Source organism: Garra rufa, chromosome 15 (genome assembly GCF_049309525.1).
Source record: "Garra rufa chromosome 15, GarRuf1.0, whole genome shotgun sequence".
Lineage (NCBI taxonomy): Eukaryota > Metazoa > Chordata > Actinopteri > Cypriniformes > Cyprinidae > Garra > Garra rufa.
In genome coordinates this window covers 6256124-6381354 of record NC_133375.1, presented here as the reverse complement: position 1 = coordinate 6381354, position 125231 = coordinate 6256124, and the positions used below count along the sequence as shown (strand labels likewise).

The 125231-nt window shown below is 37.8% G+C and overlaps 3 protein-coding genes and 1 pseudogene across 4 annotated transcripts; 1 reads left to right on the top strand and 3 right to left on the bottom strand.

Annotated features, from left to right (window-relative positions):
- Positions 1 to 15933: 15933 nt before the first annotated feature.
- On the bottom strand, positions 15934 to 29463 carry LOC141286473 (protein NLRC3-like). Of its 2 annotated transcripts, XM_073818511.1 has the most exons (8): positions 29264 to 29463; positions 28256 to 28369; positions 23844 to 23957; positions 19855 to 21666; positions 19514 to 19687; positions 17524 to 17697; positions 17259 to 17305; positions 15934 to 17169 (listed from the first exon to the last, which is right to left on the bottom strand). In XM_073818511.1, exons 1-8 carry the CDS (start codon positions 29416 to 29418, stop codon positions 16643 to 16645), a joined length of 3117 nt encoding a protein of 1038 aa, XP_073674612.1. In that variant the 5' UTR covers positions 29419 to 29463; the 3' UTR covers positions 15934 to 16642. The 2 variants fall into 2 exon arrangements, with proteins under 2 accessions (XP_073674612.1, XP_073674611.1); XM_073818510.1 differs by lacking the exons at positions 28256 to 28369; positions 29264 to 29463 and adding an exon at positions 24400 to 24506.
- Positions 29464 to 33609: 4146 nt separating this feature from the next.
- On the bottom strand, positions 33610 to 39850 carry LOC141286480 (protein NLRC3-like; annotated as a pseudogene).
- Positions 39851 to 41367: 1517 nt separating this feature from the next.
- On the bottom strand, positions 41368 to 70914 carry sypb (synaptophysin b). The gene is made up of 8 exons (XM_073818515.1): positions 70784 to 70914; positions 66012 to 66077; positions 56986 to 57110; positions 53906 to 54104; positions 51140 to 51331; positions 47601 to 47739; positions 46830 to 46998; positions 41368 to 42520 (listed from the first exon to the last, which is right to left on the bottom strand). Exons 1-7 carry the CDS (start codon positions 70799 to 70801, stop codon positions 46847 to 46849), a joined length of 891 nt encoding a protein of 296 aa, XP_073674616.1. The 5' UTR covers positions 70802 to 70914; the 3' UTR covers positions 41368 to 42520; positions 46830 to 46846.
- A 29253-nt stretch (positions 70915 to 100167) lies between these two features.
- nfu1 (NFU1 iron-sulfur cluster scaffold homolog (S. cerevisiae)) lies at positions 100168 to 107814 on the top strand. Its single transcript, XM_073818516.1, has 8 exons — positions 100168 to 100244; positions 100779 to 100876; positions 100960 to 101095; positions 102892 to 102958; positions 103046 to 103163; positions 103257 to 103320; positions 106022 to 106196; positions 107298 to 107814. The coding sequence occupies exons 1-8, from the start codon at positions 100186 to 100188 to the stop codon at positions 107337 to 107339; spliced, it is 759 nt and encodes a 252-aa protein (XP_073674617.1). The 5' UTR covers positions 100168 to 100185; the 3' UTR covers positions 107340 to 107814.
- Positions 107815 to 125231: the final 17417 nt, after the last annotated feature.

Sequence of the window (125231 nt, the reverse complement as noted above, 5' to 3'; positions counted from 1 at the left end):
ATAATATGCTTTTTTTCATGTCAGTCTTTAGTACTATGATGTGTTTAAAGTACCATGGTATTACCATATTACCATACCAGCACTGCACAATGTTACTGTCACAGTATGTTTTTGCGGCCTAAAGTTAATTCTATCTGCCATAGAAAAAGGCAATTTCCCCTTTTCCCTTCTACCATTTCTTTCATATTTACATTTTACAGTTTTTGAACAGTGTGTTTTTTAAAGAATCTCTTCTGCTTACCAACCTTCATTTGTTTGATTCAAAGCACAGCAAAAACAGTAAAATTGTAAAATTTTACTATTTTAAGAAAAAACAGTTTTCTATTTGAATATATTTTACATTTTATTTAATTCCTGTGATTTCAAAGCTGAGTTTTTAGCATCATTACTCCAGTCACATGATCCTTCAAAAAAAAAATTTCATTTCTATCATTTCTTGCTTATTTACAGTTCACTTATTTTTTAAAGTAAGACCAGAAGGAGCTGTGAAGAGCTGTGATGAATGGTTCTGAATGGGGAAACTTACTGTAAATGCTTTCCATCTGGAATGTGTTTCTTTCTCCTGATTTACAGGGAGTGTAGCTACACTGACAGAGAGAGGGAGATTTCATGGAAACTATCGTTTATAGGTAACAATTTGATTTAAAGTGACACTGTGGAAATACTCTGTGCCATAAGAACTTTGGGTTGGGTTTAATGGTTGTCCTGTGGGCAGACGCACACACACAGAGGGTTTTGTTTTGGCAACAGTAATGAATGATCATAAACGTGCTGCCACAAGTAGGGAGGACACAACTGGAAACCACACTTTTTTGGTTTGCAGCCTACTTAGAAAAGCAATTAAACACACTTGTCTTGCAGATGAGAAAAAAAAATCATTAAAGGGATAGTTCACCCAAAAATGAAAATTTGATGTTTATCTGCTTACCCCCAGGGCAAGATGTAGGTGACTTTGTTTCTTCAGAAGAACACAAACTCAAAGCAGTCTGTCAGTCATTTAATGGCAGTGGATGGGCACCAAACCTTAAAAAGTAAAACAAAACATCCACAGACAAATCTCAATTATACCCTGTGGCTCGTGACAATTCATTAATGTCCTAAGACACGAAACAATCGTTTTTTGTGAGAAACTGAACAGTATTTATATCATTTTTTACCTTTGATACACAGCCACGTCCGTCTGTCCTGAGCACGAGCTCATCATCCGGCTCGTCACACATGTACGCGCTCCAGCGTAGAATACGCAAACACCGGAAGCGATCTATCGCTTGTATACAACACTCATTGTTTACACGGTGCACAGAGATTGTGGGTATAGCGGCTATTCAAAATGGTAATTACTTGCGCTTATCCTGATTGTTCAAACCGATTTAAAGCTAAAAGTTTAAAGGTCTGGTGCCCATCCATTGCCATTATTTGGCTGACAGATTGCACCGCTTTGAGTTAAAAATCTTTGTTTGTGTTCTGCTAACACCTTGGATGCCCTGGGGGTAAGCAGATAAACATCAATCAACTAAGTCATCAATCATTGTTTCATCACGGTATTAATTAATAATTGTGATATACTGTAGTAGAGCTTTCAACATTAATGCAAGTTGTTAATAGAAAGATGCCAATTAATACTAATCTAAAATAAATATTAATTGAAGTTTCCAGCGAATTCGAAAAAGAACAGTAAAACTACCATTCAAAAGTTTGGGAGCAGTAAGATTTTTTTTTTATGTTTTTTCTTTGATAAATACCGGGCCTTTTTCCAAAAATTAGCATATTGTGATAAAGTTCATTATTTTCTGTAATGTACTGATAAACATCAGACTTTCATATATTTTAGATTTATTACACACAACTGAAGTAGTTCAAGCCTTTTATTGTTTTAATATTGATGATTTTGGCATACAGCTCATGAAAACCCCAAATTCCTATCTCAAAAAATTAGCATATCATGAAAAGGTTCTCTAAACAAGCTATTAACCTAATCATCTGAATCAACTAATTAACTCTAAACACCTGCAAAAGATTCCTGAGGCTTTTAAAAACTCCCAGCCTGGTTCATTACTCAAAACCGCAATCATGGGTAAGACTGCCGACCTGACTGCTGTCCAGAAGGCCATCATTGACACCCTCAAGCAAGATTTCATTTTTCAGCACGACCTGGCACCTGCTCACAGTGCCAAAACCACTGGTAAATGGTTTACTGACCATGGTATTACTGTGCTCAATTGGCCTGCCAACTCTCCTGACCTGAACCCCATAGAGAATCTGTGGGATATTGTGAAGAGAAAGTTGAGAGACACAAGACCCAACACTCTGGATGAGCTTAAGGCCGCTATCGAAGCATCCTGGGCCTCCATAACACCTCAGCAGTGCCACAGGCTGATTGCCTCCATGCCACGCCACATTGAAGCAGTCATTTCAAGTATTGAGTGCATAACTGAACATAATTATTTGAAGGTTGACTTTTTTGGTATTAAAACACTTTTCTTTTATTGGTCGGATGAAATATGCTATTTTTTTGAGATAGGAATTTTGGGTTTTCATGAGCTGTATGCCAAAATCATCAATATTAAAACAATAAAAGGCTTGAACTACTTCAGTTGTGTGTAATGAATCTAAAATATATGAAAGTCTAATGTTTATCAGAACATTACAGAAAATAATGAACTTTATCACAATATGCTATTTTTTTTAAAGGACCTTTATACAGTAAAACAGTAATATTGTGAAATATTACAATGTCAAATAATGTTTTTCTATTGTAATATATTTAAAAAAAGGCTCAAGAAATAATTTATTCACAGTCATGTCTGAATAAGAGCATCAGTTGAGTTTCACAGCACTGGAAAATCTAAATATCAAGTGATTAAGAACAGAACCATGATGATAACCTTTTGTACAGTAAGTCTTAACTATATTGTTCTACAGGCTGTTTTATAGCACTGATAATACATATGTTTTTTAGATTATAAAGATTTGGAAATTTAATCAAAACCTAAAAAGAAGGAAAAGAAGGATCAATCGTGTGCCCGTTACGAAACAAAAATATACTGCTCAAAAAAATAAAGGGAACACTTAAAGGCTGTATCAGAGATTTCAAGACTGAAACATAAAGTGTCACATGCAGCTGACCTTTCTTCACGATCCGCTCGCTGCCTGCCCCATAAATCGGCTGTAAAAAAATACGTGTCTCTGTGGTCAGCCTAGGGTCCGAGATATGCCAAAAAAACAATAGGTGCTACCAACCATTCCACAGAAAAACAAAGTGTTTCAACCAATCACCGTCAGGGGGTTGGTGTTGTGGACTTTCGCTCCGCCTCCCTCACATCCCTGCACCAGTACAAAAGTCCACAACACCAACCCCCTGAAGAAAGGTCAGTTGATTGTGACACTTTATGTTTCAGGCTTGAAATCGCTGATACAGCCTTTAAAGGAACCGTATGTAGGATTGTGTCCAAAACTGGTACTGCAATCACTTTCAAAATACTGTAGAATGATGTATCCCCTCCCCCCTGACTCCAGGTTGCCAGCTAAGCTGCAGGATCCAGCAGGAACGTAGGCTGCTACAAGGAGCTTCCAATAGCAAGTGACTTGTCCTACACAGTAATTTTTTTTCTTATGTTAATTATGTTTATGCTTCACGAGAGATGTTTTGCGAAGTAATTATGTATCGCAAAAATGTACTAATGGCGATTAGCCAAGTATTTCGTAAAGATGTACTGTAATACCACATTTCAGTCGGAACATATATTGGTTTCATACCCTGCTAGTGGTGCGATATAAAACTTTTTATGAACGCATTTACCTCGGGCGACCGTGGAAAATCCACTGTGTACGGAAGCAAAGTTAGCCAAACATAGATGAATCTTACCAGTCCAGGAGAAAATTAGCAACGATGGCGTCTGTCTTCAAATTCTCCTCCGTTTTCAGCCGTCTCCATCTTTCAAAGGCATCTCCTATACAAATCCTTGTTTTATTTTGGACTTTGTCACAACGTATTTCAGATTCATAAAGAGGTCTTTTAGGTTTCGTAATGTTATACATGTTTTATCCGACACGTTCTTAGCTGCAGCTGTAACGCAGCCATAACAGAACTGGCAACCCTGATGACAAAACTCTACTGACTTCATGATTAGTAGATAGCTGGAGGGTGGAGCCTCAGGCCAAAACACAAAATGACAACAATAACATCAGTCGTGGGCTGCAACTTTCACTTTTAAATGACAATATACTGGCCGGACCACTGTTGTCAGTGATATAAGTATTTGAAATGAGCATGATTTCTTAATGTCTAGTGACATGTCAGGGCCATTTTATGATTAACTGAAATAAATTTCTTACATACGGTTCCTTTTAAACAACACAATGCAACTCCAAGTGTTCCCTTTATTTTTTTGGAGCAGTATATATGGGAATGTTCTGCTCCCTGTTTGATTTGTTGTTAGTGACCCCTAGTGGTGATTTGTTTTATTTGCGTAAAGTATGTGCTGTTCAGCCATTTTGGTCACATAGCACTTGAGAAAGCACATGGATGACATCCATCACCAACCAATCTTCAATTGCACTTGAAAAGACATTGTCTGTAAGTTTTTCTTAATAACAGTAATATTATAAATGTTGTTTAGATCTGGTCAATGTTATTTTCCATAGAGTTGATTTCTGGAAAAGTTAAAGGTTGTATCAGCGATTTCTAGCCTGAAACATAAAGTGTCAAATTCAGCTGACCTTTCATCACGATCCGCTCGCTGCCTGCCCCATAAATTGTCTGTGAAAAAAACGCGTCTCTCTGGTCAGCCTAGGGTCCGAGATATGCCAAAAAAACAATCGGCACTACCAACCTTTCCACAGATAAACAAACAGTGTTCCAACCAATCAGTGTCAGGGGTTTGGTGTTGTGGACTTTCGCTCCGCCTCCCTCACATCCCTGCACCAGTAGGAAAGTCCACAACACCAAACCCCTGACGCTGATTGGTTGGAACACTGTTTGTTTATCTGTGGAATAATTGATAGCGCCAATTGTTTTTTTGGCATATCTCGGACCCTAGGCTGACCAGAGAGACGCGGTTTTTTCACAGACAATTTATGGGGCAGGCAGCGAGCGGATCGTGAAGAAAGGTCAGCTGAAATTGACACTTTATCTTTTAGGCTAGAAATCGCTGATACAACCTTTAAATAAGCAAGGCTTCTTCAAAGCATATTTGAGATGTTTTATCATATATTGAAAATAGATGTTTATCCTTATTCAGATATATAAAATGTAAGCATTTTCTGCTGTTGCTTTTGCAGATTTATACCACTTCCATTAAAATACGCCTGAAGTCAACTCTGTTCGGTTACTTTTAGGAGGAGTGTTTAGCTTGCTGCATAGCTATGTACCTGCACACATAGCGAGGGCAGAAAAATTAAACAAACAGAAGAATATGTAAAAAAAACAAAACATTTTTCTTCTTGTGACGATAAAGCCGGCTGCACACTAGACGATTTTCGAATCTTGACCGATTTTAAAACCATGGCAGACCACAGACATAAAGACAATTTCTACAGATTTTTAGCCTAAATACCTTTCAATACGCACACTAGATGGTTCAACCAGAACGCAAGACCACACACTTGTTGAGTGTAGGAACGATTTCACAGTGACACGAGATCTCACAGAGACTCGCGAGATCAAACATGACTAGAGAAGGAAAACAAATGGAAGATAATGGACATAGTCAGCTTGCTCTCCCGGTGCGCGTTCTGTTTTACTGTGAAGAAAAAATTATGAAGAAGAATATGTATTCTGCTTTCGTGGCATTTTTGTGTCTGTCAAGTTTCATAGAATCACGCAACATCTGGTAAGTGACGAATGCATGCTCTCATTGGCTATTGCGGATATCACGTCAGAGGCAGTCCGATCAAAAATCCTAAATATCAAACATGTTTGATATTTACGATTTGAGTACGGGGACGCTCCCTCTTGATCGGGAGCAGTTAAATTACTGTAATGACACCACAGAACAGAGGATTTTTGGAGAAAAAGTGACAAGCCTTGAATCGGGCCACACCCCCCGATCGTTCAGGGGTGCAAATTGGCTTTAAAATCGTCTAGTGTACGGCCAGCTTAACTCATGAGAGCAAAGAGACAGTTCACTCCCCTTCAACATATGCTATAAGGCATTATGAGAATCAGAGTCCAAAGCAACTGGACTGTGTAGTTCCTGCTGATGAAGCCATACCTGACCAAAATCATTACACACAATGCTATTTAGACTCTGTTGGACAGCCTCCATTCAATACAAAACCTAAAACTACAGAAGTTTCAGAACTGGCAAAATATTTATCTCGGAGAGATCTCATTACTGCAGGGCTCAGAGTTTTTGATAATCAACCTGCCAATTATCTGTCTTGGAAATCCAGTTTCAATAATGCTGTAGAAAGATTGAATCTCAAATCTACCGAGGAGCTAGACCTCATCTTCAAATGGCTTGGTAGGGAGTCACTACAGCATGACTTTCCCAAACTCTCAATCAAAGACAGTGAAAAGCTGCAAGAGCTCAGTGTTTTGCTTTTTGAGATACTGGCAGTAAAGAAAGAGGGTTACTTACCAGGGCTCAAGTTCCTTGATACCGCATGAGGAATAAACCCAATTGTAGAGAAATTACCTCACAGTATTCAAGAACAGTGGATGAGTCAAGGGTCTTACTATAAAAGGGAGTATCATGTACTATATCCTCCTTTTTCATTCTTTGTTGACTTTGTGTCACCAAGCAGAAATGAGAAATGACCCCAGTTTTTCCTTTTCAACATTCATTGCTGCTCTTGCCAGAGTTGAGAAACCACACCAACCATTCTGACAGAGCATTTTGTATGCTTTAGATGCTGTGCTTCAATGATACATCAAGCAAAAGATTGTAAGACTCCACTGTACCGACTGATGAGCATGGTGGGGAGCAAAGCGTGCAGCCGTAAAGACTTCAATGTGTACTGATATCTGTGGAGGAGGACTCAATGGTAAATCATGCTCTAAAATCTGTCTATTGAATGTCTATTCAAAGGAACATCTTGAAAAGAAAGTGAGAATGCATGCACTATTGGATGACCAGAGTAATGTGTCACTAGCCAGATCAGCTTTCTTTGACATATTTTCAATCCAAAGTGATGCTTGCCCTTACACACTCAAGACATGCCCTGGTATGAAAAATTCTGCAGGAAGGAGAGCAAGTGGTCTCATCACAGAGTCAGCAGATGGGACGTCCAACTATCACTGCCCACTCTCACCGAATGTGACTTAATTCCAAACAACAGGGATGAAATCCCAACACCAGAAAGTGCACGTAGTCACCCTCATCTTAAAGCTATAGCTAACAATATCCCACCTATGGACCATTCTGCAGAGATTCTCCTGTTGCTTGGTAGAGACATAATTCGTGTGCATAAGGTACAGGGCTATTGAAGTGGTCATCGCAATGCACCTTATGCCCAACCGTTGGATTTGGGATGGGTTCTAATTGGCAATGTCTGTCTCAATGGTGTTCACAGACCTACTGTTTGTTCTTGCACAACCAATATTCTATGGAATGGACGTCCCAGCTAGTTGACACCATGTGAGAATAGCATACATTTGAAGGTGCAGATTTCAGGTGAGCAGCACAAGTCTCCTGTCGAATATATTTCAACACACACAGATTTGGGTAAACTGATCTTCAGCCAGGCAGAGAATGACTATAAGCTTGCTGCATCTGTAGAGGATGAACTTTACTTACAGATTATGAACCAGGGGTTCTGTAAAGACAATTCAAACAGTTGGGTTGCTCCTCTACCATTCCGCACACCAAAACAGCACTTACCCAAGAACAGACAACATGCTTTGAACTGACTGATGTCTCTCAGTCGCACACTGAAGAATAACACAGAAATTAATGGCCATTTTATCGATTTCATGGATAAGATATTTGAAAATTAGCATGCTGAAATAGCACCTCCTGTTGACGGAGACAAAGAATGCTGGTACTTGCCAAGTTTTGGAGTGTACATCCCCAAAAACCAGGACAAATCATAATAGTGTTCAACTTGAGTGCACAGTTCAATAATAGCTTGCTGGGTGTTCTCATGCGTTTCAGGACTCAGACAGTTGCAGTGACGGAAATCCAAGAAATCCAACAGATGTTCCACAGTTTTCTTGTTAGGGAAGACCATCGTGACTATCTTCATTTCTTGTGGTTCCGTGATCACCAACTTGATGGCGAATTTGTGGAATATCGCATGAGAGTTCATGTATTTGGAAATTGTCCCTCACCTGTGGTGGCCATTTATGGCTTGAAGAGGATAAACATGGAAGGAGAAGACGAATATGGGGCTGAAGCGAGGCAGTTTGTTGAGAGACATTTTTATGTTGATGATGGTCTCAAATCATTCTCCTCAGAAGAAAAGGCCATCAGTGTGTTAAAAGCAACTCAAAACATGCTGGCTCAATCTAACCTAAAGTTGCATAAAATTGCATCCAACAAAACCGAGGTGATGAAAGCATTCCCGGCTGCCGATCTCGCCAAAGTCTTACAGGACCTTGATGTTGGCCAAGGCCTTCCCCCTGTGCAAAATAGCTTAGGCCTCAGATGGGACCTTTTTGCAGACACACTCACCTTCCAAGTGGCCGATATTGAAAAACCATATACTCGACGTGGAGTGCTGTCGACCATTAATAGCCTGTTTGACCCACTTGGGTTTGCTGCTCCAGTCAGTGTTCAAGGCCGAAAAATTCTGAGATCTGACCTCTGATACTTGTGACTGGGATGCACCACTCCCTGAGCACGAGTTTGAGGAATGGAGAAAATGGTGTACTTCTCTGAAAGATCTGAAAGGGGTGAAGATCTCAAGAGCTTACACGTCAATTCCTTTCTCACAAGCTCAGGAAAAACATGTTTGTGTATTTTGTGATGCATCAACTGAAGCTATCGCTGCTGTTGCCTACCTAACGACTACAGATGCTGAAGGAAAGACTGAAGTGGGGTTCATCTTTGGCATGACAAAACTGGCCACTAAACCCGAGTTCACCATACCAAAACTAGAACTCAGTGCTGCGGTCCTGGTGGTAGAAATAGCAGAGGTGATCTCTGAAGAGTTGGATTTGAAACTGAAGATTATGAAATTCTTAACTGACAGCAAAAGGTAGTGCTTGGCTACATTTTAATGAATCAAGGCGCTTCTATGTTTATGTTAATAATAGAGTGCAACGAATCAGACACTCAACTCAGAAACATCAATGGCACTATATTCAAAGTGATCTCAATCCAGCTGATCATGGAACAAGAGCCATTTCAGCTAATCAGCTTGCTATATCAATGTGGCTCAGCGGTCCAGCATTCCTTTCCCACATACAGACCTGTCAACCAGTTGAGGAAGCCTTTGAAATCATTCATCCTGAGTCTGATGCATAAATACGACCTGAGGTAACAAGATGCAAAACGGATGTTTCACCACACCTCAGAAGTTCACGATTTGAAAGGTTTTTCTTTCACTCAAGAAGCTGAACATGAGTCCTGCCATGGTTGGCACATGTGCAAGAAGCCTTTGAGTGAGGTGCAACTAGATGATGCAAAGACTAAAATCCTTCTTGCTGTTCAAACAGAGGTTTTTTTTTTCAAGAAATTCAGAGTATCAAGAAGGGAGAGTTTCCTTATCAAACTCTGTCCCTTTATTGACCAAGGTCTTCTCCGAGTTGGAGGGCAGTTGTCAAGAGCACAACTTCCATCAAAAGAGACACACCCAATCATAATTCCAGGAAGGCACCATATCACTTCCTTGCTCATCAGACACAACCATGAGAAAGTCTGTCACCAATTTTACTGAGGGAGCTGTAAGGGCAGCTGGATTTTGGATTTTCCGCGGGAAGAGATGTATTATTAGCCTGATTCACAACTGTGTAATTTGCCGTACGCTACATGGTAGGAGAGAGGAACAAAGGATGGCAGAATTACCCGTTGACCGTCTGAGCACTGATCCTCCATTTACTTATGTAGGTTTGGACGTGTTTGGCCCGTGGTCTGTCATTACATGAAAAACAAGAGGAGGACAAAGTAACACCAATTGTTGGGCAGTCATCTTCACATGTATGAGCACACGAGCCATACACATTGAGTCACTAGACACATCTAGTTTTTTCAGCAATCAGAGGACCCGCAAAACAATCGAGGTCTGACTCCGGAACAAACTTCATAGGGGCCACCAGGGAACTTCACATTGGCTCAACAGGTGCCAACCAGCGAGTAGAGAATTACCTCTCAGAACAAGGTTGTATATGGCTATTCAATCCATCGCACTCCTCACAAATGGGAGTCACACGTTGTATTCTTGATGCCATGTTCCTTAAACTTGGACCCTCCAGGCTCACACATGAAGTTCTAACAACTCTTATGGCTGAAGTTACAGCAATAGTAAATTCAAGACCTCTAACATCTGTGTCTTCAGATTCAGAACAACTTTTGATTCTCACCCCCGCCATGCTTCTTACACAAAAGGTTGGGACACATACTGTACCTCCAAGGCAGTTTGATGACAGTGATATCTACAAACGCCAATGGTGACAAGTCCAGCATTTGGCCAACGAATTCTGGAAAAGGTGGAGAAGTGAGTATATCTGTTGTCTCCAAAGCTGACGGAAATGGAGAGATGAAAAAACAAATCTGCAGGATGGAGATGTTGTCTTGTTAAAGGACAACCAAGCTAAAAGACACGACTGGCCTGTAGGATTAATCATGAACACCTTCCCTAGCGATGATGGAAAGGTCAGAAAGGTAGAAGTGAGAATCGTCAAGGCAATTCCTGAGACCAATCTAAGAAGTTATCCTCCTCTTAAGAAAAGATGATAAATTACTTTGTAGATAACTTTACAGAATGGACACTTAGTTCATCCTGATTATAATTTTTGACATGTTAAAGATGCCAGGTGGGGAGTGTTCTGCTCTCTGTTTGATTTGTTGTTAGCGACCCCTAGTGGTCATTTGTTTTATTTGTGTAAAGTATGTGCTGTTCAGCCATTTTGGTCACATAGCACTTGAGAAAGCACACGGATGACATCCATCTCCCGCCAATCTTCATTTACACTTGAAAAGGCATTGTCTGTAAGTTTTTCTTAATAACAGTAATGTTATAAATGTTGTTTAGTTCTGGTCAATGTTATTTATCATGGAGGTGAAATCTGGAAAAGTTAAATAAGCAATGATTCAAGTGTTGGAAAGCTTCTTCAAGGCATATTTAATATATATTATCATACAGTATATTGAAAATTATGTTTATCCTTATTCAGATATGTAAAATGTCCACATTATATGCTGTTGTTTTTGCAGTTTTACACCATTTCCATTAAAATATGCCTGAAGTCAACTCTGTTTGGTTACTTTTTGGAGGAGTGTTTAGCTTGCTGCATAGCTACAGTGCCTTGCAAAAGTATTTATACCCCTTAATTTTTTCACGTTTAGTTTCAGCATTATGTTAAACTGCTTTAAATTAGTTTTTCCCCACATCAATTTACACTCCATACACCATAATAATGAAAAAGCAAAAAACAGTTTTGCAAATTTTACAAATTGATTAAAAATAAAACACTGAAATATGTACATTGCATATGTATTCATACCCTTAGCTCAGTACATAGTTGAAGCACCTTTACAGCCTCAAGTCTTTTTGGGTATGATGTGAAAAGCTTTGCACATCTACATTTGGCAATTATCTGCCATTCTTTGCATCACCTTTTCACCTCTCAAGCTCTGTCAGCTTGGATGGGGGCTGGTGGACATTTTCTAGAGTCATTATACAACAGCAGGTCAGGCCAGTGCATGTTTGCACACTATGGCAGTGTTACTGGCGTACCAGTACCAATGCCAACAGCCTACTCCAGGCCTTAGAGCATGTCGGCCTGGTATGCCAGTAACACCACCATAGTGTGCAGATGCCATCTAGTTCCTCATACCGCCAGACCCTGAGCAGAGCTCTCAGTCGGGGTCCTCCAAACAGAGAACGGATCTGCGAACTGTTATTTCGCCGAGGAAGGCCTCGGCCAAGCGGCCTTTACCATTGCCAGGACCCGGAGAGCAGCTCCCCTGGGAAGGAGAGGTACACACCTCATTAAAAGGTGTCCGATCCTCCTCAGTGCCCTCAGGGAGCCACTCTGATACCCCTGCCACCCCCAGTACTTCAGGGCTCAGTGGGCTCAAACGAGTCAATTTCCCAGCTTTCTCCAAATGTGTGGATGCTGCTCTGGGCATCTGCATACTCAACCAAACCGGGAAAAAAATGATTTGTGGGAGTCCCTCAAATTAGAAATATCTAAACATAAAATATCTAAAAACTTTTTATCCATTTGTATTCATCTATTGTACAAAAGCAGCAAGAAAAACTAGTATAACATTAATATGATTAGTAAGTGAAAGAATAGGCAGTTTCTGTTTAAAACTTATTTGCAACGTGAGTGATGTAACCATCTGTTGATTTCTGGAACGTATCGGCCAATCAGAGGTGTTTAAGTTAGAATCCACTTACTGCTCAAAATTTTTTGCACAGTGCTGAATATTGCATGCTCACGAATTACAACACACAAAGTGTAGACATTGTGAAAGATTAATTGTGCATAATATTCATTGAGAGACCCTCTCCGCAGGGAGATGAGCATTGTCATGCCTTGCAAGGGAGGCCTTGAAATGAGATTCATCCCAGTGTGGCTGCATAAAGAGCAACAGTGTCCTCAGGCTGTGTCGCGGGTATTCTCTTGAGGGGACATGAGCCACTACCAACCCAGCTAGACCTGTGCTTACTACCTCGATAGAAAGCATGGGCCCCATTCTTAACCAGGCCCGTAGAACCTCGAGAACAAGGGCCTAGATCTGTAACTGCTGCTCCTCAGGATGGTTTCCTCAGAAACACCTTTTACTCACACCTTGGTGAAACAGTGTGGTCAAACCTACTCCTCGGAGGGGGCGATTCACCTTATCACCATTGACGGGATATAAGGTAGGGTAGGATGACTGGGTGGATACCCCGAAACAGGACACCCCTCAGGGTGGTATGCAGATAGATGTCTCATACAGGTGGCCTCTTAAGGCATGTATGACCAGCCTGAAGTGAAAATGTGGGGTCACTCAGCACCTCAGCGATAGGGACCCTCTTGGCATCCGGTCTCGCAACCAAGGTTGTTGAGACCCTATTCTAGTCCAGAGCTCCCGCTATGAGGAAATGGTTTGCCTCAAAATTTTTTCAGTCATAAAGAAATTATGTTTTTTGAGGAAAACATTACAGTATTTTTCTTCATATAGTGGACTTCTATGGTGCCCCGTGTTTAAACTTCCAAAAAAGCAGTTTAAATGTGGTATCAACCTGTCCTAAATGCAGTTGAAGAAGCTGAGGAAGAATGGTCTTACCTAGCAAAACGAACACCCTTAACAAAAAAGGTAGAACAACATAGTAAAAGTAGGAAAATTTTGAAGTTGAGGGAGAAAATGAGATGGGAGTTCAACATACCCTAAATGTCTTGAACCGGGAAAAACAGAGTTGAGACAAAACAAGACAAGCATTTGAAGCTAAAAAATTATATAACTTAAATTTAATTTAAAAACAAAAATAACCAATCACTTTGTTAAATAAGATCCTTCTTCCTTGGGATCGTTTACAACCGCATTTAGGACTGTTTGCATTTTAACTCCATTTTGGAAGTTACTGTATGGAGAAAAATCCAGAAATGTTTTCCTCAAAAAACGATTTCTTTACAAGTGAAAAAGAAAGACATGAACATATTTGATTACAAGGGGCTGAGTACATTATCTGTAAATTGTTGTTCTGGAAGTGAACATCTCCTTTAAGGCCTGTGACACTACAATTCTTGTTTACAAGCCAGTACCATTATCTGTACCTGAGGTCATACAGTATGAGGCAAATACTGTATGTATGGCAAGAATTGGGAAAATTAGGACTTTAAATTTTCTCTTTTCTCTTGTCAGCTTTTGTCAGTGGTGACTTTAATATCTCTCTTGATCTCTCTCTGAATCATTCATCTAATAAGCCTTTTTCTCCATCTGAAACATCCAACTGTAATGTTACTGTTTTCAAAGCAGTACAAGTCTCAAATGTATAGCACTTTTTAAATCCTAGCAACAAGCAGATATTTTTCTTTTCTCTAATACATAGACTTTTCTCCTGAATTTCTTTCTTTCTTAACAACAAACTGCTTTCTTCTGTCCCTTCTTGGTTATAGCCCATTCAGATCATATGACATAATCATAATAGATAATTTCCTGGAAGTAGATCGCATGAGCCCCAGTGGAATACCACTACACTCTAGTACAGTGGTTCCCAACCATGTTCCTGGAGGCCCCCGCAACACTGGGAGTCTGTCTGTCTTATTTTTATATTATTATTTACTAGTTCCAGGGTTGGGGCCATTCATGAATTGAATTGAGAATGAATGGTAAATTCCAATTCACTTCCTGGATTGGAATTGGAATTGGAATTGCATCCAGCTGACAGGAAATGGAATTGGAATTGAATTGGAATGTCAGGAAACAGAATTGAAATCAAATAAATTCCACTAAATTCCACTTGAGTTGCTAAATAAAATAATTTGACTTGATTTGCTTAATAGTTTATAGTACATTAAATATTGTAAATCACATAAACAACAAACATATAAAAGAAATACAAAGTACTGTATGTTAAGTATGTTAAGCATGATCTTTTCACATGCCAAATTTCAGGAAATGATGATAATTCGATGCAATAAAAAGTGAATGAAATAGATGAATGAACATGATTTTTGTGAGTTGAGACATATATTTTATGTGGTAATCATATATTGAATGTATAGTAGATCCAGAAACTTATCACCACTCTCATTCAATTGTTAATTCATAATGTACAGTTCTCATTTTTATTTACTAACTCTATTTCATACATTACTTGGTATTTGTAAAGCATCATAAATAAAGTTCAAATGTATGTCTCTAAATGCAATCACAAACAAATGCTCAGAAACAGCCATAAATGGAATTCAGTGTAATTTCCCTGAATTGAATTCGACTTCCTGTAATTCCAATTCAATTCCAACTCTGATTCCTGTAATTGTTGTTGAATTCCAATTCCAATTCCATTTCCTTCTTTGAATTGGAATTGTTGAGTTCATTCCTGATTTGACCACAACCCTGACTAGTTGGTCTTGCCTACTGGTTACTGTTACATTCATGTCTGTTAATTTGCTTTCTCCCTTTGTCTCCCCCTGTCATTCTGTGATCATTGGTTTTGCCCTCATTATCCTGTTATTCCCGTCACCTGTGTTCGGTTTACTGTCGGTCTTTGTTTTATGTTATGTCAACATGTGTTCCTGCCTGTTCCAGTCTGATTCTCCTGAAGATATTATTAAACTGTTTGTTTGTATCTCGTCCGTCCAGCACTGCATTATAACAGTAACACCTTGCTGTCTCGTTTCATAAAGCTAGTTACTATTATCACACTCTCCTCATCATTCCTCTTATATAAAAGTAAAATATGCCCTTTTAGTCTTGTGAAACTGCTCTTAGTTAACTTTTTCATTTGGTTATCCTTTCTAGAGCATGTTAAGTCCTTGTAACTTTACATGCCGTCTCCATTGACTCCACTGACCCCCAGTACTGTACCATTGCCGTATTTCTTTAAATATTATATCATCTTAATGTTATAGCACACCATGTGTTAGTATATGTTGTATGCATGATAACTTTCATGTTCATTTCTCTTCTGGACTTTCTCTGGGTCTGTCTGTCAATTGGGTTTACACACTGCTTCTCAAACTCGTCCGTCATAAAACAATTTCAGATCAGGTTTGTTTTTCTGTGTTTTCACATCCGTAACAAACATTTTGACAGAAAAGGGATATACTGTATATGAAGGAATATGAGGGGGGAAAAAAACGCATACAAAAATTTTGGACTCAGTGTGCAATGATCTTTATTGTTCCAATGAGTTATTTCCCATAATTATTTTAGTTTGCACAGCTGGTAAAAAGCTGTTGCAGCACAAGAGACAGAGTCAAGATAATTTCAAGCACTACAGGTTACAATGATGTATTTAATGAGTTCAAGGAGGTTGTACAAATCATCACAAAAAAGTAATACTAATGGTAGACACATTGTAGATTATATTATATATTTGCATTATATTATATGCTTTTTTTATGTTTTAGTCACAGGGGTTAAAAGCACAGAATTCCAGTGCTGGAACCAATGCCAAGAACGGCTTGCAGTACATTCACAGGTGGTGGAAATGTAGTGATTTTGTATTTGTCTTTATCATATGATGCAAATAAGTAATAGAACTAATGTAACAAAGTCTGGTTAGAAGTTACTAAGAAATTAAAATTAGGCTCAAAAACTAGTTCTATATTTAGTATAATTGAAATAATGGATCATTGCTAATACTAAAAGGGTTTTTCTGCCTCCTAGATAAAGGCAAAAAAACATAAATATATAAATAGATAAATAAATAAACACTCCATTCAAACCACTTGTCTAGTTCATCTAGCCCACTAATGAATAACAAGGTTGAATGAAACTAAAACAAGTCGACACATTAACACTAAAAGAAGACAACAAAAAGTGTAGTTCCAAGACCTAGTTGTTTGGGTCCTTGTGATTTCTCCCAATGAGATTATTTAATTTGACAGAGACACCGAAGAATCAGGATAAACCCTAATCCCAGAATAAAGGGGTTCAGTGAATTTGGTGTTGAATGTGTGTAAGTGTGTGAGTGTGTGTGTGTCAGACACACTGTAGAAGGACAGCATGCCGGCTGGACAATCCACATATATTCCAACTTTATTAGAAGGGGGTGAAGGGACAGGAATGTCAGTGATGTTATTATTGTGCCAGACAGTGTATCTGTATTTAGAGCAGTACAGACTCCAGGATTTGTCATTGTATCCGAACCTACAGTCGCTCCCACCTTTCCTGCTGATTCCTTTATATGTAACTGCTGTATCAACTCTTCCACTTCCTTCAACCTCCCAGTAACAGCGTCCAGTCAGACTCTCTTGACACAGAACCTGTTCCTGGTGCTGAAATCGCTCTGAATGATCAGGATACTCCTGCTGCTCTTCAACATATGTAACCTTTTTGTTCATCTCAGTAATGATGAGATGAGAATATACTGTGTTTGGATCCAGTGTGAGATCACAGGCATCTAAACACAAGAAGAAAGATTAGTCAGGAAGGACAGTTTTACAACACTTTTAAATATGTTTATAAATGTAGGAGGGGTGAGAGACCTACATTTTCGCAGTCCTGGTGTAATTCTCAAATGGTCACCATGATTCAAACTAGAAAGAGACAGATATGACACAGATGTCAAATATAGGCCTAACATCTAATGTAATACAATGTTTAAAAAGTCAAGAGATAAAGTAAAAGGTTAATAATATAACTATGCAAGGTAACAATGTAGTAACAATGTAAAATGTGTTGTGCTGTGAAATACTGCTGTAAACAATTTTAATTGAATTAATACTCCAAGTATACACAAAAAAATAAGTCTTACTTGAGTATCTCCAGTGAGCATTTTGGATCATTCAGCTTGTCAGAGAGCAGCTGGACTCCTGAATTTCCTGGGTGATTGTAACTCAGATCCAGCTCTCTCAGGGTTGATGGGTTTGAACTCAGAGCTGAAGACACATAACCACAGCCTTTCTCTGTCACCATACAACCAGATAACCTACACAAGAAAAACGCAAACAGTCAGATTATCTACCATGCATCATCTTGGAAATAAAGCTTTATGTCGGTACCTTATGTAGTCAGTGTTATTTTTCAGTTATAATGCATATTATGCATTTTATTTCCTGAATAAGCATCATATATTTTAAACTCTTCAAGAGTTTTACAAGTATTACAGTTTCCATAGGAATAAAATGTTATGTATATGTTGTTGAATTATTTAACCAAAGTTTAAATGACAAAAAAAATTGAAATTGTTGAAACATTTGCAGTTAGCGTATATACATTAACACTGAATAAGCTAATTTAAGTATTTGCACATACAAGGCATAAAACTTAATTTAGATTTTTGAATAAGCACTTTGTCATTTAATACAATCCTATGTTCATAATGTTCATCTGATGTACGCTACTGTAATGTATATGAATGAACTTTTTAAAACGCAGGGGAAATAACCATTTAATAACAAACATTAAATAATCATTTACATGCTTATGACATTTGCATTGTAAGAATGTTCATGGATATTTAAAGGGGTCATATGATGTGGTGTCTTGTTTTCCTTTGTCTTTGGAGTGTTACAAGCTGTTTGTGCATAGATATTATCTGTAAAGTTGCAAAGCTTAAAGTCTCAAACCCAAAGAGATATTTATTATAAAAGTTAAGACTCAGCCACACCTTCTAGGGCTCATTCAAACACTGTAACTTTTTATAGCGGCTGTAGTATTGTTGCAGCCGCCGCCATATTGTGCAGACGCTGTGTGTTTCACTGCGAAGGCAAAAGTACTTTGTTTAGCCTCCCAAATGAGGACACAACTAGAAATCAGTAGTTAAGTTAAAATTGAAACACTGTTCCGGAACAGTACAATGCAAATATTCGAGTGTGTGCAGCACATTTTACAAAGGACTGTTTCCTGAACCTGGGAGAGTAGTCTACAATGCCAACTGTACACAAAGGTTAAAGGCAATAAAGTGAGGCAATTCCAACGTTGCAAGGACAGTCTGGCGCTTCACAGCCTGTAAATTGGTTTTCATATTTTAAGGAATTGCTGCTGACTATTCAAAAGTGAGTTTTGAGCATTGTAGAGTAGTCCTTGTTGTTTGTTGTTTTGACAATCACAAATGCAGACATGGTGTTGAGTTTACGCTGTGCAGCACAACGCGTAAATGACAGTATGAGTCATTATAGTCAGTAGTTATGTCCTCACTGGGTGCAACAAATGCCTTGTTTATAATGGTTTTTATTGCTTTTGTCTCGTTGCGCTGGGAAATGGCATCACAACATGGTAAGGGGCATGACATTTCTATTGCATGCTTGAGGTGTTCTGGCCAATCAGAGCACAACTTGCTTTTCAAAACAATGAGCTTTGTAAAAATCAAAGCGTTTTAGAAAGGCGGGGCAGTCAGGAGTAACTATAATGTTGGTTTTTAATATGAAAAATAATGTGTTTTTTTTTAACCTCAAACTGCATAAACACATTGCATTACACCAAATAATGTTCTTTTTATCAACATCATATGACCCTATTAAGATATAAAAATGCTGTCTTAGGTGATGTTTTCTCATTAAAATCATGATTTTCTATTAAAAAGAAAATCATATTCACTTGTCTACTGAAATGAGCTCAAAAATGGAACATTTGAAAGCAGTTGTCGATCAGTGGGTACTGATTAGAATCAGTATCTGGTACAGCAGAAAACCTGGTATTGTTCCATTTTTCAGTTGTGCTTTTTACAACAGTAGGAACAAGTACTTTTTAAAGTGGATAATTTTGTTGTTTGCATTTCTAGTTTACAGTGAGGACTTAAATACCTCAATATTTCCAACTGACAGTTTGGACTCTTCAGTCCATCAGAAAGCAGTTTCACGCCTGAATCATGCAGGTCATTGTTACTCAGGTCCAGCTCTCTAAGGGCACAGTTTGAGGATTGTAGAGCTGATGCAATAATTTCACATGACTGACCACTGAGATCACAGCCAACAAAACTGAAACAGAGCAAAACACATTAGAAATTCCAGTAATATCAGCTACATACTTTTAACAGTGGTCCGTTTTCATTCTAAAACCAAAATAATGCTCAGGATGTTTTGGCACAACAATGGAATTATTTTTTTAGAAAGTACTTAATTTAACACATGGACTAAACACTCACCAAGCTTTTTTGCAGCTGATTACAGCTGGTATCAGTCTTCTTCTACCCTCATCTGATGTGTTGTATGTCTGAACATCCAGCTCATCCAGCACCTCCTCTGACATCTGAAGCATGTAGGCGATTGTTGAGCAGTGAGCAGGAGAGATTTTCTCCTCAGAATATTTGTTTGATTTCAAAAAACCCTGAATCTCTCTCGACAAAGTCTGATCTTTCACTTCTAGCAGACAAAGGAAAAGATTGATGGACCTTTCAGTAGAGAGTCCATGTCCATCTTTGATTTTCTCTTTAATGTACTGTGTAGTTTTCTGGATGCTTTCTGAGCTGTTCTCTCTGTGTGTCAGTAGATCCTGTAAGAACCTCTGATTAGACTCCAGTGAGATTCCCAGCAGGAACCGCAGGAACAGATCAAGGTGTCCATTTTTACTCTCAAGAGCTTCATCTACTATTCCTCTAAACAGATGATGTAAAGAATCAAACACCTTAAGTGGATTCATAATTCTAATTACGAAGCAATAAAACCAATAGAACGCAGCGAGAAACTCTTGAGAGCTCAGATGAATGAAGCTATAGACTTTCTTCTGATGAATCACATATTCCCCTTTAAAGATCTCAGTGCAAATCCCAGAATATACTGAGGCATTAGTGATGTCTATGTCGCTCTCAATCAGGTCCTCCTCATAGAACATCACATTGCCCTTCATTAGCTGTTTAAAAGCCACTTCAGCAAGTTTTACAATCGATTCTTTGTTGGACTGACGGAATTTCTTTGGATCTCTCTCTTCATACTTTTGATTCTTCATGTTGATCTGAGTCAGTAGGAAGTGGATGTACATTTCAGTCAGAGTTTGAGGGATTTCTGCACTGTCATCTTGTTTTAGGAGGTTCTGAAGCACGGTGGCTGAGATCCAGCAGAAGACAGGTATGTGGCACATGATGTGGAGGCTTCTTGATCTGCTGATGTGTGAGATGATTCTGCTGGCTTGATGCTTGTCACTGATTCTCTTCCTGAAATATTCCTCCTTCTGAGGCTCATTGAATCCCTGAATTTCTGTCAGACGGCTGATGTATTTAGAGGGGATCTGACTGGCTGCTGCTGGTCTGGTGGTGATCCAGATGAGAGCAGAGGGAAGCAGCTCTCCTTTCATGATGTTTGACATCAACGCACCCACTGATGAAGTCTCAGTCACATCACAAACTTTCTGAGTGTCTGAAAACATCAGTGTCATTCTGCTTTCGTCCAGACCATCAAAGATGAACACTATTTTACATTCCTCATAAGTCTTTGAGTCCAGATCTTGAAGTTCAGGATGAAAGTCCAGCAGAAGCCTGTGAAGACTGTACTGATGATCTTTAATCAAGTTCAGCTCTCGAAACGGAAGCACAAACATGAAATCTACATCCTGATTTACTTTTCCCTCTGCCCAGTCTAGAACGAACTTCTGCACAGAGATGGTTTTTCCAATTCCAGCAATGCCTTTTGTAAGAACAAACTTAATTTTGTCTTTCTTCTCATATTCTGGTTCAGGTAAAGCTTTAAAGATGTCATTGCAGTAGACTGGAGTGTCTTGTGAGTGCTTTGTTCTAGGTTTTTTCTCCATCTGTAAAACCTCATGTTCTTCATTTACCCCCTCACTCTCTCCCTCTATGATGTAGAGCTGTGTGTAGATCCTGTTCAAGAGGGTTTCATTTTCTTGTAGTTTCATTCCCTCAAACAATCTCTCATATTTCATCTTCATGTTGGTTTTGTATTGGTCCTTGACTGTTTGTAATTCATCATGCACTGGTTTCTGCAGTTCTCCAGTCTCCTTCTCCCTTAAATCCAAAACCAAAATTGCCAAAACCTTAAATAACTAAAAATCAAGATGGTGTGCTCTCTATTTTTTATATATATATAAATGTCATATCACTGTCTTCCATAAAATACAAACTATCAGTTTATGTTTTTTTTATTGTTTTTCATTTACTTCTAAATGTACCATATTTTGAATATAAACTATGCTTATTTTCATGTTATATTTAATATTTATTATACTTCAGTAAAAAAACAACAACATCAAAACAACAACAACAACAACAACAAAAAACAGCCAAAACCCAAAGTTTTGCCGACTTTGCTGACATCTGGTGACATATGATGGTATAAAAATATAAAAAAAACGTCTATAGGCTGAGATCTTTAAACCACTGTCTCTAACAAAAAAAAACATAACATTTCAAAAACTCAAAAAAGTAATATGGAACCAAATGTTGCTAAACGGGTAAGAATAAACAATAAACCTAAGTAGCATGTTCCAGACAGTTTTTTATTTGGAATCCTCAACAAATCTTGCAGTAGGAATTTGATCTGACTTTGAAGTGTGTATGTATGTGTTATTTAATTGTGTGTGTGTGTGTGTGTGTGCGCACAGTGGCACAAAAAAAAAAAAAACTTTTCAGTCATTGGCTCATTCAGTTCTTTGTGAATATGAGTGGTTTCCACATTGAGAATGTTTTATAGGCTCACCCCTTAATTTATGTGTATATATGATCTCCATTGTGCTGGATTTATTGATTTTTCTTGGACAAATTATAAACAAAGCTCTGAATTTTAGAATTTCCCATTCATTTTTTTTCACCCCCTTAACCTTGTTATATCGAGTCAACTTTATTTTGCTCAAATTTGTCCTGAAGGATGCTTGAAGGTTAAATTGCTCATTAAAGGAGAAGTTCACTTCTAGAACAAATATGTATGGATAATGTACTCACACTGCAAAAAATGGCTTATCTTCTTAATGGCTTATATACTTAATCTAGTATATTTGTCTAAAATATCTAAAAGAAAATCTTAAATTAAAATGCATTTACTAGATAAGCAAAATGACAAGATTTTTAGTCTTGTTTCCAGGGGGAAAAAACTAAACTAAGTGCATTTTGCTTAAAACAAGTAAAATTATCTGCCAGTGGGTTAAATGAAATACTCTTGTTTTAAGAATATTTTACTTACCCCACTGGCAGATAATTTTAATTGTTTTGGGGGAGAAAACTAAATTAAGTGCATTATCTAGTAAATGCATCTTAATTTAAAAATTTTCAGTTATTTTGAAACTATACAAAAATACTAAGTGAGATTTGCCGTTTTTTTTGCAGTGCACCCCCTTGTCATCCAAGATGTTCATGACTTTCTTTCTTCAGTCGTAAAGAGATTATGTTTTTTGAGAAAAACTTTTCAGGATTTTTCTCCATATAGTGGACTTCTATGGTGCCCCAAGTTTGAATTTCCAAAATGCTGCTCCATACGGTCTCTAATGTGGTTGTAAACAATCCGAGCCGAATAGGAAGTGTCTTATCTAGCGTAAAAATCTGTTATTTATTTTTTTAAATTACAATTTATATACTTTTTAACCTTGAACGCTCATCTTGTCTTGCTCTGCCTAAACTCATGACAGTTATGGTAAGTCAAAAATGATCGCATTTTCTCCCTCAACATAAAAATCGTTCTACATCACTGTTTTACCTTTTTTTGTATAGGGTGTTTGATCTTCTTTGCATGTTCACTTTGCAAACACTGGGTTGGTACTTGTGCAGCGATGCAGGGCGATTTTAAAAATATTTTTTTAAGTTGAGGAAGAAAATAAGATGGGAGATTTTCGACATACCCTAATTGTCTTGAACCAGAAAACACAGTTCAGGCAGAGCAAGACAAGACGAGTGTTTGAGGTTAAAAAGTATATAAATAGTAAAAAAATAATCAATCGCTTTTGCTAGACCCTTCTTCCTCGGCTGGGATCGTTTACAACCATATTTGGGATTGATTGTTTTATTTTGGAAGTTCAATCTCGGGGCAACATAGAAAAATCCTTAAATGTTTTCTTAAAAAAACATAATTTCTATATGACTGAAGACAGAAAGACATGAACATCTTGGATGACAAGGGTATCATTTTTAAACTTAAGAGTTTAATCCTTAACTCTTTCTCCACCAGTGTTTTTTTTTTTTTCCAACAAACTTACCTGGGGTCAAATGTTAATGTTTTAATTGTGAATGTACGAGGTTCAAACATGGAGCTGTTGCTCTTCATAGACACACAGCTGGGTTCTGGAAATGCGGGTTTCTGGGGCTGTTCTCTAGTAAAATACATAGAGAAGCATACAGAGATTAGTGTATTTATTTATTTTATTTAAATATTATTATTATACAGTATACTACTGTGTGTCCAAAAAACATTATTAGCCAACTATGGTCACAAGTTCCATCTTCATCAACAAAGTTCAATGACTCAGTGTTTTCATAAACTATGGTTCAAACAACCATTTGCAAAGTGCATTGCAAATTTCAATGGTCAGAACTACAGTTCTCGACTTGTGGTTAGAAGCATTTCATGTTAGTATGACGTGGACTTAAATAGATCAAGCTTTTACATTTTTCCCTTCAAATGCTAAAGTGAAGACAATGCACAGTGTTTCTGTCACTGTCCAAAGCACATTAATATGAGGCACGCTGCTAACCTCACTTCTAAATGAAAAAGACTTTAAATAAATTACCCACTATATACCAAACAAGATTTACCTTAGATCGTGCATCATTGCTTCTTCTCTAAAAGTACGAGGCTCAAACATTGAGTTGTTGCTCTTCAAAGACACACAGCTGAGTTCACATGCTGTTTTCTGGTGCTGAAAACTGAATAAAGAGCATCAATGTATGGACTTTCATACAACAATCTGGTTTTGCAAGATAGTTTTAAGTGCTTTTGCAAGTGGATACTCCCAGGACAGGTTTGAAAACCAACAAAATAATGAGGATGTTTCATATAAAACAGGGCCTTATCAGCTATAAAAAAATAATTAAAGAAAACAGCATTTTTACTCCTAATACTCCCATTAAATCATCTTTACAGTACTCTACAATAAAGTAAGAAACTCTGTTTAATGACAAGGTGTCAGGACTATGGACCTGTTTTCGGCTTGTGCTGTAACGGTTTGGTTTCCTGTTTCATCTTGTGTTGCCATGGTTTCGTTTCCTGTTTTGCCTTATTTGGTCACATTACTATCCTTGTTTAATTAATTGATGATTCCATTGCACTTGTGTTTTGTAATTACCTTGTGTATTTATTTCCTGTCTGTGTATTTGTCTTTTGTCGAGTCTAGTCATTATGTTTGTGTGTCTACTCAAGTCTAAGCTGTGGATTATCCCTTGTGTTTCTATATTAAAAGACATTCTACATTTATTCGTGCTTCTGTGTGTTTCTCCTGACAATGAAACAAAAGACCAGACTAAAACAGTTACCTCCATGTTTTGTTTTCTCGTTTTTGCACAAGTTTATTGTTTCCGTAGTGTTTTCCTCATATGAATCCCATTGACCCCTTCTCCCGTCCCCAAATCAATCAATCTCTTGAGGACCACACAAGTCTCTTCCTCGAGGAAGCTAACTACACCAGCTACCCAGACGATGCGCCATCATCCGAGGATGGTCTTCGGGTGATTTTCGCCATCTTTGTTCAGTGGCTACTGGCGAGTAACAGATATCCTTTTACCATTGGACCTGAGGATGTCGCCAGTCCCAGAGAGAGCCCATTCCGCCCATCTAACGAGTCAGCACAATGCCAAGTGACTGAGTGGAGAATCGCCTTGGAGTCAGACCGCAATCCGTCAGACCAGGTGCGAGAGCCGGCGAAGGAGCAAGCCGTAGACGGTCTGAGTGCGGAGTTGAGCTCCACCCCTGCACTGTGAGGTTGAGTTGATCATACATCTAGGACTTCAAAAGGGGGACCTTATCGACTGGGAAACAGATCTGGAGGACGACTTGCTCCCTCTCCTCTCCTTCATTCCTGCTGGTCCTGTCCAGCCCTCTTTCTTCTCCTATCCCCATGTGGACTCCCATTTCCCCGTCCATTGGAGACAGAGACTCAGTCCCAGAGTACAGCCAGAGTGGGCTCTGATTCCGAAGGGCAGCCCTGAGAGTCTACGAAGACCCAGTGGCTCCACCTTGGCTCATAGCTCCCTCACCTCCACCGTCACCTGTCATTCCACCAGCTCCTCCCTCATCCTTCCAGCTCTGCCACCTTTGGAAGGCCCCCTGGAGTCATCAGCCCTTCCTCCTCCATGGCTCCTCCCTCTGTTGGCTCCACCGTGGATTGTCATTATGGCTGTGGCCTGGGTCCCACCTGACTCCTCCTGCTCCAATCCCTCTTGTCGATCCGTCTGGTCTGCCCTGGACTCTCCTGTTTCCTCCTTGACTCCTTCTTCTGTCATTTCCCCCATGGACCTTTCAGAGGTCTGTCCTTCCCCCAAGCCTCCTCCCTAAATCCCACCTATGCCTCCCTCTGTTGTTGTTATTTACGGCACGAGGACGCACCTTTCAGGAGAGGTTGTAATGTCAGGACTATGGACCTGTTTTGTCTTGTGTTGCCAAGGTTTCATTTCCTGTTTTGCCTTATGTGGTCACATTCCTGTCCTTGTTTAGTCAATTGATGATTCCATGCATCTCTGTTTTGAAATGACCCTGTGTATTTAGTGCATTTGTGTTTGCCGGGTCTACTCGTAATGTTCGTGTGTCTACTCCTAAACCTAAACCGTGGATTATCCCTTGTGTTTCTTTCTTAAAAGACATTCTACATTTACTTGTGCTCCTGTGTGTTTCTCCTGACAACGCAACGGTGACACAAGGGGAGTTGATTTTTCAGATAAAAAGTACAATAATATTCCTGAAGAACATTACTGTCTACAAGTAGTATTGCCCCTAAAACATTGTCTTAATGTAAACTGATTTATCCAGATTTATGGTCTGTTCATAATAATTTTGTAATACCAAACAAGGTTAAAGAAATTCATACTAAAATCCTTCACAAATTATTACACTGCAAGTTATTTTAATCTAAGTTTGGGGATATTCAACTGCAGGAACCATGGTTACAGTGGTAACCTGAGATGTTACCCATCAAGGGTTCTAGCATTGCACATCCTTCTATTACATACTGCATAACCGACTGTCCTATCAAATTTTTATCAATGAATGGACTGCTAACCCTGCTCCAGTTTAGGGTTTCATAACCCTGGGTTAAAAGTGCTGCTAAACTCACTTCTAAGTCACAAGTAAATTGGACATTCAATAAATTAGCATCACTATAAATCAGACTTACCTTATATCATGCATCATTGCTTCTTCTTTAAATGTACGAGGCTCAAACATTGAGTTGTTGCTCTTCATAGACACACAGCTGAGTTCTGGACCTGCTGTTTTCTGGGGCTGAACTCTAGTAAAAATGAATAAAGAGTGTTAATGTAAAGACTTTGATACAACGATCTGGTTTTGCAAAGATAATTGTAGACAAATAAATGTCATGATTTTAGCCAAACAAAATAGAAGATGAAATTTGTATTGTCTTGTTCATTAAAAAAACCAAAACAAACAAAGAAAACGGTAACTTGAATTTAACAAACAAACATGGTTTCCATTTAATCAATCAAGAAAGCAGTTTTCTATTTCATCATTTTTGACGTCCTTTGAAATCAAATTTGAAAGTTAAACACCATTAATCACTCGCTGCTTTTCCTCTTCGACCGTTATTTTCAAATGATGCGCGCTACAGTTGCAGGCGCGCTACATTCGGATTTCTTAAAGTGGCCGCGTCAGGACAATACCGTATATAGATGTTCGTATTTCTGTGAATTCTTAGTCACATGTAATACATTTGAACTCATTCGAACATTATGAAATATCATATTTATTATCTTTGCCTTACTTTAATATTATGAATTTCAATAAATACATATTATTTGTTTACATTTGTGTGTATTCATTTAGGCTGCTATTTTGTGGGTTACCATGGTTTATTTTGTAGTTACTATGGTTTTACTACAAAAAAAAATAGTTTAACTATGGTTACTATAGTAAAACCATGGTTTATTTTTATGGTTTTACTACAAAAAACATAGTTAAACCATGGTTACTATAGTAAAACCGTGGTTTATTTTTTAGTTACTATGGTTTTACTATAAGAAACTATAGTTAAACCATGGTTCATTTGTAGTTACTATGGTTTTACTTCAAAACCATAGTTAAACCATGGTTACTACAAAAAAAACATGTTTAATTTTCGTAAGGGTTGGAGGTTTGCAATGGCACACAAAAAAACTACAGATTTTTCAGAGCCTCCCTTTTACAAAAATAGCAAACTCAAAACATAAAGCGTTTTGTTTTTATCATTACTTGGATGCTCCATGACCAATTAACGAAAAACCCTTATAATGAGCATTTTGGCTTGAAGTAGTTTTGACTGGAGTTTGTTTTTAAACTTACATCAGAATACAAATAGATTTTTTTTAAAGAGTTGGTCACAAGAACCTTATTTCTTTTACGTTCAGTACAGTCTTAACCTGAAAAGTACGTGATTGCAATAATTAATAATGAGATAAACAGACTTACCTGACCTCTGAGGTTACTGTTTTATCTCTGAATGTACGAGGCTCAAACATGGAGTTGCTGCTCTTCATAGACACACAGCTGGGTTCTGGACATGCTGTTTGCTGGGGCTGAACTCTAGTAAAATTAAATAAAAAGCATTAATGTTGAGACTTTGATCTGGTTTTGCAAAGATAACTGTTGCCAAATAAAATCCATGATTTTAACCAAACAAAACAGAAGATTAATTTTTTTATGTTCTTGTTTGTCATTTAAAAAACAAAAAACAGTCAAGTGAATTTAACAAACAAACATGGTTTCCACAATGGGCCAAAACACTGACGTCATCAAAGACATGCAGAAGAAAGAAAGTCACAGAGGTTTTGAAATCACATAAGGGTAAGAATGTACTGACAATTGACATTCTATGGTGAATTCTATTCTTTTATATGTGGCTAATACTCTCTTTTGTCTTTTGTTACATTTATGGATTTAAGCCATTGGGAAAGCAGTCTATGTTAATAGAGCCAGGGGAATTGAGGTTTGGAGGTTTGTAATGGCACACAAAAAACTACTGATTTTTTAGAGCCTCCCTGTTACAAAAATACAAAAATAGCAAACTCAAAACATAAAGCATAGTTGTTTTTATCATTACTTGGACACTCCATGACCAACTGACAGAAAAACCCTTGGTAACACTTTATTTTACGGTCTCTTAACTGGTTGTATATTTGCATGCATATTATTAAAACATTAGCCATTAATTAGTACTACTAAGTAAGCACATATTAATGCCTTATTCTACATGACCTTATTCTACATCCCTAATTCTACCCAATACCCAAACGTAACAACTACCTTACAAACTATTAAAAAGCAGCAGATTAGAAATTTATTTAGGGAAAAGTCGTAGTTGTTGTTGTTGTTGTTTAAGAGTTGGTAACAAGAATCTGAGTTCTTTTTCCATTCAGTACAGTCTTAACCTGAAAAGGACATGATTGCAATAATTACTAATGAGATAAACAGACTTACCTGACCTCTGAGGTTACTGTTTTATCTATGAATGTACGAGGCTCAAACATGGAGTTGCTGCTCTTGATAGACACACAGCTGGGTTCTGGACATACTGCTTTCTGGGGCTGATAATGGACAGAGCCCCCTTCTTCTATTTCCTCATACAGATTCATTTTAGAGGCAGTGTCACTCCTCTCCAACTGGAGACTGATTTCAGTCCTTTATGAGAGACAAAAAATGAATCATGCACAGTTGAACGTATGATTTTACACAACATTATATCTTGAAGTTGCATCAACTGGACACACACCTGGCTGTAAGACCAGGCTGGACATAAAATGCACCTTAATTCCTGCATAGACTTAATACCAATTGCACCATTTAGACATAGTGCTACATCTGTGATTAAATGTTACACCTATACTCAGAGGCAAGTGTAAAGTGAAAATTCATTTTTAGGATTTGTGTCTGTAAATTAATTGTAACCACAGACAATAACTGCAAAGTTTATGGTCAATAAAAAAGGCTAACTGGTCAGTTAATGAAAGTGTATTAAATTGTCTAGAACAAAGATGACACAAAGACTGCATCTATCTGTAATCACATGTATATGAAAATAACACTGGCCATGCATGTTTTTACTTTACTGTTTTTTGAATATGGGCCTATGGATTGAATTGATAATTGCTTACATAACTTACAGAACAACAATAAAATATATATTAGTTATATAAACGTATTAAATATGCCTATTATACGTTTAAAGTAGCCATATTTGCACGTGACTGTTTGTTTAATGGCTACAATGCACTTTTACTTTCACTTTTCGTTATTTTTTATTGTTTAGTTTACAGACAAACATTTACTACAAAATGACAATTTAATCACGTTTTAGTAGCCTACCAAATGGCTTTTAACTTGTATTTTTAATAAAAGCTACTTACGATAAATTAGCAGCTCTACTTTTAAGATATTTTGGCATCAAAACATTTGGACGTTCTGCGAATGCTCTGTAAAAAAGACCAGATTGTTCTTAATTCACAGGGTATTAAAGGAATAGACGTATCTCTAGAGAGACGGACACGGAAGCGTTCATTTTTAACTTACATTTCTTAGAAATGCAATCCTAAACGAGCATAAGCCAAACAGCTTTTTGGTTTCGAAAGGCAGTGGGAGGATCAGCTTCAATGTTTTTTGGGTGGTATCATCGTAATACTCGTGACTAGAAACGCAGTACTTGTTCCAGCCGGTAGGTGCCTGTCATTTTGAAGGTTTCAACAATTGCATCGATTCAAAGAGATGATGAGGTAATAATAAAACTGTTTAAAATCAAACTACTTTACAACACTACACTTTATTACATTTAGATGGCTAAATTTAAACAGCTTTAACAGCTCCCCCATAACATGGATGAGAATCCTGCCGACGCCATGTTTGCTTATGTATAGGGGAAGGTGGGGTGAGTTGTGCCAGTTTTTACTCAAAGTGACTTTATAGTGAAGCCATGACAGTAATCCCTCCAATTTAAGCATGTACATATATTTTAGGATGTGGTGCATCCGTGGGAACAATAACTTTGGATCTGAAATAAACTGATGCAGAATTATAGCTTTCAGAAAAAAAGTTGCTCATTTAAGGTTTATTTAGATATCGTTACCCTATTAAACTATTGTCATGCCATATTTTCTACTTTTTCAGAAAACACAAAGAACTCAAATACACAATATATAATATTTGTGAATAATGAGAACGCTGTCTGTCAACAAAACGCTGTCTGTCAATTATGTAACATATAGGAAAGAATTTACTTTCTTATGAACATTACTGAACATGCCATTGTGACTTAGGCCACTTAAAAAACTGACAAACAGCCGGTAAATCAAACACTGATGAGGCACGCTCATCTTTTCACACAGATTATCCCCTGTGGGTATGTAAGTCTAGATCAGGGCTGCCCAACCCTGTTCCTGGAGATCTACTATCCTACAAAGTTCTGCTCCAACCCTAATCAAACACCCCTGAACCAGCTAATTAATCTCTTAGGTAGTATGTGATAATCACAGACAGCTGTGTTGGAGAAGGACTGAACTAAAGTCTGCAGGTAGGTAGATCTCCAGGAAGAGGGTTGGGCAGCCCAGGTCTAGATGGTCTACAGTCGTAGCCAAAAGTTTTGAGAATGATACAAATATTAGTTTTCACAAAGTTTGCTGCTCAACTGCTTTTAGATCTTTGTTTCAGTTGTTTCTGTGATGTACTGAAATATAATTACAAGCACTTCATACGTTTCAAAGGCTTTTATCCACAATTACATGACATTTATGCAAAGAGTGAGTATTTGCAGTGTTGGCCCTTCTTTTTCAGGACCTCTGCAATTCGACTGGGCATGCTCTCAATCAACTTCTGGGCCAAATCCTGACTGATAGCAACCCATTCTTTCATAATCACTTCTTGGAGTTTGTCAGAATTAGTGGGTTTTTGTTTGTCCACCCGCCTCTTGAGGATTGACCACAAGCTCTCAATGGGATTAAGATATGGGGAGTTTCCAGGCCATGGACCCCAAATTTCTACGTTTTGGTCCCCGAGCCACTTAGTTATCACTTTTGCCTTATGGCACGGTGCTCCATCGTGCTGGAAAATGCATTGTTCTTCACCAAACTTGTTGGATTGCTGGAAGTTGCTGTTGGAGGGTGTTTTGGTACCATTCTTTATTCATGGCTGTGTTTTTGGGCAAAATTGTGAGTGAGCCCACTCCCTTGGATGAGAAGCAACCCCACACATGAATGGTCTCAGGGCGCTTTACTGTTGGCATGACACAGGACTGATGGTAGCGCTCACCTTTTCTTCCCCGGACAAGCCTTTTTCCAGATGCCCCAAACAATCGGAAAGAGGCTTCATCGGAGAATATGACTTTGCCCCAGTCCTCAGCAGTCCATGCTCCATACTTTTTGCAGAAGATCAATCTGTCCCTGAAGTTTTTTTTGGAGAGAAGTGGCTTCTTTGCTGCCCTTCTTGACACCAGACCATCTTCCAAAAGTCTTGGCCTCACTGTGCGTTCAGATGCGCTCACACCTGCCTGCTGCCATTCCTGTGCAAGCTCTGCACTGGTGGCACTCCGATCCCGCAGCTGAATCCTCTTTAGGAGACGATCCTGGCGCTTGCTGGACTTTCTTGGATGCCCTGAAGCCTTCTTAACAATGCAGTGGAAAGTTTTTTTCGGGATTAAGTTAATTTTCATGGCAAAGAAGGACTATGCAATTCATTTGATCATTCTTCATAACATTCTGGAGTATATGCAAATTGCTATTATAAAAACTTAATCAGCAATTTTTCCAATTTCCAATATTTATGTAATTCTCAAAACCTTTGGCCATGACTGTAGATCCAGACTATTACTTAACACCCCACTGGCACAACTTAACTGTTGTATTGATTATTGTAACTCTCTATTTTTGGAGATTAGTCAATCTTCTTTAAACCACCTTCAGATGGTTCGAAATGCAGCTGCCAGAGTCCTGAGAGAAGCTTTAAAGCGTGAGCATATTGCCCCTGTCCTGTCCCTTAATTTTAAAGTGCTTCTATTGGTTTTTAAGTCTTTAATGGTTTAGCACCATCATACATCTCTGGTCTGTTGATAGACCACCAACCAGCAAGAAAGGTCTGCTAATTTAAGGCTCTTAGTGGTCCCTAGAACCAGACTAAAGTCTAGGGGTGATCGAGCATTTGCCGTAGCCACTCCGAGACTTACAGTCTACCTACGCAAATCACAACTGCTCCCTCACTATGCATTTTAAAGCGGTAATCTGATACCCATTGTCAACAAGTAGGTATAAATCTTTAGGGCCATAATAAAGAGTCTATAACATACTTTGGTTCAGTAAAACAACACCCTTTTTACCTTGTCGAAAACAGCTCTGTTCGCAGCGACTACTTTTATTTCAATTACATTTAAAAACCTGTTCTAAAATCTCTGACCAGTAATGTACATGTATGTAAAACTGACAGATATCTGGGACAATTGGAATAACCTTCCCACACTCCATACCTTTTGCCATGGTCCTACTCAGTTTAAGGCAAGCTAATATATATATATTTTTTTTGGCAAAATACTAAATGACACTAACTACCTTTCAGAATCAAAATCAGCTAAGATAAACATTAGTTACTAGATAAGCTACAAGCTTAAAGCTTCATAAAAAAATACTATAGCTCGCTACACTGGATTTACTTTGTAATCATCCAAATATCCTCACACAGAGGAACTTGTCACAGTTGGTGCAGGCAAGAAGAGAAAATTTTGGGAGTGGATCTAGTCGCAAGCTGTATTTTAAGAAAACAAACACTCTGAAGAAAAATGCAGGAGAAACAAAAATTAAGAAGGAATTTATACACAAGATAGTGCTAAAGAAAACAAGGCACTAAACTAGAAACAGGTGAACATAATAATATAACCTAGGACACCAAGAAAAACCCGAACAGTATCTATAGAAACTAAATAAGACAGGAATGAAACACAGAAAGAAAACTTTATAAATGGTCAGTGAGGTTGATAGGATGGAGGAGCCCGGTGGAGCCAAAGGACTAGAGGGCTCAGCCGCAGCTGCAGGACGGGAAGTCTATGGTGGAGACAGGGGGATGACAGACCAAAGCGGATTCAGAAGGACGAGGGACCCCAGTGAAGGTGGAGGGATGACAGACCACATATATGCCAAAGACGTTGGCAAGGACACGTCATCTTGCTAGTGAAACCAAGGAACTGAGGGGGACCACCACAGCAAGAGGATGAGGAAAGAGCCAGAGGACTTGGTGGAATCTGCAAAGCAAGCAGATCCAGAGAGCTGAATGAAACATTGAAGACAGTGGAGTTAGGAGGCTGAATAAAACCAGTGCCAGGGCCCTGGATGGAACCTGGGACTCTACCAAATTGGGTGGAGTTAACAGAAGAACGAGAAAAGTGGGTTAACAGGTCGGAGGGATTTCTTCCAAGACATTCCAGTCAAGTAGAGCAGGTTCCAGGGTGGACTGGGTGGCTCGTGCCGGTTGAAGAATGGATATTGCAGCAGGCGATGGTTTTAGAAAGGACATGTCGGTACTGTACATTTCACAACCAAGGCTGACGTAAGGCTTCTTCTGGCGGCATTTTTTGAATTTGCGCGCAGAGACTGCACACAGGATGAGCTTTATGACAGACGGAGAAGGCGATTACATCTATTCCTCTCACAAATCAATCATTTTGCCTCAGAAGATTTGGAATATTAATACTTTTTTAATAAAGTATGACTGTAGTTGTATCTGGGGAACCATCACAATACAGTGTTAACAAATATATAGCTTACTACTAATAATAATTACTGCCAGTTGACATCTAGTTGCAGAGTTACTTATCAAAAGCTGTCTAAAGGGTACCATTAAAATAATCAAACTTATCATATTACACATTTAACTGATCTGATACCTGATCTTATGACTATTTGATAAATATTATTATTACTTATAAGTGGTCTTTGTATGCTTTAAGTAAAGTGACATCAGTAACATGGCAAAATATGAGACTTATAATACCTTATAACTATGAGGAGGTAATCATACTCATAAAAGCTATAATCACAAATAAGTAAAAAATTATAATACATTAAAACTGTTAAAAAATTATAATACTCATAAGATGATACAACATATTACAAGTGTTTTATAATGCATTATGCATTCATTATAATGCCTTAAGAATACCCTTATAATGTATCATAAATACAGGCTTCATAGAAAATATTTTAACAACAAAATAGATTCGATATTTTTTAAATAATGAGTGCTGAAAATTTGTGATTTATCACTGATTAAGATAGTTGTGTGTGTTTCCTGACAGAAGGTTGTTCAATTTGACACAGAGACACTGAAGAATCAGGATAAACCTTAAATCCAGCATAGAGGGGTTCAGTGAATGTGGTGTTGTATGTGTGTACATGTGTAAGTATGTGTGTGTCAGACACACTGTAGTAGGACATAGTGCCGGCTGGCCAGTCTAGATACACTCCTACTCTGTTAGACTGTGGTGAAGGGGCAGGTATGTCAATATTCTTATTATTGTGCCAGGCAGTATATCTGTTTTTACAGCAGTACAGACTCCAGGATTTATCATTGTATCCAAACCTACAGTCACTTCCTCCTTTCCTGTTGATTCCTTTATATGTCACTGACATATCAACTCTCCCACTCCCTTCAACCTCCCAGTAACAGCGTCCAGTCAGACTCTTTTGACATAAAACCTGCTCCTGATGCTCAAATCGCTCTGGATGGTCAGGATATGGCTGATGCTCTTCCACATGTGTTGCTGTTCTGTTCTCCTCGGATAGAATGAGAAGCGTGTTTTCTGTGTTTGGATCCAGTGTGAGATCGCAGGCATCTAAACACAAGAAGAGAGATTAGAACTACATGTAGGACAGACTTACAGCTCTTTTAAATGTTTATAATATGAAGAGTATATGAGAAGTGAGAGTCCTACATTTTTGCAGTCCTGGTGTAATCCTGAAATGACCACCATGATCCAAACTAAATACCACTCAACCAGAATTCCTTTGCAGTATATGACTAGCACAGATGATAGCTCTCTCACAATAGCTCTGTATTTATAATGAAGTCCATTGAACAAGTCTGAAGATGCCAAATACTTGACTACCATTTGCATTTGTGTACACACGTTTGTTTGTTTGTTTGCTTTTAAATATTGAGGTAGAAGTCAAAATGCTTTAGCACAATACTAAATACTGATTTGAAGTAGGCTGAGCATCTATTGCAGGACATAATCAGAGATTACACATGGAAAAATATTATTTCTACACACCTCAGTATCTCTAGCTGACAGTTTGGACTCTTGAGTCCATGAGAAAGAAGCTTCACGCCAGAGTCCTGCAGGTCATTGTTACTCAGGTCCAGCTCTCTCAGGACAGAGTTTGAAGATTTCAGAACCATTGCTAGACTTTTACAGGACTGTTCAGTTAGATTACAGCCTGTGAGACTAGAAAAGAATATAGCATCAGTTTAAGGAATGATGTTTTTGAGTGCATTTTCTTGTTTCGTTATAACATTGGCACTATTATTTATCTGTGAAAATTCCAAATGCAGTCATAATAGATTTAAGCTCACCATCACTGAAAATAAGAACTTTCAGTCAACAGATGCATTCATTATTTCACACAATATACTAGAATTTACACTCACATAGCTTTTTTGCAGTTTATCACAGATGGTATCAGTCGTCTTCTACCCTCATCTGATGTATTGTATTTTTTGAGGTCCAGCTCATTCAGCACCTTCTCTGACATCTGAAGCATGTAGGCGATTGCTGAGCAGTAAGCAGGAGAGAGCTTCTTCTCTGAGTGTTTGTCTGATTTCAAAAAATCCTGAATCTCTCTCGACAAAGTCTGATCTTTCACTTCCAGCAAACAGAGGAACAGATTGATGGATCTTTCAGTGGAGAGTCCGTGTCCATCTTTGATCTTCTCTTTAATGTACTGTGTGGTTTTCTGGATGCTCTCTGAGCTATTGTCTGTGTGAGTTAGTAGATCCTGTAAGAGCCTCTGATTAGACTCCAGTGAGATTCCCAGCAGGAACCGCAGGAACAGATCAAGGTGTCCATTTTTACTCTCAAGAGCTTCATCTACTATTCCTCTGAACAAATGATGTAGAGAATCAAAAAAAATTAGTGTTTCCATAATACTATTTATGTAGCCAAAAAACCAATAGAAAGCAGCAAGAAACTCCTGAACGCTTAAATGAATGAAGCTATAGACTTTCCTCTCATGAATCACATATTCCTCTTTAAGGATTTCAAAATACACTGAGGCATCAGTGGTGTCTATGCTGCTCTCAATCAGGTCCTCCTCATAGAACATCACATTGCCCTTCATGAGCTGTTTGAAAGCCACTTCAGCAAGTTTCACAATCACTTCTTTGTTGGACTGCTGGAGATTTTCTGCATCTCTCCCTTCATTCTTCTGATTCTTCATGTTGATCTGAGTCAGTAGGAAGTGGATGTACATTTCAGTCAGAGTTTGAGGGATTTCTGCGCTCAGATCTTCTTTCAGGAGCTTTTGAAGCACTGTGGATGAGATCCAGCAGAAGACAGGTATGCGGCACATGATGTGGAGGTTTCTTGCTTTTCTAATGTGTGAGATGATTCTGCTGGCTTGATGTTCATCACTGATTCTCTTCTTGAAATATTCCTCCTTTTGAGGCTCACTGAATCCCTGAATTTCTGTCAGACGGCTGATGTATTTAGAGGGGATCTGATTGGCTGCTGCTGGTCTGGTGGTGATCCAGATGAGAGCAGAGGGAAGCAGCTCTCCTTTCATAATGTTTGACATCAACGCACCCACTGATGAAGTCTCAGTCACATCACAAACTTTCTGAGTGTCTGAAAACATCAGTGTCATTCTGCTTTCATCCAGACCATCAAAGATGAACACTATTTTACATTCCTCATAAGTCTTTGAGTCCAGATCTTGAAGTTCAGGATGAAAGTCCAGCAGAAGCCTGTGAAGACTGTACTGATGATCTTTAATCAAGTTCAGCTCTCGAAACGGAAGCACAAACATGAAATCTACATCCTGATTTACTTTTCCCTCTGCCCAGTCTAGAACGAACTTCTGCACAGAGATGGTTTTTCCAATTCCAGCAATGCCTTTGGTAAGAACAACCTTGATTGTGTCTTTATTCTCATATTCTGGTTCAGGTAAAGCTTTAAAAATGTCATTGCAAGAGATTGGAGTGTCTTGTGAGTGTTTTGTTCTGGCATTTTTCTCCAACTGTAAAGCCTCATGTTCTTCATCCATCCATTTACTCTCTCCCTCTATGATGTAGAGCTGTGTATATATCTTGTTCAAGAGGGGTTGACTCTCAAATAATCTCTTATACTTGTTCTTCATGCTGGTTTTATGCTGGTCTTTTACTCTCTGCAGGTCTCCAGTCCCCAGTATGTGTGTCTGAATGATTTCCCCAGTTCTTTCCTGCCTGAAGTGGGTCTGACAGTGGGATGTAGAGGATGGCATAGATCTGATTAGTTCATGTATCTCCCCCATGCTGAAAAAAGGAATGAAAAAGAAAAATAAATAATAAATAATTACATGCATACATACTTAGTTATTACAATGACTTATGGGAACCAGAAATATATTGGATACAAAGTCCCAAGATTAGAGGTAAGATATTTTAGATTTTAGAAAAATTAAAGCACAATAGTGTGATAAACAGTGCAAATTTTCCAATTTTTTTTTTCATATTGTGAAAATGATTCATTATTATTATTATTATTTTTTTGTGTTTGAAAAATGAGATGCCATCTTTCAAATAAATGAGGTCTACGATTAATCAGATGCAAAAAGAAACACAAAACCAGTCCTAAATGAAGGACAACAAGTTGACAAAAAGAATGAATCCAATATTTGGTGCTAATATAGCATAATGAGAGATTCAGTACAGTCATTTTTGAAGGGAACATCAAAAATGTGACAGGAATCCGAACACACCCGGACGGTTCAAGTATGCTGATATTGATTGTTCAGCTCCTTGTGTCTCGCCTTGCACCCTTTCACCATTAAAACTGATGCATTGTGCTGGAATTCATGTTTTTCTTCTGTGAACAGTACACACAGGACCTAAAATAATATATACAATGAGAACTCACCCCAAACATGCATAAAAACACCTTATACAATCAAACAGACCTGTAATTAACAAATCTTTAAATTCCATTAAATATGAAGGGTCTATAAAAACTGGCTGTGATAATTCAGATAATTCATCTGTGAGAGACAGAGAGAGATATAGAGCTGTGTTTCTTTTATGGAGTCTCTAATAAGAGTCTGTTAACTAGTATGCTTTCTTTTTAATTATATTTAAAAAATGTCATCAAATGTTTAAATTTGATCAAAAACCAGACACCTGATCAGAGTGATTAAGAGATTAATTGTGCATTGTATAGAGCTTTGTTGATTGTAACTGAACTTTGTGAGATCGCGATGAAAGGTGTGTGAAATATTTTAAGAGAATCAATCAATCATTTATTTTTGAACCTTGCCTTATACACAGATGCGCTGTCATGTTAGAACAGAAAGTGTCCTGCCAAAACTGCTGCTATAAATAAGAAGAACACAGTCCCCTAGAATAGCATTATATGCGTAAACATAGTTAGAAGAGTCAAAATACGGATCTGTGTTGGAAATCTCAAGTAAAGTAGACCTTTTGTTTATTATGACTATGACTAAGAACAGTTTCTGAACTTACCATAAAATGAGGTTTAAATACACAAAGTTAAAATGTTGAAAGCCTCGAAATGGCGTTTCTAGCTGTTTTACTTTCGGTTCTGTTCACGAGTATACGCCTGCCCAATCAGTCCTGCTAGATAATGGTAAACGAACTTGGCTTGTTGTCCTCGAAGAAGGTTAGACTCGAGCTCCGAGTAAGAACCCCCTTTACGGTTGTACGCTGTGAAGGAGGAAAAAGGAAAAGAGAAAGAGCTGCTCATATACGCTAGTAGCGATGATTGACAGGACCAGACTCAAAGACAAACGTATTCACTCTTTCTAAACTCCACTGATAGCATACTGTCAATACACGATCCGTCCGCGCATGCCCATAATGACGTTTCCCCAGACTTGTTTGTAGTTCTTTGTAAGGGCAGATAGTCTAGGCAGAACTGCATTTTATGTTCCTTATTGTCTTCTGTAAACACAATTGAAGGGATTATTTTCCTCATTTAGAAATATATATATATATATATATATATATATATATATATATATAATACTATGCTTATACAAAATTACTCAATTTAAAGTTAACTAATATTAGCAGCTTTTAATACTTTAATACTTTTTGTACACAGCTGATGCTTTACAGATCTTTAACAGACATCTTGCAGACGTACATGTGCTATCTAGACTTTAATTCACATCTAGCAGACACACAGTACATGTGCTATCTGGGCCACAACAACTACAACAAGACTAATAAATACATTTTGAATTAATAAAGTTATAATAAAATAAATAATATAAAAATAAATAATGAGTTCAATAATAAAGTTCTTTATGCAATTATTTAGCTTAATTAGTAGTAGTAACAATTAGGCTATACCAGTAATAGTTTGATTTTAAAAGACACTCTGTGAAAATACACTGTGCCACAAGAACTTTAGGTCGTGTTTAATGAGTTTGCAGGTATGATTAATAAACACTTTCAAGTTCTGGATTGATTATTAGTTTCACCTGCCAACTGTTGCATTTCAATTCAAGTAATTTACTATGTCGCCCTCTTCAGGTCTTAAAAAGCCATACAATTTCTGGTTAAGATCCGAATTCATCTTGCATTCTTAGAGAAATCAAAATGCTTCAACCTTCAGCCTTAAGTTCCATTAAACATTTTAACTTCCCTGATAGCACACGTACATCTTGGAGACGTCTAGTTGATGTCTGCATTTACATCTGCAAGACGTATTTACATAGTTTTCTCATCTTCAATATGTCTGTTGGATGTTTCTTATCAGATGTCAAATAGACGTCTATTAGATGTCTTTAAGATGTTTATTAGTTAGAATGCATGTAAAACTGACATCTTACAGATGTCTGCCAGACGTTTGTACACAGCAGATGCTTTCCAGATCAGGAGATCTTTATCAGACATCTTGCAGATGAACATGTGCTATCTGGGAAAGGAGAAACACATATTCATCCACTGTAACTTCCACTGTAAATGGAGGAAGAGAGGAGTGACAGAAGTGGAGAACATGTATGTCTGCAAGATGTCTGTTAAAGATCTCTTGATCTGGAAAGCATCTGCTGTGTACAAAGGTCTGGCAGACGTCTGTAAGATGTCAGTTTTACATGCATTCTAATTCATAAACATCTTAAAGACATCTTAAAGACATCTAATAGACATCTGATAGGAAATGTCCAATAGACATATTGCAGATGAGCAAAGTACGTCTTGCAGATATCTTGCAGATGTAAATGCAGACGTCAAATAGACGTCTCAGAGATGTACGTGTGCCATCAAGGTTGTAACTGTTAGACATTTTAATTCATAAAACCAAGTACTTGATAAAAAAAACAAAAACACTGGAGCATGAATGTCATCACTCGTCATTCTCTAACATGATTTTATTTTGCATTATCAGATCATATAATTAGGAAGAGAAAGAAAGCTACATGGACCTTCATGTACAGGCAGAGAGACAGAGACATCATTAAAACACCCACTTCAGTCTGAACAAAAAGCCAAAACACATGGAAACTAATTTCCAGAAAATTGGTCATTCACACTCATGTCTGAATAAGAGCATCAGTAGAGTTTCACAGCACTGGAAAAACCAAACATCAAGTACTGAAGCACCCATGATGAAGTTCACTATAATGTCCTACAAGCCGTTTTAGAGCATACATATGTGCTTTAGATTATAAAGGTTTGGACATTGAACTAAAACATAAAAAGGAAACAAATCTTGTGCATGCACACCTGTACTTCCCGTTCTTTAGTTTTTCTAGTGTTACTCAGGTTCTCTCCCTACCATTTCTATGACTACTGACTTTAGTTTACACTTTTAGTAGTGATTTACACATAACTGTTAAACTATTTAATCTTTGTGTTCTCATGAACCTTAAAATGAAATTTCACACAAATAAAAAAAGAAAAACACATTTGGTAAGAGGATTAAGGTCAGTACTGTGGGTTCAATGATAAAGATGGAGTAGTGGTAACACAGGGAAAAACACCACTACAATAAATAAAAAGAAAACAAATGTGGAAACTACAAGTGAAATCACAAAAAAGCAACAGTTAAATTCACAATACAGTATATCTATTTAAATATAATTCATATTTACACCACACAGACAAACACATTCAGTATAATATTACTATAATTCATATAATTCATTCAAACGGCTCCCCGTATGTAACATACAGTATATATCATAGGTTTCATTCATTTTTTTTGGTAGCATATTCAAGTTTTTCCTCGTCATAATAGGATGAATAATCTTCGGCTGGATTTGATGTGATAGACAGTATGTTAAAATGAGGGTGTCATCTTCTCCTGGGTCCCAATCGTTTCCTCTTGGCTATGATTTAGTAACAACCCTGCTAAGATTTCCTAAGTGTGCTTTAACCCTCACCCACCCCTTCCCTTTAAACCCATTGCTCATATAGAAAGACTGAAGAGAGAGGAAACAGAGCTAGAAGTTTCCATGCTGGCTGATCACATGACCGTCCTCTTGCTGTGATCTGTAAATAAAAAACATGTTTAAGTTTTTGCAATTTTCTTCCATTATAAATGCATTATAAAGTTAGAACAACAATATACAAACATGCAAAATTTATATAAAAAATGATATGGCTATGTACATATGCAGCATGTGCACAATATACACTATGAGTCAAAAGTTTTTGAACAGTAAGATTTTAAATGTTTTTTTTAAAAAAGTATCTTCTGCTTTCCAAGCCGGCATTTATTTAATCCAAAATACAGCAAAAACAGTAAAATTTAGAAATATTTTTACTATTTAAAATAACTTTTCTATTAGAATATATTTTAAAATCTAATTTATTCCTGTGATCAAAGCTAAATTTTCAGCATCATTACTCCTTCCTTCAGAAATCATTCTAATATGCTGATTTGCTGTTTAAGAAACATTTTTTTATTATTACTATTATCAATATTTACAAAAGTTCAGTACATTAGAATGATTTCTGAAGGATCACATGACTGGAGTAATGATGCTAAAAATTCAGCTTTAAAATCACAGGAATAAATTCAATTTTAAAATATATTCAAATAGAAAACAGTTGCTTTAAAAAGTAAAAATATTTCAGTTTTTTTTTTTGTTGTACTTTGTATCAAATAAATGCAGGCTTAAGTAAGCAGAAGAGACTTCTTAATAAAACATACATATTTTACTGGTAGTGTAGGTTCAGCATGTAGGACATTTGCTTAGAACAACCAAGTTTTATTCTAAAAATGGTCAAAACAATTCTAAAATTCTAAAGTTTTTTTTTTTTTTGGTGCAAGAAACCTAACCTGACATTATAAATGGGCATAAATCAAAACTATGATTTTCAGTTTCAAATAAATGATGTTTCTGTCACGGTGAGAAGGAAAGGGTCTGGGTCCAGATGCAGGTAAGAGGTTTTTTAATTAAACAAATAAACAAACAAAGCAAAAGGCCAACACGGCACAAAACTAATAAACTTAAACACAAAAATAAACAAAACCAAGAACACGATCAAAGGCCAGGGATTTAAGAAACACAGAGTATACTTGACAGAACTAAAGACAATGCAGACATCATGAATGGTGAGCAATGAGGGTTCATATAGTCCATATAATTGTGAACAGGTGTAAGTGCAATGAGTGCTAATGACAAGACAGGAGTGAACGATCAGGGAAGTGCAGTGCAAGGAAGGGAAACAGCGCTCTCAGGTGGCTGCGGGAAACCCCACAGCCCAGATCATGACAGTTTCTGTTCATGGTTTCAACAAAAATATAAAGCAGCACAACTGTTTTCAACATTGCTAATAATCTGAAACATTTCTTAAGTGTCAAATTAGCATATAAGAATAATTGCTGAAGGATCATGTGACACTTAAGACTGGAGTAATGATGCTGAAAATTCAGATTTTAAAATGTATTCAAATAGAAACCTGTTACTTTAAATTTACTGTACTTTAAAAGTACAGTTTTTACTGTATTTTGTATCAAATAAATTCTTAAATAAATAAATTAAGTCTTAGTGAGCAGAAGAGACTTCAAATATTTTTAAATATTAACCCTTTAAAATGTAGATTGTAAAATGTTTGTGTAGTGAGCAATATACAACGGACACTCTGAAAATCTGACTTTTTTTTTTTAACCCTGGAAATAAACAGAACATTTTAATATTAAAATACTAAAGAATTTAATTTAGGAATTAATTTCAAATTAATACAAAATTAATAAATATTCTTTAATATAATTTCTTATTTTAAAATAAATATTAAATTATAAAATAATCTTAATAGATTTTCAGTAGTGGGTACAGACGTTTGGACCACGCTGCTTGTTATGTATGTGCACTTGCAATCGAAATGATTTAACCTGCAAGACATTTTGCTGCAGAGAACAACATTTTGTGAAAACAATTAAACAAACACATCAGTACACTATTAGAGAAAGTTTATTAATACTTATTTGAGTAATTCTGAGAATGCAAGTTGATGAATAATGAAAAAAAAAAAAGATCAAATGTTTAATGTTTAAGATTATTCAACCCCCAAAAGTCAAATTTGGTGCAAAATCTTTTCTTCTTTAAAACCACCAATAGAGATACTTTGATAACCTCTCTACTGCAATCTTGTCCCATTCTTCGCTGGAAAAAAAGCTTTCAGATCACTGATGATCAGTGGTTTTCACTTTGCCACTGCTTTCTTCAAATTAAACCAAACATTTTCAATGAGAAAAAAATCTGGAGACTGAACAGGCCATTCAAGAACATTCTATGACGGATCCTTGAACCATGCTTAAGTAGAATTGGATGTATTGGGATGATTGTCCTGCAGGAAAGTCCATTGATCATCAGTCAGTCTTCAGTCTTTGCACCAAAGGCATCACAATTCTTGCCAAAATGGTCTGATACTTCAAAGAATCCATGATATTTTTCATACAGTCATGATTTTCACTTCTTGCTACAGTAAAACAACCCCATAACAGGACTGGCCCACCTCCATGTTTGAACATGGACATCATGTTCTCTTGCTTATAAACTTTTTGCACCAGATATACGGCTGATCCACAGGCCCAAAAAGTTCCAGTTTGGTCACATCACTCCATAAAACATTCTTCCAGAAGGTCTATCTAAATTAATTTTAGCATGTTCGACCTTCTTGGTCAAGAGTGGTATTCGGCAAGATGCCTCAACATGAAGGCCATACTTGTCTAGTGTTCTTCGTATACACTGTACTGAAATGTTTTCCCTCCTTCCATCAGGTCACCATGCAAGTCTTTGGCTGTACATTGCAGGTTTATTCAGTTGCTCCAATCAAACATTTTATAATATTGTGCTTTTTGGTTTAACAGGCCCAAACATTTTCTGGTACAACACACTTTAAACTAAGGAATAAGACTGTCAGTTGTGTCTTTAGGAACTTTGAATGTCTTGGAAATCTTCATGTAGCCTTAGACTTTCTAATATAATACAACTATTTCTTCTCTATAGCTTTTGTGAGAGCTTTGTTGACTTTGCCATATTTGCTACTCAACTTCAGCACATGCATGGGCTAAATGTATGTACAGTGCCTTGCAAAAGTATTCACATTCATTTTTTTTCCCACATTTTGTTTTGTTGTAGCATTATGTTAAATTGCTTTAAATTAGTTTTCCCCACATCAATTTACACTCCATACACCATAATAATGACAAAGCAAAAACCAGATTTTACAAATTTATTAAAAATAAAACATTGAAATAAGTACATTGCATAAGTATTCATACCCTTAACTCAGTACATAGTTGAAGCACCTTTACAGCCTCAAGTCTTTTTGGGTATGATGTTGTGACAAGCTTAGTTTGCACATCTGCATTTGGCAATTATCTGCCATGTTTGCCTCACCTTTTCACCTCTCAAGCTCTGTCAGCTTGGATGGGGGCTGGCAGACATTTTCTAGAGTCCTAGTTGTTCCAGTCGTCTTCCATTATGGATAATGCTTCTGTCAACCTTCAATGCAGCAGATTTTTTTCTGAACTCTTCCCTAGATCATTGCCTTAACACAAGTCTGTCACTGAGCTCTACAGGCAGTTATCTTGACCTCAGGACTTGGTTTTTGCTCTGATATGCATTTTCAGCTTTTAGACCTTTTCTGAGAGGTGTGTGCCTTTCTAAATCAGACTCATTCAAATGAATTTGCCACAGTTTAACTCCACTCGAAGTGTAGTAACATCTAGAAGCAATATGAATGCTCCTGAGCTAAATTCCGAGTGTCCCAGAAAAGGGTATGAATACTTATGCAACGGGATCTTTTCAGTTTTTTATTTCTAATAAATTTGCAAAGTTGTTACAAACCTGTTATGTGCTTTGTTATTATGGTGTATGAGATGTAGATTGATGGGGAAATTTTTTTAAAGCAGTTTAACATAAGGCTGCAACATAACAAAACGTACCAAAACAAAGGAGTATGAAAACTTTCGCAAGGCACTGTATGTGTAACAGCTCAAGCTTTCTAAAGTTTCTAAAGGCCTAACTGAGTTTTAAGACAAATTTGTTTTCTTACCATAAAAAAGGGACTTAAAAACAGCAATGTTGTATAGGGTTTGAATATTCATGACATAGCTTTAGAATTAAAAATCCTATAACTCAAAAACATTATCACTTTTAATATGCCAGTAATATGTTGTAGATGCAATTTTTATAAAGTCCTAGTTCTTCAGAAAAACTTGTATTTGTAAAGTACTGCAGTCTCTGGTAGGTTGAATAATTTTGATTGCAACTGTGTGTGTAGATAGGCTACAGAAAAAAAGCAGAATTGTACGTGTCTTGATCGATTTCAGAGCTTGTTCACTCACCAGTGCAGAGCTTGAGCTCACATCTCATTGGAGAAGGAGGTGGGCTCACCCTGACCATACTGGTTGTAGCCTCCGCCTTCATATCCACCGCCCTGCTGGCCGTAGTCGGGCTGGTATCCGCCCTGAGAGCTGGCGTAAGGGTCCTGGCCATAACCTTCTTGTCCATAGCCTAGAAAAATACATTTAGAGTAGAAAACATAGTTAAATTTTGACTGTCATGAATACAAAAATATCTTAAAAGCCCCATTAATAGCTTAATCCAGACATTAAAACCCTTTCTCATATGTGACCCTGGACCACAAAACCAGTCTTAAGTCGCTGGGGTATATTTGTAGCAATAGCCAAAAATACATTGTATGGGTCAAAATTATTGATTTTTCTTTTATGTCAAAAATCATTAGGACATTAAGCAAAGATCATGTTCCATGAAGATTTTTTGTAAAATTCCTACTGTAAACCTATCAAAATGTAATTTTTGATTAGTAATATGCATTGCTAAGAACTTAATTTGGACAACTTTAAAGGTGATTTTCTCAGTATTTTGATTTTTTTGCACCCTTAGATTTCAGATTTTCAAATAGATGTATCTCGGCCAAATATTGTCCTATCCTAACAAACCATACATCAATAGAAAACTTATTTATTGAGCTTTCATATGATGTATATATCTCAGTTTTGTAAAATTTAACCTTATGACTGGTTTTGTGGTCCAGGGTCACATATGAACTTGTGCACTGTGATTGTACTCTTCAGTCTACTGGTTGTGCTCACCCTGGCCGAAAGAGTCTGGTGCTGGCTGCTTCTCTCCTGAGGGCATGTAAGTGCCAGAAAAGGCTGCAAGCCAACCGGTTTCCTTGAAGACGAACCACAGGTTCCCTGCCCACAGCACCACATTACAGAAGCCAAACGCCTGCGGAATCACAGAATGCAGCCAAATGCTTACTTGCACATATGCATTCATTTGTGTACCTAAATACATCTACACCCTGATTCACCTGATGAAATTACTGACAGTTTCATTAGACTAAACATGTTACTAAACAACTGCACTTCACACTTTTTATATCTCTGGAAGCTGCAACTATTCTTAGTTGTAGCAGGTGTTGCCTTAGTAATACTGGTAAGCTGTATAACTGGCCATAACCTTTTAAATTGTGGAGAGAAAAACATTTCTAGCTTGGATTCCAATGTTTATTTACAGATGAATCATAGATCAAGGCTCAATCATTATCAGTGTTAGTTTTCTTTCTACACTAATATAGTATTCATTAATAGTTTTAATTAGTTTTTTTTTTATATTTTTAGTTAAAATTTTAATTGTACTTAAAATTGTATCACTGTTTTTATGTGCTTTTATCATTAGGGGCCAAGCACCAAAGGTGTGAAGGCACCTATTTGAAACCGTATTCTTCTTCTGTTCTCGCTCTTGATTCTATGGCGGCCCATAGAACCGCTTGCTGGAAATTTGGCAGACTGATAGAGGACAGTCTGAACTGTCGCCATAGCAAATTTGGAGTCTCTAACTCAAACTCTTTAGCGCCACCATTTGTCCAAAGTTTCACTCATGTTTATGCTAATAACTTTTGAACCATAAGGCACAGAAGGCACAGATTTCCCTCTAAATCATTGGCTCATGCCAAGTCAAAAAAATTTTTTAATTTTTCGAACCTGTCCTAGACGGTTTGTCTGATTTTCGCCAAAATTGGCTCAGATCATCTTCAGACCATGCTGGCAAAAAGTTATGGAATTCAAGTTGATTAGTCAAACCGTTCTCGAATAGAGCACAATCAAATTCTACGGAAAGCACACAAAAATGGATGTGAGGCTATATCTCTGCAACGATTTGGCGTATTGAGACCACACTTGGTGTGTGATATAACAAGCATGACCTGAGGCGACCTGCAGTATTTCGGCGCAGTGACACCTAGCGATCAGGAGATACGAAAAATGGCTATTTTTGCTTATAACTTCTGAATGGTTTGGCTAAAAGTCTCAAAGACTTGTCTCGTTAGAGTTAATACATTTACGATAATACATTTTCCCATGTCAGCCATTTTGACCATCGGCCATCTTGAATTTTGTCAAAAAATGCTATGGTTTATGAACGTATTGATGTATCATTACAAAACTCGGTATATGGCTTCGGCACCATGCCCTCAAACCAGTACTCAAAACGTTTGGGGGCAGCGCCACCTTGTGGTCAAACGTTATAATGGACTTTGGAAAAATGCTAATAACTTCTGATCAAAATGGCTTAATGTAATATATGTTGAGTGATCTCAATATATTCTTTGGGCCATGCCAAGAACATTGATAACAATTTTGCCAAAATTGGCCAAACTTCCTGTCTGCCATTTTGATTAATGTTGAAAACCTACTTTTTCGAACTCCTCCTAGACCATTGGTCTGATTTTTACCAAATTTACCTTGGATTGTGTGTCAAAATAGGAAATGGTTTTCGTTTAACGCATCAACAAATTTGCTGGAAAGATGCCAAAGTTCATCTGAGGCTGTATCTCTGCAAAGCTTTGACATATTTGCACCAAATTTTGCATATGCCATTGTCACCCCACACTGATTACACCACATCAATTTGGTAACAGCGCCACCTATTGGTCAAGAGTAATAATCCACTCATTAACCATTAATTATAAAATTTGCAAAAATGCTAATTACTATTGATTGCATTAGCCCAGTGGTTCCCAACCATGTTCCTGGAGGTCCCCCCAACACTGCATGTTTTCCATGTCTCCTTAATCAAACACACCTGATTCCGATTATTAGCTCATTAGTAGAGACTCCAAGACCTGAAATGGATGTGTCAGACAAAAGAGGAGAAGCAAAATGTGCAGTGTTGGGCGACCTCCAGGAATGTAGTTGGGAACCACTGCATTAGCCTATTGTGGTCTCAAAAATATTCCTTGGGTCATGCCGACAACAAAGATACCAATTTTTCCATAGTTGGCCGAACGTCCTGTCCGCCATATTGATTTATGTTGAAAACATACTTTTTTTAACTCGTCCTTGAACGTTCGTCCGATTTTCACTAAAATCGAGTCAGATATGTCAGATTTTAGTGCTATGGATCTACCTTGGTACAGTGCTACTACAAATTTTTAGTCTCAGCCTCAGACGTCACGACCACAGAACGTTGGCTAAACGTCTGGTGCATACGGTACACTTAACTGGAAACACTTCAGGAATGTCGAAGTCGTCATCTGATTAGTTGAATTTGATCGGATTTCCGGTAGACGGGAAACAAAGCGCCAACTGATTTACTCGTGTTTAGCTAAGAGGGGCTTATGCAGACGCCATTGTTGTTGTTTGACATGTTGGTCAAACGGCCTTATGGGAGGGCCTTGGCCAATGAAAGCTGCCATGAATTCCAGACCTTCGGCCGTCAGTCTGAAGGTCTGGCTACACGAGACTAACAAATTTTAGACTTGATGCCAAAATGACTCAAGCTTTATCTCTGCAAAGCTTTGACATAATGACACCAAACTTTGTGTGTGCCTTTGTCACCTCACACTAAACACACTACGTCCATTTGATAACAGCACCACCTGCTGGTCAAAAGTGAAAAGCCATTAAATCATATTACTAGCAGTTCTACATTTTTTTCTGTATTTTTTACTAAAATCATCTTAAAATGGCTTCCTTTTACTCATTGTTGCAGTTGGTCTTGTGCTTCATGGCATGCTTAGCTCAGCTATATATTTTTTTATTATTATTATTATAGCTTTATGTTTTATTTCAGTTTTAGTTTAGTAACAAAATTCCTTTTAACCTAAACTTACTTTATTTCAATTAGTGGCCAAGGCAACATTTCTAATTTGTTCAGCTCTTCATTTAATATTTAAAATTAATTTCTCCTTTATATTTTTAGTTTTGGTTAACAATAACAACATTGATCACTGTGTACTTTTGCAAATCAGTGTTGATAATGCAACCTTGTTTCAATATCTTTTTATCATGAATTCCAATTTCATCATTGATTTACACAGGTAAGTACTTTATGCTTTTTAGAACCATTTAGCATGAAATGCTGTTAAATGAAAGAAACTTACATTATTTTAACCACATTTCAACACTGAAGTTCAATAACATTCTGGCTGGGTTTGTATATAGCAGTGTATAACATAGCATAATGATTATCAGTGCAAGACTACATTTTCGTACAGAAGTCATCTCATCATTGCTCATTTACATAATGCTGAACCTGTCTCACCTGCCCACATGTTTCATCGTCAAATTCTAGGAACACATTTAATATATGTGCATACTCACAGTGTTGAAGTGTCTAGACTCACCACAGAGGTGTTTAGGCCGGACACCACGGGCTCATGGATTTCTTTGCAACGGTTTTCCTCGCGGTCACACGCAGGAATGAGGTTAATAACGTCATCAGGGTCAGTGGACCTCTTTACATCCGAGAGACCTTTGGCCCACGCCGCTGAACTTACCAACCACATGAAGGTAAAAATAGCTGTCACAACAAAATCCTGTAAAATGACAAAACACAATTATAATTCAGATTTTGTAACTGCCATTTTTTTCAATGGAATACACACCACCATTTTATTTTAATGGGTTAAAGAATATTAAAATACTTCAATATTATGTTTTCACTGGTATCCTGTTATGCTATGACATTTCTCCTGTTAAAAAAATAATCTTTCTGACATAATATGTAACCTTGTGGCTCCAACAGAAGTAAGCTTTTCTTACAGTCTTTCACATTAGCTCATTATGATTGCACTTTCATCAAGCTCAATAGTTATCAAGAGTTTTACCATAATTATTATGCAAAATAGTCATAGTGATCAGTTTCTTTTAGGGAAATGTAATGCTTGGCACAAACATAAGAATATTGTTTATAAATAATCTAGGGGGTGCAATGAATTTAGTTCAAATGTTAGACATTTTGCACTGCCTGATGAAAAAAAACATAGCTGGTCAGCAGGCTGGTTTAAGAGTGGCTTTGGCCACTTTTCCAGCCTGGCCAGGCTGGTCTTAGCTTGGAAACCACCAGATAAAACCAGCCTGACCAGCCTGGGAGACCAGCTAAAACCAGCTACTTCCAGCTTAAACCAGCTAAGTCCAGCCAACCAGCCTAGGCTGGTTTTAGCTGTTTTTTTCAGCAGTGTGATGTTCATTCTCATAACATTATATTGTGAATGTATTTTGAATGTTGATAAAACATATTAAAAAGAAATATCATTGGTCATTAAAATAGTTAACAACACCTTACTATAGGGTTCATTTTGTTAACATTAGTTAACCATTTGCTCACCAATGGATCCTCTGCAGTGCCGTCAGAATGCAAGTCCAAACACCTGATAAAAACATCACAATAATCCACACCACTCCTGTCCATCAATTAACATCTTGTGAAGTGAAAACCTGGGTGTTTGTAAGAAACAAATACATCATTAAGACCTTTTTAACCTTTGCTTCTGGCCACAATACAGCTCAGTAATTTATAAAAACGCTTCTCCCAGGGAAAAATCTAATGAAGAATCTAAATCCTCCATTATACAGTTGAGGTCAAAAGTTTTCATACACCTTGCAGAATCTGCAAAATTTTAATAATTTTATCAAAAAAAGGTGAATCATACAAAATGCATGTCATTTTTTATTTAGTACTGACCTGAATAAGATATTTCACATAAAAGATGTTTACATATAATCCACAAGAGAAAATAACAGTTGAATTTATAAAAATGGCCCGGTTCAAAAGTTTACATACACTTGATTCGTAATACTGTGTTGTTACCTGAATGATCCACAGCTGTTTTTGTTTGTTTGTTTAGTGACAGTTAGTGATAGAGTCCCTCGTTTGTCCTGAACAGCTAAACTGCCCTAAATGAAGATGTGTACATTTTTCTTATTTTGCATAAATATCTTTTTTATTTTCAGAAGCTACATAAGATTCTGTTTCCCAGAAGACAAAATAAGTTAAATTTACCCTGATTTTCAAATTCAAAAGTTTTCACCCCCGGCTCTTATTGCATTGTGTGTCCTTCTGGAGCATCAGTGAGCATTTGAACCTTTTGTAATAGTTGCATATGAGCAACTCAGTTGTCCTCAGTGTGAAAAGATGGATCTCAAAATCATTCAATCATTGTTGGAAAGGGTTCAAATACACAAAAATGCTAAAAAAAAAAAGAATTTGTTGGACCTGAAGGACTTTTCTGAAGAACAGTGGTCAGTTTAAATGTTCAGGACAAACAAGGGACTCATGAAAAACTATCACTAAAAAAAACAACAACAACAAAAAAAAAACACAGCTGTGGATCATTCAGGTAACAACACAGTATTAAGAATCATGTAAACTTTTGAACGGGGTCATTTATATAAATTCAATTATGTGTTGAAAAATGTGAAATATTTTATGGTCAGTACTAAATAAAAAATATCATGCATTTTGTATGATCCATCTTATTTTTGTAAAATAATTAACATTTTGCAGATTCTGCAAGGTGTATGTAAACTTTTGACCTCAACTTTACTTTGTTTATAGTGATTTTGGACTGTTTTCACTTGTAAACGGTGCTTGATGCATATTTGTGCATATTTCTCTCCATATTTTCTCTCCATAATATTTATCAATATTATAGATTAATACAGGAATTTAGAAGTTAAAAACACCTCAATGACTTTGTTTATCACAAACACACAGCTTTTTGCTTCAAAAGATGTTCACTGATGGACAGGAGTGGGTTGGATTACTTGTGGATTATTGTGATGTTTTAATCAGCAATTTGGACTCTCATTCTGACGGCACCCATTCACAGCAGAGGATCCAATAATGAGCAAGTGATGTGATGCTAAATTTCTCCAAATCTGATGAAGAAACAGACTTGTCTACATCTTGGATGACCCTAGAGTAAGTGCATTTTCAGCAAAAATTCATTTTTGGGTAAACTATCCCTAACATGAACTAACAATTAACTTAAAATAGCATTATGACAGATTAATAGCAATTGTAGCAGATGTATTGTTAATGTTAACTGATAGGGCATTGTAAATGTAAACTGTTACTAAATAGTGAAGGAGACTGCAAGAAGACTCACAGCCCGAGCTCCTTTGTTGCCCTCGCGGTATTTCTCCAGGAGGAAGATGTACACAGAAATGGCTGCCATTGAATAAAGGAAGGAAAAGACACCAATGGTGACAAAGAACTCAGCAGAGGAAGAGTTGTCTCCCACCAGAAACAGACGCTCAGGCTCCGGCCCTTTACAAGTAGGAACATCAAACCATACCTGGTGCAGTCTGTAGAGAAAGACACTTGGTAAATGTCTGTCAGCAGTTAAATTCAAGAGCATGTGTGCATGTTAATTCAAGCTCATTCACTAGAATAAGTTTAAAACATTCACTTTAAAAAAGTCTGTAAACCTGTGTTTCTGTTGATGGCTATTTTTTGTAAATTAATTCTTTTGAGTCTGATCTTTTTTTCAGTGAATCAGCCAGGTCTGAATCGACTTGCATTCATCCGGACCGATCTCTCACTGCAAAAAATCTTACTTAGTATTTTTGTCTAGTAGTTTCTAGTCAAAATATCTTAAACTTAAACTAAGATGCATTAACTAGATAAGTATAATGACATAAACTATTTAGTCTTGTTTTCAGGGGAAAAACCTAAATTAAGTGCAGTTTACTTAAAATAAGTAAAATTATCTGCCAGTGGGGTAAGTAAAATACTCTTGTTTTAAGAAAATTTTACGTACCCCACTAGCTGTCACAAATCAGACACGAACACACGAACAACGACGTGTATTGACGTGTATAAAAGACGTGTATTTAATCGAACGAAAACTCAGGGAACACAGGAACACCAGGAGATAACATCAAAGACTGACAAGCAACAAAGCAAAGACACAAACTTATAAAGACACAATGATTGGGATACACAGGTGTGGGAAATTAGGCAGGAACCAAAACATACAGAGCAGCGGGGGAGATGGGAGAAACCAACAAAGTAGTCCAGGGGTGTGACATTACCTCCCCCTCCCGGAAGGCGCATCCTCACGCCGACGAACACGGAAAACAAACTAATTAAAGTCTCAGGAGGTGGTTTCGGCGGAGGACCGCCTCCCGGAAGGAGGGCAAAATACAGAGTCCAGGGGTGTGACAGAATAGTCCAGGGAGGTGATGACGGAGGGAGGGGCCAAGGAGGTGACAGAAGGGGGCTGGAGCAGGAGGAACCAGGTGTGACCCAGACCTCAGCCATGATGGAATCCCACGGTGGAGCCGATGGAGGGAGGAGCCATGGTGGAGGAAGGGCTGACGACTCCATGGGGCCGACTGACGGAGGCGGAGCAGGTGGTGGGAGAGCCCAAGGCAGAGACGGAAAGCCAATGGTCATGGGTGACACAAAGGATCCGGAGGGAACCCAAGGCTCTGGCGACCACGGCGAAGATGGAGATCCGGCGGTCCACGGCGGAGCCGGAGCAACAGAGGGCCGAGGCTGTGCCCGCGGGAGGGAGGAGGTCCACAGACCCGGTGGGACGGAGCGACGAGGCGCAGCCGGAGGAGTAGAGTCCAGAGGCGAAGGTGGGGCGACGACTGACCAGGGTGGAGCCGGAGGGACGATGGAGCCCTGTGGAGCTGGTGGACCGAAGGGCTGAGGCGGAGTCCAGGACTCAGAGGCTGAAGGTGGAGATGAAGGATCCTCCAGCCATGACACCGATGGTGACTGGCAGACCCGCGGCGAGCCCACTGCACAGCTGGTGGGCTGAGGGTGAGCAAGGGGACAGACAGAAGACAGCGGGGATTCTGGAAGGCTGGACGGAACCAGCGGAGATTCAGGCATAGACAGAAGAAGGAGGGTGGGTGGGAAATCCAGGCAGACAGGTATTTCCGTGAAGAAGTCTATTAATTCCCCAAAGTCTTGCTCAAGCTCACCCCCAGTGGTGGTGCAGTGGGCAGGGCTCTCTACCACCCTCTCTTGCTCCACGCAGCACTCCACCGTTGCAGATGTAATGGCCGGCTCTCGCACCTGGTCGGAAGTTTTGAGCCCATCGGCGCTCCATACTGCTGTCGCTCTGGGCTCGGGCTTCCCGTCTACGGTGGGCTCAGGCTCGTAATCCGCAAGTCGGGGTGGCTAGCTGGGTTCTGGGTCTGGAGTGTCCACTCCACAAACGCGGCGAAATCCGCTCAAGGGTCGTCCTCGGACGACGACGCTCTGCATGACGCGTTGAGGCTGGCGTCATAGAACGCACAGAGCACGTCGTCCGGATAGCTGGTGGTATGAGCTACGAGCTGGAACATCAACGTGTAGCCCTCGAGCGGTAATTCCCCCTGCTTCAGCCGAAGAAGGATGAATTTCATAGAAAACACACGACGGAAACAAAGGACTGGAAAAAACGAACGGAAAACAGGCAAAGGTGAACACACAAAAACAACTGTATAGGTCGGTCTTTCTGTCACGAATCAGACAGGAACACACGAACAACAATGTAGTAAAAGACGTCTATTTAATAAATCCAACGAAAACTCAGGGAACACAGGAACACCAGGAGATAACATCAAAGACCGACAAGCAACAAAGCAAAGACACAAACTTATAAAGACACAATGATTGGGATACACAGGTGTGCTAAATTAGGCAGGAACCAAAACAAAGAGAGCAGCGGGGGAGACGGGAGAAACCAACAAAGTAGTCCAGGGGTGTGACACTAGCAGATAATTTTACTTGTTTTCAGGGGGGAAAAAAAAAACTAAATTAAGTGCATTTTGTTTAAAACAAGACTAAATATCTTATGTCATTTTGCTTATTTGGTAAATGCATCTTAATTTAGATTTTCATATATATTTTTACTAGAAACAAGACAAAAATACTAAGTAAGATAAGCTTTTTTTACAATGCTCATTCAAACATCTAAAAAATGTTTTATCCACAGATGAGTTACAGCAAGCTAGTTTGGAATGTTTATTTCATTATATATTTATTTTTTTAATTTGCTTATATAACCTATACTTAGATCGTACAGTGAAAACCTGACAGTGCGTCTGACCTACAGCACTATGTGTGAACTGGCTGGATCAAACACATCAGTTAAAGAACAGAAGACTGTCAATATTCATTGAACTAATATTAACTTGTGTGCTGTGCTGTGATCTGATCGGATGGGAATGGCAGTGGGACACTGACCTGAACGGGTAGGCAAACTCAACCTCAATGTTCAGGTTACTCTCTGTGCGATTCTTACACTCCACGCTCATGCGAAACACTCCAGAGTAACCACCACAGGTGGAGAATGCGAAGATCGCAAAGAACTGAGTAGGAGAAAAAAAAAAGAGGGTTAGTTATATTGAATAAATGGCAAATAGCAACAAGCAACATACAGTATAAATCACACACACACAAAAAAAAAATATTATAGTACAAGTTTCACCAGTGGCCAAGCTAAAAAGATAATATAAAGGTGAATATTTCCATATTTTCCCTGTATATTGTGGCGGGAGGAGCATACGACAGACACAGTGGGTGTGGCGTCAGGCCTCGGAGAGGCTTTTATTAAACAGAAAATAAGGGGAAACGTGGCCATAAAGGAAAATAGTGTCCAAAATAAAAGGGGAATCTGGTGTCCTCGGTGCTGGGGCAGCGTGACGGAAAGGTAGTGTTCGGAGGGGAAGGGTCCAGGAGAGGGGCGGAGTCCGGCGGCCGCGGGCGCTTCCCATACTGGCGGCCTGGGTGCTAGGGTGGCGGCATCTCCGGCAGGCTCATCCCTCTCGAGCTGTCCGGCGCTGGGGCGGCGGCTTCTGGCGGCCTCGGCCGGACCGCGGGTCCGGCGGCTCTCCAATGTCCTTGTGGCGCGGGATTCCCTCTTCACCCCTTCCTGGACCCGCGAGGACACCAGCGTGCATGCACGGGGGAAAGAGACCGGTCTCCCGAGGAGAGGCGCGCTCGGGATTTAAACAGCGGCGGTGATGAGGCTTCATTTACTTCAGGTGTCCCCATCACACGCCGCCAGCCCGAGCCGATTACACGCCCCTCCTCTCCCCTACACACCCACTCCCGTCGGGAGCCTGGAGAAGGGCGGCGAATAAGGGACGGGGTGGTGATGATAATTAGGGGGGGAGGCAGACGCCTCGCCACATTCCCCCCCCCCCAAGCGACATCCCCGTCCTCAGGTCGCCGCCCACGCAGGAGTGCCACCTTCCTCATCCAGGCTCCAGCGGTCGGAGTGGGCGGGGATTCCTCTCCAAGGCAACACTCCCTCTCGCAGCGCACCGGAACAGGGACAGAAAAAACGGTATTAGTTGACGGCCTCAACCAACCGCAGGATAAGCGACTAACTGAAACATCACTTACCCTCCTTGCGGCTGGGAGGCCGTCTCCGTCGCTTCTCCGTCCCTGTCCGGGTTTTCACGAACTTTTTGCGAGCGAGAGGGGATGACGTCATCAGGTGTTGCCCACTGCGCTGTCTAAGCCCCGCCCTGCCCGCATTCTCCACCACTGTGGCGGGAGGAGCATACGACAGACACAGTGGGTGTGGCGTCAGGCCTCGGAGAGGCTTTTATTAAACAGAAAATAAGGGGAAACGTGGCCATAAAGGAAATGGCTGAAAATGATGGCAAAGCTGAAATTTCAGCATCATTACTCATCTTCAGTGTCACATGATCCTTCAAAAATCATACTAATATGCTGACTTGATGATCAAGAAACATTTATTACTATTATCAGTGTTATATTATTCAGAGTTTATAATAAGTTAAAATGAAATAAATGAATACTTCTATTTAACAAGGATGCATTAAATTAGAGCTTCAAAACAATTAGTAATCAGTATATACTGTGATGTTTTTATCAGCTGTTTGGACTTTCATTCGGACAGCACCCATTTACTACAGAGGATCCACTAGTGAACAAGTGGTTAACTAATGTTAACAAATGGAACTTTATAGTAAGATTTTACCAACAATTAAAAAAAAAACATGATATTTCTTTTTGATATGTTTTGCCAACACTGTTACATTCAAAATATAATGTTATGAGATAGAAGATCACTTTTTAACGGTCTTAACTAAGGAATGTCATTTTACCCATTGTCTTTTACAGTCACACTTATTTACAGTCAGTATTCTAATGTTTGTGTGTGTGTGTGTGTGTGTGTAATACACACACATAAATGTGTATATTTAAAAATATGTTTGTATTTATTGTAAATATTTGTATGTAAAAACATGTATATAATTTATATTATATTTTACACATATATGTGACCCTGGAGCACAAAACCAGTCTTAAGTCGCTGGGGTATATTAGTAGCAATAGCCAAAAAAACATAGTATGGGTCAAAATTATTGATTTTCCTTTGATGCCAAGAATCATTAGGAAATTAAGTAAAGATCATCTTCCATAAAGATTTTTTTTTTATATAAAATTCCTACTGTAAACATATCAAAATGTAAATTTTGATTAGTAATATGCATTGTTAAGAACCTAATTTGGAGAATTTTAAAGGTGATTTTCTCAGTATTTTGATTTTTTTGCACCCTCAGATTCCAGATTTTCAAATAGTTGTATCTCGGCCAAATATTGTCCTATCCTAACAAACCATACATCAATAGAAAGCTTATTTTTTGAGCTCTCATATCATGTATGCATCTCAGTTTTGTAAAATTTAACCTTATGACGGTTTTGTGGTCCAGGGTCACACGCACACATATATATATATATATATATATATATATATATATATATATATATATATATATGTAATCTTACTTACATATTATATATATTTTTTTTTCAATGATACGTTTAAAGTTGGGTGTAAGTAAGATTTTTATGTTTTTTAAAGAAAGAAGTCTCTTATGCTCACCAAGGCTCCATTTAGATTTTTGTGCAATTTAATGGAACTGTTTTCATTTCAATATATTTAGAAATGTAATTTATTCATCTGATCCAAAGCTGAATTTTCAGCATCATTACTCCAGTATTCAGTGTCACATGATCCTTCAGAAATCATTCTAATATGCTGATTTGCTGCTTAAGAAACATTTAAGCATTCTTTCATTCATAAAAACATTATTTTTTTTAACCTACTGTAAATCATGTAAACTTCAACAGTGATAATAGTAATAAATTTTTTGAGCATCAAATCAGCATATTAGTATGATTTCTGAAGGATCATGTGACACTGAAGACAAGTAATGATGCTGAAAATTCAGCTTTGGCATCATTTTCAGCCATATACATATAGAGTGTATATAAAAAGTTGAAAACAGTTGTGCTGCTTAATATTTTTGTAGACATGATAGATATTTTAAGGATTCTCTGATTAAGAAAAAAAAGCTCAAAAGTACAGCATTTGTCTGAAATAGAAATCTTTACTGTCACTTTTGAACAATTTTAATGTATCCTTCTGAATAGAAGTATTTAAAAATCTTACTGACCCCAATTTTTTTTTTATATTTAAATGCTATATTTAATAGAAACATGATTTTCAGACATTTCACTTGTAAAATTTTAATTAAATACATCAAGAATAAGAAAGGAGTTACGTCTTAAAATACAGAAATGAGTATGATATAGATTTGGTTTTATGAGATGATTCACCATCTGCTGTTTCACACCTTCCTTCTGCTACCCAATCAGACACACTGCTGACACAAGCAAACTAGTGCTAAGTGTTGCACCTGTTGTCATGGATACGTAGCAAATGAGATGAGGCGACAAACATGAGGCGTTAACAAATTATCACAATAATGTTAGTCAACTGACTGGAATTAAAGCAGTAATAACAGAACACCAAGCATTAGCAAATGTACTGAAGTCACAATGGTGCAGGCACGTGCTCACACACACACACACACACACACACACATGTTGGGTTTACATGTTTTATGGGGACATTCCATAGGCGTAATGGTTTTTATACTGTACAAACCGTACTTTCTATGGCCCTACACCTACCCTACACCTAAACCTAGCCCTCACAGGAGATTGTGCACACTTTTACTTCATCAAAAAAACTCATTGTGCATGATTTATAAGCCTGTTTCCTCATGGGGACCTGAGAAATGTCCCCACAAGGTCAAAATCTACTGGTATTCCTATCCTTGTGGGGACATTTGGTCCCCACAACGTGATGAATACCAGGTACACACACACACACACACACACACACACACACACAGATTAGTTGGTCAGAGTATTTTTACCACACCCTCCCTTCACTGCAGGAAGATCCGATTGAATAGAAAATCCGGCTATTAATCTTACTGGGGTGCTTCACCATCTGTCACTACACACGCTGTGCCCATCTACTATATGTCACTCTAGGCACACACACACATTTACACACAAACACACACATAAGCTCTGTTCCAAAACCTAGTGAGCTGCCTCACGACCAACACTGACCAGCACTAATCTGAAAAAGTGACTGATCTGGATCGTTCTACATAGATCACTCCATGTGACACAAATAGCACTCTGCATGCAATTTATTTAGTCATAATGAAATCAAAATTCACAATTATTATTTTCTTATGGGATATTGCAGAGGCGGGGCAAAAACCTCCTCTCTCCAGCAACCTCTCAATCCCATGAGATTTCAGCAATAGAGTATTAGTGCCCGCCCACTTTTTTTTTTTTAGCAGTGCTGGTTCCAGAAGTATTTTTCCCATTCATTTGTCCTGTAGGGATCTTTTAAAAAAATCTTAATTGAAGGAAAAGTTCACTTCCGGAACAAAAATTTACAGATAATGTACTCACCCCCTTGTCATCCAAGATGTTCATGTCTTTGTTTCTTCAGTTGTGAAGGAATTATGTTGTTTTGAGGAAAACATTTCAGGATTTCTCTCCATATAATGGACTTCTATGGTGCCCTCGAGTTTGAACTTCCAAAATGCAGTTTAAATCGGCTCTAAATTACCCCAGCTGAGGAAGAAGGGTCTTATATAGCGAAACAATTAGTTATTTTCTAAAAAAAAAAACAAAAAAAAAAAAACAAAGGCTTGCTTTGTCTAGCTCTGCATGTACTCTGTGTATTCTGGTTCATGATAGTTAGGGTATGTTGAAAAACTCAAAAAAAAAAAATCTAATTTTCTCCTCCAACTTCAAAATCACCCTACATTGCTGCAGAAGTACTGACCAAGTGTTTACAAAGTGAACATGGAAAGACGTCAAACGCACTTTACAAAAAAAAGGTAAAAGAGCGATGTAGAACGATTTTGAAGTTGGAGGAGAAAATGAGATGGGAGTTTTTCAACATACCCTAACTGTGTCTGCGGAATACACAGAGTTCACACAGAGCTCGACGAGATGAGCATGTAAGGTTAAAAAGTATATCAATTGTCATTATTTTTAAGAAATAAACAATCATTTCGCAAGATAAGATCCTTCTTCTTTGGCTGGAATTGTTTAGAGCCCTTTGAAGCTGCATTTAATCTGCATTTCAAACTCGGGGCACCGTAGATGCCCACTATATGGAGAGAAATCCTGAAATGTTTTCCTCAAAAAACATAATTTCCTTACGACTGAAGAAAGAAAGACACGAACATCTTGGATGACAACTGGATGAGTACATTATCTGTACATTTTTATTCTGGAAGTGAAATTCTCTTTTAAAGTGCTATAAGCCATTAGCCAAAACAACCATCTGAAGAGAATCTTAACATTACAAACTTTTATTTTAAGCAAAAACGTAAAAGACAAAAGTACAAGTTTAGTACAATGTACTAAACAGCTTTAGTGAGGGAAAGAACTACAACCCCATGAACCACTGCAGATTACACAATCAAAATGAAAAATGACAGAAATATAAAACTAAAATCTGGATTTTATAAAAACAATACATTTTAAGTTTAAGTTAAGAACTGTTGACCCACTTTGCTGCAACTCTCTGATTGATGGACTTCTCTGTACAGCATCTTGGGTAATGTAGTTTTACAATAACAATAATTTACAGATAATGTACTCACCCCCTTGTCATCCAAGATGTTCGTGACTTTCTTTCTTCAGTCGTAAGGAAATTATGTTTTTTCAGCAAAAACATTTCAGGATTTCTCTCCATATAATGGACTTCTATGGTGCCCCGAGTTTGAACTTCTAAAATGCAGTTTAAATGCAGCTTCAAAGGGATCCCAGCTGAGGAAGAAGGGTCTTATCTAGCAAAACGATCGGTTATTTTCTAAAACAAATTACAATTTATATACTTTTTAACCTCAAATGCTTGTCTCCTCTAGCTCCGCAAGATGAGCGTTTGAGATTAAAAAGTATAAACGTTGTATAAATGTTTTTAGAAAATAACCGATTGTTTTGCTAGATAAGACCCTTCTTTCTCGACTGTAAACGTTTAAAGATGCTTGAAGCTGCATTTTGGAAGTTCAAACTCGGGGGCACCATAGAAGTCCATTATATGGAGAGAAATCCTGAAATGCTTTCCTCAAAAAACATTATTTCTTTCCAATGGAAGAAAGAAAGTCACGAACATCTTGGATGACAAGGGGGTGAGTACATTATCTGTAAATTTTTGTTCTGAAAGTGAACTGCTCCTTTAACTACACTTGAAGAAAATCAGGTTTGACATGGCATGAGGGTGAGTAAATGATGATAGAATTCGAAAAACTATTCATTTGAAAATAAAAAATAAAAGTGCTGTCGAATGTGTTAACGTAGGCGATTAATTTTTCTAGTTTAACGCTTTTAATTTTTTTTTTAACACAGTTAACGTCATAGGTCTTATAGCACACATGCTTCAATTGCACTCACAAATGTGGCGGCGTGCTGTAGCTTGCATCATATTATATTAAAGTGCGAATGAAACTATGAGCTTGTGCGTCAGATTCAGCTGCAGCAGCTCTTAAAGTAATAGCAGCCAAATACCATAATAACTCAGCTGCTGTGATGTCTGTTAATCAAAGAACAAAAGAAAAAAGAGGAAAGCTATCTTTTGTAGCTTTAAGGATTCATCTATATTTAATTTAGAATTTAGCGTTTGATAACTTTGTGCAATTTATTAGCTCAATGTATTTCCTACTTGCTGAAGGGCACAGGAAGAGATCACTTACATTAGAAGTTGTTATTTTTTAAAGTCTAATAAATGTTAAAACTGATAGCTCTCAATTATACAGCTGAAGTCAAAATTTACATCCCCCTTTCAGAATCTGCTAAATGTAATTTAATTTAACCAAAATAAAAGGGGTCATACAAAATGCATGCTATTTTTATTTAGTACTGACCTGAGTAAGATATTTCACATTAAAGATGTTTACATATAGTCCACAAGAGAAAATAATAGTTGCATTTATAAAAATGACTGTTCAAAAGTTTACATCATAAATAATAATAATTAAAATAATATAATAAAATAATAATTTACAGTAACTTGTGAATGCCGGTACACAAATAGTTACTGGCATAATATGGCACAAGCATCAGATGTAATAAACACAGCACTTCATTATCCTGGGCTGTCTGAGTGTCTTAGGAAGTGAAATGCATTATTACTTGCACTGCATGATTATATTTGTTAGAAGACATCTGGACTGATAAAGTAATAAAGACGAGGACAAAAAAAAACAACAACAACAAAAACAACAACAGAAAGCATATCACACAAGATCAATCATTTTCCTTTTGCATTAATAAAGGGTCAAAGGGATACACTTTCTTTTTGTAGAATATCAGCTGTTGAATTCCAAAAAATCAAACAAGAATCAAAACATCTAACAGGACTTTCAAATCCTATTTGATTCCTAGAATTTTACTGGACATTGTGTGAACTCTGCTGGGTTTGTATTGGAATAATGTCTTGCAGAACAGCAACAGAGAGAGCTTTAGCAGTTTTCAAATCCCCACAGATTTTCTTTCAATTCTTTGTGATACACGGATATTTTATCCAGCTGTTACAGTTAGGAATTATGTGTTCCCATTTAGGACATCAAGGTTTTTTCTTAGTGTTGCTGTAATCCTATAAGAAAATTGCCATTGTGATCATGTAGGATTGGTTCCGAATTAAAACAGGAGTCCTGTAAGCATTCCCTATACTATATGGGAATAAATATAAGAAGGAATAAGGAATAATGTTACTAAAATTCAGTTTTGTTTCTACTGTGATCCTAACACTTGATTAACTAACATGAACAAACAATGAACAATACATTTATTGCACTATTTAATAATCTTTTTTAACGTGCATTAACTAATGTAACTTTTGATTTTAATTATGCATTAGTAAATGTTATAATTAATAATAACTAAGTTTATTAAATGCTATAGAAGAACTGTTAATTCTTAATTCACGTTAACTAAAGTAGTTAACTAATGTTAACTAATGAAACCTTATTGTAAAGAGTTACCAAAAGTACTATTATGGTTTTGATGTCAAATATCTATTATGCTACACTCTTAAAAATAAAGGTGCTTCGAAAGGTTCTTCACAGCGATGCCATAGAAGAACCATTTTTGGTTCCACAGAGAACCAATCAGTCAAAGGTTCTTTAAAGAACCATCTCTTTCTTACCTTTTTCAACATCTGAAGAACCTTCTTTCACCACAAAGAACCTTTTGTGAAACTTAAAGGTCCAAGACCATATGTTTACTGAGGATTCATGCCAGTTCCAGTCCAGTAAATTCTCTCTAACTCTGAGCAATTCATTATTTTAGGAAGCTTTAAATAGAACATTAGACAGAACTGGGCAAAAATACATGGCACAGCATAGTGAACCAAACTGTACTGTTAAATGTACAGATGTCGCTAGATATTAATGCTTCTTCTGTGTCAGAAGGACCCAGTGTATCTGCCTAATGTATTGAATTCAAAATCTGAATTCAATTATTATAATTCAATAATAATGCATCAATAATGCTCACAAGTAAGAACTGGAGATTATTCATAGCAGACAGCCTTGATTCCTAGATCTCTTGACTGTAAACTCAGGCTCCTCTCCAAGCGCTGGTTACGTAAGCAGCAGTGACTGTTCACAGCCTCCCACACAAGCTGTGCACAATACCATGTGCATGTGTTGTGTTTACTGCCAGCTATAATTGAGACGAACTAGATTTGCACTTCTTGTAAGAAAATACTAGTGCTTTCGGTAAAATTACAGTTTTACAAAGTTGCAAACTGAAGATATTCTACAGCTTTGTTGTATGAAATAATATGAAGGAAAGAAAACGAAGGCACTATGTTTTAAAAAACAGCAAGGTCTGTAGTTACTCACCCATTGTAAGATTTTAATAAATCCTAATGGCTGTTTGATGATTGTGAACTGTCCAGTCGCGACCAGCTAAAAAACAAATACATAAATAACATCAGCAACAAAATACTTTTAAAAAGAGAATTTATTATGAATATAACATGCTTTAAAAACCAGAGTGAAATTATGTTTTCAGATGTTTTCAGGCATGTTAACTGCAAGTAAATGAAAATGTACTATTGTATAAATTTTAAGGCTGCAAAATGATTAATTGCAATTAATCGCAATAAAAATTTGTTTACATATATGTGTTTGTACTGTGTATGTTTATATATATATATATATATATATATATATGTGTGTGTGTGTATATATTTTTTTCAAATTACTTGTAAGCATATATTTTTATAATTGCATATAATTTATATTATACACAAATACAAATATTTTATATATAAACATATTTTCCCTTATATATACAATCAAGCCCGAAATTATTCATACCCCTGGTGAATTCTGACTTAAAGTTACTTTTATTCAGCCAGCAAGTTTTTTTTTATTTTAATTAGAAATGACACAGACATCTCCCAGAAGATAAGACGATACAAGAGGCATCATTGTGGAAAAAAAATATTACTCTTATTTATTACTCTTACTATTATTTACATTTGAACAAAAAAGTGGCATGTCCAAAGTTATTCATACCCTTCTCAATAATCAATAGAAAAGCCTTTATTGGCTATTACAGCAATCAAACACTTCCTATAGTTGCTGACCAGCTTTTTGTATGTCTCCACTGGTATTTTTGTCCATTCATCTTTAGCGATGAGCTCCAACTCTTTCAGGTCTTATCTCCCTCCACAGATTCTCAATTCAGGACTCTGGCTGGGCCACTGCAAAACGATAATGTTTCTGTCTGATAACCATTTCTACACCACTTTTGCTGTGTGTTTTGGGTCGTTGTCGTGCTGAAATGTCCACTGGTGCCCAAGACCAAGTTTCTCTGCAGACTATCTGATGTTGTTGTTGAGTATTTTGATGCATTGCTCCTTTTTCATGGTGCCTTTTACTGTGATTAGGTTCCCTGCTCCACCGGCTGAAAAAACACCCCCAAAACATTAGGTTCCCACCACCATGTTTGACAGTGGGGATGATGTTCTTAGGGTTGAAGGCTTCTCCTTTTTTACTCCAAATGAAGGCTACGTCATTGTGGCCAAACAATTCAATTTTTGTTTCATCTGACCATAAAACAGAAGATCAGAAGTCTTATTAATTGTCCAGATGAGCATTTGCAAAGGCCAAGGGGGCTTATGTGTGCCTTATCTGGAGAAGTGGTGTCCTCCGTGGTCTGTGTCCGTGGAACCCAGTGGTGTGCAGTGTGCATGGGACTGTTTGCTTTGAGAAGTTTCTACCAGCAGAGCCCAGATTCATCAGGATGGCCTTGGTGGTGATCCTTGGATTCTTTTTTTCCTTTCTCACTATCCTCCTGGCCAGCACAGGTGTCACTTTTGGCTTCAGACCAAGTCCTCTGAGATTTTTCACAGTGCGGAACGTCTTGTATTTTTTAATAATAATTTGCACTGTAGCCACTGGAACATCAAAACACTTAGATATGGTCTTATAGCCTTTTCCTGACTTGTGAGCAGCCACAATGTGCAGCCGTAGGTCCTCAGTGAGCTCCTTTGTCTTAGCCATGACTGTCCACAAACCAACAGCAGAGAGCTTCTGTTTTTCACCTGTTGAGTTGATTAAAACAGCTGTTCCCAATGAATCAGGGTAATTAGGATGCTTTAGAACAGCTTGGACTATTTGGAATGGTATAGAACTTTGGATTTTCCCATAGACTGTGACAGTTTGCAAAGGGTATGAATAATTTTGGAAATGCTACTTTTTGTTCAAATGTAAATAAAAGCTGAGAAATATTTTTTTCCACAATGATGCCTCTTGTACATCGTCTTATTATCTTCTGGGAAAAGCCTGTGTCATTTCCGATCAAAAAAAACTTGCTGGTTGAATAAAAGTAACTTTAAGTCAGAATTTGCCAGGTGTATAAATAATTTCGGGCTTGACTGTATTTATTTTAAAATTATTTGTAAGTATATATATTTATAATTGTATATAATTTATATTATATATAAATAAAATTTTATTACATATAAATACAACATATTTTTCCTTTATATATATATGTGTGTGTGTGTGTGTTTATATATACATAAACACATGTACACACAGTATGCACACAAATAATATGTAAGCATAAACTTTTATTTTGATTGTGATTAATCGCGATTAATCATTTTGCAGCCCTAATTTTTATATAATAACTACAGTAAGAGTACCTTTTTTAACCACTTATATGTAATTTCAGATTTTTTTCTATTGTAGTTCAATTGAAATATGTTTAACGCTCTGGGCCTCTTAATTTAGGAGTCACACTTGGCTACTTCGCGGTCAAAAGTGACCAGTGCCTTAAAAAGTAACTTTTCTTTTTCTTCAGGAAAAACAATGAAATATATTTTTATTCAATAATATTTTGTGATTATTATTTAGAATTTTGAGGACTTTTTATGATACTATGCAAGATTTATAAAATTTTAATGAACCATATTTTTTCCACTAGAATTAATATTTTTATTTATTTAATTATTTATTTATTATTTTTTAATAAATGCAACATTTACCATTATAATTGCTTGATTGCTGAACACTTTTCTTCAGCACAGTGGCTGATTTATAGCTTGTATTTGCAGCTTGAAAAGATTCTCTGAATTATTGCAGTTTTTTGTATTTCCAATTATTTCCCATGTCTGTAAATTTTGACCACGAAGGAGCCAAGTGGGACTATTTTTTTGACCCTTTAACATATCCAAATCATGTCAGTGATTTTTTTGTGTGCTCACATAGCCACTGCAACAAAAGTCACCAGGTGTCATCTCATTCCGATGAAGCTACGATTTTAAAACATACAATTTTTTGATCAAAAATGACAGAAGAGGCCCACAGGGTTAAAGTGAACTGTTGAATGTACTGACAAGCATTTATGATAAACTAGAATATACTTTAATGTCATACAAGTTTCAATAGAAGTGACATGTATTAACATTTATTTATAATTACATATTTGTTAAGATGAACTTGCAGTTTAGTATAATATCTAATATATTACACTATAATATAATATTCAAATATGGTAAAAAAAAATAAGTGTAAATACTTTACATGTGCTTTAGTGATTTAGCTTTTTGTGATTTAAAAATGTTCTTAAAGGAAAACTTTGACAAAAAACTTGACAGAGTGCACTTTTAAAGAGTGAACCTAAGTGATAAGAAACCCTCACAAAAGTGCTCTCTCTTAACATTTTATTGAATTAATATTATCTGCAAGCATTTGAATATACTTATAAGATTTGTAATACATTACAAGTGCACATTTAATAAAATAAAGCAGACTTTTTTTCACAAGGGTGTCTAGCCTATCTATTTATTTACTCACAGTCTGTCCGTGTAATGTAAACAGCATTTTGCAGTTTATTACTTCTACTGAGTCACATATTTTGGCGGATAATGCAGGTATGTTGCATTTGGCTCCTCGATACACTGTGATAACCTGGCCGTCCCTGCTGACGTCAGCGATGACGATAGAGCCGCCCGCAGCAGCGTCCAGAGCGACCAACAGCGCGCACACGAGAGGAGAGGGAGACTTTGCAAGCATTAGAATTAGTCAAAGCTGCTTATCTCAACGTTTCCTTTATGAAAGTGCAACTAGCGAGCATTTACAGGCTGCAGGCCGATATATCTGACTCGCACAGCGGGCGCGAGGCCAAAGAGCAGGCGAGTGAATGCGGCACGCTGCAGACTGATGCAGTGACGGCGTCGCACTGTCATCTCTCACCTTGCTCTTGAATACCTCTGCAAACTATAGGCCATCTGCTGTAACCTACTTTGTGACATCTCGGTTCTGTTTGGATTGAATAACTGACAAGCAGTGACTGAATAAATACTATTCTGAAGTCCGAGCGAATCGTTTGAGCGAATCGGTTCTCTCGAACGATTTGACTCAGTGAGCTAGTTCACTGAATCGTTTGTGGTGTCACTACAGAAACGGCGTTTTAAGATTTATTGTTTGGTTATATAGATTGTTTATGATTCAGTCGTGTCTGCCACTCACAGTTTAACTCTAAATGTTTATCTTTACAGTTAGGTTAAACACGAAGCCTGAGGGAGTCGGTTCCTTTGAATCACTAAAAAGAACCGGTTCAAAAGTCAATTCGCTCGCGAATTGGACATCAATGTGAATACAGATAAACAGCCCGCAGACGGCTCTCGTCCTTTTATGCCTCATCTCACATATGCATCATGAAAATAAAGACCTTAGGCTATTTGAACAGCCAGTGTGCACTGTGTGAATCATAAAGCACCACGTTTGAAAATAGTTGCGCATTAGTTTTTACTAAATAAATACCCCGCAGTATAACATTCCACCGTCGCAATGCACTGCATAAATCCTAGTGTTGTTTATCGGTTTCACGTGAAATGCCTTGAATTGCAAACGGTTTTCTGTTGTGTTTTATTTAGTGGCATCCAGCAGGGATTCCTTGAAAGTCAACGAGACGTCGTGTCTAGGTATGTTCTTGTCCTGGTAAGTCATTCATTTAAACTCCGTTATCCGTCCTGTTCAAATCAACGTCGTTCACTCAGATATAACGGTAGCCTGTTTGCCTTTAGGTCTACACGCGAATAAGTGTGAGGATTTTGCAGAATTTATTGGTGAATAGCTGTGATTGAAAGCCCTACCTGGTTGACAACATCCATCTCGGCCGCCTTGTCGCTGATAAGAGGATCAGACGAGTGGAGGTAGAGCGCCGCTACATCCGGGTCACCGCAGGAGCAGCGCTCCGAAACACCGCTAACGATAATCTGTCGGTCAAGTCTTGGTTGTCTGAAGAAAAGCGCTTCTTTTTTTTCAGGATGATCAACCTTGAATAATACAACAGCGTCTTTATTCCTTATCAGAATGTACTGTTTTAACGTAATGGGTAAAAAAACAATAACAACAACATAAATAGGCTAAACAATTAATTAGAAATAATAACAATAATTAATAAGTACAAATAATAATACTAAATGTAATAAAGATTTTGTCAGCCATACACTGATGCACATCTTACATCAATATTTGTTATTTCTTTATACGTTCTGTTTCCCTTTCATTTACATAAGCTACATAACACTGAACTATATAGGATTTAGGTAGATGTTGAAAAGGTAAACGTGTGAATTTTTGACCTATATAACTACAAAAATGCTATGTTAAAATAAACCCAACCTTGGTTATTTGGCAGCCCAGAGCTGTGTACATTTTGGAACACATGGGTTATTTTATTTAAGTCAACTTTTGTTAAAAAAAATATTATTTTGCTGGCTTAAAATGGGTTGGAAATGAAAAATCACACACAGAATTGTGTGTAACAGCAATAATCAAAAGATGAACATTTATTATTAAGCAAGAATACCCATTGACAAAAATATAAGACAAATTGAATTTATTTGGGTCAATACACTGCAAAAAATGCTTTTCTTACTTAGATTTTTTATCTTGTTTCCAGCCAAAATATCTGAAAATTCTTAAATCAAGATGGATTTTCTAGACGAGTAAAAATTATTTTCCTGTTTTCAGAAAAAAAAACAAGGCAAAATTAAGTGATTTTTTTTTTTTTGCTTAGAACAAGCAAAATGATCTGCCAATGGGGTAAGAAAAAAAATTGTTATTTCAAACAGAAAACAAGATTATTTTTCTTACCCCATTGGCAGATTATTTTGCTTGTTTTAAGCAAAAACACACTTATTTTTGACTTGTTTTTTATGAAAACAAGACAAACATTATTAGAAATAATGACAATAATTAAAAATTATGATAATAATAATTAATAAGTATTTACAAATAATAATACTAAATGTAATAAATATTTTGTCAGCCATACAATGATGCACATGATGCTCTACTGTTTCCCTTTCATTTACATAAGCTACATAACACTGAACTTTAGGATTTAAGTAGATATTATAACTACAAAAATGCTATGTTAAAAACAACCCAACCTTGGTTATTTGGCAGCCCAGAGCTGTGTACATTTTGGAACACATGGGTTATTTTATTTAAGTCAACTTTTGTTAAAAAAAAATATTATTTTTCTGGCTTAAAATGGGTTGGAAATGAAAAATCACACACAGAATTGTGTGTAACAGCAATAATCAAAAGATGAACATTTATTATTAAGCAAGAACACCCATTGACAAAAATATAAGACAAACAAATTGAATTTATTTGGGTCAATACAGCATAGTTTAAAACATTATATAACATTAAACTCATTAAAAAAGTATTTTAGAAACTAAAAAAGAAGCATTTAAAAGTTGCATTTTAATTTAAGTGTTTAACCGTTCTCTCAGATGCTGTGACTCACTCCATAACCCATAAATAAACAGCACTGAGATTAGAGAACATATTTTAACATCAAATTAAATTAAATTCAGTATTATAATGAATAAAATCAGTTATGCATTGCAAAAGGCATTTCCATCATGCAAAATGACCGCTGCTGATGCAGCTGACTGATATCTTATCATCAGCGGTAGACTGGGAGAAAATTTTAGGCCGGGAAATCACAATAATCCAGGCCATCCGATAAACCCACAACAAATTCTGAAACCACGGACAACAATATTTTTTGTATGGCCATCATCATTATCACATAAATAAGTTTAAATCCGTAGGCTGGTGCCGAGCAAAATAATTGAAGGTTATCTCTTGAACTTCCATTTATCTTTTTAGTCTCTTTATTTTCCCTGACATCTGTCTTCTTTCACTAATTCTCTTGTACCTGTCACTTTTTCCTCAACATGTCTACCACCTTGTTGCAAAACAACCACCTCATTGTAATTTGTTTGGACTTAGTATACATTTATTTTACAAAAAATGTAAGTATTACATTAGGATCATGTGCTTTTGTTTTATCTTGCCTAAATGTCAAAATTATTAGCCCACAATAATAGCGACATCTCGAATATATCTTTATTGGAATCCTAATACTGAACATGTTTTTGCATTATCATAGGGGAATCATTTAGAGGAATTTATAAATGAAGCGTATACCCACTTCTCCAGCCACCACTACACCACTGATTTACATTATAAATGAAATAAAATGTATACAAACCTTTATTTCGCTGAATAAGTGCACCAAATCAGCTGAGAAATGCTTTCTCCTGTAGAGGACACAAAAAGCCTGCACTCTGACTGTAACTCAGCTGGGTTGTTTTGTCAGACACAGGATCAACCCAATAGTTAGGTAAAAAAAACAAAAAAAAAACAATAGTTAATAACCCATTAAAAATGACCCCTCTTAGCTAAAGAAAAACTACTCAGCACCTGGGTAAAAATATAAAAAATAACTCAATAAAATTACCCAAAAAGTTGAACCCAGCTTGCATAAAAACTGCCCAGTACCTAGGTAAAAAAATAAAAAAAATAAACAAAAAATAAAATAAAATATTACCCGGCATTTTTTAGTGCAAACACTTCTGCTGCCTTGTGCTAATCCTCAACTCTTTTAGAAGAAAAATACTGTGAAACAAGGCATTACAGTAAATGTAGACCGTACTGGTCATCCTGATATATTGATTTATATAAGTTTAATTATGTACATCTGTTCTTGCAGTAGGTTTATTTTCTTAGTGATCAAGATTTCTTGCAGAATTGGGTTTTTAAACTGTCGCCCTGGGTTGACTTTTTCCTGTGGGTTAGAGGTTTGACGTTTATGAATTGCATTTATATGAAATGCACCCATTTTAAATTCTGCCAATGTTAAATTATTTGAGCTCATGTATGAAAACAGACTGTGTTTATAAGCATATAACAATTTGTAAATATTTTATGTTTAAGTGAATTAGTGGCTAAATCTGTTCATGCCCCAGTAAGGTTATGTTGGGTTAGAGACGGGCCTTCATGCTTACTTTTTCGAATAATGTCAAAGGACACCTATTATGCCCCCTTTTACAAGATATAGTCTCAGGTGTCCTCAGAATGTGACACATCCGAAGCACGTGGACAGAAAGCGTCTGTCACAAGGCATGTGAGTAAACGAAGTTCTCTTTCATGTCTTATTGCACTTAAACTGCCAAATACACATAAGTTTATGTTAAAAACACAGGAGTAACAAAAAAAAATTCATGTCTATATTAGATCTGGGTGGCAGCAGCGTAATATACAGTAAATAAATCAATAAATCCAATGCTATCTTGTCTCCTCTAAGGCTGAGACTCTAAATAGTGTTCAGTGCTCGCCTGTGCAGCCAAAGAAAGAACAGTTAGCATGCTTTACTCGAACTTTTGCCATGGCGTTAAAACAGGTAGACCGTTATTACTTGCGAAAACACAATGGCAACGCTGTGGGTGGAAACATGCAGATTAAGGGGTGGTAATATTATAATGAGATCCCCTTTCTATGTCACAGAAGAGCCAAAAACAAAACAAAAAAAATAATAATTGCTGGGTTATTTTTATTCGTTTTCTCATTTTCTGAGTTGGTAGATGCACCAGGGAATCGATTATAGCACTAAAACATGGAAAAAGTCAAACTTTCATGATATGTCAGCTTTAATGTAAAATGTAAAAATGTTATGATTCACATAGTACAAATTCTTACAAAATCACCAATAGTTTTTGAATGTGCATGTGAAGTGACATCGCCAACTATTGGCCTGGCATGCATAATACAGCGTTTTTATTTGTTTTCATAGATTTCTTTGAACAGGGATTATTTTGAAAACAGTGTCATCTGCATGCAAAACTATTTATAACAACACAAAAGAAAAGCATTTCCATTTTTAGTACACTCGCGTAAACATACTTTCAGTCCAAAACATGGAGAAAAATGTCTCCTGTCAAAAATTTCTATCCACCTACATACGTATTTGTTACAGTCTGTTATCTTCTAATCGTACAATCCTTGCATACAGCAAAACCAACCACGTTCACATACTACCCTCAATCCAACACAGTTGGATCCTGCTCCAGATGGCATATTTATTTCAGTCTCTCTCCTCTTCTCAGTAAATAAAAAATGCCAGCTCTTCTCTCCACCCCAATCTTGGTCAAAAGAAAAAGTAAGCATGAAGTTTTGTAAGCGATTCTCATCTTGTTCTTCTTTGAAAATAAATGTAACAGTAGATTTATATATTGAGAACTGGAGGACGATCACCATCTGCATGGCCCAGCAGACAACGAGTCAAAGAGAAACAGCTAGCAAAAACATCAACGTTATGAAGGCTTAATGCACCAGTTACTAGGATTTAGAGCTGATGACAAAGCAAAAGGGTCGAGAAGATCTTCGTGTGGCTTTGTATTTGAAGGAACAAAAGGGTCCATGATGAGCAGAACTGTGTGGCGAGTTGCAGCATCAGTCACTTGCTTACGATTCACGAATGTAATTTCTGATGGAAAAAAGGAAAAAGTGACAATCTTTTAAAGTACTTTTTAAATCATAGTTAAAGTTGATAACAGCATAAGATCTATTTGATTAGATTTGTGTATGATATTACACAGTTAATATTGTTTTACAGGAAAATAAAGGTAGGGTAGGACGATTTTGAAAAGGCTAACAATAGCAATGCACTTAAGAAAACCATAGGCTAACCAGCAACACGATGACAGATGATGTTGATTAATGGTTGAATGCAACACTGTCAGATTACCTCATGTCTAATGTACATACAGTATCTCACAAAAGTGAGTACACCCCTCACATTTCAGCAACCATTTTAGTATATAATCTCAAGGGACAATACTATAGAAATGAAACTGGGAGATATTATAGAGCAGTCAATGTGCAGCTTTTATAGCAGTAAAGATTTACTGTCCCCTGAAAATAACTCAACATACAGCCATTATTGTCAAAAAGTGAGTACACCCTAAGTGATAACAGCAATATGTTGTTTATCCATGCAAAGCCACATGTTCTATTCATCATGTTTATGTTTTTGTCTGCTTGACAGGACCATACAAAGGTGTGTATCGTGTATAAGAGCAGTTAAAATTTGGTGCTTTAAGTACAATTCTCTCATACTGACCACTGGATGTTCAACATGGCATCTCATGACAAAGAACTCTCTGAGGATTTGAGAATTAGAATTGTTGCTCCCCACAAAGATGGCCAAGACTATTAGAGGTTCAGTAACACCCTGAAACTGAGTTACGCTACAGTGGTCAGGGTCATACAGAGGTTTTCCAGGATGTGTTCCTTTTGGAACAGGCCTTGCAAGGGTTGATCAACAAAGTTGAGCACTCAATCTGTCGTCAGGTGCAGAACCTGGCTTCAAAAAACAGATGCATGAGCGCTGCCAGCATTGCTTTAAAGGTTGCAGAAGAAGAAGGTCAGCTTGTCAGTGCTCAGACCATACGCCGCACACTGCAACAAGTCGGTTTGCGTAGGCGTAGTCTCAGTACGAAGCCACATCTGAAGCTGGCTCACAAGAAAGCCCCCAAACAGTTTGCTGAAGAGAACCTGTCCAAGAGCATGAATTACTGGAACCATGTCCTGTGGTCCAGATGGTGTCCAGCATGTGTGGCAATGCCCTGGTGAGGAGTACCAAGAAAATTGTCTACAGTCAATCATGGTGGTGGTAGCATCCTGGTCTGGGGCTGCATGAGTGCTGCTGGTTCTGGGGAGCTGCAGTTCATTGAAGGAAACATGGATTCCATTATGTACTGTACATTCTGAAGCAGAACATGATGCCTTCCCTCCAGAAACTAGGGTGAACGGCAGTTTTCCAACATGAAAACAATCCCAAACGCATCACCAAAATGACAACTGCTTTCTGAGGAAGCTGAAGGTGAAGGTGATGGGTGGCCAAGTTTGTCTCCAGACCTGAACCCTATTAAGCACCTGTGGGGCATCCTCAAGCGTAAGGTGGAGAAGCACCATGTGTCTAATGTCCAGCAGCTTCATGAGGAGTGGAAGAGGATTCCAGAAACAACCTGTGCAGCTCTGGTCATTTACATGCCCAGGATGATTAACGCAGTGCCAGATAACAGTGGTGCTAACACAATATATTGACACTTTGGTCAAGTTCACTAAGGGTTTATTCAGTTTTTTTGCCAGCTATTTTGACAATAATGGCTTTATGTTGAGTTATTTTCAGAGAACAGTAAATCTATACTGCTATACAAGCTGCACATTGACTACTCTAAAATATATCCAGTTTTCTTTTCAATAGTATTTTCCCTTGAGAAGTTATAATAAAAATGGTTGCTGAAATGTAAGTACATACTGTACATTGCCAGGCTAGTAGGACAGCCTATCATAGCCCTTGGATATTTACTTTTCATGGTTCTATGCTTTCCACAGATGATGTAAACACACACACACACACACACACACACACACACACACACACACACACACATATATATATATATAAATATTAGTGGTGGGCCGTTATCGGCGTTAACGTGCTGCGTTAACGTGAGACTCTTATCGGGCGATAAAAAAAATATCGCCGTTAATCTATTCTCAAAGTTGGTTTGGGAGCTGGGTCTAAACTACGTAAGCTATGATGACTTTCACCTTGATATTTTAGCACGGATGACGTATACCTAGTCGAATTGCACTGTAGGAGGCGAGAACGAGTCTTCAATTTCTGTGAAATTACCACATCAAATGAGACGTGCAAACATGGATGCAGTTATGAAGCCGCTTCAGGGCAGGTGAATGCGTTGCTAGACCCTTTTTACTGGGGCACGTGCCCCAGTGAAAATCTGCTGTGCCCCAGTAAAATCTCAAATTTGAGTTATAATTTACTTTGATAATCCCGAAATAAAGACATTAAACTATATGCAATAACTGAATTGACGCTTCTAAAAGCAACGCAGATTAATCGAAGACTATGCACGCAATCCATGCCCGTGCGCGTCTGTGTATTTAACGGCAACGCGCACGTCGTGCAGCCTTTTGCGCAGAAGTACTTGGTTACAAAAGTTTGTATAGGTAATTATGTTGTAAATGCAATTGTTAAGCAGTTTGTGATGCATTTTGGAAACAGGAGATGAGCGCCTGATCTAATGCGCCACCTGGCCCGTTCTCGAAGACTTACTTTTAGTCATTATTTGGGTAGCACACATATTCTGAAAATGCCTTCAGCAGAATTCAAATTAGCCATTTTAATCTAGATTAATTCCAAGATTTAATCTAGATTAATCTAGATTAAAAAAAATTGATCTATGCCCACCCCTAATATATATATGCTATCGGGATATGAAGAGACTTTCAGCCAGCATAACAAAAAATATTTCTGACGCAAATCACTTACCCTGCCTTTAAGAAAATAAACCTACTTGGGAAGTGTTGCGTCTCCTACAGCAATCAGCACAATAATCTAAAAGAACAACAGTGACAGACAGTCATTTACAGCCAACATGACATCATACTTGACAACATTTACTTTTTTAATATAGTTTTATTCTGAACAATTCATGAGTGTTTGTTATTAAAAAAATGCTTATCTGCATAATCTTTAATAACTGGTTTCAGACAGGTACACTTTACAATAAAAGTACATGAATAATCAAGTACTGATACCTAAAGTAACACTTACTTTAACATGATATCATTAGTGAAGACATGAGCTAGTCATGAATCAATCAAGAGCTATCCTTAACTATGAATTGAGTCATAAAGACTCTGAATAACGCAGCTTTAACTACGTGTTAGTACCTGTTTGATAGTTTACAATTATTAACATTTACGGGTTAACTAAATCAAACAGTCTCTATAAGAACTTATAATAAAAATATGTATTACTCCTTCTTAGGTGACTGTTTTAGTTCATGTAACTGAAATATGTGACAAAAAGTAAAAGTGAAAGTAAAACAGGGTGCAAATGGTAACTAACGTTGCATTTTGAAAATGTTTGTTTGAATCAGTTGAAGCAACTGATAATCCCAGATGAAAGATATACATTTAAAATGTTTTAAAGGATATAACACAACAGTAGTCTTACCATGACAAGGCGGTATAAACAGAAAAAGGATGATAAAAACCATGCCAACTGAAACAATGACATATCCCCGTAAATCTAATGAAAAAAAGTTAAGCTTATTATACAAGATCACAAACATTTAACTGATCAGAATTAGGTTTGAAAAAACACAAACTAAACTGATTTATGTCTTTTACAAACACAGATGCAGTCATCAAATACAGCTGAAGTTCAAAAGCAGAAACCACAAAAAGTGCTCAGCATTTATTGCTGCTCTCTTGTGTATGTTCATGGCAGATGTTCAATGTCAAGGTCTGGCCTAAATATGCAAAATAGCAGCAAGACCACCATCACCACAAACATAATATGTGAAAATTAACCACGCTAGATGATGGTGGGGCAGAGCTTATTCATAAATAATACACAAACTCTCATAAAAATAAGTCCTCGGGTGGAATAGAGCAGCTGAGGGTTTTAAAATTCCAATGAACGATTTAAAATATCAAAAATAATTGTGAGAACACCTAACAAACTTCTTTTTGTGAAATAATTGGTGTTTCTGCTGTTTTTCTGTCTTCTAATAAATGACACTTGCATCGATATTTTAATCTAATTCTACTGCAATGACATTCAGATATTTTAAGTGTGACTATAAATAACTAGTTCTGCCATTAAAAAACTCCAGATGATGCAGGCTGACGGGTTGTTAACACAACTGATGATATCACAGAGTTATACCAGAGCTATATGCTTACTTTTCTTTAAAAAATTAGGAGCACAGTCGAAATTTCAAGAGCACATTCTAAGCAATAATCCAAAAATCTGATAAAAAGTTAGCCTTCCCATTTCAAGGTGATATTTGACTCCTTAAAGTGATTTACACTGGAATTTTGATTTCACGTTTGTTTTTACCTTTTCATACATTTGAAGAGGCTCAGAGGTGGCATGAGTGCAATCAAATTCATAAATTCATGTTGAGATTAATGTTTTAAATATAAAATTTTGGATACTGAAATATTAAATGATTTAAATAACTGAAAAGATCTGCCTGTCACGATCTAGGCAGGAACAGACAAACAACGACGTAGTAAAAAGACGTACATTTAATAAATCCACAGGGAAACAGGCAGACACAGGAACACCAGGAGAATACATCAAAGACCGACAGCATTGAGGGGAAAACACACACACTAAATAGACAGACTGATTACACATCCAGGTGGAGACAATGAGGGAGAAACCAAAAACACTATGAACTGCGGGGGAGAATGGGAGAAACCAACAAGAAAGTCCGGGGGTGTGACACTGCCAGCAGGTGGTGGCAAGACACTGATTTAATAACTGAATCATATCATTCATTTGATTCGTTCAGGAATAAAGCAAGTGACTTTATTAATGAGAAATTGAATCATTTCACTAGATTTGTTTAAAGTGGAGTTTTGAGTGAAGATGTGCAGCGGCTCAGCTGTGACTTGTTTCAGACTACTTTTGACACGAAATAGAGCTAAATCAGACAATAGTGTTATAGTCAGACAATGTAAGTCACTTAATAATAACTTGTTTATTTAACTGTTGTATTAAATCAATATCTCATGTACAAACTCCCTTAAACATTATTAAAATCTTAGTTTGCGATCTCACAAAGCTCTATTATAATCAAAGAAGCTCTCTATACTGCACAATCAGTCTCTTATTTACACTGTCTCTACACTTCGTTTATGAAAGGATTCGTGGGATATGTCTGCGATACATTATTCAATGTTGCAAAAACACCTTTGAAGCTCCTGAGCGCATATACTGATTGGGTTAGTCGCACATAGTGCTCCTAAATATTTTTTCATAGTCGCACGTAGAAGTTTTTAGTTGCAAATTTGAGTGAAATGGTCGCACTGTAGAACCCTGTATACTACTTGGCACAAGCTGATTGGTTCATGTTGTGTACGTAACCAATGAGCTTGTAGCTATATAAATTGCTGGTCACATTCTCTTGGGCATTTCGCAGCATGCTTTCAGAGTTCCTCTGAAACCCTTCACCTTCCCCAGCTCCACCTGTTTAGATCTGCTATGGGTTATTTTATGCTATTTGTGCAGCAGCAGTATGTCTTAACAGCACTGTATTACTGTATGCTTTGGCAGCAGCAAGTTCTGCACTTGCTTGCAACAGCAGCAGCAATAATCTACAACTACAACATAACCAACAGCAGCAGCAGCTTAGCAGATCTATTCAACCAAGACCAAATACATTAATATTGTCATATCCATTACTATGCTAAACTTTTCAAAGAGTTGTCATGACAGTAGTAGGCCTACTTGTTGAATGTAACTACAACTTCTGAACAGAAAGGAGCATCTGAGCTAAACACAAAACGTAATCTGACTCTTTTCCTCTTTTGTAAATTATGTTTAAGGAAATCACTGTCTTACCTTGAAACAGATCTCGCTCATAGACCGGCTCACTGGTCTCAGTACTAAAACTGTTATTTAGTGTGCATGTGTAGAAGTTATTGGGATTTCCAGTGAATTCAACTGTGATAAACTCTCCTTTTGGATGATGCTTTGATCCAATCAGTATTTCTTTAGTAGAATTCCTCCAGATGATTGTTTCACTGTACTCACATATTAAATGCACTTCAGGGTTACCTTTGATCTTCTTTATTTTTATCAAAGGCTTAGGGACCCGCTCTGTAAAAGAAACAATGAAAAACTTCAATGTTGATATTAGACTGTGTTTTATTACAAGTTTTTGGGACATGTATAATGATATTCTTGGAAGTACTTACTTTAGCACCATGGTAAATGTTGTGGCATTGCCACAATACATTGACAATCATTCAGTACAATATATACCATGAACTTACCAATAAAAAAAGATAATACTTTTGCACACAAAAGGAAATCAATATTGCTATTAAAAAAGTTGACAGAATTACTAGCTATAAGCATTTACAGTATTAATATTAAGCAATATAATCAACATCCACTCACCCATAACAATCAAACTGAATCTTTGTTCTTGCTCTCTACTGTTGACGTCAATGGTATAAACTCCACTATGTTTGACGGTTAAATTAGTTATAGTCATTTGTCCAGTTTTCTCATCAACAATTGTGATGCCTTGGAATCTCTGATTTGGAATGTTAATACCATCATCATCCCATTCAATCGCCTTGACAACAACTCCACTGCTGTTTCTGTGTTTCCATATAATGCCGACAACAGAAGCATTTATGTTGGTTGGACGAAAAGAAACTTCATCACCCACTATTCTCTTAACATTTTCACCTAGATAATATTGAAAGCGTTAGTTAATGTTCAACAAGCAAGTCTCATTCGTCATTTACAAATTGTATATAATTAAGTTATGCTATAGTATAATTTAAAACCAAACTGCTTCAGGGTCGACAGAAACAGATTCGCAATGTTGCGCCATATTTGATAAAATGTGAAAACATTACAAAACCTGAAACAGCTTCTGTTGTGATGAACACAACACAGATGGTGACCAACATCAAGCATCGTAGAGGCATTTTTGTTACACACAGGACACCTTAATGCACTTTTCTTCGGTTTTGCTCAATGTCTTTTACACACCTAAGATGGGGTGTTAGAACAAAGAATATAGAGGAAGTACGAAAACCACAATCATACAGCACTGAGTGTTACTGTTGTGTTACTGGTTGGCTGCAACTTCTGCTGTCTTGTGTACGCTCATGGGAAATGCTTCATGTTTGACCAGAGTGTGTGTCTGTGTTCAGGAAGACTAGCTACCATGATCTGCAACAGGGCCAACGTTTGAGTTCAACCTGGAGTGAAAATTTCCACGGCAGGCAGGGTTGTTGAAAATGCCTAGTTATGTTGTAGATTTAATTAGCAAATGTAAAATCCATAAAATTGCATGATACATTTTGAGACTCATTTCTTTTTATTGATATTTAAAAAATACCATATATTTTAATGACAAGATTTATTGAAAAAAAAAAAATTAAAATAAACAGAAATCATTTCTGTTATATTAGTTGTTAATATTATTCTTTATAATGCAAAAGGCTTGTTTTAGGGATTATTCCTTTGGTAATTTTTAATTAACATAATTTTATTGATTTGGTATTTTTAACATAGAACACTGTATCCATTAATATCCATTAAACATTTTACATAGAAGTATACACACAATGCTTGTTTTAGGGATTACTGTCACGTTACGCTGTAGTCAGCACGCAGGAAGGATGCTGGAGATGTGGAGAAACGTTAAACAGTAGTCTTTAATCATAGAAACACATTGGATAATCAAGAACAAGGGGAACACACATAATCCAACAAGTAGACCCAACAAGGGATGAACACAAGGGCTGTATCAGAAATCGTCCCCTATACCCTCAAATAGGCTATTTGAGGGGACAGCCATTTTTAGTGGTGTCCAAAACCAAAGTGGATGTTCTCGAGTGCACTCATTCAATCTCACAATGCATGCAAAAACGAGTGTACACAACCGATGTACACTTAACAGCTAGAGATAACCCATAATGCACTGTGAGGGGCACGTGCCGAATGAATTCCCGCACCTGCAGCTGAATCATCCATCCATTTATTTTACAACAAATGACTAATTAGACAAAAACAAGAACAGGAACATGACCATGTAAGGATAAACAAGGGGAGACAAGGGGGTGGAAACAAGACAGGTCCATATTCCTGAAATATCGACCCCTCCCAGAAGGCGCGTCCTCGCGAGAGGCATGGATGGGAACTTAGGAGGAGGCTGAGGAGGACAAGGATGAGGAACAGAGAGGAGGTGGAAAGCTAAAGATTCAGGGTGACGAGAAGGATCCAGAGGACCGAGGTGGAGCCGGAGTAACAGGGGAACAAAGAGGAGGCGAAGGGATGGAGGAGCCTGATGCAGGATGGTCCAAGGTGCCAGACCAAGGTGGAGCTGGAAGGACGAGGAAGCTCATTGGAGCCAGTGGACTGCCAGGCCATGGCAGACAGGAAGGAGCTAGGAGCCATGTTGGAGCCGCTGGCTTGACAGACTGAGGTGGAGTCCTGGACTCTGAGGCTGGAGGCAGAGAAAAAGGGTCTCCCAGCCGTAAGGCCGATGTAGACTGGCAGACCCGCAGCGAACCCACCACACAGATGGAGGGCTGAGGGTGAACAGAGGGGCTGACAGACGATAGTGGAAGAGGAGGCAGGAGCGAGCGGGAGGGAGGGTGGGTATTTGTGAGCCTCCGGGTTCTTGGGGCTGCCCTTAGGAACAGAAACCCTTTCTGGGCTGGATGGGAAAACAGGATCCCTCTCTGGGCTGGATGGGGAAACAGGAGCCCTCCCTGGGCCGGACAAGGAAACAGGAGCCCTCTCTGGGCTAAACTCAGGATAAGGAGCCCCTTCTAGGCAGGACGTGGAAACCGCAGCCCATTCTGGGCTGGATGTGGGAACAGGCGTGACTGAGGGATCCGAAGGAGGAGGGAGGAGAGGGGGCAGGTCAGCAAACCAGTCTATGAGATCCTCCTCCAATTTCCATTCACCCAGATCCATTAACAGCTCACCCTCAGCCATGTTGCAGTGGGGAGCTGGTACAAGGCCCAATTCAGTATTCACAGGTCTGAGATGGATCTCAACACTAGCAAAGAGTTGAGAGTTTAATAGTTATGAAACCAAATGGTTAAGGAATGTCACAATGTTAAATTACCCTTATTTGTGGTTATCAAGCAAACCCTGCTTTATGTTTCGTATACCTGCATTTATACAACAGTTCGTTCTGGTTCTCAAATCGGATTGGTTGAGAACCGTGAGATATTGTACTGGTATCACTACAGGTGCACCCTTTCACAATTTTGTGTCACTCCGCTTGTTCTAGCCTGGTCTGTTTTTTTTTTTTTTTGAGCGTCATGGCGGACGCAAAAATCTCATTTAATTTTAGAAATATTACTCTTTATTGTGTCACGGAATGTAGTTTTAAGAGGTTTTCAGACGAGAATGTACTTGTTTATAGTTCAAATATGCAGTTTGTTAATAAAGATAACATCTATTTGAAAATTTGCTTCGTCGTTTTCGGACGTGTGAGATCCAGATGGTCAGGGGCATTCTGCACTCATCAATCCGCTCGAGAGCGATCTCACCACGGCCAGATCTTCTGGAATTTACAGCTGGCTCTGATGTCTCTGTAGTGGTTACACATGAGATATAATTCATTTTGAGTAAATCTAACAGTAGTCTTTGGTCTCATTAATCTATTATTTGTTCCAGAGAAGAAGATAGTTTTGGCAAAATCGCACGTTTATGTAAATTCAGTGATGTATATCAGAACGCTGCCTTTACTCTTGACTGAATTGCTAGCAACTTTTTAATAGCTGATTTTGTTGTTGTTGTTGTTGTTTATTAAATATTATTACTCAATAAATAAAAATGTATATAAAATATTTTAAATAATGTATTTAATAATATTGTTTCATACTGAGAAACGTTCGTCTATTCGTGATGGTGATTTTAGTTACATTGTTCCACCATTAGATGGCGACAAGAGACTGTTTTATGAGTGAGCAGTAAAAAGTTTAAACTGAAAAGTTATTAAGTGGAAGTTATTTTTAGCTTCAGCAACAGCTTGAAACAGCAAATAAATGCACTAAACAGCAAAATCACCCTTAACAGATGAAAATATATGAATGCTTTCTTCAGTAAACATTCAAACTATGTCATATCATCGTGAATATGAATAATGAATGCTCTATCAGATGCACGTACATTAATCACTCGCTCAGTCCATCTTTCTCTCCTAATACTCGTACATGATACAGTGAGGTTTTAATGCAGTAAAAAAAAAAAAAGTATAGGCTTTCAATGAAGCAACTGAGCGTTTGTTCATTACTAGTTCTAAAGTGACATTTTAGAATTAGTAACAGAGGCTTATGCTCATCTGCCAACCGTCAAACTTTGATTTGAATCCGTGGCGGAAGGAAGTCATTTGCCCAAAAGAAGGCTTTTAAAGACACTCCGTTGTTCTGTTGTTTATGTATTTACAAACTCGTGCCGTTGAACTGTTGTATAAACACAATATCACACTTGCAGACTTGAGATAGGGCTGTATATCGGCACTCTGTGATTACCTATACTCTGCCTGTGGCCTCGTGCCTATGGCTATTGACAGCTGCAGATATAGACAGTTAATTCCTCACACGCAGGCGCAGAACACGCATGATCTTTTGCAGTTTGCTGTAGTCTATGTGTGGTGTTTTGGTCAAAATGCCACTGACAAGAAGCCACAACCCTGCTGGCTTTCATCGCTGATAGTTCTTTGAAGTTGGCTTCTTGTGTCCTGGACTTCTGATTCTAAACGCCAGCTCCCTGATCGCAAACTTTTTCTTCTCATTTCTGTTTCTGTGATCGGAAATTAGAGTATTTCTGTTTTCTTCAGGTAATTGTGAAAAGGTTCTGGAACATTTGCTGTATTCTGCAATGAGCTGCCAATACAGTCTCTTATTTTTATTCCTCTGTGGCTTTGCCGTGCTCACTGGTAGGTTATGATTTCATTTTGTGTGTAGATATTTTAATAATCTGAAGTAAAATGTCTCTTTTCCTTGCTTTTTAGGAATTGTACTGTTGGTCTTAACATATTTTGTGTTGAACTAAAAAGTTACAATTTGATTAACTAGTTTGATTTCAGATTACAATTTGATTTTAGTTCACTTTAAAATGTACTTAATGTAGGAACATCTATACATCTGCTTTTGCCACCAATAATACTAGTTTATTTTAAGGGAAAGTTCAAGTAAATTATCCCCTTACCACAAGAAATGCACTTTTACAGTCATTTTAGGACACTTTTAAATGTAAATCTAGTGACGTTTACATGCAAGCTTCTGCAATGACAGTTTGTTCACATCTATCATTAACAGAAGATACTTACAAAAAGTAAAATATATAGATATCGGTCCTGGATGGCCACTGTCTTGCAGAGTTTAGCCTCAACAAATCTGCCTGGAAGTTTCTTTTATGCCTTTTAACACCTTGATTCTATGGTTCAGGTGTGTTTGATTGGGGTAGAATTAAATATTTTGTTTTATTTTATTTTTTTGACAACTGTGGTTCCATGTGAATTTAAATTCCAATGAACCGTTTCATTCAACAGAAATATTTTGGAAAAAGATTCTTTAGAATTTTGACTGAAAGGTTATTTGGTGAACCAGAATTTTTAGGGCATTGACACAAAAACCTTCTAGCTCAAAACGGAAATAGAATACATTTTGTCTCTTTTTTTTAAATGTCAGGTCAGGGAATATATGCTGTAATTTTACACATTTTATTTTTAGTTTATATGTAATTTAATTTGTTTTGACCATAACCATAATTTCATATTTTAGGTGCAAGTGTGTGTTAAACGAACTAGCTTTTTATGGTCAGTAATGGTAGATTAAAATAGTTTTGTAAAAATAAAAAAAAAGAAAGAAATAGAAATTGACTTTTTAAAAGTAACCCACACTGAGAAATATTCATTCTCCATGTTTATGCTTATTCTTCATAGTAAACCACATATGAGCATTTGAACCTTGATGAGTATTAAATGCTTATATCATTTATGTATTATAGTCTCAATAAAGATATGTGGAAAGGAACTACTAGAAGGAACATCCTGCACCATTAAGCTGGTAACAAAAAACAATGAGAAACCTAAGGAAATAAAATGGTTCCACAGAACCAGTGAAACCCTCATTCTTCACTGGAAAGCTGAGATCATCAAAAAAATGGCTGAAGGTGTATCTAAGGAAGAAGATGGGTCATTGACATTTACAAGTGTTAATCTAAATGATACTGGCGTATATAAATACAATGCTTTTCATGCTGATGGTACAGAGATTAGCACTGGAGAAGTAGTAATTCAAGTTTAAGGTAAGATGACAAACATTTGTACTCTTCCAATAAAATGCAAACAATAACAAAATAAGAGTATTTCTATAGTAGTTCCAGTAGAAGGAAATAACCACCATGTTTCTGCCACAGCAAAGGCTCCTAAACCTAGGGTGACGTTTGACTGTGATGCTGATAGGAACGCTACTCTCACCTGTGACACTGGAAACAGTACAGATCTGACCCTATCCTGGTTTAAAGAAGACAAAATCTTCCAGAATGAGACAAACCCTCAACTGTTCTTGACATGTACTCAAATACAGGAGAATGAAACATACTCATGCAGTGTAAGCAATCCTGTCAGCAATGAACGAAGTGAGAATATTACAGTACAGTGTAAGCCATTTTTCTATCACATGCTTTTCTTTCTAAATGTACTGACTTTGAATTATAATTATGCATAAAGCAGCTTTTAGGATTTTTATTATTAGGGGCTTTCTTCTTCCGTTTCTATTTGTTCTGCACTTGAGTCTATGGCAGTCCATAGAACCGCTTGCGGGAAAGTAATGAAATTTTGCACATGGATAGAGGACAGTCTCAGCATTAACCATAGCAAGTCTCTAATGTGAACTCTGTAGTGTCACCAGGTTTCAGTCATGTTTATGCTAATAACTTTTGAACCGTAAGGCACAGAAGGAAAATTCTCATCTGAATCCTTGGCTCATGCCGAGTTTAGTTTAGTTTTTTTTTTTTTTTTTTTTTGCTATTTTTGTTTGAATAACCCACCTTTTTAACTCGTCCTAGATGGTTTGTCTGATTTTCACCAAAAATGTCTCAGATCATCTTCAGACCATGCTGGCAAAAAGTTATGGAATTCAAGTTGATTAGGCAAACCGTTCTCAAATAACGAGCAAATAAATTCTACGAAAAGCATGCAAAAATGGATGTAAGGCGATATCTCCACAACAGTTTGGCACATTGAGACCAAACTTGGTGTGTGTTATAACAAGCATGACCTGAGACTACCTGCAGTGTTTTGATGCAGTGCCACCAAGTGGTCAGGTTCCTGTCTGCCATTTTGTTTAATGTTTAAAGCCAACTTTTTCTAACTCCTCCTAGGCTGTTGGTCCGATTTTCACTAAATTTGACTCGGATCATCTTCAGACCATACTGACAAAAATGTATAAATTTCGTTTTGAAATACGAAATGTTTTTTGTTTAACGCATCAACAAATTTGCTGTAAAGATGTCAAACTGCATCTCTGCAAAGCTTTGACATATTTGCACCAAACTTTGTATGTGCCATTGTCACCTCACACTGATCGCACCACATCAATTTGGTAACAGCGTCACCTATTGGTCAAGAGTAATAAATTATTCATTAACCATTAATTATGACATTTTCAAAAATGCTATTAACTTTTGACTGCATTAGTCTATTGTAATGAAAATGTCTTAAAATATTCCTTGGGTCATGCTGACAACATACATAACAATTATAACAAGAACTTCTTGTTCACAATTTTGATTTAAGCTGAAAACCTACTTTTTCGAGCCCATCCTAGACCGTTTGTGCAATTTTCACCAAATTTTAATTGGATCATCTTCAGACCATGCTGACAGAAAGTTATGGATTTCATGTCAAATTACGAAACAGTTTTCTTTTAACGCATCAATGAATTTGAGCCATGATACCAAATTGACTCTGAGGCTGTATTTCTGTAAAGCTTTGACATATTGACACCAAACTTTGTGTGTGTTATTGTCACCTCACACTGAACACACCACATCGATTTGATCATATTACTAGTGGTTGTTTTTTTTATAATTTTTCAACTAAAATAAAATCATCTTTAAATGGCTTCAATTACTCATTGATTCAGTTTGCTGCCTTGCTTGCCTAGTGCTTGGCCTCGTAATTGCTTCTTATTCTTCTTTCGTTTCTTCCACTCTTTAGTCTATGGCAGCCCATAGAACTGCTTGCAGGAAAGTTGTGTAATTTGGTACACTGATAGAGGACAGTCTCAACATTAGCATTTACATTAACAACTCTCTAGCACCACCACTTGTCCAAAGTTTCACAATTTTTATGCTAATAACTTATTTTCTCTGAATCCTCGGGTCATACCGAGTCAAATTCAGTCCAGAACTGTAAAGGTGCGTTCACACTGGACGCGAATGAAGCGGCAAGCGCGAGTGATTTACATGTTAAGTCAATGCAAAGACGCGAATAGCCATCCTGCGGCGCGAAACGCGCGAATGAGGCGGCGCGAAACGCGCGAACGGCGCGGCGCGCATTGAGCGTTTCAAGCGATTGCCGCGCCATTCGCGCGAGTTCAAAAATCTGAACTTCGGCGGAATTCCGCGCCGCGGTAACCAATCAGGAGCTTGCTCTAGTAGTGATGGAGGCAGAAATCCGAAACAACAATGGCGGACAAAATCACCGTTGCTGTCTGTGGTTCCTCGGAGCTGTGCGATAGTACGATACATCTTTGGACTTTTGTAGAAACAGGAATAAAAGGGATCTTGCTAGGAATAAAGTGAGTGAAGAGGTCGGACAATCTGGTTAGTTTTAAAAAACGCTCTTTACTCAATTTAACCTACATATACATACATATTGAGACTACAAGCAAGCTAAAGCTGGCAAATTGAGCTCATTCACCTATTTTACAACTACTTTCCCGCTGACGAGTGGCAGAAGCCCCTCCCTTGACGCGAATTCGCGTCTGTTGTGAAGAACATGTCACGCGCGAATGGCGCGAGTAAACTCAAATGTTCAAGCGTTCAACTACGCGCGAATAGCGCGTTTTTTCCGCGCAAGTCGCGTCCGGTGTGAACGCACCATAAGGTTCGATTTTTTTTTTCTATTTTTGATAGTTTGTAAAACATACTTTTTCAAACTCATCCTATACGGGTTGTCTGATTTTCACCAAAATTGACTCAGACCATGTTGACCAATCTTTAGACCATGCTGACAAAAAGTTATGGAATTCAAGTTGATTAGTCAAAGCATTCTCTAAAAACAAGCAAACTAATTCTACAAAACGCACACAAGAATGGATGTGAGGCTATATCTCCACAACGGTTTAGCACATTGAGACCAAACTTGATGTGTGTGTTATAACAAGCATGACCTGAGGCTACCTGCAGTGTTTCGGTGCAGTGCCACCTAGTGGTCCGGAGATATGAAAAATGGCTATTTTTGCTTACAACTTTTCAACTGGTCTCTTTAGATTTGGTGCACCATGCCGAGTCAAACTATACCCAGTTTTACCATGTCAGCCATTTTGGGCGCTGGCCATTTTGAATTTTGTAGTAAAATGCTATATTTTACGACCACACATTGATGTATGGTTACAAAACTCGGTATGGGTCATCAGCACGATGCCCTGAAGGAACCTGAGAAGTTTCGAGCCAGCCAGATGATAAAATCAAATATTCACATGCTTATAACTTTGGGTGTGGTCGACTTATTTCCATTCTCCTTTTTAGACTCCTGAATCCCTGCCAATTCCCACAATACCAAACATGCCAGGTTTTGCTTTATGGTTTGTGCAAAGTTACATTTTAGCGCTTAAAAAAACATTTGCCAATATCTTAGAAACCATTAGGTATGTTTTGGTGCTGGGATGTTGGTTTTAGCTGGTTTATGCTGGTCCTTTGCTGGTTTATGCTGGTATTTTGCTGGTTTATGCTGGTCATTGACCAGCAACATGACCAGCATTAACCAGCAAAGGACCAGCATTAACACAAACCAGCTAAAACCAGCATCCCAGCACCAAAACATACCTAACGAACATATGCTGGTTTTGACAAAATGAGATATTTTCACTAAATTTGACACACATATGTATGAGCACACTCTAAGGCAGGGGTGTCCAACCCTGTTCCTGGAGATCTACTATCCTGCAAAGTTCAGCTCCAACCCTGAAGAAACACACTTGAACCAGCTAATTAATCTCTTAAGTAGCACTTGATAATTACAGACAGCTGTGTTGGAGCAGGGCTGGAACAAAAATCTGCAGGTTGATCTCCAGGAGCAGGATTGAGCAGCCCTGCTCTAAGGATACATACAAAAATTGGTGGAATTGTGCCTCTTGGTGGCGCTATAATTAAACAAAACATGAAATTGCCATTGACTTCAATCAAGTATTATGATAGAAAATACTACATTTTACAAATGCTTTGGTGTACCATTACGAAGCTTTGTATGTACCATCGAGACATGACCTGAAAGTACTCAAAACGTTTTGATACAGTTTCACCTTGTGGCCGAAACTGATAACCAATTAAATTGTATTACTAGTGGTTGATTTTTTATGATTTTTCACCCATTTTGACTAAAATCACTTTAAAATGGCTTCAGTTCCCTTTTGTTGCACTTGTTCTGATGCTTCCCTTGCCTAGTGCTTGGCCCCGTAATTGCTGCTTGCAGCTATATTTATTATTTTTAAATACTGTAGATGATTTCTAATGATCCACTTGTTTGTTATTGATTTCATGACACCTGTTTCTCATTGTCATACAGGTTATGGCCCAGCTCCTGATACAGTTTTTGGCTTTGAATTCAATTTTATGGTGAACATGTTAGCAGGTGGAGGAGCCTTTCTACTACTGCTAAGTGTTCTCATCATCTGTGCCTATCGAATCTGTAGGCAACAAAAGAAGCACCAACAAGGTGAGGGGCGTCTTCATCACCTCAAATTATGCAATGAGTATTTGCACTGTCAATAAAAGGGAAACTAATGACACTATAAAGCTCTTCTATTGTTTTTGATCTTTGAATGTCCACACCACCTTCCAGAGTCATCAATGTATTTAAATGCCAAATCTTTAAATATATTCATTTAAATGCTTTTATCCAAAGTGAAATAACAGTAATAGCATAATTGTAAATATACATATATTATTAGTTTTTGAATGAACTTCAAAAGGAATGTTCTCAAAAACTGTTTTTTGGTTGGAATTAACCAGCTTAAAACAGGAAATGTCAGGGCTTTTACCACAGTTTCCTGTAGTCACCTTTGTATTAGATTCCAGTAAACAGATCTAACCAAACTCCACTTAACATCCTGTATACAGACCATTTTAATGTTTTTATTTTCCTGAGAAAATGTAACAAAACATTTAGCACTAAAACCTGTGTTATTATATAAATCCACAAGTATTTTTTCATATTGATTTATTTTTAAATTATGTATAATTTAGTAAATATGTAAATAAATGTAAATTCCATTGCAGCTTGTGTTATTTACTACCTTATAATACCTTAAATAAACAGTGTGCTATTATATATATATATATATATATATATATATATATATATATTGGAGATATCGGATGTAGGAGTACACCAAGATATTGTCATTAGTCTTAAAAAAACATTACATATAATACAAATATTTAAATGTATAAACTTTACTGGGTTTGTGAGTTGATGGAATGCTAATAAATAAAAATAGAGTTAATGGGGCTCACAAAAAACACACACCAACATATAATTTACAGTCAAAATTGTAAACTGATATTCCCAAAATTCCATGCATGACACTAATTTGTTTAATCCTAATTTTAGTTTGCTATCAGTTATGTACATTTAGGTTTTTTGTTACATATTCTGTTTAATGAATGTGTATTGTGTTATTTAAGTGTCATGTGTTTTTGTGTGATGGTGCTTTGTGTTTGCATGAATGACTCTGTGCACCATCTGTATATTAATACATCAACTAGTGTAAAAGCTACTTGTGGTGAACTTTGATATTTAATGTGGCTTTCCCTTTTACCGCCTACATTATTGTGGTTGTCAGTATATGTTATAGATACAAAACAGATATTAGCAGCGTGCATAGTTGAATTTACTGGTTTGTATTACAGTTTTTAAATACAGTTTTATACTGTAAAATGTACAAATTATTTTATAAATTTTATAAATTTTATAAATGTACATGTAAATGTGTTGTTAAATTATTTAAATAAACCTAAGTTCTCATATTAATAATTTACAGTTTAATCTGAAAATGGCAATTTTATGGACATCGTCTTTGATATCTTCCAGATGAGTGAGAGCTGAGTGATTTCTACCAAAACACATCCAAACACAGTGGAAACATCTCATTGCAAATGACAACCTGAGTGTTCATACTTCCATACCACCCTTTGAATTTGAGTTTTTGTTTTAAACAATTATTATTATTTTTTTCAAATAAACTTGAATTGAATTGAATAAGATGTAGACAGAGAGGATTAATCGGTCATTTACTCATAAGTATATGTTATTTCTGAGGCAGGGGAAAAGTTTTGTTATTTCATTTAATTCATAAATGGTTAGAATGTTTTGGGCCTTGAGCAAATGATAAGCTCAGCTGATTAAAGGAAAGACATTGTAAATGCTTTAAAAGATTAAACACAGCATGCAGTCTTACAGTGAAAATGAATTGTAATTGAATGACAATTGCAATGATAATTCTTGTGTTTGAATCTAATGAAGAAAAACATTATGCCTATAAAAACAAATTCAGTCCTGGAATGCAAATTTAAATGATCAGAATTAGGTTAATAAATCACATCTTGCATTGCTGAATTATGGAATAATCTAAAGAAAAACATGTTTATTCATCTAGTTACATACTTAAGTATGGCATACAGTGTGTCTCCACTGTCTTACCATTAAACATATCTCTCTAATAGATCCCTTAACATGCGCCTGATGTGAGACAAGTGATCCAGTCTCAGATCCTCAAATGCAAACTGTGTGTGTTGCTTCAAGAGAACAAACGTACATTTGTGTCGATTTACTTTCTTTATTTTATATTAATCAATTAATTCATTCATTTATCATTTTATTATTCCATTTAATCATATAATCATAATCATTAAAGCCATTCATTTCATTGATTTATTAAGTGATTAGTCATTTATTTTATATTATTCTTTTCTATTATTTTTCCACTGTTGTTTAGTTTTATGATTGTGTGGTTTTCTGTGGCTGTCTACATGAATAAGAAATAAGAAAATGTCTTCATTTCAAGTTTTTTTTTTTTTTTTTAATGTCACGGGACATTGTTGTGAAGCTGTAATTTTCCATTGCTATGTTTGTGGTATAATTACTCTTGTTGGATTTGTGCTGGTTAGATGAAGTCTGAGCATTGAAATATATGCAGCTAAGATGTTTCAATAAACTCTGCTCATTTTTTTCATCACCATCACTTTGTCTCCTACTTCTGGTCTTCACTGGCTTTGCTTAGTCAACTTCTTGACACCTGTTAACAGGTTTAGGGTATTATTAGACAATTTTGCTGACTAGTTGTAGTTGACTGTTACCAGACAAAATGGATATTTTCTCATAGGATCTGGCATCCAGGGCTGGGTTTGATATTTCTGGTGCTGAACCATGATCTAATAATGTGTAGAAGTTATTAGGGTTTTCTTTTAATTCAGCTATGATGATCTATAGGACGATGGTCAAAGTAGCATAATAATGTAATCTATTACCATCATAAAAACCTGTCTGTTCACTTAAGTAACAGATATCATGCCATAACATATTTTTAATACAACTGACTTTATATTTAATGTGCATTTAACATTGAAAAAAAAAAAAAAAAACACTGAAAGTTAAGCTACTAATCATAACACTTTATTTTACAGAAAGAGAAAGAACATTTATATTACACCTCAATTGTTTGGGATCAGTAAGACTTGTCATGTTTTTTTGAAAGAAGTCTCTTATGCTCATCAAGACTGCATTTATTTGATCAAAAATACAGAAAAAAACAACAATCCTGCAAAATGTTATTACAATATAAATGAAAGGTTTTCACTTTAAAATAGAATTTATTCCTGCGATGCAAAGGTGAATTTTCATCGGCTGTTACTCCATTCTTCAGTGTCAAAGAAATCATTCTAATATGCTGATTATTATTAAAATTATCAGTGTTGGAAGAGGCTGAGTATGGGGACCTCACCTCAGTGCAGTTGTGGGAATCAATGGAGGCAGGGGAAGCTTCATGCCCCACATCCCTGGCCTTTGGTGGATGAATCTGAAAAGTCCCTGGACCCCTACCTTTGCCTGCCTATACCAAGAAGAGGGACCATGCCTCATCCGTGGTCTTCAACTTTGCATCCAAGAAGGCTGAGTCTCTGCATTCAGGCTACTCAGATTCAACAATGAAAACTATGCAGCGCCAGAGGAAGCTAGAGGCAGAATAAACCTCAGGGAGCACCTGTGCTTGCTGGATCTAAAAATGCTTAGTGTGGAGTCTCAAACAAATCAGGGAAGGCCACTAAGCAAGGAAGGCAACAGCAAGAGTGGAGGCAAAAGAAGCGTTGAGTAGCACCTGAACCTGCCGGGTCACCACAGGGAGCACCTGTGGCCACTGCCTCCCAACGGAGAGGAAAGTTCAGGATCCCTGAGGCAACATCTTCTAAAGGCTGCTTCTCAACTGGGAGCACCTGTGCCTGCTAGGTCCCCACAGGTAGCACCAGTGCCCACACTGTCTCCACAGGACACACCCATGCGCACCAAGTCTCTTCAGAGAGAATATGGCCTGCCCCAAAGATGCCAAACCAAAGATACCTTAACAAATGAGGCAGGACCTGCTGCAGCAGAAGCCTCAATCCTCATCTTTTTACGGAGAACCATGCTCAACAAGACACCAGATAAGCAGAGGCTCAAAATCCCTCAGCCGCTGAGCAAGACGGCAGCCGTCAGCTTGAGCCTCTGCTGAGAAGGGAGCACCCACACCCACCAAGACCCCAAAGAAGAAGAGGCTCAAAATCCCTGAGCAGCTGAGCAAGGAGCTGCTGCAGTTGTCTGCTCGAGCCTCTTCTGTAAAGGGAGCACCCATGCCCCAAAGGACCCCAGAGAGGCAAAGGCTCAATATCCTTGAGCCACTGAGAAAGGAGCTGCTGCAGTTGTCTGCTCGAGCCTCTTCTGTAAAGGGAGCACCCGTGCCCCAAAGGACCCCAGAGAGGCAAAGGCTCAATATCCCTGAGCCACTGAGCAAGGAGCTGCTGCATGTGTCTACTCAAGCCTCTTCTGAGAAGGGTGCACTCATGCCCTAAAGGACCCCAGAGAGGTAAAGGCTCAATATCCCTGAGCCACTGAGCAAGGAGCTGCTGCATTTGTCTACTCAAGCCTCTTCTGAGAAGGGTGCACCCATGCCCTAAAGGACACCAGATAGGCAAAGGCTCAATATCCATGAGCCACTGAGCAAGGAGTTGCTGCAGCTGTTGGCTCGAGCCTCTTCTGAGAAGGGAGCATCGATGCCTCAAAAGCCCACAGAGAGAAAGAGACTCAAAATCCCTGAGCCACTAAGCAAGAAGCTGCTGCAGTTTACGGCTCGGGCCTCTTCTGTGAATAGATCACCCATGCCTCAAAGGACCCCAGAGAGGCAAAGGCTCAATATCCCTGAGCCGCTGAGCAAGGAGCTGCTGTAGTTGTCAGCTTGAACCTCTTCTAAGAAGGGAGCACCCTCAGAAAACCCCAGAGAAAAGCAGCAGAAGCCTCAAGCCTCTCTTGTACAGGCCTTTACCTCCCATGGCTTCTAAATCCCCACAGGAAGCACCTTTACCTGACAGGTACCCTGTGCATGCCCCACAAGAAGCAGGAGTGCTTGCTAGGTCTCCACCGGCAGAGGCAGTGCCCGATGAGCCTCCGAAAGGAGCAGCAGTGCCCTCTGCAACAAGAAAACGGAGGCTTGCTGAGCATCAGAGCATGTCTGTCTCTGCCACCCAGGCATTACCCATGCCCTCCAGGAACTCAAACATTGTGCCTGTGCATTCTGGTACCATACAGGGAGCACTTAAGACCAAAGTCTCCCCACAACAGAGAACAAATCCCAGTATGACAGAGCAGCAGTGGCAGAAGTGGAGGGAGCAATGGAGACAGCGGCAGAGACAGTGGAGGCCACAGAAAGCGTTAGTAAGTCTTTTCCATCTCTCTTGTTTTCAGATTTATTCTAAAAATTAAACACTGCCTTTATCTAAACTACTATGTGCTCTAGGTCATCTATCCAGAATATATTTCAAAATGCTAGAAAGATAAATCATTAGATTTAAGAAGCACTCCTTAAACCCACCCAGCATTACATGACTTTGTCTGTTCCTTCAACCGGACAATGTAGATGTGTGTGAGCCGTCTCAAGGTTCCAGCTCACCCTGAAGATGATTAGTATCTCTGTCTCTCAGTTTTACTTAGACCTAAAGCTACTGTTTTCTGCATCCATTATTTAAATTAATCTGGGACGAGTATCGTATCCTTTTTAATTCATAAACCCCCCTCATGGTAAAGGGCAATATGTTGTTAGATTTTCTCTAAGAATCTGCTCAGCATTTCATCATGATGTCTGTTTCTTCAACTCAAAATGCCCACTTAGGAAGCAACACTTTTAGGCAATTAGCAAGACACCCCCAATAAAGGAGTGGTTCTGCAGGTGGTGACCACAGACCACTTCTCAGTTCCTATGCTTTCTGGCTGATGTTTTGGTCACTTTTGAATGCTGGTGGTGCTTTCACCCTAGAGGTAGCATGAGACGGAGTCTACAACCCATACAAGTGGCTCAGGTAGTGCAGCTCATCCAGGATGGCACATCAATGCGAGCTGTGGCAAGAAGGTTTACTGTGTCTGTCAGCATAGTGTCCAGAGCATGGAGGCGCTTCCAGGAGACAGGCCAGTACATCAGGAGACGTGGAGGAGGCCGTAGGAGGGCAACAACCCAGCAACAGGACCGCTACCTCCGCCTTTGTGCAAGAAGGAACAGGAGGAGCACTGCCAGAGCCCTGCAAAATGACCTGCAGCAGGCCACAAATGTGCATGTGTCTGCTCAAACGGTCAGAAACAGACTCCATGAGAGTGGTATGAGGGCCCGACGTCCACAGGTGGGGGTTGTGCTTACAGCCCAACACCGCGAGAACACCAAGATTGGCAAATTTGCCACTGGCGCCCTGTGCTCTTCACAGATGAAAGCAGGTTCACACTGAGCACGTGACAGAGTGTGGAGACGCCGTGGAGAACGTTCGGCTGCCTGCAGCGTCCTCCAGCATGATCTGTTTGGCAGTGGTTCAGTAATGGTGTGGGGTGGCATTTCTTTGGAGGGCCGCACAGCCCTCCATGTGCTCGCCAGCGGTAGCCTGACTGCCATTAGGTACCGAGATGAGATCCTCAGATACCTTGTGAGACCATATGCTGGTGCGGTTGGCCCTGGGTTCCTCCTAATGCAAGACAATGCTATACCTCATGTGGCTGGAGTGTGTCAGCAGTTCCTGCAAGACGAAGGCATTGATGCTATGGACTGACCTGCCCGCTCCCCAGACCTGAATCCAATTCAGCACATCTCGATTCAGATCTAGGATGTGTTATTTTAGTGTTCCCTTTATGTTTTGAGCAGTGTATATATTCATGTTTGTAGGTATTTAATATGTATGCATAATAAAATATCAAATATAAAGTGTACATCTATTTACACTTTAAGCCGATATAGAATTTTTTTTCTCCTGTACTTCCATCAGTAGGCCTTGTATGCAAAAACATCATCTTATATTCTTTCTATCTATCTATCTATCTATCTATCTATCTATCTATCTATCTATCTATCTATCTATCTATCTATCTATCTATCTATCTATCTATCTATCTATCTATCTATCTATCTATCTATCTATCTATCTATCTATCTATCTATCTATCTATCTATAATATTGTGAAAACAAACTTAATTATAGAAATATAAATACTTTTGACCTTGGCTGAAATTGACATTGCATTTCTCAATCACTAGAGGGCGCCACTGTATAATTTATTTACCAGTAACGCTCCATGTCTTTGAATAATTTTTGGGTATGAAATATGTAGTTTTTCTGGAAATCATCGGCAAAAAAAAATAAATAAATAAAATAAATACTCAAAAGACAAACGGAAACAAATTAAATAGGATTGTATTGCCCTGTTTGCTATTTTGAATGTGCTGCGGTGCAGTTTTCATATACTTTGTCCACCTTGTTTTATGTAGGCCCATCCACTTAAAGATTCCGGCTTGCTTCCCTTCAGGACGAGACCTTTTTTATAAAAATAATAATAATAACAATTAAAATAATAATAATAATATGAGTAAAGAAATATAAAAGTACTAAAATTACTGAATTAATTTTACTAAATTTTCTGAAAACAAACATTCACTGCTAAACGTTTCTATAAATATGTGATTTATGTGATACACGGATATTTTATATTTTTTTATATTTTATATTTTTTTTGTTAAAAACAGTCTGATTTCCGCCCCGCATAAGATCCAGGATGTGACGTCACGCAGACTTCATGCCCTCACAAGCATGGCCGCGTACAGGAGGGTCGGTGTTGCAAGGAATTTATCTGCACTTTTAACGAGATCGTAAGTCGTTACTGTATTATCCTGCTTTGCTTTTCTGTATCAGTAAGGAGTTATATGTAATACCTGTCAGGTGCTTAGAGTCGCGTTTGCGTTATAAAGAGTTTCGTAATATTTACAGTGTCACTGACAAGGTCTGATGACGCAGATGCAGTGTACTTATTGGACATGCAGTATCATGAATATTCATGTTATTAACACTGGTTTATACACTTTTGCACATAAATTGATACTTTTCTAGACTGGCCTTTGGCAAAGTTACAGCAAAAGCTGGTTACTGCAAACCTCACTTTTACAAAAATTGCCATGGTGAACATAATCTCCACCAAAATATTATAGCTTAAAACTTTAAAAACCACAATAATAACGGGATGGTTGTCAAACAAGGAACCTTGCTTTCATGCCAACTTACCTCAGTTATCTATAACAATAATGATTTTTGGAAAGGCACTTCGTCTGTATGTGATTGTGGAAAATCTGTACAGTTGAATTTGGATACATAAATGAATACATATATACAATTCACTGTGCTTAAAGGTATCCTGTATGCAGTTACCATGGAACAGGGCTCACTAGACCACCCTTTCACAAAGTGGCCAGAAGTCCAGTTCCACAACAAACAACCACTATGTTTAGTAAGTATTAGCATAATTCAAGTTGCATGTTAGGATAAAATGTTTGGTTGGAATGGATCATAACATTTCTTTCATCTCATCAGTCAGAAACATGTTTATTCAGACCCAAGACACTCCAAACCCAAACAGCCTGAAGTTTCTTCCTGGTTGTGTGGTGCTTGAAACAGGGACTATGGACTTCGCTGGACCTAGAGATGCATATTGTTCACCTTTGGCAAGGTAGAGTTTTGCACTTTATTTTATTTCCTGGAGGCTAATGTAATTGCTTGAGTATTAGCAGTCATAATTAATTAGATCATTTTCAGGAGAAGTTAGTGTTTTTAAAAGTAGGAAATCTAAAGTGAGTTTAAGTGGCTTCTGCACTAGTAGTGATACCACACAAATGTGCAAAAACAGTCACATTTCTGGTGGTGCCACAATGCTAGATGTGCTAGGCTGTTGTTTACTGATGCAAATCCAAAGAACCTATTTATAACTCTATGGTATTCTGGTCTGATTGGCTCTTACTAAGCTGTGGCACGAAATGCAGCTGGAGGGCAGGAAGTGATTTTTCTCCATAGGAATCACTAGCAATAACTTAAAACACCTATGTTTTGCGTTGTTTATGGATGCTTAAATCGGCCAAAATGAGAAACCACAAGGGGCTTTTATCAGGTATGAAAAAGTTCATGAGGGAAAATCGCAGGAAAAATTGGCTTGTAAACCTCCGTCTTTGGTCAGGAGGAGAGCCGGATAATGCTTGTGTGTGCAAATTGTTAAATAAGATAATAACATGTTAAGTTATTAAGACGATTATTAATAAATTGAAAAGAGAAAGGTACAAACAGAAAATCACAACATATGTTGGATGTGATCCTTATGTTAAGAAGAGGATGTTTTTTTAACTAAATTGAAATAGTTGCATGCCATCAAGGCGGTGAATATAAGCTAAGTAACTAAGCCTGGTTGCAAACAAACTATTTTGAACGAAAGTGATTTCCACATTTATATGAAGGATGGAGAATATATGTCACTCCTGAAACTACTGCTGTACAGGTTTTTCTTTTATCTTTTAATAACCATTCGCACACACACAAGCATTTGTCCGACTCTCCTCTTGACCGCAGACGCAGGTTTACAAGCCACTTCTCTTTCTGTCTTTCAGTCAATTTCTTGTGTTTTCATCCTCATGAACAGCACATTTTCATACACGATACGAAATTAAATTTCTAGGTTTGACCAATTTCCATAAACAACTCAAAACATAGGCATTTTGAGTTGAGTTTCTGCTATTGATTCCTATCGAGAAAAATCACTTCCTGCCTATCAGAATCACGTGATTGCAAACAACCTATTTGAATCCTAAAAATACTGCATTGATGTTGGTCGTATGGTGCTGTGATAAACCATCTTTTTAGTTGCAGGCATTGTTTAAATATTTATTTAAACACTTTTAAAAATTAACTATATAAAGAAAAATTAAATATAAGAATTAAAACCATGTTGGTCTAGTATATGATTTATATCTTAAATAAATTTGATAATGTTGACTAACATGTTTTATTCATTATTTTGAGCTTGAGACTAAAAACAGACATTGCAAAAAAAAAAACAATACTGTAATTTAAGAGACATCAAGGCAATTTGTAACAAACTGAAACATAGGGTGAAACAAAATATTTGTTTGAGATTATAATATGCTGTGCCTCAATGGAAAAAAAAAAAGATATTTCTGAAGAAAATTGTAAAAATTAGTAATGTTATCATCAATGGACATGAAATGTGTATTTTCAAAGTAATATTGATGCTTGACTAAGCAAACACCATATATGATGTGTATCCGTTTTCTCAGGAAGCCCATTTCAGCGATATCTGTCAGGTGGTTTATTTTATATGTGGTATTCCAAAAAATGCTTACAACAGCTATAAATCCAGACATCCATTTGTATAAATATTGCTGTGCATTTTGCTGAATTGTATTTATAGCACAACCTGAAGGGTGTCCTGCCAGTGCTGATGCTGTTTGCATTTTTCAGGCAGTTGTTCAGAATAGATGGAGTCAAGAGTGTCTTCTTTGGCCCCGACTTCATAACTATTACTAAGGTAAAGAACCCTTCCTTTTTTTAACACTTAAACACCACATTTTGATTTAGATTTAATTTTTAATCATTATGTTTCTCTATCCTTCAGACTAGTGGTGAAGCAGAGTGGAAAGTGATCAAACCAGATGTCTTCGCCACCATTATGGACTTCTTCACCTCTGGACTTCCCGTTGTCAATGAGGCAGATGTTCCACGTGCCGACACAGGTTAAACAATACCTTCCTTTCTTTACTTCTCATCTTGAAATCTTCACTAAATCCAAGAGCACTGAAAATCCTGTATATGCCACACATCTGCAGCTCCTTCTGAAGATGATGATGAGGTGGTGGCCATGATTAAAGAACTGCTGGACACGCGCATAAGGTACTGAAAGTTTATCTCTGTACTGAACTTTTCTGTGTGGCGTAAAATTTAGCAGGTCATAAATGTTCTCAAATCTCAAGAAGAGAGCTGCCTACTGTCAATATAGACAGCTGCCTATATAGCCAACATCCCAACTGAAACAGAACCCAAAAAATATTGATTTGTTAGTCTACATAGAGAACAACTTGCAATAAGTATAATTATATACAGTATGTCACAAAAGTGAGTACACCCCTCACATTTCAGCAACCATTTTAGTATATCTTTTCAAGGGACAATACTACTAGAAATGAAACTTGGATATATTTTAAAGTAGTCAATGTGCAGCTTGTATAGCAGTATAGATGTACTGTCCTCTGAAAATAACTCAACATACAGCCATTATTGTCAAAAAAGCTGGCAAAAAATGTAAGTACACCCTAAGTAAACTTGTCCAAAGTGTCAATAAATTGTGTTAGCACCATTGTTATCTGGCACTACCTTAATCATCCCGGGCATGGAATTGACCAGAGCTGCACAGGTTGTTGCTGGGATTCTCTTCCACTCCTCACGGAGCTGCTGGACATTAGACACATGGTGCTTCTCCACCTTACGCTTGAGGATGCCCCACAGGTGCTTAATAGGGTTCAGGTCTGGAGACATACTTGGCTACCCCATCACCTTCACCTTCAGCTTCCTCAGCAAGGTAGTTGTCCTCTTGGTGGTGTGTTTGGGATCATTATCATGTTGGAAAACTGCCGTTCAGCCTAGTTTCTGGAGGGAAGGCATCATGTTCTGCTTCAGAATGTACAGTACATAATGGAATCCATGTTTCCCTCAATGAACTACAGCTCCCCAGAACCAGCAGCACTCATGCAGCCCCAGACCATGATGCTACCACCACCATGCTTGACTGTAGACAAGACACAATTTTCTTGGTACTCCTCACCAGGGCATCACCACACATGCTGAACAACATCTGAGCCAAACAAGTTTATCTTATAGTCTCATCAGACCACAGGACATGGTTCCAGTAACTTGTCTTTAGCAAACTGTTTGCGGACTTTCTTGTGTGCCAGCTTCAGATGAGGCTTCCTTCTGGGACGACGCCTATGTAAACCGACCTGTTGCAGTGTGCTGCATATGGTCTGAGTGCTGACAAGCTGACCTTCTACTAGGGCTGTGCAATTAATCGAAATTCGGTTTCGATTTTGATTTTTGCTTCAAACGATCATGAAAATGCAGTTATCGAGATTTTTGCACCCCATTCCACCCCCTTAGCAGTGATGCAATTTCGCTCCTCCATAAAAGCCTAATTTCACATGCAAATCAGCCAAATCATGTAGTAAGAACCCATCAACTTTGTATGGTCCTGTCAAGCAGACAAAAACATAAACATGATGATTAGGACATGTGGTTTTGCATGGTTACTGCTGAAACAACCACACTGCAAAAAACGTATTATTTTTGACTTGTTTCTAGTCAAAATATCTAAAATTTGCTTACATTAAGATGCATTTACTAGATTACTTTTTTTGTTTCAAAAAGTGCAGTTTGCTTAAAATAATATTTTACTTGCCCCAGTGGCAGATAATTTTACTTCTTTCCAGTGCGAAAAAAACTACATGAAGTGCATTTTGCTTGAAATAATTGTCTTATGTCGTTTTGCTTATATAGTAAATGCACCTTAATTTAAGAATTTTTTGATATTTTTGATCAGAAACAAAACGAAAATACTAAGTAAAATAAGGCTTTTTTTGGCAGTGAACACAAATGATTGATTTGTAAAATCTTTTATAGTCAACAACTAAGCATAAGTGTAAGTAAAGTAGCAAATGCAAATATTGTGTAAAAGGTCAATTTTTATTATTAGCAAATTGTTAATATTAATTTTTTTGAAATATTATATAAAATGTATTTATAGGCAACATTTCTCTTATTTCGTGTGCCATCTTGGATTTATTTTTATGACCAAAACAAGGCAACATAGAGGTATCCTTTTTTTGCTTAAATTAAACATTAAAAAACAAAAACACACAACAAAAAAAACTTTTTTGGTAGGTAAAGAAAATAATACTTTTAAGCAACGGTGCAATAAATGTATTAAAAGTGACAGTAAAGACATTTCTGATGCTATAAAGTATTTCTCTTTCTAATAAATTTATTAGAAACTTTGCATCACAGGAATAAATTGTTTTTTAATAGGAAATAGTTGTTTAAAATTGTAAAACAATATTTAACAATATTACTGTTTTTACTGTATTTTAACCAAATAAACTTTAAAAATCATTACAAAATATTTTTGTATATCAGTATGTCTGTGTTGTAAGGCAAACTGCTTCATTATAAACAGAACACTTTAACTCAACAGCAATAGACCAAATAGAATGCTGTACTCAACTTTTCACATTTAAATGCAATTTAAACCCTGCACCAAGAGATGCAGAAAAACACCAACAGAGATGTTAGTGTAGTTTTGTTGAATAGGTGTTACCCCTGTTGAATGTGTTGGCATTGATCAGCTCGTTTTTTTTGTTGAATGTTGAATTGGCATTTTTCAGGTCTTGGATTGTCTAAGGAGTGACAGTGCTGACATAATGCCATCTGGTGACTGCTGCCATTGGTCTGCATCTGTCAGTGCAGTGTGAAGATCTAATCATAATCCTTCCTATTTCTTTTTAATTTAACAGCTTCTTTTCCTCTATTTGCTTGTGTACTTCAGGCCCACAGTGCAGGAGGACGGTGGTGACGTGTTGTATCGAGGCTTTGAGGATGGTATTGTAAAGCTGCAGTTGCAGGGCTCCTGCACCAGCTGTCCCAGCTCCATCATCACGCTGAAGAACGGCATCCAGAACATGCTGCAGTTCTACGTTCCCGAAGTGGAAGGAGTTGAGCAGGTGAGGAGTTAAAGGAGAACTCCGGTGTGATATTGACCTAAAGTGTATTGAATCATGATACCGAGTGTGAACGTACCTTGCATATCTCATCTCGTCTTGTCCACTGCAGTCCGAAATCTGGGGTCAGTTAGCCGATGCTCACAACAGGTTGTCAATGAGAGTCAATAGGGCATCGGAATAGCCATGTAAATAAATCACTGTTTTACGCCATTTACGAGGCACAAAGTAGCTCCACACTTCATTGGTAGACTTCCAAGGGCCCTGACATTTAAAACGAGACATTGAGAACTCAGAAAAAGCACCGGTAGTTTATTTACAAGAAGATTTATACAGACAGTACCTGCAAGACAAAATCCGGTCGCCGCCATCTTGAATTTAGGCACGATAAGTCGAGTGACGAGCAGGAAGGAACTTATCAGGTTATCAACTTATCAGGTTGTAGTTTCCTTCGTGCTCAACACTCGACTTATCGTGCCTAAATTCAAGATGGCGGCGACCGGATTTTGGAAGTCTACCAATGAAGTGTGGAGCTACTTTGTGCCTCGTAAATGGCGTAAAACAGTGATTTATTTACATGGCTATTCCGATGCCCTATTGACTCTCATTGACAACCTGTTGTGAGCATCGGCTAACTGACCCCAGATTTCGGACAGCAGTGGACAAGACGAGATGAGATATGCAAGGTACGTTCACACTCGGTATCATGATTCAATACACTTTAGGTCAATATCACACCGGAGTTCTCCTTTAAGAACAGATAGTCTGCTGAAAAATTAGAGACCCAATTCTCAAGTCGTTCCAAACCTGTACGACTTTTTTTTCTTCTGTGGAACATGAAAGAAGATATTTTGAAGAACGTGGTTAACCAAAGAGTTTCGGTTCTTGGCCATGCAATGGACGGCAATGGGAACCAAAGCTGTTTGGTAACCAACATTCTTCACTAATTTCTACATTTCACAGAAGAAAATCATATATGTTTGGAATGGCATGATTAAATGATGACAGAATTCTTATTTTGGGGCAAACTAATTCCCCACCCTTGATTTGGTAGTAAGTTTTAAAGTGTTTCTGAGCTAATATTCTGTGATTTTAATCTTGTAGGTGAAGGAAGAGGATGTGGATGTTCAAAAGGAAGTCCAGTGATATGACTTTCAGCTGACTGATGTCATTTATTTCCTCCTAATAAATTACCCAGCACCCCCTTTCTTATCAAAGTCAAATCAAGTAAAAGGAGACTTGAGTTTAGTAGAGACTACTCGGTTACACAGCTGTAAGGAAAATGAACAAATCTGTGTGTCCTCACACTCTATTAAACATATATTAGCTACAGACATTGATATTAACATACAAGTATGCAGCAAATGTTTTTAGCCTACATCTGTGGATATACAGTGTTTGGTTGGTGGTGTAACAGGTTTGGGGTTGTCAGCCATAATATTTTGTAGATTGTCAGTCATTGCACTGTTTAAAACAAAAAGCAGAATTTCATGTATTTGTAAAAAAAGTTATATGTAAATTCATTTCCCAGACGTGTGTAAATAGCTGTTTCATGGATTAACAGGAATCCTGATCATTCTACAGTTTTAATAGAGATTAAATTTGTGAGGTTGATAAATAACTAATTGTGTTTTTCATTTAATAGAAGGATACACTAAAAATAACATAACATTGGAAATAATTTTCATTCACCATTGGCTGAAGTGCTCTTCTGTTTGACGAATACAAGTGAACAATCACTTGTATTGGTCATTTGTGACCCTGGACTACAAAACCAGTCATAAGGGTCTTTTTTTTAAATAAAGGTTTAATCATTTGAATAAATAAGCTTTCCATTGATGTATGGTTTGTTAGGATAAATATTGAGAAAATCGCCTTTAAAGTTGCCCAAATGAAGTTCTTAGAAATGCGAATTAATGATCTTTAAGTTTTGATATATTTACAGTTTGAAAATTACAAAATATCGTCATGGAACATGATCTTTACTTACACTAGAAAATGTTACATGTAGAAACAATTTGGTTTGTGGCTAGTCTGTTATAGAGGATATGACAAGATAAAATAATAATAATAAACAAAATATGATAAATGTTTAAAAAAAATGTTACAGTTCAGGATTTGGCTTCTGATTGGTCAGTACAGTGTTTTAGTTATTATAATGTGTGGCCAGCTGTTCACCAAATCACTGCATAGCTCCCATAGGGGATTATTATTTTTGTTGCATAGCAACATTTTGATATGTCAGAAACTATATCCTCTAGAGGAGGGATAACATTTAATAAATGTCCTTTTTAAAATAATGCTTAATCAAAAAAAATGTGTCATTGTTATTTTTGAATTGTTTAATATTTGTATTTAGGTGTCATATTCATGGTATTGGTCAAAACAGGGAATGGACAAGCCATTATCCACCGTTTTTTATTTAGTTTTATTTCTTTTATTTTGTTACCTTTTTTTAACATAGTAAAGAAGGCAAGGAATCACCATATTCTACTCCAGCCAATGAGACTAAAAGACTGTTCCTTTTAAGACTCAAAAAGCAAAATGTTTTTCCTCACTCATCTTAGTTGTATGCAATATGGAAAGCATGTTCACTTTCTTAGTCAGAGAGAAAACAGCAATAAAATGGCCGTGACATAACATGACTTAAGCGTTACTACCACTGGGTGAGTTCAGCTGTCCTCAGCTGCTGGCATGATATTATTAGTTTTGTTTTTAATCACCAGCAGAGGGCGTTACAGAACTATACAAACAGCTGCCATAAAATCAGTGGTCATTCAGGGAATGTTTCTTTTTCTTTTTTCAGAATCATTTCTTTTGATGCTGATATTTTTTTTTTTTTTTAAAGTGGATATATAGATTTGTGAATATAGATTTAATTTAACATGTGAAATTTAATAAATTGTTTTATTGTGAGAAAAAGGGTACCCTAACTTTATTTTTCATTGATACAACTTTACAAACTGTGAACTGCGCAATATCACATACTTTGTAATAGAGATCGACCGATATGGGGTTTTCTATAACCGATGCCGATGCCGATGTTTAGAGGTCAGGGTCAGCCGATGGCCGATATGTGCTGCCGATTTTTAGGGCCGATATCTTGAAGTTCTCCCCTTTATTTGCATGCTAAAATGTCAATCTAAAAAGGATGCACATCATTTCTAAACTTTACATCATGAACAATGAACACAATGAACCATCTTGATTTTGTGCACTGCACAGTATTATTATAAAAGATTTAACCAAAGTTAACCAAACAAATCAAACTGACCAAGTATTAAATATATAAAACAGATAATATAAAAACTGTCAATAATTTACATAAAAGTTTAAGAGCTGAGATTAATGTTAAACTTTAAATGATTTATATACGTAACTGAGAGGACCTGCCAGCAGATGGCGGCAAGACACTGATTTAATTAGTGAATCATATCATTCATTTGATTCGTTTGAACAGCTGATTCATTCCTGAATAAAGCAAATGACTCTTTATGAATAAGAAATTGAATCACTTCACTAGATTCGTTTAAAAACGCACGTTCATTCATAAACGAAACACCGCTGTTTAAATGGAGATGCACAGCGGCTCAGTTGTGACTTGTTTCAGAATACATTTGACGACAAAAGAGAGCAAAATCTTATTTTTCACGATGAAATAAAGCAAAATCAGGCAATACTGTAATCTGCCTGCCACCCACCCGCACTTATATTTTTCTCAGATTTAGCAAACCGCACGTGATCTTCCTATTACAATTATTCTAATTCTTAGTTTTGCATGCTGATATGATGAATGGATGGTTCATTTTAACAGCTGATCTTCACATCGCTGCAGACTTACAGTATATATAGGCTTAATCACTCTTGCTTTTAAGCCAAATCCGTGCTGAAAAAAATAACTTTTACTTACATCTGAACGTGACCATAGTTATAAACTCGCAGTATCTGAGGTGACGGAGAGGACGGCGCGGTCAGGTGCAATCATCAAAATAAAAAGAAGCTCGCGCCACGGTCCTGACCACATAACTCAGGTTCAGATTTTAGAAAATGTAGTTAATGTTTACATCATTATTGATTTATCTCATCCACGCGCGACCCACCCACAAGTTAAAGGAATGCATTTTTTTATTACCCGACCCAACCCGCGGATATAACCTCCTTCCGTGCATCACTGTCTCTGAGCGGGCGGAGTAATCGCAACGCTGCATTGTTTGTGAGAGCCGCAGCGTTCTCCACCCCACGCAGAGTGAAATTCTCTGACTCCAATACAGGAAAAATAAAACAGAACTTATAACATTGGGGCTTCTATGTTAGCAAACAAGCTGCTGATCGTTTTAGACTACAGTCTTTAAACTTAACTGCAAGTAAGCAAACCTTTAACCAGCTGTAGCATTATGCCAGTTACCGACGGTTCTATGCTTTCTTTCACTAAGTGAAAGCAACACTTCATAGTTTACTAGTAATATATAGTACATATATGGCCATGGGACTTTGAAATATCAGAATTTAATCCTTACCTTGATCTCTCAGAAATGTTATTGAATCTTACAAAAGTTTTGGCTTGGGGTCACACGGGGCTGCCCGCAGACGTGCCTGACTTTAAATCGGCGCTACTAAACACGGATATCGGCCGATGCCGATATATTAAAAAATGGCAAATATCGGCGTGATATATCGGCCGGACGATATATCGGTCGACCTCTACTTTGTAAGACATAATCAAGCAAGAAGCTGTTGAAAGGTGCAGATGCACCATGTAATCCAAATGGCATCACTGTAGAATGAAATAAACCTTGTGAAGCAAAGATAATACTGATTTGCATACTTATATTGTAGTAATAATACAATAACAACACATGATTTAGCTCAAATTCACAGTCAAATCATCATCTTGGCTATTATTACAATTGCATCTATGTACTGAACCCCTAAAGATCTGTATCTCAGAAAAACATCTGGTTCTGAATCTAATTACACTTTGTATGTTGAATTTAGACATTGTTCAAAACATTGTTTTTAGAATATTTTTTGGCAATTTGTCCTCCAAACTGAAATTATAATATCATATTTGTGCACAATGTATTGTATTAAAATGAAAAAATATTCCATATTAATTTATTTATCGTATTTTGAATTTCGCAGGGGTTTTACAGTTAAAATTTATGGATTATGTCTTGGCAGAAAATTACCAGTACTAGCTTTTTTGTTTTGTTTTTTGTTTACAGTGTACAGTCGTGGCCAAAAGTTTTGAGAATGACACAAATATTAGTTTTCACAAAGTTTGCTGCTAAACTGCTTTTAGATCTTTGTTTCAGTTGTTTCTGTGATGTACTGAAATAAAATTACAAGCACTTCATACGTTTCAAAGGCTTTTATCGACAATTACATGACATTTATGCAAAGAGTCAGTATTTGCAGTGTTAGCCCTTCTTTTTCAGGACCATACGACTGGGCATGCTCTCAATCAACTTCTGGGCCAAATCCTGACTGATAGCAACCCATTCTTTCATAATCACTTCTTGGAGTTTGTCAGAATTAGTGGGTTTTTGCTTGTCCACCCGCCTCTTGAGGATTGACCACAAGTTCTCAATTTCCAGGCCACAGACCCAAAATTTCAAAGTTTTGGTCCCCGAGCCACTTATGGCACGGTGCTCCATCGTGCTGGAAAATGCATTGTTCTTCACCAAACTGTTGTTGGATTGTTGGAAGAAGTTGCTGTTGGAGGGTGTTTTGGTACCATTCTTTATTCATGGCTGTGTTTTTGGGCAAAATTGTGAGTGAGCCCACTCCCTTGGATGAGAAGCAACCCCACACCTGAATGGTCTCAGGATGCTTTACTGTTGGCATGACACAGGACTGATGGTAGCGCTCACCTTTTCTTCTCCGGACAAGCCTTTTTCCAGATGCCCCAAACAATCGGAAAGAGGCTTCATCGGAGAATATGACTTTGCCCCAGTCCTCAGCAGTCCATTCGCCATACTTTTTGCAGAAGATCAATCTGTCCCTGATGTTTTTTTTTTTTTGGAGAGAAGTGGCTTCTTTGCTGCCCTTCTTGACACCAGGCCATCTTCCAAAAGTCTTGGCCTCACTGTGCGTTCAGATGCGCTCACACCTGCCTGCTGCCATTCCTGAGCAAGCTCTGCACTGGTGGCACTCCGATGTAATCAGTATGTGAGATTAGAGAACATATTTTAACATCCAAATAAATAAAATTCGGTATTATAATGAATAAAATCAATTTATGTTATGCAAGGCAAAATGAGTTTCCATCATGTGCAACGAACAACCACTGCTGATGCAGCTGACTGATATCTTGTCCTTCTATGTTGCATTGTGTAAATAATATGATTTACAGCAAAGTAAAGATTTAATAAATCAAATAAAATGTACTTCAGTGGGATCGAGGCCACTGGTGGAACCAGGGGAACAGCGGATTGAGGTGGAGCCAGTGGGACCGAGGACACTGGTGGAATCAAGAAATCTGAGGACTAAGATGGAGCTGGTGGGATCAAGGACACTGTTGGAGCCAAGGGATTGGAGGACTGAGGTGGAGCCAGTGGTACTGAGACCACAGGTGGTGCCAAGGGATGGGAGAACTGAGGTGGAGCCAGTGTGACTGAGGACACTGGGTGGATCCAAAAGATCAGTGGACTGATGTGGAGCCAGTGGGTCTGAACACACTGGTGAATAACACAATCCAGTGGAAATACAGGAACATAAGAGCTAGTAAAGGGCATGCACAGATAATAACTGACAAAGGAGAACTGGTGGCTGGTGGAGCCAGTTTGACAGAGGCCACCATTGGAGCCAAGGAATCGGAAGACTGAGGTGGAGCTGGTGGGAGCGAGAACACTGGTGGAGCCAAGGGATTGGAAGAATGAGGTGAAGCTGGCGAAAATAGGGACACTGTTGAAACCTATGGATTGGAGGACTGAAGTGGAATCAGTTTGACCGAGGCTACTGGTGGAGTCAAGAGATCAGAGGACTGAGGTGGAGCCAGCGGGCATGAGGACACTGGTAGAGCAAAGGAATCGGAGGACTGAGGTGAAGCCGGTGGGGCTGAGGCCACTGGTGGTGCCAAGTGATTGGTGACTGGTGGAGGACTAAGGTGGAGCTAGTTGGACTAAGATGAAGCCAAAGGATTGAAGAACTGAGGTGGAGCAAATGGGACTAAAGTCACTGTTGTAGCCAAGGGATGGGAGGACTGAGGTAGAGCCAGTGGGACCGAGAACACTGGTGGACCAAGGAATTGGAGGACTGAGATGGAGCAGGTTGGCCCAAGGACACTGCTGGAGCCAAGGGATTGGAGGACTGAGGTGGAGCAGGTGGGCCCAAGGACACTGCTGGAGACAAGGGATTGGAGGACTGAGGTGGAGCCAGTGGTACTGAGACCACATGTGGTGCCAAGGGATGGGAGAACTGAGGTGGAGCCAGTGTGACTGAGGACACTGGGCGGATCCAAAAGATCGCTGGACTAATGTGGAGCCAGTGGGACTGAACACACTGGTGAATAACACAGTCCAGTGGGGACACTGGAAATAGGGACACTGGTGGAGCCGGTGGGACTGAGGACACTGTTGAAACCTATGGATTGGAGGACTGAAGTGGAATCAGTTTGACCAAGGCCACTGGTGGAGTCAAGAGATCAGAGGAATGAGGTGGAGCCAGTGGGCATGAGGACACTGGTAGAGCAAAGGGATCGGAGGACTGAGTTGAAGCTGGTTGGGCCGATGCCACTGGTAGTGCCAAGTGATTGGTGCCTGGCGGAGGGTTAAGGTGGAGCAAGTTGGACCAAGATGAAGCCAAAGGATTGGAGAACTGAGGTGGAGCAAGTGGGACTAGAGACACTAGCTGCGATTCCGTCCACCTATTTTTATCCGCATTTTGGAATATCGCATAAAAAATCTCTTGATGGAAACGCCAAAATGCGCATAAATTCTGAAAATGCGCATAAAAAGCTTATGCGCACAACTGAGTAGGATAAACCTTATATCCGATAAGGAAAAATGCGCATAAACTACAATGGAAACACTTTTACCGAATAAATTGCTCCATGCTTATTAAAAACATCATGTGACTGCATGATGGAATGGGATAACTCAACTAACCAGCCGACCCATCTTGTTGCACAGCATCAGAAATGTTGTATTGGTCTTTCTGAAATGTTTCTTTCACCAGTTTTGTCACTTGACCACCACATTTAGATTTTTTTATAGTAATAAAAATCATTTAGTTCAGTTAGAGAACAAACAGTGCAATTAAAAACTGAATACAGCTGATCAACAGTCGCATCACAGATCCGCGGCAGGAGTCCGATTTAATTCATCACACGAGGATTGTGAGCCGAGTGTGGTAAGAAAGACAAGACCTTGGCGAAAGATTTTTGAAACAAAATGCAAAAATGCCTGTTTTAAAAATATTTTTGATTTTAAAAAGGCCTGTTGACTGCTGCCATTTATCTAAAAGGTGATTTTGGAAGCTCATTGGAAGAACATTCGTTTCTTATTAATTCCACCGTGTTTGCTGATTTGCTTGATGTTTTAAAAATATTTTCGATTTTAAAAAGGCCTGTTGACTGCTGCCATTTATCTAAAAGGTGATTTTGGAAGCTCATTGGAAGAACATTCGTTTCTTATTCATTCCACCGTGTTTGCTGATTTGCTTGATGTTTTAAAAATATTTTGGATTTTAAAAAGGCCTGTTGACTGCTGCCATTTATCTAAAAGGTGATTTTGGAAGCTCATTGGAAGAACATTAGTTTCTTATTCATTCCACCGTGTTTGCTGATTTTTCTAGCAGGGCCTGGGGATGGCAGAAGAAAAAAAAATTTCTTCAAATAATACAATTTAAATTAATATAATGCGTGTAAACATTCTAAAAGGAAGTGTTGTTTTTGTAGGCCTGTTATTTTATTTTTTTTTTTTTATAATTACACTTTCTGTAAGTTACTTAAAAGTTATTTTATTTTTGTTAATAAATTAATAATTCTGTGTTTAATATAGACTGAGTTTGTCATACTCTTTTGTTGTCGTCCATTCAATCATTTGACGCCGAATCTCAGCTAATTCGAAAGTAAAAGTAAAATGCTCATGCACGGGCATTTACAAGCTATTTTAAAAACTAAGAAAAGCGTGGGAATGTGGGAAAACTACCCCCCTCTGTGATACGGTATTGCCTGTGTTGCCACGTCAATTAACCAGTGGGATAATTTCCTTACCGTCACATCCCTACTACAATCCCTTCCATTGATTATATTTATATGAAAATGATTATTTTCGGTGACTTATCCTAGTTTTCTTAGTGATATTTAGAGGAAGTTTGTCAGCAAGTGACGATTTTGTTCTCTTTGTCTTGCTGGATGGAAACAAAATGTTTTTGCGATGTTCCAGTTTTGCGCATAAGTTAAATTTGCATTTTTGGATGGAAACATAGCTACTGTTGTAGCCAAGGAATGGGAGGACTGAGGTAGAGCCAGTGGGGCCGAGAACACTGGTGGACCCAAGGAATTGGAGGACTGAGATGGAGCAGGTGGGACCAAGGACACTGCTGGAGTCAAAGAATCGGAAGACTGAGGTGGAGCCAGTGGAGCCATGATTGCACCAATGAAGCTGGAGGATTGGGAGAGCCAATGGAGCAGGAGGATAAAGAGAAGTCTGGGGAGCCAATGAAGATCCTGGCAATATTGGTGGAGACGAAAGGGCTAGTGACCTGCAAAGGAACCAGGGGCCATCTTTGCTGGACAGATCGAGCAGTGAAGGAAGAGCCAGGGGACAGGATGCGGAGGGAGTCAGTTATGCTGGCCTGAATCATACGGAACCAGCAGAGGATGAGGAAGAATAGATTCCAGGTTCAGGAAGTTATGTGTCTATCTAGCAGGGCCTGGGGGTGGCAGAAGAAAAAAAAAATTCTTCAAATAATACAATTTAAATTAATATATTATAATGCATGTAAACATTCTAAAAGGAAGTTTTGTTTTTGATGTCTACTGTTTACCTCTCGTAATTTTGCACAAATTTCACTTGGTAATGTGACTAATGCTGATAAAATATTTCAGCCAGGCTGGTAAATTATATTTCTGCTGTTATCGCTGTTGTATGCATATACTACATTGAACACTACTCAGCCCGTCAAATTAGCATATTTGCAAATTGTTAGCCATGCAGTTTAATTATATTTTTATTTGTTGTACTGTAACAAATTGAGACAGTTTGGGTCCTGAAGCAAAACCTATTGAGTTATTGAGTTACTGAATTGTGCGTTTCTTTCGTAGTTTGTTATAGTTGTTATGTGGAGCCTGACAACCAGACTTAACACACACAAACATAGATTACAGGTTACACTTGTTATATTTGATGACAAACTTAAAGTAAATAGAAAATCAAGGACTAAATACCAGTTTTAAGCTCTTAACTACTCACTACAACAGGCTGGAGAGTAATTATTTATACTTTTTTTATGTAAACTGCTGTAAATTTTGAATGCAGAACATAAGCATTTATCACAGTTCAATTCTGAATGTATCTGTGCATTGATTTAAGCAAATACTTGATGTAATTAATTAATTACTGCCAATAAGTGCTGGAGGATGTCTAGGTGAATACGAGAATGAATATTGACTTGTAAATACAGTATGACTGCCAGACTATTGCACAGCCCATCCGTTATATCGCTGGTTGATTGCATCAGAATGTAATCTTCAATCTAATATAATGTTGGCGTAGTGGTCTCAGTACAGGAGGGAAGCTACGTTGGAACACAAGTCTGCCATTTGCTTACCTATATATAGATATCAGAGGGACGGCAATAAAGAAATTAGATTTGAATGGTTTAACTCAACATATCCTCCTGAGGCTCAGAAATTATTTTTTGTCCTTTTACAGAGTTTGTTTTTGTGAATTTCTCTTACGCCATATATGGCACAGTTTTAAGTTCAGTTTCAAGACATCCTGAACTTTTTGATGCCCATTGTAAGGAATATCAAGACTGAAATGAATCCTGTAGAGGAGACACCATAAGTCAGAGCAAAATTATTAATCAGTTTTTATATGACACATTCCTTTAAAGCCTTTTAAACTTTAAAGCTACTCTCATCATTTAATTACATGTTGCTCCAATAACACATAATGAATACGTAGTATTTAATTCATCTTGAAATGTAATCATTCATTATTGATTGCACTTTATTTTACAGTATGTGTACTTACAGAGAATGCCTACCTAAAAAAGTTATGTAAGGTAACTATATTGGGTAGGGTTAGGTTTAGGGTTAGGTTTAGGATAAGTACCTAGTTATTACTTATTGTAATTACTATAATAAGTACATAGTATGTACATGAGTAACAGAACTGTAAAAAAAAAAAGCTACCTCTTTATCACTCAAAATCACATATTTATTTTGAACAACATATTTTGGGTAGATTTTTTTGCATAATACGTTTTAAAACAGCTTTACAGAAAATACATATTTCAGTGTTGCAGTCTGTAATATTCTGTAATCAATCTTATATTAGTGTCTCAATATTTGTTATTAAAAGGCAGAACTATAAAAAGTTGGTAATATCAACTGTGTAAACTGTTTAAATATTAAACATTTTATGACACAAATGTACAAAGAAATTTCTTTGCTTAGTTTTTTTAGGTTTTTTTTAAATATTTTTTCAATTACATTAAATGCAATTTCTGTTATAATTTAACATATTTTATCAAGTTTTTAAGTATTAAACATTTTAGTTGCCAAATTATTGTATTTTTGGGTATCAGGCGAATGTAAAGAGAAGAAAATCTAATCATTAGATTACAAGAAAGTGAAAATAAGCATGACTTTGTCAATGCAGAATAGGATTGTGGATGTAGAGAAAGAGAATGAGTGAATGAGAGGCTGAGAAGGAGCGATAAGCAGACCTGTGGGTGATGTCTTCAGATGTGGTTTCAGGGTGCTGATGGTCACAGCTGACTGACTTCACTACAGACTGAAAATCTCCTGAGTCCAATATCTCTCTACATGCTGCTAATAGAGACTGTCACTCAAAGCACTGACAAGCAGCGCACACACACATGCGCACACATAATCATACTCTCTCTCTCTCTCTCTCTCTCTCTCTCTCTCTCTCTCTCTCTCTCACACCAAGATCCTGGCCATAAATCAATGCCTCGCTAGTGAACGTGACAGGAATATGAAGCCAGACTAACTCATTCACCTCAGTTTTAGACACCTCAGGAAGAAGAAATGATGACAGCAGTTTGACCTAATGCCAATGAAACACTCATGGCTCTATGTCATCATAATTCAACAAATTCATCCTTAAATCCCTATTTCACGTTCTGGCTGCTGCAAACATGAAATATTTTTAGCGCGAAGATGTTCAGCTCATGTCATACTTCATCCAATGCAACATATATTGTCTCTTACATGATTCTTAATGCGCTTTGAGTGGATGAAATGTGGAACGTAGATCAGAGTAAGTAGCTACTTAATCACCTTAAAGGATAACTATTGCCAAAATGCAACCTGGGCTGTTTTTTTTTTTATTGTAAACGAGACAAACTTATATCTAAAAGCATAATTACGACAAACAAGCCGTTTTTGAGATTGACCGTGATTTCGTTTTGTGGTCAATGGCCGGTCAATGGGAGTACTAGGGGCACTACTTTGAGCGCATCAAAATCAATATTTTTACAACACTAAGAAGGCTCGACACACCATGAAACTTTGCTCGAAGTATCGCCTGGGTCTCTACACATGAACTCCAGCATTGAGAACATTGTTCGTGTACACAGAGTTTACTAAAAAGAATGTTTTTGAACAACTCACTTTCACTGTTTGAGTTTCCGCTCGCAGCCGTCTTTGCCAGTCAAGAGGTGTCGATCTCCGAAAGCGAGGATGGATAGCTCCTAAAAAGCATATTTCCATATAAACGCACGGCCAATTCGTTTTGTCGCAAGTGAAAAACAATATTAACCTTCTAGTTGTAAAAAGAGCCTCATATAAGCCTAATATTTCGTCCTATGGAGTCCATTCATTCGCATTCGGAGATCGACACCTCTTGACTGGTAAGACGGCTGCGAGCGGAAACCCAAACAGTGTAAGTGAGTTGTTCAAAAAATTTCTTTTTAGTAAACTCTGTGTACACAAACAATGTTCTCAATGCTCGAGTTCATGTGTAGAGACCCAGGCGATACTTCGAGCAAAGTTTCATGGTGTGTCAAGCCTTCTTAGTGTTGTAAAAATATAGATTTTGATGCGCTCAAATTTGTGCCCCTAGTACTCCCATTCACCGGCCATTGACCAGAAAACGAAATCACGGTCAATCTCAAAAACGGCTCGTTTGTCGTAATTATGCTTTTAGATATAAGTTTGTGTCATTAACAGTAAAAAAAAAAAACAGCCCAGGTTGCATTTTGGCAATAGTTATCCTTTAAGCGCTGCTTATAGAAGTGCAGAGGAATTCTGCTTGCTGACGGTTATCACATAAACCGATAAATGGATGTCAGAAGTGACTTTCAGGATGGAGGACGAATTAAATCTTGAAACCTGAAATTATGTGTTCTAAGTAAATGTACTGTTGATGATTAGTGATGTTTGCTAACGCAACCATCTGTTTTACTATTGCTCAGGGGCTTTGAACAAACCATAAGTATTCAACTTTGTTGCGTAACTCGCCCCCCACGGTTTGAGCTGCAGACAAGAATGTTAGGTCAAAGCGTATCTGGCTTACATTTTCACCTTGCCATTAAAAAAAAAGGGTGAAATATATTACATAGATGTAAATTTAAGGAGCCATATCTACAAAGCGGAATATTAAGCATATTACTTAATAATCATTTAAACATGTTTTGTAAATTATTAGTTCATCATTATCTAATCACTTGTAAATGATTTATAACTTAATCTACAAAACATAGATAAAAATACTAACATATCACTTATTAATCATGTATGAATGCATAGTCATGTTTTGTAAATGATTAGTTCAACATTAACTAATTACTTGTAAATTACTTGTAAATGAATTAACAAACCATACACAAATTGTTTGCATATCACTAATTAAACATTTATGAATGTTTTGCAAATCATTATTTTATCACTAACTAACCACTTATAAATGACTTACAACTGAACGTTACTATAAAGTGTTACCTAATTTTTCAGCATTTTAACTGGCCTGGTTCTCCTATCAAAATGAACTCATCCCTAAAACCCAGAAGAAGATCAGACACATAAAGAACTAGTTCTTTCTAAAAAAAAAAAAAAGGAGGGAACATTTTTAAAGAAGTGTAAAACTTATAGATTTTTAAAAAATACTGTACTTGAAGATAATATATTAATGAAATAAAAGGTTAAGTGTACTTAAAGAGACACACTTTCATGATTGTTTCTTAAGTACACTTTAAAAGTGCATTTTGTAATAATGTCAAATTACAATGTGTGCACTTGATAATAATTTTAACTCTAGTATTACATTTTAAGTTAATTTAAATGTACTAAATTGCAACTTCATCACATTTATATTTAATCAAGAGCCCAATTTTAGTTAATTATATATATATATTTTTTGTTAGTACATTCAGCAGTACACATTCAGAAGAAATTACACACTTAAAACTGCAGTCCGTAAGTTTTGCCTTTTTGTTGCCATCTCTGTTTGAAACTTGCAATTGCAGTTAGTTGCGGAATTATATATATTATTACGTGGGTTGTGCATTGGCATGGATAATTCTAATGTTTTGAGGTGTATGTGTGGGCTTTCAGTCAACACACCACTGTGGATATTCACTGTATTTCAGCATTACAGATACGTCTTTGAAGTATGTCCAAAATAAGAAGTTTCACAGGAAAATGTCATCTAGATAAGTAAAATGTCTGTCACTTTTGTTCTGACCAACTGAAAAGAAAAAAAGTTTTACAATAAATCATTGTAATTAAATCTAATGATCACAAAGTTCAGATCATGTCAAACTATTCAATTTATTATTACTGTTGCACTTTGTTCTCAAATTGTTAATGTTAACAAAACATTCAACATTGTGTAACTATGTTTATTGAGCGTGTATTAGTGTGTATTATTTGGAGATTTCAATTTCTGTACAGTCTAATCTCTAATTGTCATAGCATACGGATTTCATTTTAAGATTTTGTTCTTTTAACATCAAAAAACAATTTGCTTCTTAGAAACTGTTCTCTTCTTTTTTACAAATACAATACCCAACAGAGTAAGTGAGTTGTTCAAAACCTTTCTTTTTAGTAAACTCTGTGTACACAAACAATGTTTGTGCTCGAGTTCATGTGTAGAGACCCAGGCGATACTTCGAGCAAAGTTTCATGGTGTGTCGAGCCTTCTTAGTGTTGTAAAAATATTGATTTTGATGCGCTCAAAGTAGTGCCCCTAGTACTCCCATTAACCGGCCATTTGACCAGAAAACGAAATCATGGTCAATCTTAAAAGTGGCTCTTTCATCGTAATTATGCTTTTAGATGAAAGTTTGACTCGTTTACAATCCAAAAAACACCCCAGATTGCATTTTGGCGAAAGTTTCCCTTTAAGTTCAACTAACTGCATTTAATATGAACTTAAGTGAGTAATAAGTACTGTACGAAGTAAGTACTCTGACAAAGGCAGACTAGGGTGACTGCAGCTGGATCCATGTTGAGAATCCAGCAGCAGTCACCCTAGTCTGCCTTTGTCAAGGAACTCACTTATTCAAGGACCACATTAAGTACTTTCTGGACATGGCTAATTTCACTGACCTCCCAGACTTTGCTCTTATTGATTTTTTTCTGCTATGGACTTAACTACAATCGACGTTGATCTGTAATGGTCCCTGATGACAGCTGAATGAGTTCCTGGACTACGCCCTCCAGTTAACTGGGTTCTTAGGAGGATGCTTCACCTATTTTTTTAAATTGTCTTTTTGGGGGTAGGGGAGGTTGTGGGCCACACATTTCCTTCCTGCTCCTCCAGAGGCAGAGTCCGCTCCAGCCCTTGAGTCTGCTCCAGTTCATAAGTCCACTCCAGAGCCGGCTCCAAACCCGAGAATCCACTCCAGAGCCCACTCCATGAATCTGTTCTAGAACCCGCTCTAGTCTATGAGTCTGCTTTTGAGCCCACTCCAAACCTATGAATTCACTTCAGAGCCTGCTGCAGTCCATAAATCCGCTCCAGAACCGCTCCAGTCCATGGATCTGTTCTGGAACCCGCTCTAGTCTAAGAGTCTGCTCCAGAGCCTGCTCAAAACCTATGAATCTGCTCCAGAGCTCACTATAAACCCAGGAATCCACTCCAGAGCCCACTCCAAACCCATGAATCCACTTCAGAGCCCACTCCAAACCCAAGAATCTGCTCTAGGACCTGCTCCAGTCCATGAATCCGCTTCAGAACCCACTCCAATCTCATGAATCCACTCCAGAGCCTGTTCCAGTCCATTATTCTGTTCCAGAGCCGGCTCCAGAGCTTGCTCAAAACCCATGAATCTGCTCTAGAGCCCACTCGAAACCCATGAATCCACTCCAGAGCCCAATCCAAACCCAGAAATCCTCTCCAGAGCCTATTTCAGTCCATGAATCTGTCCCAGAACCCACTCCAGTCCAAGAGTATGCTTCAGAGCCTGCTCCAAACCTGTGAATCTGCTCCAGAGCCCACTCGAAACCCATGAATCCACTCCAGAGCCCAATCCAAACCCAGAAATCCTCTCCAGAGCCTATTCCAGTCCATGAATCTGTTCCAGAACCCACTCCAGTCCAAGAGTATGCTTCAGAGCCTGCTTGGAACCTGTGAATCTGCTCCAGAGCCAGCTTAAAACTTATGAATCTGCTCCAGAGCCCACTCCAGACCCATGAATCCACTGCAGAGCCCACTACAAACCCAGGAATCCACTCCAGAGCTCACTTCAAACCTAGGAATCCACTCTAGAGCCCACTTCAAACCTAGGAATCCACTTCAGAGCCCACTCAAGTCCATGAGTCTGTTTAAGAGCCTACTCCAAACTCATAAATCCATTCCAGAGCCCATTCCGAATCCATGAATCCATTCCAGAGCCTGTTCCAGTCCATGATTCCACTCCAAACCCATAAATCCATTCTAGAGCCCACTCCAAACACATGAATCTGCTCCAGAGCCTGCTCGAAACCATTGAATCTGCTCCAGAGCCCACACCAAACCCAGGAATCCATTCCAGAGCCCACTCCAAACCCATGAATCCTCTTCAGAGCACACTCCAGTCCACGAGTCCGTTCCAAAGCCCACTCGAAACCTATTAATCTGATCCAGAGCCCACTCCAGTCCATGAATCTGCTCCAGAGCCCACTCCAAACCCAGGAATCCATTCCAGAGCCCACTCAAAACCCAGGAATCCACTCCACAGCCCACTCCAGTCCATGAATCCACTTCAGAGCCCACTCCAAACCCAAGAATCTGCTCTAGGACCTGCTCCAGTCCATGAATCCGCTTCAGAACCCACTCCAATCTCATGAATCCACTCCAGAGCCTGTTCCAGTCCATTATTCTGTTCCAGAGCCGGCTCCAGAGCTTGCTCAAAACCCATGAATCTGCTCTAGAGCCCACTCGAAACCCATGAATCCACTCCAGAGCCCAATCCAAACCCAGAAATCCTCTCCAGAGCCTATTTCAGTCCATGAATCTGTCCCAGAACCCACTCCAGTCCAAGAGTATGCTTCAGAGCCTGCTCCAAACCTGTGAATCCACTCCAGAGCCCAATCCAAACCCAGAAATCCTCTCCAGAGCCTATTCCAGTCCATGAATCTGTTCCAGAACCCACTCCAGTCCAAGAGTATGCTTCAGAGCCTGCTTGAAACCTGTGAATCTGCTCCAGAGCCCACTCAAAACCCATGAATCCACTCCAGAGTCCACTCCAGTCCATGAATCTGTTCAAGAGCCAGCTCAAAACTTATGAATCTGCTCCAGAGCCCACTCCAAACCCATGAATCCACTGCAGAGCCCACTACAAACCCAGGAATCCACTCCAGAGCTCACTTCAAACCTAGGAATCCACTCTAGAGCCCACTTCAAACCTAGGAATCCACTTCAGAGCCCACTCAAGTCCATGAGTCTGTTTCAGAGCCTACTCCAAACTCATAAATCCATTCCAGAGCCCATTCCGAATCCATGAATCCATTCCAGAGCCCGTTCCAGTCCATGATTCCACTCCAAACCCATAAATCCATTCTAGAGCCCACTCCAAACACATGAATCTGGTCCAGAGCCTGCTCGAAACCCTTGAATCTGCTCCAGAGCCCACACCAAACCCAGGAATCCATTCCAGAGCCCACTCCAAACCCATGAATCCTCTTCAGAGCACACTCCAGTCCATGAGTCCGTTCCAAAGCCCACTCGAAACCTATTAATCTGATCCAGAGCCCACTCCAGTCCATGAATCTGCTCCAGAGCCCACTCCAAACCCAGGAATCCATTCCAGAGCCCACTCCAAACCCAGGAATCCACTCCACAGCCCACTCCAGTCCATGAATCCACTCCAGAGCCCACTCCAAACTCATGATCCTGATCCAGAGCCTGCTCAAGTCCATGAGTCCACTCCAGAGCCTGCTCCAAACCTCGCTCATACCCCAGAGCTAAACAATAAAGGCACAGAACCTAACAGAACCCACTTTTTTTTTCTTTTTTGATCATTTGTTTTACTCAGATGTGCTTTACATCACAATATGAAATCTTTCACTACTTCCATTTCATAATGACTTTAATGAATTAACAATAAAATAACTATATAACTATAAAATGTTTACCTTTTGTAACGTTTCACAGGTTTATTTAGAATTAAAAAAAAAATTCTTGCAAGCAAAAGTGGTTAATAACAGAAAGACTGCAGAGAGTTAGTGAAGAAGAACATATTCAGCTGGTCATGTGATATAAACATGGCAGCTCCCAAAAAAAAGCAGCTATTATTAGACTACTGACATTACTTTCTTCATCTCATGTGAGGGTACATGAAAAACATGCTTTTCAAAACTACTATTCATTTTTATTTTGTTAAACGTATTAATAAAAAGTACTATGTGCAACGTTC

Excerpts from the sequence above, each read along its gene's own strand:
- LOC141286473 (XM_073818511.1), bottom strand. The coding sequence starts at position 29,418 with ATGAATCTGTATGAGGAAATAGAAGAAGGGGGCTCTGTCCATTATCAG. Across the intron at positions 23,958-28,255 it reads ACAGTAACCTCAGAGGTCAG|AGAACAGCCCCAGAAACCCG; the intron begins GTAAGTCTGTTT and ends GTATTTTACTAG. Across the intron at positions 17,698-19,513 it reads TGTCAGTTGGAAATATTGAG|GTTATCTGGTTGTATGGTGA; the intron begins GTATTTAAGTCC and ends TTTCTTGTGTAG.
- nfu1 (XM_073818516.1), top strand. The coding sequence starts at position 100,186 with ATGGCCGCGTACAGGAGGGTCGGTGTTGCAAGGAATTTATCTGCACTT. Across the intron at positions 102,959-103,045 it reads ACTTCATAACTATTACTAAG|ACTAGTGGTGAAGCAGAGTG; the intron begins GTAAAGAACCCT and ends TCTATCCTTCAG. Across the intron at positions 103,164-103,256 it reads TGTTCCACGTGCCGACACAG|CTCCTTCTGAAGATGATGAT; the intron begins GTTAAACAATAC and ends ACACATCTGCAG.
- sypb (XM_073818515.1), bottom strand. Across the intron at positions 54,105-56,985 it reads GAGTTTGCCTACCCGTTCAG|ACTGCACCAGGTATGGTTTG; the intron begins GTCAGTGTCCCA and ends CTTTCTCTACAG. Across the intron at positions 46,999-47,600 it reads ACCAGACTCTTTCGGCCAGG|GCTATGGACAAGAAGGTTAT; the intron begins GTGAGCACAACC and ends GTATTTTTCTAG.